Source organism: Hippopotamus amphibius, chromosome 4 (assembly GCF_030028045.1).
Source record: "Hippopotamus amphibius kiboko isolate mHipAmp2 chromosome 4, mHipAmp2.hap2, whole genome shotgun sequence".
NCBI classification, from domain to species: domain Eukaryota; kingdom Metazoa; phylum Chordata; class Mammalia; order Artiodactyla; family Hippopotamidae; genus Hippopotamus; species Hippopotamus amphibius.
Window position 1 is genome coordinate 34,912,140 of NC_080189.1, and position 144,179 is coordinate 35,056,318.

Sequence of the window (144,179 nt, forward strand, 5' to 3'; positions counted from 1 at the left end):
GAAGAGCCACCAGGGCCATCAGGTTATGTTATGTAAATAAAGGATCTTCTTCCTCAGCTAGCCCTTGAATGAATATTGCCAGCATTCACCAGGAAGATTCTAATTTTACTTGGCTTCCTTTGCTGAATGAGCCTCCTTCTGTTTTATGTATTCTTTCCTTAGGTAAGATAACAATCTCAATCAGGTTGCATTCAATATTTTTTAGCCAACTGGGAAGCCCTTTTCCCTCTTTAAGAGGAAAGTGTAACTTTAGTGTAGTCTGTTATGTCTCAGTTCTCCTGCAGATGACAATCTCATGTTCCCAGTGGAACATCATCCACATCAGAACCATATATACGTGTGCACATGTGTATAGACATTTTTGTATTAGCCACTATTATACATTAGGTGAAGAAGACTGGCGATTTCAAATGGTGAAATATTCTTTGGTTTAAGAATCAGTTTATAATTCATGCTCTAGTAAGTGAATGTATTATAATAAAAGTCTGTACTGGATATAAATCTTTTTGTTGGTTCCCAATTTTATCAAAGTTGTACATATTCAAATAGTTCAACAAGGCTTTAATAAAAATCAGTAGTCTACCACACTCACCCTTTTCCTCCATTTTCCTGTGCCAGAAGCAACTCCGATCGTGACTTTAGTCGATTTGTTTGGTGCTAGTCTCTGAATAATGTGATAAAAATTATGCATTTTGGTTTCTCAGTTTTATGCATCATCAATCGACTTCCCAGTCCTTAGGATCAGGACTTAACTCTCTTCTCCACCCACTCCATAATGCATACAAAATCTTTCCAGTCCCCACCCCCTCCCCTATATGATTATGCCCTTATTTAGGTTAGATAAATATTATGTGTTTACATTATTATGACCATGTAAGCACTGTTCAGAACTGAACAATATGGTAAATCATGATTAATTCCCTGTACTGCTCAATGTTCTATTTTTCCTAGAGTTATTACTTTCATTCCTCATTTAAATGATTTTTATGTATTTGTAACATTTAGTGCCAAAGACCCCCCAACATTGTCTGTATCCTCCTTCAGATGTTCAAGGACATCAGTATACTATCAATTTCATCTTTTTTGGAGTAGCCTGATATTCTCCAATTCAGACTAGTTTTACTTTATACTGCATAACAGTCATATGGAATCTCCTTCACCATCACCCTGTATATGCCCATCGTCTCCACCACGTTGCATCTACTATGTCCTACCCCATGTCTTCCTTATAGGTTTAATCCCTTATCTTGTATGTAAAACAACATATCAGTTTTTGCATGTCTACAAATATCTTTTGCTTGGAAATAATTTTCTTTCAGAATTTTTTGAAATAATTCTCAGTGATGGTTTTTTGAGAAGAAAGAGGCCACCGGATAATTAATCTTTTGTATATGTTCTTTCTGCCCCCTCCTCTCTGGAAGCTTATAAGATCTTTTTGTCCCAATATTCCTAGTTGTGGTGGGTATATTTTCACGCATTATCTCACTGGGCCACTTTCTCCCACTGCCATTCGTAGTCAACCTCTGATCTGCCTGTTGTTACTATGCATTAGTCTGTATTTTCTAGAATATTATAGAAATGGAATCAAACAGTATGCACTCTCTTTTTTTCTGGCTTCTTTCACTCAATATAATTTTGAGATCCATGCATGTAGTAGCATGGATCAATAGTACATTCCAATTCATTGTTGAGTAGTGCCTCTTTGCTTGGATAAATCTTGGTGGATATTTGCATTGTCTCAGGTTTTGGCTTTTACAAGTAAAGCTATTATGAATATTTGTGTATAAATCTTTGCATGGACATATGCTTTCATATCTCTTGAGTAAATACCCAGGAGTGGAATGGCTAGGTCATAGAATAGGTGCATGTTTAACTTTTTATGAGTAGGCCAAACTTTTTCTATAGATTAGCTGTTTTACATACCTACCAGCAGTGTATGAGAGTTCCCATTCCTTCACAACCTGACACTCAATATGGTCAGTCTTTCACATTTTAGCCATTCTAATTGATGGATAAGTGCATGGTGGTATCTCATTGTGGTTTTTAAATTAAATTTTCCTAATGACTATTGGTATTGAACACCTTTTCATTTGCTTATTCACTATCTTTATACCTCCTTTGGTGAAGTATCTGTTCAAATAGTTTTTATCCTTTCTTATTGGATGTCTTGTATTAAATTTTGGGAGTTCTTTATGTATTCCAACAACATGCTTTTATTGGATATATGATTTGCAAATATTTTGTCCTAGTCTCCTAGTCCTATCTTTTCATTCTCTTAATAGCATCTTTTAAAGAGCAGATGTTTTACAATTTGTTGACATTCAGTTTATCAAATTTTCCTTCTCTGGATCAGACTTTTGATGTCATATCTAAGAAATCTTTCATTATCCCCAATTCACATTGGTTTCTTGGAGAATTTTTGTAGTTTTAGGTTTCATATTTAGGTCTTTGATCCATTTTGAGTTAATTTCTGTTACAGTGCAAGTTATGGAAGTTATTTCTTTTTCTCATATCTAATTTTTTCCAGGACAGTTTGTTGAAAAGATGACCTTCTCTGCTGAATTACTTTACAGTTTGATCGAAATCAGTTGTCTATACATCTCTGAATCTATTTCTGGACCCCCTATTTTCTATTGGTCTATGTATATGCTTATCAATTCCACGCTGTTATGATTACTGTAACTTAAGTTTTTATATCAGGTAGTATTAGTCCTCCAGCTTTTAACTTCTTTTTCATTTATTTTGGCAATTTAACATCCTTTCCATTTTCTATGAATTTTAGAATCAGCTTGTCAATTTCTACAAAGACCCTGCTTGAATTATGATAGAGATTGTGTTGAATCTATGGATCAATTTGTGGATTTTTGACATCTTAATGATATTATTGAATCTTCTGACCCATGAACACAGTATACCTTTTCAGTTATTTGTCTTTATTTTTTCCCAGGGATTTTTTTTTTAGTTATAAGTGCACTGGTATTTCACATATTTTATCAGACTTATTCTGACAATTTTTAATCCTATCTAAAAAATATTTTTAAATTATTCATTATCTAATTGTTCATTGTATTTTCTAATGGTTCATAAAAGTGCATTTATTTTTATGTTGATTTTGTATGCTACAACCTTGACAAATTCACTTAGGAGTTCTAGTAGCTTTTTTGTAGATTTAATTGCTTTTTTTTTTTTTTTACTAAAACAAAAGTAAAAACTGTCTTAAGTTCCACATCTCATAGAAAATCACCATCAACAATTTCTGCATATCTTGCAGGCTTTTCTTTAATACATATACCTATATGGAGGTATATTAATGTACACATTTCTACATAGAATTTCATTTTTTTTGACATACATGTTTCTGAAACAAAAATGGACGATTTTGGCTGCATTTAAAATATGGGAAATATAATCAATACCGAATGCCTGTCAATTTCATTCATTCCACAGAGAGCTATTAAGCACTAGTATATATACTATGCACAAAGTTTTGTAGTGGGGTACAATGGTGACTAAACTGAAAAAGCTTTTGCCCTCTGAACTTATGGTATGAAACAAGGAAAAGATATTTTTCACATAAATAATTACAAACTTATTTCTTTTCTTTTTGATAGCTGTGTTGGATTAAGGATCTGGCCAACTTTGTAGCATCACATGGTGCCAGTTTTTAGGCAGCACTGCAACAACACTTGGGTTCTTTGGATCTGGGGTGCTAGTTTGCTTAGGTTTTGCCTGCACAATTCCTTACATAACTGATTTGAAATTTGGTCTCTCTTCTACTGAAATAGAACAGTGTTGCTCAGTGGAAACAAATTCAGAAAAGAGAAACATCTTAATGGGTACTTCTTGTCCCATTTGAGTATTTTGGATCTTACATAGGCAGGTTCCAAGTGGAACTATAGATAATGCCTCGAAGCCTAAGTCTGGGAAGCTGTCAGTTGCCTGGAATCAGCAGGTGTAGGCAGACAAAATACTGAAGAAGGGAATAACACTCAGCATCTGGCTGTTTACCTGGAACCAGTGATTCCTTTTATTACCTGATGTTTAGACCCTTAAATATGCTTCCCAAGTGGTTGTTGCTTAAAAAAAACTGAGAAAACAAACACTAAAGGATTTGAAGGACATTTTGCTGATACAGTAGCCAGATGAAAATAAACTTACAATCTAATAAGATTTTATAACAAAAGAGTATGTCAGTTTATCTATTCTTAGTAACTACAACGCTGTCGAAAGAAAAAATATTCCAAATAATTTAAATTTCATGTTCAGAGCATGTAATAAATCTCTTATTTTGAATATAAAGAGCTATAAAATTAGTACTAATTAAGGGCAAAAGCCTATTCTCATTAAATAGATTTTGTACAAATACCTTAAAATATCAGTTAGAAGGCAGTAGCATTGTTATCCTGCATGATAGCCCATAAGACTTGCTCTGACAACGATGGAGAACATGTGTAGAAGGACTTCAGAATATTTAATGAATCCCACTCCTGTCTTCTTTGGGGCAAGTCACTTCTTTGTTTAATGTTCAGAGGCCCGAGTTCACAACTTCTGAGTAAAATTTAACATCGTTCACATAGGAAGACTTAGATTCTAATTCTGCCATAAATTTAAATGATATACTTTTATTTTTGAGAAAAGAAGCATTATGTGGCAGTTAAGGGTCCCAAAACTGGATGCTAGTGGTTTTGTAGTTCACGTTCACAGGAAGGCCACATTTAACACCCAGAAGAGTTTTCCTTCATAGTATCATGATTCCCACCCATATATTCTACTTCATTAATCAAAGAATTCAGTAGTGTGTGATTCATTTTGAGCCCCACATAGACGGAATATGCATAAGAAGTTGACCTTGGATTTGTCAGGGTATGAGTGAAGCCACTGGTTCCCTCTCATGACATTTTTTAGGTACAGCATCTCAAATAGACATACTCAGTTAAATATTAAGACATGAATTTTCATATGGTTTCCTTTCCTTTTTGTTCTTAACTATTATTTGCAGGTAAAACTATATACTGTTTTTGATATTTTTTCTTTGAAAAATAAGAAATGGTTTATTTTAAACACATTTTGATAAATGTAAATAGAAGTCTCAAATTTAATCATAGCTTGTTTAGCAAGATTTGCTAGGTGAGAGCCATTAATTTTTACTCAAACTCTTGTGTATTGATATTATGAATCAGTTTTAACATTTCATGTTTTAGCCCACCATCTTCTCTTAGGAATTTGATGAAGGATTTTAAAATGACTTTTTCCATTCATAAGCTTATTCCCTTTTGTATAACCTTCACTTATAGTGCATATAGTTTTTCAGAAACTTTGGTCCTCTGTTTGTAGAGTGTGAGGCATCTATTATTAATGAAATATTGGTAGATTTTTTTTCTGAATTGTCTTGAGAGAATAATGTTCTCTTACTCAGAAAAAAGTCCTTCAGAATGAGGTATTCTTTCAGAAAAATCATTATATCCACATATGTTCATAAGATACACTATTAAATTTAGTAGTCCCATCACATGTAAGCTTCAGATATTGTTGCTTTAATGCATTCCCTCACTGCTTTGATAAAAGCCTTAAGATGTTGCCACTAGTTCTTTGATGATTTCCTCTGATGTTACAGTACCTTTCTTTTTTTTCTCCAGAAAATCTGTTTTGCATAAACATGAGAAGTCAAGGCAGTTTGAGTTAACGAGTAAAAAGATTCAAGTTTTTGCAACAAAAGTACATATATTTGTGATCACACATGATAACCCTCTCTCAATGTAAAGGAAGTTTATTTTCTATATCTGGAATATATGAACCTTTAGGTTTAAGAGAAGCCCAAATATGTTATTCAGGTTTGTAATTTTGTGCTTTATTCAGCTATTTCCCCTTTGAATTGATGAGATTTATTAATGGAATTTAGAGGGAAAAGAGGCATATTGGCCTACATACTGACTTATTCATTTTTCCCCATCATCCCTGCCTTACTCCTGAATGAGTCCTGCATTCTGTTGGATTCAGGCATGGATGATTTTCTTTTTAATGTTTAGTTCTAGCTTCCAAATCATTTTGTGGCAATTACATTTAATAAAAAGCCGTTGAGGATTACTTATTACAGCCATAAATAGGTTTAATATTCCTGTAGGGATGAACAATTAACAAATTAATAACAAACTTAAGTTTGTCCATTTTAACTACAAAGTTCTGCTTTCAACTAGACTATAGTTAATAATATGGTATTGTGTACTTGAAATTTGCTAAGAGTAGATAAGTGTTCTCAGTGTTTTAAAAAATGAGTTAACTGTGTGAGGTGATGGGTATGTTAGTTATTTTGATTGTGGTGATCATTCCACAATGTATATGTATATCATAATTTTTTAAAGCCAAGTATGGTCTTCTGTGACTCTATTCTAGAAAAGAATTCCATTCTACCAATTCTTAGTGTTTGCATTCATCTCATTGTACTAAAATGTCATTTTTCACTTTGCTGCCTATATTCTATGATGATGTATAGACATCTAAAATCTAACTATTGCATCTGATACTTTTACCTGCATTTTCTTTTCTTTAAAATGAAGGTCACTAGGCACCACTTTCACAATTGTTTTTTCCTTGTCATACTTGTGTTTCTCTAATACCTGATCTATAGCTTTACATCAGCTTGCCAGCAGAAGGTGAACAGTTGTAGGTTTGCATATGGTGTGACACATGCATCTTTTGCCCCTTGTTTCAGGAACTGCCTGATTATGAAGCTCTGCCTGAAGGAGTTAGAGTCACCAACAGCAATGTTGTGTGTCTGTGTATGTTCTTTGTTTCACAGCTGTCAACCAACCTAGGGAGCATAGAACCTGTGAAATCCCTGGGTTTTTCAAAACTCAGCTCTGCCTGCTTTGAGTTGAAACCAGAAAATGAAGTACAGTTTACTACATGATTAGCAAGATCCATACACAGGAGAAAAGAATCATTTCCTAGCACACTATTACTTGTCATAGATTTTCAGATATGTAAGCATGGTCACTGTCACTTACCAGCTCTCTTTTTCTCTTATTTAACGTAGGAAGTTTTCAAGGGGTTGAATTTTCCAATCTTCTAATTTTATAGCTTCTGAGATATGTTACCTTTTAAAAAACTTTTAAATCATTGCTTTCCATAGTAAAGTGAAAGCACCTAGCGCAGCTCCTAGCACATAACACACATGCCCCAAATTACTTGAATCTAGAACTGATATTGGAATAGAGTTGTGCTTATATTTTGTAATACTTGGCCTACCTTCTCTAGCATTTTAGTTGGATATATATACATATATATATGTATATATATTCTACTTTTCCCTTGTTAGTTGATAGCAAAATGAAAAGATGCGTTACCATATGGGAAATGTAATAAATACAAATGTTATATTGAAAGATGAGGCAACTCACATAGCTTACATCCAGTGTAATTAGTATGCTTACATGCTAATCTAGATACACCCAGTTATTTATGTTTCAGGAACTATTTCAGTATATTTAACAGATCCTTCTCATTTCAATGTCACAACAGGAGATAGATACTCAGGTTACATTAACTAAGTATCCTGGGAAATTAAGTATTAACATTCTCTTGAGGGAAACCTCTACCTAGAAAGAACATATTCCATTTTAAATTTCCTAAGCCATGGCAGTGTATTTAGTTTATCCTAATATTTGAACTCTGACAAAATAAAAATGAATAATCCAAGGTTAATTCTTTAACATTTGGCATAAGAATCACAATTCCTGCAAATGCAGAAACCATGCATGGATTCTGGCAAATCTGGGTTAACCCATATCAGATGAGTCCCAAATGGCAAAGGTGGGGATGAGAATGTGATTTGGAAAGTGTAGGACAGTTTTCATTGGCCGTATGATGTTAGTGGCTCTGTGCTGTGAATGTATGGCTGCACGTTTATGCTTGCCAGGCTCAATATCATTAGACCAAGAACTCAAAGCTGACCATCAACACTGTGCAATTTAAGCATTACAATAGATTCTTAATCTGGGGAGAGAAAATAAATAAAAATGGAGTACTGAAAAGGCAATTGTAAAACAAAAATAATATTAAAATATCAGGTCTTTCTATTTGTAATTTCTATTTTATGTGCCCTGTAAAAAGTGAAAGGAAAAGATATTTCCAATGCAGATTTGTGAATTTAATTTGACCTCTCTCTTCTGAGCCCAAATGAGATGAAAAATCTTATTAGTAGAAAATGTTAATCCTCTTTCTCTCTTTCTCTCTTTCTCTCTCTATATGTATGTCTTCCACAATTTACTATGAGGTTATGTCCCAATAAACCTGTTGTTGAAAATATCCTAAGTCAAAAATGCATTTAATACATCTAACTTACTGGACATCGTAGCCTAGGCTAGCCTACCTTAAATGTGCTCAGAATAAATTACATTAGCCTACAGTTGGGCAAGATCACCTAACTCAAAGCAAGATCACCTAACTCAAAATAACTCATTTTATTTTATAATAAAGTGTTGAATATCTCATGTTATTTATTGAATTCTGTACTGAAAGTGAAAAACAGAATGGTTCTAAGTGTATCAATTGTTTATCTTTCTGCTCACGTGCCTAACTGGGCTCTGTGGCTCACTGATGCTGCCCAGCATCGGGAGAGAGCATCTTACTGCATATGGCTAGCCCAGGAAAAGATCCAAATTCAAAATTTGAAGCATGGTTTCTACTGAATTTGTATTGCTTTTACACCATTGTACAGTCAAAAAATCATAAGTTGAAACATTATAAGTTGGGGACCATCTGTATACACTTTTTTTAAAAACGAGGAAATAAGAACAAATCAGAAACGTTATAAATTAAACAAAGACTATTCCTGACAGTGCCATCATTTTCTTAGCATTTGTTGATACCTTTATTGAAGTCCTATGAGCCCCATTTTCCTTTGTTTTATTCCCCCATCATGATGCACCTACTGACCAAAGTGAATTTAAATACCACTGGCATTTCTTATCACCAAGAGTATGAATTATCACCAAGAGAACATTTATATCTTGCTTTGTTCTACTCTCTTTGTTTAGGTCACACTTAGATTTTGTAGATTATTGCATATTACTTCCTATCCTACTTGAGGAACAAAACAATCTTACTCTCTTCTTCCCCCTTCTATTTCTTCTTATTTTATTTTTGTCAGGGTATAGTTTTATCATAGTTAAAAATGTCAATGGAAAATTATAAATTAAAACAAGAGGTACACTTTGATGATTCTTTTGTATGCACGGGTATTTTTTTAAATCTCTAAAGGAATTTTAAAAACCCTCAAAATGGAAATAGGAAAAACATTTCTACACTTATTCTTTTTCTATCTCTGATCTTATTACCTTTCCAGATTCTATTCCTTTAAAAATTATTATATTGCTCTAATTGTTATAGTTTCCTCAGGAAAACTTTATGTTTGCTTATAGCAAAATATGAATTTGTGAAGTGTCTCATATTTTTATACTTCTCTGAAAGATGACAATTCCCTCCTTGAGGACAGCTTCTGGAAGGCATTTTTGGCATAGATCTTAAGAACGTAAATAATAATACTGATAAAAACACATATACTCATACAGAGACTTTTTCTTTCATTTTAGTTTTTATCTCCCCAAATCATGATAATCAAAATTATCATCTTCATTTCTCTGTCCATCCACTCCCTCCATTATTCCAGGACCTACTCTCTCTTATTTGTATTTATAATGTTTCAGAATAAAGCTCATAGCTTATTATTGGATGGACCGAATTTGTTTCTTAGGTGACAGTATAGAAGAACCAAATTTTACTGAAGAGTGATTCCCTTGGGAAAAGTTGGTAAGTTAAAGGCTATTAGGAGAGTTTTATAGTCATTAGTCCTAATGACAAATATCCCTTTCTCTCAACACACGGAAGGACTGCAGTTCAGTTTCCTTTGAAGTAGATATGTCATTGACAGCTTTGGCCAATGAATGACAAACAGAAGTGATGAGTGTCACTTCCTGCAGAAGCTTTAAGAATCTGCATATGGTTCACTGCATCCTGTTTGCCTGCCTCAGTGGTGTTGAAAGCATATATGGAGATGGAGCCTCCACTATCCTGGGTTCTTGAGTAACTGTGTGGAAAAGAGTCCCCTTTCCCTCCCCCACCCCGCAATCCACACTGGACTTATAGAGTATAAAATAACGCTTTGTTTTTAACACTCTGTATTTTTTTGGGGGGGGTTATTTGTTACCACAGCATATCCTGTCCTCCCCTGTCTGACAGAGAGCAACTGTACAATTTTGGCAGACTGTAAAAGAATTGTCTTTTTTCCAATCTCTAGGGAGCTACAGTGTCAGTCACGGGAGATGCCATCTCATTTGGAACTTCCTAATATTACAGAGGAAGAAGTTTTATACTTTTACTTATTTTATGGATAATAAATACATTGTCTTCTCTGAGTATAGATTAGATGGTAGCCTCCATGGAATATTTCTGACTTCTGGAATTTTGTATATAATCTTCCCTTCCCAATTTTAAATATATCTTCCCTCTTTACCTTGAGGATTTATTACCTTCCAAATGCAAATGCTTTGGGGAAGGAGAATATTTTGTCTTATTAGTCATTTATACCTTGGTGAATAAAGTACATAATGAATTAATTAGAGAGTTTCCTAAAAATAGTTTTAGATAGTGGCAAAATGGGGAGATAATAAGGGATCATGGCACCTGTCTGGCAAAAGGGAAAAGGACATAGAGATTGCATGTTAAAGACAAATTTTGCCTACTTCATAATTTTGAGAAGGGCTGGCTCTTTGTTTAATACTCTGGTGTATGCCAAGATTAAACATAAGCTCTTGAGAAATCTTAAAGCCCTTGGCATCATAGAAGAATTAAATTATATTAATGCCTTAAAGGTTTCTAGAGACTCCTTGTTCTTCAAAACTGATTTGTTGGGGACAGAAAAACTTGCGAAAGTCATTTGATTCTCCATTTCTCATGGAGCAATGTTAAGTCATGCACTTCTGCTGACACTGTGTATTGATGAGTTGATGTTTCTGAAGTTCATTGAAGTAGATGAAGAGCATTTTAGAACTGAAAAAGTACTACTATTGCAATTGTATATTTATATTGATTTTACACATGTCCCACAGCTCTCATGCCTGGTATGCTTCTTGTTAAGGACATAATAACTTTGATGGAATAAAACTTAAATGCAGTTTTAAAAGATACATTAAAAGTTTACAAATACTACACTTGCTAGTGTGCTAGTGAAATAGCAGAAAGCTAGAGAAGTTTCAGTGTTAGTATTTTAGTGAGATGAATTCCTATATGTTAGATGGTCTGTAATTCTCTTTTTTAATATAAATTTATTTATTTATTTATTTATTTACTTATTTATTTATTTACTTTTGGCCCTGTTGGGTCTTCATTGCTGTGTGTGGGCTTTCTCTAGTTGCGGTGAGTGGGGGCTACTCTTTATTGCAGTGCATGGACTTCTCAGTGCAGTGGCTTCTTGTTATGGAGCACCGGCTCTAGGTACGTGGGCTTCAGTAGTTGCAGCATGGGGGCTCAATAGTTATAGCTTACGGGCTCTAGAGTGAAGGCTCAGTAGTTGCGGCGCATGGGCTTAATGGGATCTTCCGGGACCATGGATCGGACCCATGTCCCCTGCATTGGCAGGCAGATTTTTAACCACTGAGCCACCAGGGAAGTCTCTGGTCTGTAATTCTTAAATGATATTGTAATTTAAGATCAGATTTGATATTTAGTATTTATCTTAAAGTGCTATTCAGGCAAAGTCTGTAGTAAGCACATACAAACAGGGAATATTCACTTTCTAACTTATGTACTTCCCCAAACTAGTATGAAATCAGACTTTTGAATAATCAATGTTAATTATTTGCCAAATGACTTAATAGTAATATTAATCTCTCTGTAAAAGGAAAATTTCTATTCATGAGGGACATATAAACTCCAGTTCTATATACTCACATCTGATTTTGTTTGTTTTCTATGGTAATATCGATTCTGGACTTTTTCCAAACTGATTAGGAAAGTTATAGCTTTTCCTTGAATTTAGCTTTTTAAAAGAGAAATTAGATTTCTTCAGTGTTTATCAGGTTGGAAGTTTTTCAAAAATCAGTGATTGTCTTAAACTAGGCTACTTATTGGTAAGAAAAAAGGCATACTTATGGGCATAACGGCCCTCAACATCCCAGGTTCATATATATAAAATCAATTGCCATTAAAAGGATTTTTACCAATAATCTTTTATCTTTGAGACTTCTATGAAAGCAATCTGAAGTTACAATGAATGTATTGTTTTTCTTTTTTGAAGAGCTAGTATGCTATCTTCATGTCTGCTTTCTACTTACTTGTAGGATTATTTTCTGAGTCCATTTCCAAAAGAACATTAGCTTCCATTTGGCAAACAACAATTTTTTTTCTTCTATGATCTGTTAATATGTTTAAACTTAAACATTATTTATTTTAGACATTATCTATTGCTGATTGTTACCTTAGTGCCCACAAATGTGTTTGACTTTAGAAACCAAGCAACCTCTACTTTTGTGGCATTTCTCATTTCAATATCCCATTTCCTCACAAAATTAGATATAAGAAAACAATCCATTTATTTCTTACATCATTATCGTTTGCTATTTCATATATTACTCCATTAAATTACTGTTTTTCTGCCTTTAACTAATTTAAATCATGGGTAATTTATCTTCCAAATTCTATTAGATCATAATGTCCTTGCGGGTAAGGATCGCAACTGCTTGTCTTTGTATCCTACTGCCTGATACATGGTAGACATTCAGTAGAAGCTTATTAATGAAAGATAGATAGATAGATAGATAAAGTATTGGTTTTGATGGAGAAGCCACTGTGAAGAACATAAGTCTTAGTATTTAATCTACACTGTCTACTGTGTGACTGACTAATTCTAAGTACTTGGAGCATATGCTGTCCATGTTCTGTCTACACTTCCATATACTACTTACCATCTCAGTGAATGACAGGCAGCTTGTCTTCCAACCGCTTTCAATGGAAGTTTTATCATAAGGCTGCCTTCAGCATGACAAACTCCACTTTGCCAAGGTGTAGCTTGGACAGGACATGCCTGGGTGTTAATGTTCCCTTGGAGGCAGCCTGAAACCAATGACTGATGGATTTTAGGGAGTCTAAATATCCCAGATCCTTTGCTCCCTGCCTGGAATAAGTCTGAGCATTTTACATAATTTTGAGTGTCATGAAACTAAGAATTACTAATACAAAGAAGAAAATGTTATGGTCCAATCCATCAATAGGTACATGTTCAGGTCAGAAGACAAACAATCAAACCTTTATAACACAGTATAACAATTACCTACATGTTAAATGATTTAAAGCCATTGGAAAAAAAGCATTTCCCCAGGGTTATTTTTTGTTTGTTTTGTTTTGTTTTTGTTTTTTACTTTTTTGTCATTAAAAGACTCTTTTCTTAGAGAGGTTTTAATCTATAGATGTATTGTATGTCAATTGCATTTCAATAAAAGTTCTTAAAAAAAACAAATTCATTAAGAAGAAATAAAACAATCCAATGAAACAACAACAACAACAAAACCTGTATGTGGTCAGATATGTTAGACTTTCTTGATATTTCTCTATGGGTTCCAAAATAGTCACATTTTTAGAGGGTGATTTTTAACATTTTATATTTGCATCTTTAAGATTTTGAAATTGAATTTTTGGTATAGTAGAAATATGGGTGTCTACTTCTCTCTCTCAACAAATTTTTAGCTCTTTGCCCTTAAAGTATTTACTGGGAAATATATCTATTTCCTAATGATGTGAAATACAGCCTTCAACATATAGTAAATTTCTAAAAATGCAGGTTTGAGCTTTCTGTCTACAGTATGCCATGAGTAAGCTGTTTTAATTAGTGCAGTTTTACAGTATGTTCAGTATCTCATTGGTCGAGTCCTTCATTATTTTTTATTTTCAAAATATTTGGGCTATGTTTTTCATTTATTCTTCTTAGTAAATAGTAATAGAAATACCAGTAGAATGTAACTAGAATTTTGATGGCTATTATATTGAATTTACACATTTATTTAGGATTAAAATATACTGACATTGATACTTATAGTAGAAAGATATGTAAAGTTCCATCTGTTCACACACACACACAAGACCATTTAATTCTTATCTTTCAAGTAAAACCTATAGACAGAAGGTCAGATACAATCTAGACTTTAAAAAAAGGAGAGGCTTGCATCAGGACATTCCAAGCAGAAGGAAGGAAAGATATTTATGATGAAGCTTGAAATCCAGACTTAGATTTGGTTGTGAGGACTTTTATGCTATTCTAATGGAATGGGAATCAGTTTAGGCAGTAGAATGTTTATGATGGTTACAAGTAAGAGAATAAAATTATCAAATCTGTGATTTAGAAAGACAAAGCTCTTATCAAGTGTTTGGTTCCTCTGACAACCAGCCCTCATCCTGAAACTATTTTGGGGCCTATGAAGTCACCTCTTCAACATAAACTCATGTACTATTGAAAGGGGTTTTTATGGTTAACAAAAGATGCTCCTCTCACCCCTATTAGGAACCGTTGACCAGGAACCAAGGATGAAGACCAGATATTTATTTCTTATATATCACAATATCACACAAAGTAGTATACTATCCCTAAATGTTTTGGTGTACAAACTGTTTCTTAAAATTAAAGCTAAATTTTAATATAAATTACAAACATGCTTATTATATAAAATATAAAAGCTATAGGTAAACAATTTCCTTTTAATATCTTAAGTGCTCCATTGGGCCACCATTAACATATAAGCATATTGGTGTGTTTTACTTAAGGTCTGTGTATCCATACATTTCCAACTTTTCAAAAACCAAAATGTATGCCCTTATAGTAACAGAGCTTCAAAATTTACCTTCTGAATCACACAAATGTGTTTTAAACTGTAATTCAATCTAAAGTAGTTTCTAATATGACTTAAAATATCAGTGTTCCTCTTTCTTAACAATATTTCTTGTTAATCTGGCTTCTTTATTTCTAAAATTAATTTAAATTAATGTTTTACTCTAAATTAAGTATTTACTCCTTCCCATTACCATAGGAGATTTAAATGTATCATAACATCATCATGTAAGGTGACTCAAAAATTAGTTATTTATAATTAGAGAACTTTTTAAATTTTTACTTAATAGTTGTGCAGTTCTTCAGAGAAAACACAAAGTACTGAGACATTTTCACCTAACCTTCACTCCTTGACAAACATAAATGTTAATTTAATTGCATGATTTTATGAAACACAAATGTACGAGGAATTTGAATGTAAACTTTGCATGAAACTTCAGTAATTATGTTATAGTTAATGATGTGACTGTTATAAAATAAATGCAGAATTTCACAGTGCAAATTATAGTGTGGGAACAAAGTTGTATCTTTAGATTTTTACTTTCATACTGGTAACTAATATATAAAATGAGACCTCTTTAGATGTTTTATTTATAAAGGCAGTGAGTGAGTAACCAGTACTCATGTCCCTTAAAAATACAGATCACAATGGGATATGAAAAATAATAATAATAATAAAAATTAGAAATCTTGTAAGCTGAATTATATATCTTCCATCTACATGGGGAGATAGAATATTCCTGGACAAGATGAAAATTATCCTGGAATTTGAGGGCAAAATCATATGTAAGGAAAATGTGATTATATTAAATATGGGAAATTTGATGCCCTAAAGCAAAAACTCAAAATCTGTTAACACCCTCAACAGAACTGCAATTCTTAAAAACTGATCGGTGCAAGTCAGTTTGTTGAAGAAATGTTAAATATGAGACTTAACATGTTGCAATAAATGTGGGATCTTAGTCCATTTGAAAACAGCCATTTACTGCTTATGTATATTCTGGGAAGAAAAGCTTATGGGGCAATAATGGGGTCAACGAGAGCTTTTACTGTGGCCATTCTGTGGAGTACTTTTGTTGGAGTACTGTTTCTCAGATTGGTAGCGTATTTCACATAAAGAAAGGAAGTCCCCCTACACGAAACTGCTGTGTCATTTCTTCTTCCTTAACTGAAATTCCAACCAAGGTTCAGGAAATGCCCTAATGAGCCACTTCTCTTTTCTTTTTCCTCAACTAAGTGGATTCCAACCACCCCTAACTATTCACCATTCATGATTAGGCCGTTTACTTTGGTTGTCTCTTTTGGCACAGTGCTTATGTTATGGGAAGAGGGATTATAATTGGTGCTGTTTGTAAAGGTGATGACACTGATAGAATCCAGTCATTGCTGGTAGGTAACTAAACTGACAGGTTAATTTTCTGTACTTTAAACTGTGAAAGACAAGTCTAATCGATACCTATTTTGCTTTGATGTGTGTGGCTTGCTGATAATTATAGTTTCATCTTGCATGATCACTGAATATCAGGATATTAGAGTAGTTGAGCTAAGATTTGCTGTAATTTGGGTAAAATATATCTAAAATTCTATATATTAATGTCTTATTTTAATCAAGATGTAGAAAGCACTGTTTTATTTCATGATAACCAAAGCAATTTCTTCTTCTAGTTTAATATTCTTGGGTATTTACTAAATTGGAACATGATTTAACATTTTATTGCACCTTCTATGTTATTTTATGAGTAAATGTTAATTTCTGTTTACATTTTAGCGATATATTTTATTGGCTTTTAAAAGTAAGAAAAAAATGAATACTATTCATAGTGGAAATAACACCTGATAGTACTTTAGCATATGTTATTTTTTCCAGCTTTAAAAATTACTCTGTTTTTTTAATGAAGATTTGAGTCTGAAAAATTCGTGTAGGAGATGTCAAATATCCCAAAGCAGTAAATTTTTATTATAATAGTCCTCAATTAGTTTGGTTTTGAACTAATAGTTCAATTAGTAATAGTTTTCAATTGTAATAATTAGCAGAGTCATGGTAGGGATTGGAAGATTATATATATATTTGTGTATGTATATGTACATAAATACACATATATTTTATATATATTTGTTTATGTGAATTATAATTCCAAGCTTTCAGTATCATCTTAAAATGTTTCATTGGGAATAGACATTTTGAGAAGAAAATAAACCTGAGTTAATCTTTTATTCATTTTTGGTAGCTTTTTAGTAACTTATTTAATAGAAACTTCACTTAAAGTTCAGAGACTTTAAAATAACTTTCACAGTTCTTCCCTGTTCAGAAACTGTGTCAACAAAGCAGAGTGAAACAGAATATGGGGTTCATTTTCAAGATTATTCAGACAATTCTGCTTCACTTCTATTTTAGATGAATCTGAGTGTAGCTTTACACTTTCAAGTGACTTTTGAATTAATACTAAATCTTTTACTTTTTTGGTGGAAGCTCCTTAAACAGTCCAAACTTGGTAATCTCCATTTCGAGAATAAAAACTTTTTTTAGCTATAAAACAAATGGAATAGAGATAATTTTCATATTGTCTACTTCTTTGGTTTGATTATCATTATTTTTTTAAAAAATTTCTGTTTCATTACAAAGCAGTAGAATATTTCAGTGTATGAGTAATTTTGTTGAACTGAAAGTTGGAGCTGATGTCAAAAATGAAACAAACTGAAAAAAGTTCCTTAAAAATCAGCTTAATTTTAATGACTGTGGCACAAGGGTTTATTATGTCTTAGGTAGCCAAAATAATTATGAGGTATTTAAATCGGATGGAAATTTCTAGCATTAGTGACATTTTCAGAAATCGTGGTAATTAACACAGTGAAAGTGGAAAATAATTTTGAAAACAGTGGTCTGAATAGTCAGAAAGGAGAAATAAGGAAAGGAGAAACTGAAAAAAATAAAATATTCTTACACGATGGTTTCAAATAAACTAATGAAATATGATTCACAGGAATAATAATGGATACTGACACGTAATAAACATACATGTAGATGTATAATCATTGATTATTTATTAATCAATGTATAAATAAAATTCAATTTTATTTTTGTACAAATCAATGTACAAAATGAAATTCACTAGACATACCAGATTCTTCATGGAGGTAAATTTAATTAACTCTTTACAGTAAAAAATATTGGATTAAGCAATGGAATAATAGCAGATCCAGAGAAGTGATGTTTACAAATAGCAGATTGGAAATTGTATACTATTTGGCAAAAAAACAAAACAAATGTATGGTTCAAACTATAGTTCTTGCTCAGATTTTACTGATTATATTTACTAAGATCAGGAAGAAGCGCCAGTGAGGCATAGAGCAGAGGATGTATGAGGAAAACAGTAAGAATCACAAGTGTTTCAAAAACATAACCAATGAGGGGAGAGCTTAACAGTAGTCTTGTAGAAAAATGAGTATCAATAAACTAACGTGCAAAAATATTCCTTATTTTATAGAGTTGTGAATTACCAGCCTGTTAAGGATCTGTAGGTCAGGGTGTAGGTGTTTGGAGATACACCAAAATTGGTCAGACATTATTTTGCTTGTGAGAACTTAGGTGATAATAGATAATTTTGTGATTCCATTAAATTGTATCTATTGGCGCATGGAAGTCTTGGCCAATTACTCATCAGCAAAAAAGAATGGTATGAGAATGTATTACAGTTAGTTTATGTTAAACATGAGGAGAATTGGGAGAATCTGTATTATTGAAAAGTGAGATAGTTAGATAGGTTGTGGAATTTCCTCAGGTAATCAGTTTTAAGAACAGATTGGTTAAGCAAAGAAAGCCCTAGTTTCTAATTTTGCAATTGTCCTCAGGATACAGCAGGAGGTTGAGCTTAATGACCTTAAAGCCCAGTAGGTTGCTATTTTTCTTTTTATCACTTCAGGTTTGAAAGAACATGTGAGATTCAAAAACAGAACTAAAAAAAGCAATTGAAGGGAATGAGTCTAGGAAGGAGGTTGAATATGTATTCCTGTATCCCCTTACATTCATTCCCAAGAGTTACCATGGAAGAGTATTTCCAAATCACTTCTTGCCTTTCCTGAAACACTCCTCCTCAGCCTGTGTACTGGAACAGATTGTGGTTCACTTTCTAGTTTCTTCCACTGGGCCAGAGAATCCTTCTATCCCCTCCTTTTTTCCTTTCTTTATTCCTTTGTTTGTGGACATGTTTCCAATACAGAAGTCCATATGCACCTGAACCATTAAGTTCTGAAAGATATTTAGGTGTATTTGCATCCAAATAAGAATTTGAGCCAGGCTTATCTGTTCAATCAGACATTTCACTGTATTCTTTTTTTTCTCTCTTGGTGAAAACCCATTCTATCAAACACCTTTCTACACTGCCCAAAAATCTAGACCAGTGCCTATTGCCTTGAAAGTCTGTCTATAGACAGGTAATGCTCTCAGCCAATGTCTGAAGGAAATTCCTCAGCAGCTAGGATGTTTACATTCTCTGCTCCCTTTGATCCTGTGCAAATTTAAATAGATTTGAACCTACTGAACTATTGAGGTCTGCAACAGAAGTTTTGTCACCAGCATTTTTACCATTAGACTTTAATGTCTGATAAACTTTTAGGCTTCTCCTTAGTTGGTCTTAGGCTGAGAGGCATCTGATCCTTTAGTCATACTCTCAAATGTTTCTCTCCATTTAGTCAATCACTTTTCTTCTTCTATAGCCTATGATTGTCCTACATGTATGTAAGGCACTTTTCACATGATAGATGATTTGCTCTTTCCATCAGAGCAGAGACGTGAAAAGCATGGCATATTCAGGGGTCTTTGATTATAGCTTGGAATCATTGTGGGAAATAACATAAAGAAGCTGGAGAGTTAAGGTGGGGCAGACCATAAGAGCTATGCTTTTAAAAGTTGTACGATTTTAACAAGAGTAGCTTGATCTGATTGTGTTTTAGCAGGATATCTCTGGCCATTTGGAACACAGATTGGTGGGATGAAAGACCAGAGTCATAAATTTTATATAGGTTTTGTTTATAGAGTGCTCCTGTATCTGCTTTAGGACAGCAAGGACAAGTATGTGTCTCTCAGTAATACTTTGCAAAGTGGTTGTACCTCTGGCAAGAACAGAAGGCAAGTTCTTGGCTAAAAATATGATAGAACCTACTTCATAAGGAAATCAAGTGTTGGACTGTGTCATTTTCCCCTGAAGAAATAACCACTTAAACTGAACATGGATTAGCTCCTAAACCAGTGGGCCAAGCAAATATTTGCAAGTGATTCAGTGATTTCTTTGTGGTTGCTTGGTTTAGTGCTGATAGAACACACTGTAAAATAGGAAGTCAGAAGTTCAGCATTTTTAGCTTGCTACTAAATTGGCATGTGACTCTGAATAAGTCGGGGGAGGGATGGATAGTATTTGCTGAATATTTTAAATTGAATTACTGTCTAGCATGGAGAGTGAATGAAGGGCTGGGGCTGGGCCTGAGTGTGAAGAAAGAGGGTGGTATTAAAGTTTAAGTCTCCTGTGCTTGAAGAGTAGTTCTGAATTTACTCCTGGGATATCAAACTTAGATTGGACATGGGAGCTCTAAAATCGGAAATCCAGGTCACAACCCAAAGAGAGGACTTCTCTGCTTCTCCTTATGGGATCCCTGATCTCACATTTCTGACAGATTTCTAGAGCACAAAACATAACCAGGGGCTACTATGTTATATATCCTCCCCTATGAAAATAGCCTTGGAGGACTCTGCCTTAGGACAGAGCTCTCAGAGCAAAATGAAGTAGAGAATGAAGCAACTCTACATAATTTGCCTTTTCTTCATAGGTCATGTCTAGATGGCCTTTTCCATATATTCTAAAAATATATTGCCAGTTCGTCTTCATTTCTATTCATTTCAATAGGAAACACTGATGTGCTAAGTATTATCTAAGTTCATTTAGATTCAGCCCCACTGAACTCACCCAGGGAAATACATAACACAACCTTTAACCAGTTGCTTAAGATGTATTTGTCTAAAGACAAAAACAGCAACAATAACAAAATAGCAAGCAAAAATATCCTATAATATGCTAGGAGATGGAAAGAATTTATAAGTAAATGCATAAGCTGAAATATTAAGTCCGCTGCTGAGAGATAAAAGAGACAGTGAATGTTAATTACTTCTGCTTGAGTAGCAGTCATCTTAGAAGGACTTTCAATGAGTATCAAAATCAGTTATAGTACATGAAATCATCCCTTCTCTTCCACAGTTGATATTAGTTAACATCCACTAGGTTCTCATCATGTACTAAAGACTTTATCACGTCATTTGAGCCTGACACGACCTTGAAGCAAGTCCACTATCTCCATTGCTGAGAGAAGTGAGGCTTTTGAAGGACAGGTAACTTTCCCAAGGTGACCAGTGGGTACATGATGGGGCAGCAACCTGGATCTAGGTCTATATGGGTCTTAGACCTAAGTAAATTCTACAGTCTTTTTCTGGGAATCTTTTAAATTTAAACTTTATCTTTGTTGTTCTATATTATTCATTTTGAACAAGATTGCATCTTTATAGCAGAAACGGGGTAACAGTTCAAGGGAGGGGGTTGGGGGAAATCAGAAATCACAGCTATGCTAAAAGTGGTTCCCAGGCTTACACATGGATAAAGAGGTCTTTGACTGCATTAAACTTGCAAAAATAGCAGTTGGGGAGGTAACAAGGGACCAGGATAGATGGCTCTATTTCATAAAAGAAAGGGGCAAAGTGAAGAGACTCATTAATGTTGAAGCAGTAGATGGATAACCAGTGACAAATATCAAGTAGATTTGCTTCAGTTTGGTCAGAGAAAGGTCATTGATTATTTTTGGTTAAACTGGTTCACAGAGGCCAGGTCTCCATGAAAAAAGGGAATTAATTGCTTCCATTTCCCACTAATTGCCTCAACATTTCCCTTTGCTTTGTCATTGGAGATTTGGTCAGAAAGGCAAAAAGTCAAAAGTCAGAGTTTGATGGAATCTACATAAAAAGGGAATCTGAGGAGACCAAATTATGGCATTTGGTGTAATAATGATAATGATATTTAGCATTTTTCCCTGGGAGTGCTGTGGATTTTTAGAGACCTTTTCAATCTTTAATCAGACCATAGGGCACATTTAAGAGAGTTCACTGTTTTTATTTCCATCTAGAGGATAAGGCATCACAGAGAGATGAGCTGACCTAGGGCAAGTCTCCTGAGATGATAATCTTGTATGTTGGATTACACCCTCTATGTTGAGTTTTAGCTAGAAGGCTGGGCTCTTCCCATAGGTATCACTCATTCACACTCCTTCAGCGTCTAGACTTTTCACACATTACTCTCTGAGATTACTACCTCTATTCAATGGCAGAAAAATCACCCAAGAAAATGGCATAAAATAGTTTTGATGTCACAAGAATTGCTTAGTTTTCAGGCTATTAATTGATTCTTGAGCCATCTTCAATTAATGAGCTATTCTACCTTGTATTTTCTTAATTAACCAGTCTTTAACATCCTTTATAGCTCTAAATCCTTTGGAATCTGTGAGTTTTGTCTTCCAGACATTTTGCACTTTTTTTTGGAACCCAAAGTAGCAGTGAGAAAGTGGGAAGAACATAGAATCTGGATATGCCAAGTCAGTGTTCAATCATTCTGGTTCCTCTGATTTACTTGTAATACCTTCGGAGGCCCAATAGACAAATGTTTCTCTTTAGGAAGTCCCAAACCTGCAATATCAGCTACTCTTCTTTGCTGGAAGAACCAGAAATATACTACTAATTAGATATTTATTACATTATATGTTCTTAGAAACATGGTGTATTAGAATGAGCATAGGTTTTAAAGCAAGATGGTTAGGTTTCAAAACCAACTCTGTCATAACCTGCTGTTTGACCCCAGACAGGCCATGTAATTTGATTGAAACTCAGTTTCTTCATGTGTAAACCTGATGTGCCTCATTGAGTTTCATGATTATTAAATGAGCAAGTAAAGGTAAAGCACACAGCTCAATGCCTGCACAGAATGGCGACCTAGAAACTTCAGCCATATACTTATTAGCATTGTTATTAGAAATTATAAAGATATTAAATGATAAAACTATTAACTGGGGCATGACTTAAACATAAGACTTTGGTGTGAAAGAAGTCTAGTACTTTATAAAAATCCTTTATTTGAGTAAGATACTCTCACAGTTATGGTGAATTTGAGCTGGACCATCTTCTGGTCAGATGCCTCTCTACAGCAAGTCCTCTTTACCTTTCCCTGTTGAAAGTGCTTTACTCACATTGTCATGGTGTTTTTCCTTGTCTGCCCCTGCCTAGCCCCCCTCTGGAGCCCTCAGGCCGGCCCCATGAGCTTTTTCTCCCCAGTGCTAAAGTTAAGGTTCAACTCTGAGGGGAGCCCTAATTGTCAAACTAGTTGCTCACAACTTTTTTGACTTATTTCTCTTAAACAATGTAACTTAATAAAACTCTTTTCAAATTTATAAACAGGGCACACCTACTAACACAGGAAAAGCTAAGACTGTGTACACATGGGAAAGCTGATTTGACTGTTTTGATTAACTTGACTGCTCAAGTCAGTCAAAAAGTAATCACCAGTTAAGCAAATCATTTTGACAGACTTTTGGCCCACTGTGACTGCTTATTTGACTGGCTTGCCTGTCAGCTTGAAGAGGTCAGATTGACTGGAGACAGTCTAACTGGAAAATTTAACTTTGGAGTGCGTGGGTGTCTGTATACCAGAATCTACTTTAAATAACTTTATTTGAAATCTGTACATATTTTCCTGGGACCAGTGAGGGAAGTTTGAAAGTGACACATTGCAGCATTTGACTTTCTAGAGTGAGATGTCTTACTGCTTGCTCGGGCTGGCAATATATTTATAGGCTACAAAACAATCATATTTACCCCTGTGCACATATAGAGTTCAATAAAATTGAAACTACCCTAACTTGGCCAAGTCTTAATAAGGTATCATATTCTCTTACTCTTCTGAAGGGCTGGTGATAGATGTGTGACAGCAAATGACTTCTCAGATACCAGGTTACCAATTCAGTGATTAGTGACTTGTGGTAAGGCAAAGTTGACCTTGCCACCAACAGTAATCCTTCTAAGGAGATGTTATGGGAGAAAGAAAAAACAAAACAAAACACCAAACAAAACCTTTGATGAGAAGCAAGAGAATCTGGTTGATATTATTTGAGCTGCTTTTTGAAAGCAAGCCCCTTTATATCTATCTATCTATCTATCTATCATCTATCTATCTATCTATCTATCATCTATCTATCTATCCTTATGTTTCTTTAGGAAATTTACTTTGAAATGAGCTCCCAGGTTTGGGCAAGACAAAAACAACACTATAGGGATAGAAAGAATGATTTATTCTCACACCATTATAGTGTTGGATTTTATGGGAGATGAGGTTATTGTCTGCTGTAAGCACATTTTTATAAGGTCTGGTTTACATTGGTTGAGCATCCTAATACATTTATGTTGAGAATTTGAAATATCCTGTTATTGTTTGAAAGACATTCATGTGCTCTTCAACATTCTAAAATTCTAACTTTTCCCATGGAAATGTTTTGTAAATGTTCAGGACTTAGATGCTATCTCATGTACTTTTATTAAATAAGTTTAATGGTAAGGCTAGATAGAACTTAAAGCCGGAGGGTTAGTAATGACTAAAATAATGATACTTTTCTTAAAATACCTTGAGTCATATTTTCTCGTGTTAGAGTCACTTGATGTATCATTCTATTTTTAAAATTTTGTGATTAATAGAGGGAAAGGAAGCTTACTTTAACTTTGCTTTCAAAATTTATGCTTTCTAGTCATTTTATGATTAAGTGGTTTTAGCCCTTTGACCTGAAAAAAAGAGAGAAGTAAATTAAATCTCATAGTTTGAAGAATGCTATAGAGAGTCCACTGGGGTATATATTTAAATTGTATATGTTCTCTACATTATAGAATCATTGTTAATAATGTTTCAGTGATCATTGTGATGCTTCAAACCTTTTACCCATCTAGGATTATTTCCTTAAACTTTGCAAATGTACAAATTTACTTCCAGGCAACAACTCACATGGATGTCTGTTGCATTGTTCCCTCCTCAGCCCTAGGTACTGTCATTTAAAAATATTTGTTAATTTGAAAGGAAAGCATCTTCATTTTAATAATCACTTCTGATGAGGAACAAAGACTCAGTCATGAGACCAATGAGGATTTGAACTCTGGCTTTGCTTCAGAGCTCTCAACCTATCCTTTATCTCCACTTTCTCACGAAAGTGTGAGTGCAAGGCTGCTCACCTCACTGCTTGCTGGGAGGATCACATGGGGCACAGTGGGTGGTGCTCCATGCTCTGTGCCTGACACAAAGAAAACTTTCTATACTTATCAGCCATGAACACCATTATTATCATTATGATTATTAGCAGAATTTTTCACTTTCAAGAGAACACCAGCCTAGAGATGAGCAGACTTCGACTGATTTTTTAACTCTGTGTGCTGCTTTATTAACATGCTTCACATGAGCCTTAGTTAGCTCATCAATAAAATGGGTCAAATAAGGGATCATAAACATAAGGGATCAAATGAAAGATCATAAAATGGATTCACAGATAAGAAGGTGCTCTGTAAATAGTAAAATAACATGTAAAATACTTTATAGGTCTTATTCATTCTACTCATTATTGCCTTTGGGTTCCACACCAGTTGTCTGCTTGCCCTACAGTCTTGTGGCTACATATTTAAAAATTCAGTTTCAATGGCAGAGAAGACACACAAACTGTGACACTGATGGTGGTAGTTATTAAATGGTGGCAATGTTTAGAAACCAAATCATTTGTGCAATACATCACTGTTTTTTGGTTAAGTCTCATAGAAATGTTATATTTAAAGTTAAGAAAGTGGTCACCATTTTGTCATTGTTAAGATACTCTACAAACAGTAAAGAAGGGGATTAAAACCATGTTTGTTGCTGCTATTTCAGTGGATAATTTCCCACTGGGAAGAGGAAGCATGGTTGATTAGACAAGTATATTTACCAATAAATCTTTTATGGTAGCGTTTTTACCACCACCAAGCTAGTGATCAGTGTTAGCAAGCATGGACATTTGTGAGAAGGTTAAGTTGGTCCCTTAAGTTTAGGGTTGGTGAGCAATTGAAGGGAAAGATGACAATGCTGTGAAAGTTGATGGGGGTAGGTTGTGGAGCCCTTCGTGTCCCAAGATCAGGAACTTTCAGAGGATGAGCCAGTGTCCTAAGTGAGATCTCAGCTGGCCTCTCCATCTAGCTGGCTTTGTTCCAGCTCATTTTCTTCCATTCCATTTGGTAGATTTTGTGTACTTCTCTTATCCAACCTCATACCTCATCAACTCAGCCCACAATCTCGGCAGATGAATTTGTCTATAACTTTACTGAGAAAAATCTAATTTAAAAAAAAAAGAAATTTTCAACTCCCTCCCCAGAAATCTAAAAATATCTTTATCAAACTACATTCTTTCTTTTTTCTCCTGTTTCATAGAAAGAGAATGTTTCTGTAAAAGCTAGGTTCCTTGCTTTAGGTCCCATTCGGTACCTCTTTTTCAGTCACCTACTTAATCATCCTTTCTTGCTTGTATATATTGCCTCTCCTTAATTACATATTACCCTCTGAATGTAAACACACACACACACACTCCCATGTATTAACCTTAAAGCCATCTAAAGTCCCCCAATATCGCTCTTTCTGTTTATGGCCAACCATTCTGAAATAGTTAATGCAAGGTAAGAGTATGAACTCTGGTCTAGACTTCCTAGGTTCAAATCTAGCTGTGTGTCCTTTGGCATATTACTTAACTTCTCTTTGCCTCAGTGGTTTCATCATTAAAATTGGGATAGTAATAGTTCCTATTCCATAGGATTTGAGGGAAGATTAAAAGATTAATATATGTAAAATACTTGGAATAGTTCTTGGCATTAGGTAAACACTCAGTATGTGGTATCATTACTGCTGTTGGTTTTTTCCTCTTTCACTCATTAGTTTATTTCAAAAATATTTATTGAGAGCCTACCATATAACAGGTGCTGTGCACAGCATTGGATGTCTATTTATAAATGAAAGGACAATTTCTTTGTTCTAAAGCAGCTTAGAATGTAGTCAATGAGATAGGTAATAAATAAATTATTACATATGAATAACTGGTTAGAAAGGGCCAATGTGATGAAGGATTCAAAAGTGGAAAATATTAGGAAAGGACCTATTTAAACATTATAGGTTGTCAAGAAACATAACCAGGCACAGACATATATATACTACCAACTGTAAAACAGATAGTCAGTGGGAAGTTGTTGTATAACAAAGGGAGTCCAACTCGAGGATGGAAGATGCCTTAGAGGACTGGGGCGGGGGGGGGGGGTGGGACTCGAGGGAGGGGATTCAAGGAAGGGAGGGAATACGGGGATATAAGGAAGGGAGGGAATACGGGGATATGTGTATAAAAACAGATGATTGAACTTGCTGTACCACCCCCCCCCCCCAAAAAAAAGAAAAGAAACATAACCAGGTGCTAAATGATGAGAAGTCAATCCTTTAAAGAACCCAAGAGAAAGCATTCCAGGCAGAGAGAAAATCATGTGTGGAAGCTCTGTAGGGGTATAGCACTTGACTTATTGCAGTAACTATTAAAAAAAGTTCAGTGTGGCTAGATCACAGTGAACATGGGGTAGAGTTATATGAGATGAAGTTGAATAGGTAGGTGGGTAACAACCTATCCATAGGCTGTGATAAGGAAACTGAACTTTATTCCAGATGAAATGGGAAGCAACTGAAAGGTTTCAAGCAGGCAAGAGGCTAACCCTTTTTATGATTTTAAAAGTCCATTCTGAAAGCTGTTGAAGAGAGCAAATGAGGGGCTGGGAGATGAGTAATAAGGGATTCACAGTAAGGGATGATGGTGGCTTGTACTAGAGCTCTGATATAGAGATGAAGATGGCTCTACTGAGATCTGTTTGAGAGCTAGAATGGATGGGGGTGAATTATATATGAGGGGTAAGGAAAATGAAGGACAAAAGGAAAACTGCCCAGTTTCTGAGTTGAGAAATTGGATGAGTAATGATGCCATTAACTGATTTGGAGAAGAATGAAGAGAAACAGGCTTTGGGGAGGATTATCATGAGTGGTTGCACATGCAAATTATAAATTTCCAGGTATTTGTGAGATATCTATTTATCTAATACACAAAAAGCTTGGCCTCCCAGAGAGAGAGAAACTGTGGGGTTTATGGTTTGTTTGTATAAAATGATATTTATAACTGAGGGAGTAGACTATGTCATCTACATACATGAGAAAGAGGAGAAGGTGTCTAGTGCTGAGCCCTGAGGTCTTCTCACTTACAATTAGCAATGTTCCCCCTGTCTCTGCAGACTGATTTCTATTCTCACTAAGTCCCTGACATCATTCTCCTGAGGGTCACCAGTGACTCAATTATTTCTCCATCTGCCAGCAATATCTTGGGCTCTTTCTGTTCCCTCATCCCTGTGCAATGTGATTCTGTTAAGCACTTTTTCCTTGAAATTCTATCCTACTTTGGCTTTGTTACATCATTCTGTCCTAATTTTCATTATACTTTCTTGAGATTTCTTTAGTCTTTCCTGCCCATTACGTGTTGATATTCCTCACAATTCTTTACATGGATTCTGTCTTTTTAATTCTAAATCTTCATCCTGTGTGATTTTAACTAAAACCCTGATTCAATTATTTGTTCTAAGCTGGCCACCAAATCTGTTTCTCTAAATCCACACATCTAGTTGTTTACTAGGCCTCCCTCTTGGATGTTTCACAGCTACTCCGACTTCATTATATCCAATACTGAAGGTATCATCTTTCCTTTGAAACTTTTGTCTTCACTTTTATTCTTTATTTTGATAAATGCCATCTTCTCTACTACTTCATCATTTGTGAATCTTCCCCTTTACCATATGTATAAATCAATTAGAAGCCCTGTACATATTTTAAAATTTTTGTCCTCTATATTATGGGTAATATTCGACCTATCTTTTTAGTATCAAATTCTATTCCCTTAGCTTGGGGCCTCTACTCTCCTCTCCTGGAATATTACTAAAAGCTCCTAATTGTTCTCTTTGTGCCCTGGTCTTTCAAGAATTCAGTTTCCATATTGTTGCCTAAGGGGTATTTCTGAAATGCTAATTGATCATACTACTATCCTGCTAAAAGCCTTATATGGCATATCAGGACTGTAAGTACAAAGCTTAGGGTAGTATTTATTCCTCTTTGTAAGCTGGCTTCTGCCTAGTTTTCTATTTTCATTTGTCCTCACCTATATTACATTCAGATCATATTGAGAAAGAAAGAAGGGAAGAAAGGAAGGGAGGAAGTGGATAAGAAAGAACACTTTGCTATTATAACTTTTGCTATTGGAGCATTTTAATAACATTGAGAGGTTATTTAAAGACACTAGATTTGGGGAACTGAACTCTGTAGGATTTTCCTCAAATGACTTCAGCTACAATGAGGAAATCTCATAAAACCAGCATTTCCAGGGAGGGTGTTTCCTAGAAACCATCATCAAGATTCTTTTCTTTCTTTCTTTTTTTTTTTTTTGAGTTTAGTATTGATACTTTTAAACTTTGTTTGAATCAGTCAGAGTAGAAATAAATTATTTTCTTTTTTCCTTTAATCCACTTATATTAAAATTGAGGGTACTTAGTGTTTTGTTGTCAATAGACGTATTAAAATGTTACTATATCCAAAAGCCATTGCTTTCACATTAACAAGTGACACATATACTCTTTCATAAGCCAATTGTTTAAAAATTCTTAAAACAATGCACATTTATTATCTTACAGTTCTAGAGGATAGACATCTGAAGTCATTTTAACAGGGTTAATATCAAAGTGTCACCAAGGCTTAGCTTGTTTCTGGAGGTTCTAAGGGAAAATCTGTTTCCTTGTCTTTTCCAGCTTTTAGAGGCAGCCCACATTCTTTGGCTTAATTCTCATCACTGTGACATCCACTTCGATAGTCATAACTCTACTTTGTCTGATTCTGAGACTCCTGTCTTTTATAAGGAACCTCCCTTGAGATTACTTTGGACCCATCCAGATAATGCAGGATAGTTTTCCCATCTCAAGATCCTTAATATAATCACACCTACAGAGTTCCTTTTACAGTATAAGGTTACATATCCACAAATTCTGGGGATTAAGATGTGGACATCTTTGGTGAAGGAGGCATTATTTTACCTATCACAGAATAATTGAAAATAAATGGAAAAAGTTTAAAAAGGCTAAAACAAATATTTTCAAATATATTTTTGTTGTCTTCCTTTAGTTTTCAATGAAAAAGTTTTATTTTAACTTTTCCTGCTCAAATTAGTGTGGAAAATAGAATCCTATATCCTCATATACAAAGTTGCAGTAAAAATATTTTCCATGTATTCCTAAGCTATAATATTAACTAGCACTTTGATTTTTCTTTATTTCTCAAAAGTAATCGACATAAAAGAAAGCTCTTACAAAGAACTTTTTTATCATTTCAATTTTTACCAACTTTTTATATGTAGCTGTTTATTTCTTAAATTTATCCCCCAGAGCGAGAAGTTTAAAGATACAGAATAGAATGCTCATGATATTTATTTAGAAGAAGCCAAGCTAAAATTAATATTATTTTCTGCTCTTGCCACCTGCTCCCTTCCCCACCTTGTGAAAAGGAGTAAAAGATTTTCAGGAAAGGTAACAGTAAAATGATATAAGGAAAATAAAATTTCTCCTGGGTAAGAAGGCTAGGACTCTTCAGAATAGTGTATATTTAATACATAGATCTGAGACTAATGTGGAAAAAGCATCTTGAAGGAAACACTCACCTAGAGTTCATATTTTCTGATGGTAGATTTTGATTACAGCATTACCCCACTTGTATGGAAAACCCAGATCTTGCACCATAAGGTGGTTACAAGATAGATGAAGTGAAACTCAAAATCAAAAGTGAATCAAGCCAAACTCAACTAATAGTGGGGAAGCAACTCCAAAGGTTTTTCCTCTAGACAGTAGAGTCAACTGATTCATATTTATATACAGATAAAGGGCTATTTTTTTCTAATTGTGGGGGCTGGAGTTTTACTATCCTTGTGTGCTGGTAATAAATAACTTGCAATTGAAAGAATACCGTCCTTGTAATCAAAAGACAAGGAGTCAAATTCAATTTTCTGCTTGTGTGATTGTAAGCAAGTCTGATACCCTGTTTGAGCTTCAGTTTCTTCATCTATAAAATGAGGATAAAGTTCTTTATTCAGATCACTGAAGTGTGATTCAACTTGTGACTGTGACTACTATCATTTTGCGTTCTGGGGCTTTCAGTTAGTCCATGAGGTCCTGTGATCAGTCTTCTCAACAAATTACTGTTTCATGGCTATGTACTTTCTAGAACCATAAAAAATTTAAATAGGAAGTATATTTCTTTGATTCAAAAGGAGCATTGTTCTTCGGTGACAAGGGGAAAGTAAAACTACAACTTTGTAACTGAAGGCCTTTTGTGCATGAGGGCACAATTACTTGAGGAATTTGATGTACGTAAATAATGTAGTAACAGGTGCCTTTAAAACAGAGAGAGCCAAAAATAATTATATGTTCTAGTTAGGTTAAACAAAGACAAGATAGATACATTTTACACTTTTTTTCTCCAGAAATAGTAGTAATATCTATGAAAACTGAGTGATAAAGTCTACTTATGAAAGAAAGCTATTTTCTGCCGTTTGTCAATCAAAATGAGTAATTTTAAAGTCTCATTTTCAATTAGATTATTTTAATATTTAACTACCTAAAATGCCCCAATCATATTCTTTAGAAAATGGTTTGACTAGAATACTGCAATTCTAATGATGACATTTTATTATGATAAAAATGACTTCATTAATTGATGATCATATATCAACTCATAAAGTGGATAAGGGACATAAACCAATTTGAATTGTTTAGTTTTTTTTTTAGGAATAAATGTTTATGATCCTTTTATTCTTATAAAATATATACATTTATTTGTTATAAATTCATCTACATTAAGCACCCTATGAATTTCTTTTATAAGGTCTGCATAAGTTGGCAATATATTGATGTTATCCCAAATTTTACTGTTAAGATATACTAAAAATAAAAAATATAATGCATTTGTAGCAGAATGATACAAGAGATGACAAGTATTATCGGGAAGTTTGGATTTTTGTCCCAGATATTCCTGTTTATAGCTTTGGATCTATTTTAGAACATGTAAATTTTTTTTTAAAAGCATTAATGGCTTTCCAAGACATTTGAAATATGACCTTTTAAAGAAGCCAGTCTTGTTTCTCTTTTATTCTCTGCATCCTTGAAAGAACATTCACAACTTCATAATGAAAATGATATCAAAAAGTCACTACACGGAGGAAGAAAATAGGACATTTAGGCATTACATTAGAGCTTTGTTTTAAGTTGAAAGTAGCTGTGAAGTATGAAGCATCATTTAAACACAGGTGTTGATTTCTGAAGCAAAATGTCTTTTGTTTTATGAAAGTCTTATTAATAAATATTAATGTTTACGTGTTAATACTGTTAGATAAATTTTTTTAAAGAATTTAAGACTTTTTACTGAATTTAGCTTAAATAATTAACTTGTATATTTCCACATTTACAGGAAACAATTTAATTGTATGAGAAGCTTCTAAAAAGAATATAAACTGTAGTATTAACTTACTTAAATACAGCCATAAGCACTAAACATAAATATGTCTAATAATATCAAAATATAATGTTACAGCTGGGCAATTCTTTCTTATTAAAGGATGAATACATCTTTCACTCATTCAGTTGGTTTGTTGAGTTGGAAAGGACATTTCCTCATCTCTTATTTCTCCAAGAGAGAATATGCTCAATTTTAATTTTAATTTTTGATACACTATAATTTCTGAAAATAAAATGCAATTAAATATTGAACTGAAGTTTTAGAAAATAATTGTAGAGGCCCAATTGAGTATTTATTTATGATATTATGAGATTAGGTAAGATAATATATGCAAAATCTATAGCCTAGTCCTTCGTATAGGCTGTTCACTCAATAAACAAGAAAAGGTACAGAATCTATTATTTAAAAACTCAGGGCTAGATGTGTTTCAAATTATCAATACTTTAAATTTTGAAAGGTAATATGGTATATATTCCTTGACATCCTCCAGAATCCAAGACAGCATCCCATAATCAAACACATTCATATACCTGCAACAGTACATATGAATGTCTATTGTAAATAGAATAAAGAAAGACTTTAAATAGCCTTACTTCATTTCAGGTTTGATTTCACCACCAAATGAGTTTGTGCCAAACTTGAAAAAAAAAAAAAAAAGAAAACTCCTACTTTCAGAGCTTTTTGGATTTGGAATTGCAGTTAAGAGGTGGAGGATTGATAATATTAGAATTATAATGCAATTGGGCTAGGAAGATGGGGCTGTACCTATATCATAATGTTGAATGCATAATTTTGGAAATAGGGCAAACTAATAGCTATTTAATTAAGGAGGATTTACCTGACAGTGTAACACACATGAATTTCAAATGAGCACTTTGTAAAAGATGAGAAAAAAAATCAATGGAACCGAGGGGAAAAATAAAGTTTAGAGTCAGAATAGATTTCCCTATGTGTAATTAGAACATGGGAGTTCACCATCTTTGGCACTAGGTCCTCTCATCTTCTATTCTGTACAGCCTCCAACGATCATCTCAGTTATCACCAAAGTGTAGATGTTATGTTAATTTTATCCACAGTCCATATCTTACCTCTGAATTCCAGACCCATAAACGCAGCTGCCTACTCTACATACCTTCTTGGACACTTTCAAAACATCACAAACTCAATATGTTCAAAACTGAACTTATGATTCTCTGTCCCCCTCAAAAATCCAGTCTTCTCTGTGAAGGGCATCACTATCTATTCAGTCACTTATGCCGGAAACCTCAGGTGTCATTTCTTAATCCATTTCTAAACCTCTCTCGAATCTATCTACTTGTTTCCCTGTGACTATGCAACCCTTATCACATGACCCTAGTTCAAGCAGCCCTTGCTTCTCTCCTAGATTTTCTCATTTTACCCCTCTACAATTCATCTCACTGAACTGCTACTGCCCCCTTTCTTGTGGTAAAGAAAATAAGATGTATTTATATACTGAAAAGATTACATGAATAGGCCCCACTGGTCTCCCCAGCCTCATACCACACTCTGCTCTAGTCCTATCATCTCCTTATCTCCCTGGAATGTTTTTTCTATACTCTTCCTCTTTATTTCCCACTCATGCTCCTTCTTTAGGGAAGCTGTCCTTAACTTCTGTCTAGATAATCTTTTTCTACAGGCTTACAGTCATGTGTATCTCTCCTGCCTATCGCTTGTAATACTTGAAAATTTACAGTCATTTATGTGATTATTAGATTAAAATCTGTCTCTTCCACTTGTCCATAAGCTGCATGCGGAGAGGGACCATGTTTTACTTTGTTCACCACTGTTACCCACACAACAGGCTGCTATATATAGGCACACACATATCTATTAAGTGAATGAACCAGTGAAATTAGTAACAGAAACTGTCATTTGAATGACTTGTTCCCATTTTATCTAGGTCTTTCTGCTTGATTTTGTGCTTCACATCTTTTACTTTCATGGGGTTTATCACATTGTGTTATAATTATATTTTAATTATTTCTCTCTCCTAGTAGACTGTGAACTCTTTGAAGACTGGGTTATGTCTATTTTGTTCATATTTATATCCCCAGAGCTTATCACAGTAGCGTAAAACCTGATGTGTAGTAGGCACTCAAAAATATTTGTAGAATTAATGAATGCTAAGCCTGTGAATGCAATGTCAAGTATATTTTAAAGTACTATGGCTTAAGTTATCTACATTTTTCATATTAACTTATTTTGGTTATTAATAATATTGCCAGTTGACTTTAGTGTGTACATGGCTGCTGTGTCATTTTGAAGTTAACAGGAAGTGGTCAGTGTCTGATGTGATTCTCAGTTGATATTTATGGCTCAAAATTTCTATATACACATACTCTTATAAAACAGATTAGACTAAATAAACCACAGTTATTTCTGGCATTGCTTCTAATTCTTTTAAAGCTATAAAATGGTAATTTTCCTAAGATACTAACATAAAGAAAAACAATGCAAGTTTAGATGGAGCTAGATGGAGTTGTAAGGGAAGCTTAGTCTTTACAGTAAAAATATAAGTGCTCATGGAGTGCAAGCATTTTTATTGTCAGAACACCACTGAATTAGGAAAACTCTGCTTAATAATATTCATGCCTCTTTAAAGTCTCTTCAAGTGTGGGTCTCTTCTAAAGACACACCATTGGAATTATCCAAATTCAAATAATTGGGACTGAATGAATATTACAATCACATTTTATATTATTATCCATTAAATAGCTTTGGATTATATAATGCTCAGCTGAAATATGCTGACAGTTATTCACAAACCTAAGTAAAACTTTTGATGAACCCAGCCCTACTTTGTTCGGTAGTTATATCTCAATCAGACAAGCTCGACTGTATAATTTTAGATTTAGTCAAGATGAGATTTATGGGTATATCATATCCAAAGACTGCTGTGAAGAAAGTAAGATTTGGAGAAATGAGTTATTAATCTTTGCTACAGAATATTAACAAATGTCATGTGGCTTTTACAAATAGGTATCTAGGAGGCAGTAGATTCATAAGCCCCCCAAAATAGATTTCTTCTTATATACCTCTGCTACTAGGAATATAATTAATAGTTACCTATTACTCACTTGTGAAGTCCAAGCTTTTACTTCACTTATTAATTTCAACCTTAGTACAAAACTAACAAAATTAAATAAGGGTTTTCATGTTGTAGCGAATGGGATTGTCTGCCTTGCTTTTTGATGGGGTTGTGTGTATACACCTGTGTGTGTATGTGTGTGTGTGTGTGTGTGTGTGTTTAGTGGTAGTGCATGTGTTTTTATTTACTATCACTAGATAGTAAATATGTACAGTATAAATGTATTTCTTGCTAAATATATTTGTGTTTCTGTTTTTGCAGATAGTCTAAACATGCTTATTAGGTAGGTACCCATATTTGCCTGGTTGATTTGTTTGGCTAGTCAAATTAATGATGATAAAATGTCTTGTTATTGAGAAAATTACTTGTGTGATGTTTGCCACCACTTTTTAGTTTTGAATTTCAAAAGGCTAGTACCCAGAAGGTGTTTCATCTCCTCCCAGTTTCTGTGCCCTCAGTTTTGATAAGTGGTCTCCAGGTGGATGGTGACGCACGGGTCACAGACCCGCTTTCTGGAGAGGAATGACTTTCCCCTTGGGACTGGTTTTAAGAAAGAGCAAACTCTAATTATATGTTTGCTGAGTGAATGCTAAAAGAATTAGCTGATGGCTTTTACCATTATCTTATGATTTCTCTATAAAAAGAAACTTTTTAAAGAGGCTATCATATATATGCATAAATATGAATTATGTTTAAAAATATTTATATGATTTGTAGCAATATTTCAGAAGATATGATACAAGTAGACAATATTATAAACAGAGAATCACAGGGTTGGTGAAATCCTCCAAAGTTTTTTTTTTTGTACAACTACTCACCCAATTGTTTCTAAAATTTCCTCGTACAAAATACTCTCCTTGTTGTTTATCTACTGGATAGGACCGAAACACTTGTGAGAACTAAATCAAAAGACTACAGTGTGGAACAATGAAATGTAAATTGGGAGAATTAATTCATGTATGTAGGAGCATAATTTGAAAACTGCTATGTGCAAATAAGAATGCTTCCTTCTAGCTAGCACTGCTTGCCTGGCCTATGTTACTCCATAGCTCTTCTACCTACCAGGAGATTTTATATACAAATGCAAATAGGGCCACATAACATTTTGTTAGCCTTAATTTCTAATTAAATATTTGCTGATTTACAGAGTCGAAACCTCCCAAGACTGATCTAAACTCTGGAATTAAAGAAAAAAAAAGAAAGAAAAAAACCCCTCAGGTATCATATACTCTAAATCATCTTCTGTTGTGTCAGAGAATGAGATCTGACTTTTTTTCTGTGGTATCAGGCTGCTTACTCATGGATTTCCATCAATTCTCTCAATAGTCAGGATTCCTGTGTCTATTCTAGTCTAAAAATAGGAATAGAAAAAAAACCCCACAGATACATCCTTTTTGTATTTGTGATTGTGATTCCCCAGTGATTGTGTTTTGTACAACTAAGAGAATGCTTTTTCCATCCTGACCAATTTCTTCCCATTAGTTTGTTGTACTTGCAGGAATTTGTGTATTTCTAATTAAAAACAAAAGGGGAAGCTGAGACGAAGCGAGAGAGTAGCACAGACATATATATACTACCAACTGTAAAATAGATAGCCAGTGGGAAGTTGTTATATAACAAAGGGTGTTCAACTCGAGGATGGAAGATGCCTTAGAGAACTGGGAGGGGGAGGATGGGGGGGACTCGAGGACTCGAGGGAGGGTGGTGGGGGAGTCGAGGGAGGGAGGGAATACGGGGATATGTGTATAAAAAAAGATGATTGAACTTGGTGTACCCCCCCCAAAATAATTAAAAAAAAAAAAACAACCCAAAACAAAACACTTCAATTGACCCATTAAGTACATTGCTCTGATTCTCTTATTAATGAATCTAAGCATTTTTTGTAGCTCATCAATACATGCATTTCTAATTTTTAAAAAGACCCACATCCCTTTATTAGAATATGAGACCTTAACTACATTTGAAACTTATTTTTAAAAAGTAATTGGATATTTTAAGCCAAATTTCATTTTTGTAATTCCAAACAGGGAACTTAAAAAAAAACATAATTTCTAATGAAAGCCTAGTTTGAGATAATTGATATTGGATTAATGATCTAACCAGGTGATTCTTTAGGTTAGTGTATTTAAATACGGAGTTTGCAGTATAAATTGGTTTGGAAAACATTGCTCTGCCAGCTCTAAGTACTGTCTAAGGTATCTAAGGGTCAGGTAAGATCAGTAAAAAGTTATATGCTTGGGCTTTCAGTTGAGCTAATTCATATTATGCTCTGGGCCTTTGATCAAGAATAAATATAGTTGGGGCTTCCCTGGTGGCTCAGTGGTTAAGAATTCACCTGCCAATGCAGGGGACACAGGTTCGAGCCCTGATCCAGGAAGATCCCACGTGCTACGGAGAAACTAAGCCCATGCGCAGCAACTACCGAGCCTGCGCCCTAGAGCCTGTGAGCCGCAACTATTGAGCCCACATGCCGCAACTACTGAAGCCGTGCGCCTAGAGCCCGTGCTGTGCAGCAAGAGAAGTCTCGGCAATAAGAAGCCCGTGCACTGCAATGAAGAGTAGCCTCTGCTCTCCACAACTAGAGAAAGCCCATGTGTAGCAATGAAGACCCAACGCAGCCAATAAATAAAAAATAAATGTTTAAAGAATATTAAAAAGAAAAAGAATAAACCTAGTGGATGTTACGATGCATGTCCCTTCACGATTGAACCACTCTTGCCTCCACCTGATCCTGTTTCCTTCACCCTACTATAGCGCCTGTTCTGAGAGCACCCCCCAATAAACCTCCTACAGGCAAGTTTCAGATTATTTTCCCCAAATAACTCAATTTAAAACAATAAATATTTTTTTAAAATATGGGCATATAAAGAATTTCACCGCATATTTTGCAAAAGCTGTTATTGGAATTTTGTTCAATATATCATTCAAGTCTTCCATGAAAAAATCTAGTTTATAAAGTCTCAGATATTATTCTGAAAAATATTTGTCTTTCCTCAGAGCTGGCATGATTTAATTACTTATTAAGAAATATATGTTAGGTTGAACTATATGGAATGGACATTTCAAATATCAAAAATGGTCAAATACCTGCAATTTCGCAAGGTTCCACCTAATATGTTTTTTAAAATTTCCTTTTTCCTTGGCTGTCAGGATGCATGGGTAAATTTTGTACTCAATTGCAATATTAACCTTGAGCCTACATCTTCTGGTGTAAATACCTCTCACCACATTTACAACTCATATTTATTTATAATTTTTTCGAAAATAGGGAGAATAGAAGTAAATAAATTCTTTCAAATGAAGTAAAACAGATTTCTGCACAGAGACAAAACCTTGGACTTAAGCTCACCATCATTATTTTTAGTTTGCAATAACAGCATGACAGAGAGATGATGCTGAGACATAATTCAGACTTAGGAGATATATTTTACTTATTATTCTCAATAGCAAAACTTCCCTACATCTGGGTGGTCTTAATCTCTTTGACAGTCCAAAGAATCAAATCACAATCTACAGCTGCTCTAGCCTTCTAGGTGAAGACTCTGATATACTGATTATGGTTTACTTGCTTCCTCTAATGGGTTCCCAAAGCTCTTTGCAGTCACCATAGTTATTCACACACTGTACTCTAATGATTCATTCATTCATTCATTCACTGAACACATGTGAACACATATTTTTAACTGCGTGCTGTATGCCCTTCTCTGGGTTATGTATAGAAAATATGGCAGTCTAGCAGCCAGCAAGATAAATGTAGCTCTTGCCCTTAGAGATCTCTTATTTTTCTTCCCTGGCTAGACTACAAGCTCTTTGAAGGAAGATACTGTGATTATCTCCCTTCTACCTTCAATGTATGACTCAGTGCACACACACTTGGCACTCAAAAATATTTCTTAAGTGAATAAATGAACAATGGCAACCTATAATTTCATTTACTTCATTTCACCAAATACCAAGATCTTCAGTGAAACAAATCCAACAGATTTATAGTTGTGTTCTTCAGATCCCAGGCAATTTAAAAGTATTTTAAAATTGACTGCGCATAGTGTAACTGATGTTTTACATTTAGTTGTCTCATTGTTCTACTATCAGTCCATGCTTGGAAAAGACAGAGGTTTTCTGGGGAGTAGTTTCATTACATTCCATTGAATCTTCCCTGGCTCCACTGATCTTTCAGACCCTTATGCTTAGCTTATAGATGTTGTATAGGATCCAAGACAGTCTTTACTTTTGCCTGCTAAACCTTTGTAATTCCCTATAAATAACCAATAATTTAGATTGATTAGAATTTCTTATTTTTATTGTGTCTCTGTATAGAGTGATCTAATGAGACGGTAGTCTTGCTCTGAGAAAGGAAAAGTATCCATGTGAATTCCTTTTCATGCCTAATATTTGTGACTGTCTCCCAGCTTTTCTTCTTTCATTTTGATCTTTTACATTTGAGATTTCCTTCTTGCTGCCCCCTATCCCAAGACCATCTCCTTCCAACATTTGATTTATAACCATTTTCTCCTTCAATTAGTTTTTAAAAACCACGTCTTCTTGTGGCATTTTAAATTCATCGCGTACATTACTGAGTTTTTGCTTTGTATTCCAGTCATTTCAATCAAGAGCCAATATCATGTAGTGTTTAGGAAACCAGGCCCTGTATTCCAGTTCCATCCCTTGCTAGTGGAGTGATAACAGTCACACCATTTAACCCCTCTAAGTCTCAGTGGCTTTAATTATACAGTGCAATATGGATAATACTGATACCTGTCTCCTAAGGTTGTAACAAGGATTAAATGAAACAGTATGTGTAAAATGCTTAGCACAGTGTCTAATACCTGTTGCATATTATTATTTTTATCATCATTTATGCTGTAATTGATATTAATATTGCCCAAGTATATTATAAATTCCTGGAGCTCTGGGATCACATTTATGACTCCCTTTGGACTCCTGATGTAACACAAAATGCAATAAGTACTCTAATGATGCTTTTAGCATCAATAGATGAAAAGTGAAAAACGAAGTAGTTAATGAATGTTGTAAATTCTCATTCCACATTCTTTTCTTAGGATAATATACAATATTCTTTAGCATTCAGTTACATTGTGTGAAAGTCATTCAGATTCATGAATCTGAAAATGCTATTTATAATGTATATTTTGTAAATGTATATGGATTAAGAAGGATTAATTTAAAACTGTAGGATAATCTAAATAGCTACCCTAAAAAAATTACCACTGGCATTTTAATGAAATGTTATTTTACAACTTTAAAGCTCATAGCAATATAATTAGTAATATGTGTAATCTTTATTACCAATCTTAATCTTTTTTATATGACTGAAAAATTATTTTATGGTAGTACAATTAAAATAATGCTAAAAATGTCAGCATAACAGAATTAAACTAAAGTAACTGATACAATATTGTACCCCAAACCAGCTAATTTAAATGCAAAATACTTTGTAAAGGCTATTTATCTGAGCTAATGCATGTTAAGGGATTTAAGGAGTAGTTTGTGTAGCTGAAATAAAAGGAAAAATAAGCACTGTACAGTAATCTTTACTATTGTTTAACATGAGGGAAATATTAAATAGGTTTATATATAGGCCACTTGAGGAAAATGTATTAGAAGCTGCATCACAGCATAGTAAATATAAAGTGGACTGGCAGGCAGTATTATTTTCAGAGGTTTTTAAAGGGAAAGCTTGAAATACTTAAAATTGTCCTTATACAAATAATTATATCATTAACTATGATAGCTAGACTGAAGATGCCCTGAATTTTAAGTCTATGATTTGGAAAAGGGATTTCAAAATACTGGATAGTTGCAGAGTTGACACATGACACTGGTTAGATTTTTCTTTGATTGCTTCTTTCTGTCAATTCATAATGACTCTACCAAAGTATTGTTATTATAAAGTGAGAATATGGAAGGGTTTAAAATTAAGACTTTTAAAAAATTAAAATAAACTCAGTATAGAAACTTTGGAAAATACAGAAAACTGAAAAAATTCACCTAAGTTTTCACCACCCATAAAGTATCAAACAATATTTAGTATATATATTTCTAGTCTCTGCTCCCTCATAGATAATTTTTTAAAATTTTAAATTAAAAGTAGCTGTGACTATATCCAATGGAATATTTATATGTAATGTAAAGGAATCCAAGAAATATATAAACATCACTAATAATAGTGAATCAGCTGTGTTTTCCTTTTATTATTTCAGTCATTCTTTTTTGGGCCCTCAAAAAGTTTGCTGTTTATATATTTATTCCAAGTTTGGTTTCAGTTGCATGTTATTTTAAGAGCAATTCTTAAACACTTGGCTAGCATTTAAAATATTTTAGTAAAGTTTAAATTACTTCTTAAAAACTATAGTCCATTAATATCTTCTGTAAATTGTGACAGAAGCATAGACCATAAATTGGAAAGTAGATGTTATAGTGTTTATTGTCATAATCCAATTGTTGAAAGTGAAACTCATTTATCAGATGATGCTACACATTGCATTTGTTTGGTTTCTATTTGCCAGGTCCCAGCACACCTGGAAAGTCCTGCTAGGACTCAGCTACAGAAAGTTCAGAGACAACAAGTAAAATCTTTCATGACTCTTGACCACCAGATCATCAACCAGACTCTTAAACGGTCACACCCTCCAACACCAAGCAGTGCACTTCTGGTACAGCATGGACACCCATCTCCAGAGAGTGACACTGGCCTCACTGGAAATCCACTCACCAAGTTGCTAACTCTTGGGAAAGAAGATGACAATGCGGAATGGCATGTATGTCTAATGGCTGCTTATGAAAATATATAATCAGTTTCTTGGTAAAAAGAAAACACCTCAAGAAATTGAAATCAGCATTTTTGTAGTAAACATTCCATATGCAAATTCATTTAACAAAAGGATGTCCTAATTTATTAATTTGTAATAATTAGTTATGCTCATAGGAATTGTTATGCATAAAATATAACTATTTTTTAATACTCATTTCAGTTTTGTATCAATGTGAGTCAAAACAGGTTCTAACAGTAATTTATGTTAAGAAGATGTAGCTTTAACTGTAACAATTTTCTGATAACTTTAGTTAAAACATTTATCATCAGTTACATTATCTGAAGTACCCATTAAGATAAAACAAGCAAAAGTTTAAATAACAGTAAACATGTGCTCTAGAAATGTTTATCAGAATGAGACTAGTAATCTTGCACTTAATACTTTGTAAAATTATATCTGAATTTTTTACTATCGATTATCTATTCATTCATTTCTATTTTCAACAAATACTTTCCTAACACTTACTAAACAAGAGGAAATTAGAGGTGCTGAGGATACAGAATGAATGAGAGTCTAGCTTTGTGGAGTTCATAATTATTGTGACTTGCTTGTAAATGAACCTCCAAAAAATACTGAAGAATGAGTAGAAGTGGGAAAAAAACGGAAACTGGGAAAAAGACTTCCTTTAATATCTCAGCATAGAAAAACTACATCAATAACTGAGCTTTTTATTCTTTTCTTTTTCTTTTTTTTTTCTATTTGATTTGTTAGATTGAGCCATGGTCCTATGATCTTCCAGATTTAATCTCCCAATCTACATTCCTGGTGATTATTACTGATTTCAGGTCGCTGCTTTTTAACTAAGTCCGTAGCCTCCAGGTACAAAAGAGTAATGCTCAGTATCTCATAATTTGAATTCCAAATGATAGAGGAAGATTTTCTTTTGCAAATTTTATGTTAACCTAGAAAAGAGAAAAGAATAAGGATCTGGTAGATTGTTCAATAAAATATAACCAAAAACAGGACTAGCTGAAATCCAAAACTGAACATAAATCTCTACATGTATATTTACTTGAACTTTTCAGTAGTCGATATATAAAGAATTTTCCAGAAAAAAAAAATGTAGAACTAGGTTCTCTAGTCACTCTATGAAGATCATAAAAATATATGTAGATTGAAAATCATCTGTACAGTAAATATTAGAATTCATCCAATACAATTTATCTTACAGCCACCTTCTTGCAAAGTTCATTTCCTTGTGTGGAAAATTGATTTCCAAAGGAAAAAACAAATCCCAAAAAATATGCATATGCCAGTCAATTCTAGGCAAAACCCAGAAGATGATCTTATTATGTATTTTATGAAATATGTCTTCTAAAAAATGGGAAAGAGCATATCAGTTTTCTCAGTTTTTCTTAGTAAACATATTTATTCCTTAGGCATGTGGCTTACCTTTTATTTTAATTTATTTATTTACTTTTTTACCTTTTATTTTATAATAAGTTTGTATAAGAGAAATTTACCTGATCTTAGTGGTCCGTTAGTTGGTGTCAGTCAAAAAGAGTTGAATGGCTAGGAAGGGATGAAAGCCTCCTTAAGTACAATGGTCTAGGGACAACATGCACACTAGCTGCATACAAATCTATTTTTTTAACCATTGCTCTTTAAACTGTGTATACGAAAGTCTCTTCAACAATTAATGTCCATTCATAATTTTATTCCAGCTGTTATAGTTTTAATGTATGCTTTCTCTTTGAATTTGACTTATCATGAAACAATTTTCGCATACTGCCATCAATTCCAGTCTTGCTATCTTTAGTAGCTAAGATGTATCCTACCTTGTTGCCGTTTCCTAATATTCTTTGATTGGTGCTAAGAGTCCTTGTCACAAAGCAGAATGTGTGCAGTCTTCAGAGTCAGACAGTATGAGGTTAGAACCACCACTTACAAGTTGTGTGGTCTCAATCCTTAACCTCCCTCACCAACATTTCTGTGGCTTGAAGAGTTGTTTTGATGCTTACATTTTCCAGGTGGGGTTGTGGGGAGCGTCTGTGATCTTTTATTTTTATATTTATTTTAAAATTATTTTATTTTTTCAGCTTTAAGAAATAATTGACATAATCACTATATGTGTTTGAGGCATACAGCATGATGATTTAATTTATATATATTGTGAAATGATTACCACAATAGGTTCAGCTAATATCCATCTTCTCACGCAGATACAATAAAAGAAAAAGGAAAAGAAGGAAAGAAAAGTCCTCTTGACAACTTTCCTATATATCATACAACATTGTTAAATATAGTCATCATATTGTAGTACATTATATCTCTAATATTTATTTATCTCATAACTGATGTTTGTACCTTTTGACCACATTCTTCTAATTCCGCAAATCGCCCCCTCTTCTGGTAGCCACAAGTCTGGAGTCTGATTTCTCTTCCTATAAGACTTTTTTGTTTTTGTTTTTGTTTTAGATTTCACATATAAGTGAGACCATGCAGTATTTGTTTTTCTCTGTCTGACTGATTTCACTTAGCATAATGCCTTCAAGACCCATTCATGTTGTTGCAAATGGTAGGATTTCCTTGGTTTTTTTTTATGGCTAAATAATATTCCTATTTATATATTTCACAATTTATTTAGCCATTCATTGATGGATGGACAGATTACTTCCATGTCTTGGCTCTAAATACTGCTGCTATGAACATGGGGGTGCAGATATCTTTTTGAGTTAGTGTTTTTATTAGATTTGGATATATTCCCAGGAGTGGAATTTCTGGATCATATGGTAGTTCTGTTTTTAATTTTTTGAGGATACTCAGTACTGGTTTCTATATTAGCTACATCAATTTACAATCTCACCAATATTTTAAAAGGGTGCCTTTTTCTCAACATCCATGCCAGCATTTATTATCTCTCATCTTTTTGATGATGGCTATTCTAAAAAGTATAAGGTGATATCTCATTGTGGTTTTAATTTGTATTCCCCTAGTAACTAATAATGTTGAGCATCTTTTCATGTACCTGTTGGCCTTTCATGTATTTTCTTTGGAGAAATATGTATTCAGGTCTTTCAACCATTTTTTTTTATTGCATTTTTGTTGTTGTTGCTGTGTGAGTTTTTTATATATCTTGGATATTAGCCGCTCATCAGATATATGGTTTGAAAACATTTTTTCCCATTCCATAGATTGTATTTTCACTTTGTTGATGGTTTCTTTTGCTGGCAGAAGTTTTTTAGTTTAAGGTAGTTTTGTTTATTATTATTATTTATTTATTGGCTGCATTGGGTCTTTGCTGCTGCACACGGGCTTTCTCTAGTTGTTGTGAGTGGGGGCTACTCTTCATTGTGGTGTGCAGACTCCTCATTGTAGTGGCTCCTCTTGTTGTGGAGCACAGGCCCTAGGTGCGTGGGCTTCAATAGTTGTGGCACATGGGCTCAGTAGTTGTGGCTCATGGGCTCTAGAGCACAGGCTCAATAGTTGTGGCCCACAGGCTTAGTTGCTCTGTGGCATGTGCAATCTTCCTGGAGCAGGGATCAAACCCATGTCCCCTGCATTGGCAGGCAGATTCTTTACCACTGTGCCACCTAGGAAGTCCATCGTTTATTTTTTATTTTGTTGTTTGTATTACAGGTGTCATATCCAAAAAAATCATTACCAAGACCTATCTTGAAGGGCTTTGTTCCTATGTTTTCTTCTAAGAGTTTCATGGTTTCAGGTCTTACATTTAATTTTTTAATCCATTTTGAGTTAATTTTTGTGAGTAGCGTAAGATATGAGTGCAGTTTCATTTTGCATGTGAATATCCAATTATTCCAGCATGATTTCTTAAAGAGAATGTCTTTTCTCATTGAGTATTCTTTGCTCTCTTTCAAATATTAGTTGACTGTATATGCTTGGGTTTATTTCTGGGCTCTCAATTCTATCCTATTGGTCTATTTGTCTATTTTTATGCCAGTAGCTTACTGTTTTGATGACTATAGCTTTATAGTGTAACTTTAAACCAGGAATGGTGGTATCTCCTTTTGTGTTCTTCTTTCTGATGATTTCTTTGGCTATTTGGAGACTTTTATGGTTCCATGTAAATTTTAGGAATTTTTTTTTAAACTTCTGTAAAAAATGCCATTGGAACTTGATAGGGATTGTATTGAAACTATAGACGGTAGCATTGACATTTTAACATTATTAATTCTTCCAATCTGTGAACACAGGATGCCTTTCCATTTGTATCTTCTTCAATTTCTTTTATCAATGTCTTGTAGTTTTCAGCATAGAAATCTTTTGTCTCCTTAGGTAAATTTATTCCTGTCTTTTTAAATTGCTTTTGATGCTATTGTAAATGGGATTGCTTTATTTCTTTTCAGGAATTTTGCGGTTAGTGCATAGAAATGCTACTGTTTTTTTATGTTACTTTCATATCCTGAAACTTTACTGAACTCATTGATTAACAGTATTTTGGTTGAGTCTTTAAGATTTTCTGTATGTATATAAACTCATGGCATCTGGAAATAGAGACTATTTTACCTCTTCCTTTCCAATTCTGATTTTTTTATTTTTCTTTCTTGCCTGATGCTCTATCTAGGACTTCCAGTATTATGCTGGATAGGAGTGATGAGAGTAGGCACCTTTGTCTTGTTTCTGATCTTAGAAGAAAAGCTTTCATCTTTTCACCATTGAGTATGATGTTAGCTGTGGGCTTGTCACATATGGCCTTCTATGCCTAATTTGTTAAGAATTTTTATCATAAATTGATGTCAAATTTTGTCAAAAGCTTTTCCTGCATCTATTGAGATGAACATGTGATTCTTTTCTTTCATTCTATTAATGTGATGTACCACATCAATTGGTTTGCATATGTTAAACCATCCTTGCATCCCAGAGATAAATCACACTTGATCACTGGTGAATTATACTTTTAATGTGCTGCTGAATTTAGTTTGGTAGTACCTTAAGAAAATTTTTGCATCTATATTCATCAGGAATATTGGCCTGTAGTTTTCTTTTTCAGTAGTGTCACTTTCTTATTTTGGTATCAGGATAATGCTGGCCTTATAAAATGAGTTTGGGAGTGTTCCCTCCTCTTTGATTTTTTTGGGGGGAAGAGTTTCAGAAGGATTGATGTTAATTCTTCTTGAAATATTTGGTAAAATTCACCAGTGAAGCCATCTGGTCCTGGGCTTTTCTCATTGGGAGATTTTTGATTACTGATTCAATCTCCTTACTAGTAACTGGTCTATTCAGATTTTCTACTTTTTCCTCATTCAGCCTTGATGAGTTTTATGTTTCTAAGAATTTTTCCATTTCTTCTAGGTTTTCCAGTTTTTTGGCATATCGTTGCCCCATATGATTCTTTGAATCTCTGTGATATCAGTCTTAATGTCTCCTGTTTCACTTATAATTTTGTTGATTTTTGTCCTTTCCCTTTTTCCTGGGTTAGCCTAGCTAAAGTTTTGTCAATTTTGTTTATCTTTTTAAATAATCAACTCTTAGTTTGCTTAATCTTTTCTATTGTTTTCCTCTTCCCTATTTCATTTATTTCTGCTCTAATTTTTTTAAGCTCTTTATTGGAATAATAATTGCTTTACACTCTTGTGCCAGTTTTTGAGGTACGCCAAAGGGAATCAGCTGTATTTATATGTATATCCCCATATCCCCTCCCTCCCATGACTCCCTCCCACTCTCTTTATCCTGGCCCTCTAAGCCATCACCCATCATAGAGTTTATCTCCCTATGTTATGCAGCAACTTCCCACTAGCTATCTATTTTACATTTGGTAGTGTATATATGTCAATGCTACTCTCTCACTTTGTCCCAGCTTCCCCTTCAACCCCTCCCAACACCATGTCCTCAAGTCTATTCTTTACATCTGCATCTTTATTCTTGCCCTGTCACTGGGTTCATCAGTACCATTTTTTTAGATTCCATATATATGAGTTATCTGCTCTAATTTTTATGACTGCCTTTCTTCTAACTTTGGGCTCAGTTTTTTCTTATTTTTCTGTTTCTTTAAGGTGTAGGTTTAGGTTATCTATTTGGGATCCTGCTTGCTTCTGAACATAGGTGTTTATTGCTATGAACTCCCCTCTTAGAACTGCCTTTACTTATCCCATAAGTTCTAGTATGTTGTGTCTCTATTTTTGTTTGTTTCAATACATTTTTTTAAGTTCCCTTTTAATTTCCTTTTTGATCCATTGGTTGTTCAGGAGAGTGTTCTTTAATTTCAATGTGTTTTTGAATTTTCTAGTTTCCCCTTGTTGATTTCTAGTTTCATACCATTGTGATTAGAGAAGACACTTAGTATGATTCCATTCTTCTGGAATTTGTTGACTTATTTTGTGGTCTTATATACAGTCTGTCCTAGAAAATGTTACACGTGTACTTGAGAAGAATGTGTTTTCTGCTGTCATTGGGTAGAATGTTCTTTATGTATCTGTTAGGTCCACAAGGTCTATAGTGTTGTTTAAATCTACTGTTTCCTTATTGATTCTCTGTGTGATTGATCTATCCATTGTTGAGAGTGGGGTAAAAAAAGCTTCAACTATTATTGTTTATAATAACTATACCATTTATTTTTCTCTTTAGCTCTGTTAGTTTTGGCTTTATATATTTAGGTGCTCTGATGTTGGAATCATCAATTGTTATATCTTTTTGATGTATTGGCCCCTTTATCATTATATAATGACCTTCTTTCTCTCTTTTTACCATTTTTAGTTCAGTCTATTTTGTCTGATATAAGCAATATAAGCTTCTACCCCGCTTTCTTTCAGCTACCCCTGCTTTCTTTTGGTTACCGCTGCTTGAAATGTCTTTTTTCATCCCTTCACTCTCAGTTTATGTGTGTGAGAGTTCCTGTAGACAGCATATTGTTGGATCTTGTTTTTTCTACCCATTCATCCATACTATATCATTGAATTAGAGAATTTAATCCTTTTATATTTAAAGTAATTATTAATAGATAAGGGCTTACTACAATAAAATGTTGTTGGTTGTTTTCTGGTTATTTTGTAGCTCCATCATTCCCTGTTTCTTATCTTGCTATCCTTTTTGTGTGTTTTGCCTTTTGGCATCAACATACTTTGACTTCTTTATTGAGTTCTTTTGCATAATTGCTATAAGATTTTGCTTGTAGTTATCATGAGGCTAACATAAAATAACTTAAACTTGTAACACCTTATTTTAAATTGATAGCAACTCAACTTCAATAGAATTTGTATTCTTTGCACTTCTACTTCTCTCCCACACATTTTAGGTTATTGCTGTTAAAATTTATATGTTTTTTTTATATTGGGTTATTAATAATAGATTATTATATTTATTATATTTCTTAATTTTGTTTAGTTGTCTGTCTGTTTTCATGTAGCTCACCAAGCTTCCCTTAAAGGATTATTCTGAATTCTTTATCTGACAGTTCATAGATCTCCATTTCTTTAGGGTCAGTTATTGGAGTTTTAGTTTCCCTTGGTGGTGTCATATTTACCTGATTTTTTTGTGATCCTTATGTTGGTACCTGTTCATGTGAGTAATAGGGGTCCCCTCGCAGAGTTTACAGTTTTGCTTTGTCAGAGATAGTTCTTTGCCTGACTGCTCAGTTTGGGTTTCTGCGTGTGTCTACCATTGAGGTCTTTGGGCTGGTTAGGCCTGCTTTTGTGATCTATTTGGGTGAGGCAACTGTTAGAGCTCTGAAGACAGGGATTGGGGGTTGTGCCACTAGGTGAGAGCAGTGGATAGGACTGCTGGCTTTGTTTCTTACACAAGTGAGGCTGTAGAGTGGGTTCCACAGTTGCCTGAATTCTCTGATCAGGGTTATTAGATGGTTGGGACTGGATGTAGCAGATGGGGTTATGAATTAGCTTCCCTGTACTAGCAGGGAAGCAGGTCAGGGCCGAGGGCCTGTGCAGTTCATTGTTTGGGGGCCTGAATAAGGCCTGAGTATGCACTGAATTCCTGGTCAGGTGAGGCCACTGATTTTGCTCTCCAGAGAGGGGAAGCCATGGGCTGTGCTCTCTGTTCAAGTGCTACTGTATGTGGGGCTGTGGAATGGGCTATGCAGCTTCCCATGTGCTTTGGTTAGGTTCCCTGGTTGAACAGGCTAAAGGCTGTATTCAATGATGAGCAAGGCTATGATTAGATTCCCTGCCCAGGCACAATGGGAGACACTGCTCTAAAACCAGTAAAGCTGTTTGTTATCTTGACTCAAGCTGACCCACACTCAAGTTCCTTGGCTGAACAGGGCCACTGGCTTTTCTCTCCAAACTATCGGTTCTGTCTGCCCTTTGCTCAGCTTGAGAGCTGCTGTACTGCATAGCTTTCAGCTATTTTTGGTAGTCCTCTGATCAGTTGGGGCCAGAGGACACTCTCCACAGGGGGTGGAGCTATGTCTCAGCCCCTATGCCTGGGAGGCCTCTCCAGGCTATTCTCAATGTTTCAAAGAGGTTCTCAGGTTGAGAGAGGCCAGGAGCTACCCTCAGGCTTGGCTATGAATTAATCTTCCTGCCTGTGCAAAGCATGGGAAGACCCCATGACTGGCACTGCCTTTGCTCTGGGGGGTGATCGGCTCTGTCTGCCCACTTCCCTCTTGGCTCGAGCACCACTGTGCCACACAGGTTCCAGGAGTTGTCCCTAGCTCTTCTGGTCAGATGCAGCTGGAAGGTATTTTTCACTGCAGGTGGGGCTATGACTCAGCACCTTGCCTGGGTGTGGACAAATGGGCTCTAGGGCTGATAAAACTCCTTTGAGGATCTGAATCAGTTAGATCTGTCCTCCCCTCCCCCAAAGTTACCTGGTCAAAGCATACCCCTGATTTGGTTCTATGGACAAGTGATGTCGCTGGCTGGGGTTACTACTCAGGCAGTGCAGATATGAACTGTCTGCCAAGATCTGTGTGTTGGTTGTTGCAAGTCCCTCTCTGCTTCTCTGTCACAGTCAGATTCCCAGCATCTGGGACCCATAGATTCCTCTACAATTCCCATGGTTGGAGATAAAAGTAGGGGCTCCCACAAACAGCCCACAATGTTGAAGGAGACTGGTTGTCCCCCCTGGGTTCTCTTTTCTCTCTGGAGGAAGCAGTGGCTCAAAGAAGACCTCTCTGCAGAGTGTTGCATTGTCCTAGGGGAGAGTCAATGTGGTCTACATGTAGCTGCTTCTCTCGCCTTCTAATGCAGTCTGCCTTGAACTCTGAGGTTCAGGGGTGTTTCAGCCTCACGCCATGCTCTAGGATTCTTTTAGTGGTGTCTTGTTTCTGAATAGATGTTAATTGTTTTTCTTGTGATGGGGAGTGAATTCAGGAACTATAAACGTTGACATATTGGTGATGTCACTCTGATGCTTACATTTTTTAAAGTTTCTAATACAAGGGCAGTGGGAGTGCTCAGGAGATGGTGGCTGTTGCCATATTTTGGTGTTTCTTTCTTCTATGCTTGTCCTCCTGTGACATCAGGGAACATTTCATTAATTCAAAGACCCCAGAAACCATAGACACCACAAAATAAATCTGTGAAAGTATCTATAGATTCAGGAGTTTGGGGTTGGAATTAGGAGTAACTAAGTGATTAAAGGTCTCCAAAACAATCAAATATAAAGTCAAATAAGCATTTTATAGCATGAATCTTTCCAGGATAAAATTCAGATTTGGCAAAGGGAGTCCAACTCGAGGATGGAAGATGCCTTAGAGGACTGGGGTGGGGAGGGTGGGGGGGACTCGAGGAGGGGGGAGTCAAGGAAGGGAGGGAATACGGGGATATGTGTATAAAAACAGATGATTGAACTTGGTGTACCCCAAAAAAATAAAAAATAAAAAAAAAATTCAGATTTGGATTCATGGCACACAGGACTCTTCCACACTTAACCTTTGCCAGTTGACCCAGACTCATCATTACACATCTGCATGGTGCTCTGTTCTTCAGCCATATGGTCCACTAGTGATTTTCCTAGTGGCTTTATATCCTTTCTTTACCAACTACTCATTCAATCTCCATTTATCAGAAGAATTCCAACTGACTCTTCAAAATTCATTTCAGGTTTCTTTTTTCCCTGGGGGTACCCTGTGGATTAGATGCCTATTCTCTGAGTTTTTGTAGTAATACCTATATCATGTGGACAAAAATTGCTCTTATCATAGCATTTTTTACAGCACATGCTAAATTTTAATTATTCCTTGTCTTGTTAGTCTTATCCTCTGTATTCTCTAAGAGCTCTAAGTTGAAGGGAGGGGGAAAAAAGGAAGCAAATAATTATACTGTTACATAGAAAGGGCAATGTTATATGCAGGAGTGCAGAAGTGATGTTCTGATTCAGAATTATGTCAAGTAGACATAGAGGAAAATGGCCAGTGGGGCAACTTAGCCAAGTAAGATAGCATGAGCAAAGATTAGAGATGGGAAACAGCATGAGGTGAGGAGAAAATGAGAGGTAGATGGTGACAAAAGCTGACACCAGAGAAGCAGGCAATAGGCAAATCACAGAAAGGCTGGTACTCCATGTTAAATGATTTCAAAGATTTAAATGTAAGGGCTAGGGAGACATAATCAGATTTGACATTAATATCACTCTGTCAGCTTTGAAGAAGAAGAAGCCTGGAGGGAGGGAGGGACGAGTGGAAGGGGTGGTATTTCTATAGTGCAGTGAGAGTTGATGAGGCCTTATATTAGAACATGTTAGAACTGAGGTATCTGTGAGACCACCACATGGAGATGCTGGTGACAGCTAGATATCCAGGTTTGCCTTGAGAAGGAATAATCTAGACTGGAGGAAGAGATTTTACAGTTGTCAGCCTATGGGTAGTATTTGAAAACTTGAATGAGAAAGAAAGCTCCTGGAGAACATGAAAACAATGAGAAGAATAGTAAACCAAGGGTGGGATTGAGGATATCACCAACATTTAAGGGGGTGATCAGAGGAAAAGGACTGTAAAGGTAAAGTAAAAAGATAACTAGTGTGGTGTCACTGAAGGAATTGGTTTAAAGGAGGAAATGACCCACACACTCCAATGTAGTGACTGAGTCTAGTAAAATTAGGACTGATACATATCTACTGAATTTATCAGTCAAGCAGTCAAAGAAAATAGCAACAAAAGGAATTTCTGTAAAATGCTGGGTAAGAACCATTCTACTTTGAATTCAGAGTTAACAGGAAGAGGAGGCATTGAACTCCTGGGGAGCTTGGGATGGTTGGGCAGAAAGATAATAGGTTAAAGGCATAGAGAGTCATAAAATGAAAATTGTTCAGCTGATCTGCCAGAGAGGGTCCAGATTGGATCTCAATGGAATATTGCATTTGATGAGTGATATAATGGAATTTAAAATTTCAGAAATGGAGTGGTACAGAGGATGACAGGACCCAGGCATGGCCTAGAGAATAGGTGAAGAGAGGGTTAAATTCAGATTTATGATTTTGAGAGTGGTGAGCTAAAATATTCAATTTCAATTGTTGGTTTATTTTTTTTTCCCATAGATTTCTGACAGCTGTTGCTATAGTTTTTTTAGGTGCATATGTGTTCAAAGTCACTTATTATTTTCCCTTTAACATTTTATCTTGAATTTTATATGGTCTAATATTAACATTGCTATTGTTGTTTTCCTTTTGGTAATCTTTGTAGTACATCTTTGCAGTTTATTTTCAGCTTTCTCTATTGTTTTATTTTAAATGTGTCCCTTATAGACAAAATGTTACAATACCTTTGAAAAATCCAATTTGAATGATTATTTCTTGAGCAGTACATTAACTCATTTACATTCTTGTAATTAGTTTACCATTAGGATTTAACAGTTATCTTTTTTCATGTTTTTTAATTACTGTGCTTTCTGTTTCCGTTTTGCCATCTTCTTTTCTATCCTCCATTGGATAGGTTAAAGTTCTCTCTCTTTTTTTGATCACTCCTAACTTAAGACACATAGTTATATTTTTTCTTTATCTATATCATTATTTAACAATATCTATGTCATATCCTTAAGTAAAAGTCTACCTGAGTACGGTCTTATCTCCTTCTTGTCCTCATCTATCTTTCTGAATTGATATTTTTAGAATGGATACACACACACACATTCTTCTTATTTAGAGCACAGACATTTTAATGTTATACTCATTCTTATATTGTGAATTGATTTCATAATTTTGTTTATTATCTGATTAGTGTACTTCCTGAAAGAGTGTTTTCCAAAGGTCTTTTTGCCCTAAAAGTTCTGCATTTTTATGTCTAAGAAAAATTTTATTTCATGCACATATTTAAAGGTTATTTTATTGATTATAAATGCCTCTAGGTTCAAAATTCTTTATCTTTAACACTTCAAATGTTATTCCATTGTCTTCCTGCACCCAGCATTGTTGAAAAGCTTGATTCTTGGTCTTTTGTAGACCTTTATTTTTATCTCTTTAATCTTCTTACTTTAATCTTATACATCTTTTCCTTTGTCCATGAGCCTCATTCTTTCCATGCCTATTATTTTCATTTTTATTGTAGTCAAAATATTGTGTCCTTCCTTTGTATTGCATCATCTTCATTTATTACTTTGAGGATGCTTATTCTGCTGACTTGTAATTCTGCTTTTGTCTAATCTGTTAATTCTGTTTCATCTGATATAAAACATTGTGTTTGTTGTCTTTCTTAAAATAGCAGCTGGATTCTAGGGTGATTGATTATGAAGATTCCTGGAAGCTGTGAAGCAAAGTGGGTTAGGTTTTAGATATTAAAGTCAATTTAGGATAATGGAAGGGCCAGCGTCTCCAACAAATTAGGGGAAAAGATAGTCAGGTAGGTGGATGACAGAAAAGGTGTTAAAGGCAAAAGCAGAGTCTCCAAGGAGGATGAACTTTGACATGTAGGAAAGAAAGCTTTCCTTCTAGAACAGAAGAAACCTGAGCATGTTTATAGGCAAGAGGAAAAAATTAGAGATGCAGGAGAGTGGGTAATTTATGATGTAAGCTTCCAGAAAGAAAAGGGACAAATGACATGTGTAATTTTTACTGAAACTATCAGAAATACTCCAAAGTAAACCATTTACCATGAATGATGTTTAGCATCCTTCTTCCCTCAGGTCTTTTTCACAATTGTTCAATGCGAATTTGTTGTCCATTTAATGGGGGAATATTAAGAAAAATATCATGAAATTAAAATTTGACTTTGGTAACAGTCGAATTCAAAAATTTGAATTTGGTAACAATACTTGAAAACTTTCAGAGCATGAACTAATCAAAAGAAAGAAAACATGCATATTTATTTTCCTAGCTCCTTTAAAGATCTCTCAACGCATGTGGAATAACATCTATAGTCCAGAATGGGGCTTAGAGCTGCACTCTGGAATATAGTACCCAATGGCCACATGTGTGTGTTTAAACTTAATTTTAAATTAATTCGAGTTCAATGCAATCTTTAAAAATGAAATGAAATTAAAAATTCAATTCTTTAATAACACTGGTCACATTTCAAGTGTTCATAGCCATATGTGTTTGGTTGCTACTGTCTTGCACACTGCAGATATAGGACATTCCCACTGTTGCAGAAATTTCTGTTGGACACTACTAGTCCAAAGGGTTCTACAATGTAAGTTCCTTACCTACTTTGAATCTTCATCTCAACCATCTCTTGCTTGTGCTCACTCTTTCCAATTCCCCTTGGCCCCTCACTCTTTCTCAAACACTCTGAGTTTGTTTCTACATTTAGGTCTGTATTTTTTGCTTTCTTTCAAAGGATTACCCTTTCCTCATGTTATTATTGTCCCTGTCAAATATCAGTAAATCCTTACTGACCATTTTCTACAATAACACTCATTGTCATCAACCTCTATTCTTAACCTGCTTTAATTTCTTCAAACCACTGTTTGTTGTTAAGCTGTTTATTGTCTGTTTCTTCAATAGTTTGAGCTCCATGAGGTCAGAGACTTTGTGCTGTTTGCTTTTATAGCTCCAGTACTAAAACAAGGTCTTGCAAAAAATATTGCTCAATAAATATTTATTAAATTAATATATGAATAGTGTTCCAATTTTTTGGCATATCACTTTTGGAAGTATCTTAGTAGAAGTTGTGAACATTTAATTCTCTAAAGTGCTCAGAAATCTTGCTTAGAAGATAACATTAACAGAATCATAACATATTTTTCTGTGTATTTCCCAGAGTTTCCTTCTGGTTGTTTCTGCACATGTCATGGGAAATTCAAAGCAGTCCAGTTATATAAATTCTGCATTCTTACTGTCTTTGAGCCTACATCATATTTCAGAATTTCACTAAAGAGAATATAATGAGCGAGAAGAGAGCTAGAGCTGCAGGGGGATAGAGAGAGAAAAAGAAAGATGGTATTTTAAAAATCTAAGCTTCAAAACCCCCCTCCAGCTGAAGTACAGAAGGAAAGGAAGACTGTTTTAGAAAGGAGTTGAGAAAGAAAGTGAACAGCTGATTTAAGTTAGGACTATAGAGTCAGATTTCCACAATTTCAAGTCTGCCTTTGTCACTCATGAGCTATGTAATCTGGAACAAGTTATTGAACTTCTCTTTCTTCCCTCATCTCAATGGAGATAATGATAGTATCCACTTAATAAGGTTGTTGTGAAAATAAATGAGCTGATGTATGCAAAGCACGTAGCACAGCTCCTGCCACATCTCCTGCATTATATGTTTGACCACTGATATTTGAATATCCACCTATAAGATGCTATCAAAACATTTTAAAAGAAAGATAAATTTTGTAGGAAGTCATCTCTCTACAAGCTAAGTATATGAGCTCTGGCTCAAGGTATTCATGGTAACCACTCTCTTTATGCAGATACTGATTTCCAAGGGAGTAGCCCAGGGTGACTTGCCCAGCCATCACCTGCCAGCTGGCAGAAGCAACTGCAAGGAAAAGCAACACATATCAGTGTCAGGATTACTTCATCTTAAATTCTAAAATATCCTGGGTTTTGATACACATATAACCTTAATTTAAATTATTCTAAAAAAACTTTTAAAGATTGCTAAAATTTTTCTGTCTGAATTCAGACTGAAGCGCAACTTTTATCATTATGCACAATATTCTAAATGTATTATATTTTGCTAGATGGAGGACGTTATTGAGGATATAATCGGTGTGGAATCGAGTTTTAAAGAGCAAGAAACAGACTCTCCTCTGCTAATGCAAAGAACAGTAAGTGTTTCCAGACCTGAGGAGGTCAACGAGATTAAAATCAATAACAGCATCTGATGATAAAAAAGAAATTTCATTTGATTAGTAAGTGGTGTTTTCTTCTGCACTTTTGAAACAGATACAAGATAGATAAATATTAAAAAATATTTATTGGTGCAGAAAAAAATACGTAATTGTATTGAGGAAGATAATTGGGCTTGTACTCTTCCATCTACCTATCTAATCTCTATAAACATCCATCTAATTATATACCTAATCTGCTATAGAATTTTCTGTGAGATCTTCAGATTTCCCATTTGAAGCACAGCATATCATAATACCCTCATAAGTTCATGGCTAAATCTGAACTATTTTACCTTGACTAACGGCTATCAGATTCAGAGGCTCTACATCTTATGGAGGAAAGAAAAAAATTGTAACAACAAAAACATAACTTTACTTCTGAGCCAATAACCAAGGGTTAAAGATGAACTGAAGAAAGGTAAAAGAGGCCTCACACTACTTTAAGGCATGAGACAGACTTCTCTGTGAGATCACAAATTCCTGGACTAATATGCAGTGAAGAGATAATATCTTATCTCCTATTTGATTGCTATTGCCTTCTCATTGTTCATTTATTAATCTCTAGAAGTGAATCTGTAAAGAGTGTTTAAGCCCTTTCCACACATTTGAAGGGTTGTTTTGGTTTGTTTGTTTATGGTTTTAGACCTTTTAGAAAACATGAGAAAAATATGAAAGATTGTGATTTAATTGTTACTTTAAATATTTCATTTAAAGAAAGTGAATTCTGACTATATTGTGTAGTGTAGATACTGTTCATCCATAAATCAGTGGGCTGAGTTGTGTTAATGTTAAAAATAGACATTTTGAACCTAAAACTTAAAGAAAAAATTGGACAAAGCATCCTTCTTTTCTTTATTAATTCCCAAAGAGACTACAGAAAGGAGAATTATAGCTTTCCTCCTTTTCTCTGGTACAAAGGACCTCCACTTTATAGCAAGTCACTAACACCAGTATTATCAGACAAAGATCAAATGAGGTTTAAAATCTAGTTTTTTTATTGAAATTTTTTTTATGTTTTTGTTTGTTTGTTTGTTTTTTAGGATGAAGTGACAATTCTGTCTACCTCTTCTCTCTTCAGATTTTTAAGCAGCATATTTATAGGAAATTGACTAATTCTGTTAATGCTAATTTTACCCATCTAATTCCACACTGTGAGGTTGCTATTTTCTTAACTAGTATTCAGCTTTTGGGTTTGAGGAAATGATACTAATTTCCTGCAATCTTCTCTTCCTTGTATGTGGTACTTACTTTGTTGAAATTGTATATTAAACATTCTCTTTGTCAAATTATCTTACTTGTTTTGTAGAGTTTGCATAGATTGCTGATTCAGTGCAAAGTGATGACAATGGCTATTGGGAGTTTGCTCTTGATATAGAGAACATACTTTTAAAAAGATAGATACTACTGGCCTATTTGTACTTATATAAAGAAGTATCTGCTGTTGGCTAATCAACAATCACTGATAAATCAAGATCAAGATATAAAACCAAGCAATTCAATTAACCCAATATTTATTCAATACTTATTATATGCAAAGCATAATACATGCACTATAGGAAACTAAAAGTTGAGTGAGACACAATTCACATATCAAGTGACCACAGGATAGTGAGGCAGTGCAGTGAGGCGCACCTGAGAGGCAGGGAGGGAAAGAATATGGATCTTCATATCAACCCAAGTTGTCATCTAGGTATGGTGCAAGTCACTTAACTTCTCTTTACTTCACTTTCTTCTTCTGCATTATGAGAATAATTAAAAATATTTATTATCAAGGCTATTGTTATATTAAATCTTAGCAGATGACATATATATATATATATATGCTTAATGCTAGTCAGAGAGTTGTCCTGGAGTTTGAGTAACTGAGATATTTTTGAAATGCTTTAAGAAAAGATGATATTTGAAATATAGTTATGAAGGAAGTTTAAGATTTTAAGAGGTAGACATGAAGGCAGCAAAGTATAGCAAGTTAAGAGAAAAACATAAGAAAAGGCAAGAAGTGAGAAAAAAGAGAATGTATAAGAATAGCTGGTAGAACAGAGATAGGAAATTCTGAAGGATTTTTATAGTTCATGTGGATAAAAATAAAGACCTGTTAGATTCAGAGGAATGCTTTGAGTAAGCATTTTAGCCAGTGAACTTTTGGTTGTAGATGATAGATCCTGGCTTATATGGGGCTTAAGTATGAAAGGAATTTGTTAGCTCATGTCATCCATAAATTCCTAAGTAATATTGTATGTGGACATCCCTCCATAACTTTGCCTTTGTTCTGTACTGGCTTTATTCTCAGCTGTTGAGCAGACACTATCACAGCTTATTCCTAGCCATGCACACAATTCTTTGCTAACCCAGTTTTTTTTCAGACAGCCACTCCTTCACAAGAAAGAGGAAGTTTCTGATTAATTTAAGCCAACCCTGGTGGCCCCGTTTCTCTCACCAGAGATTGTTTTAAGAATGAGCTTGTGTTGCAATTCTGGCAGGTCGAGCAGGTTACTGGGTCTTCTAGGAAGCTACTTCAGTCTTTAAAGGAGACCCAAGAAATAGAAGGTTTTGCCTCTGCATGATGTTGTAAGACAATGTGACTTATGTAGTCATTTTATTGCCCAGAATATAAATAAACTGAGGAAAAACAAAAGAAACAAAGGGAGAGGAAAACCCAAGAAGAATGCAAAGAAGTACTGCTTATATGCCCCTGTAGAATTCTTTACCTATGGATTTCACACATTATGTAAGACTTTATAAGCTAATTGTGTCAGGATTTTCTGATTGTCATGACCAAATGCATTCTGATGGATACATTCAGTGAGCCTTAAAAACTTAAGAGGAGAGCTTCCTTTTCCCCTTAATCCAGTTAAATCTCTGGGATAATTCTTTTTGGAGCAATTTCTATCATATATCTATCTTTCAGCCAATTTTTCTGGGTCTTGGGCCCTCCCTAGAGCTGTGAATTTAGCAGCTCCATAAAACAAATTATCTAGATTAAGAGTGAGAACTAGGAGAACAGGAGTTGTTACCAAAATAAATGTAAGTGAATTCTAGAGAGGCTAAAACAACAGATGGCCATTATGGTAAGCTTCAAAAGTGAGGATATTTATCAATAATAATAATTATTCTTAATCTCTCAGCTACTATATCACAGGCACATTGCTAAGTATTTTACACATATTTTCTATTTCTCACAGAAATTGCAAAGTCTTAGGGGCAATCTATTGATTGTTTTATTAGTTACTTTGGGGTTCATTTGCTGTGACTTAAGCAGAAAACCTTGGGTATCACTTAGCTAAGATTTATCCCAGGACCACTCATATAGGCTTAACTAAAAATCATGTTCTAACATCCATTAATGGAAAGCTGGGAAGCTGCTAAGGGGTAGTTTGGACTACTTGTGGTGGTCCTTCAGATTTCCCCAGATTGAATGGAATAGGTCAAGGTTTTCACAGATCAATTTAGCCCAGGTATTTCTGACCCAGAAATGAATATTGAGTGATTAGTGACTAAATTCAGAATAATTAAGCAGAAGTTACCTCTCAATTTCTATTTGACCAAGAGAGCTAGCCACTGGTCAATCAGTTCTTACTGCAACAATTGTGTAAATTGGACTGAAAAGACCCAAAGTGCAAGAAAACATTCAGCGAAATCAGCTGTGCTTTCAACACCTTAACCTCTCAGTTTCTCAATTTCCTTGGATTCAATGTTATTTTTCTCCTCCCCATCCAGCCATCCCTTCACATGATGATACCCTAAATCTTGTTATTATGTATTTCTCTATCCTATAACATTTTTATGTCATACCTTTTGACCATTACATTCTACTTTTCAGGGCAACTACTCTAATGTTCTTACTTCACCAATTGCTCAAGCTTATGGAGACTCCAAATCAATTGACTCTATCATTGTTATCAATAGCTGTTATTTCCCACTCATGACATTTTAAAAATTTCTTCCTTAACCTAGTCTTAGTCAAGTACTATAACCATTTCTCTTGCAAACAGTCTTAACATATCCCCATTTTTCTTCATTTTACTCTCCTAACAAAAGCCCAACCCTGCTTAAACTTGTTTTTCATCTTACTCCACATCTTTACCTAAGCAGCTGAATGGATAAAATTTCACCACATTGATCATAATATTCACCTCCAATACATCACCAAAATTTCATAGGCGCTTTCACTACTACCAGATAATACCACAGCTATTCCTTGGTGAAAATTCTTATTAATTGAGACAACATTATTATACTTTCTCTTCTCTTCTGAAATCTCCACCATTTCCTATCCGTTCTCCATTTTCTAGCTGATTCTCTTTCATAACATATTCCAGAGAGAAAATATATGCAATCAGATTAGGATGTACTTGTTAGCTTTGCATCACAAATTCTACAAAACCAGCTGTACCAGTTTTGATTTTCTCTGCCAGCCCTTCTAGTAGAATCGGATTGTCCCAGCTCATAATCTAAAGCCAGCCCAACTGCTTGTGTCCTAGATTCCACTAATTCTTACCTCCTCAAGCACTTTCCCTCTTAAAATAGCAACTCATCCTACATCATCAGTCTGTTCTGATGTATTGAATTATAAATATCAGCATTACACTTACTTTTACTAAGATTCCCGAAAAATAAAACCAAATCAAACAACTCCCTTTGAATAGCTACCACACCATTTCATGCCTCCCCTAGCCCCCAAACCCTCTCTGCTTCCATTTTCACCCTGCTTCCATTTCCTTACCCCCCATTCTCTACTCTCCAATACAGCTGTTGCCCTTATAATTCTAAAAGAGCTCTTAAAACCAACCAATATCAAAGTCAATAGTAAATTCTCCATTCTCACTGAACTTGGTTTCTCTGTGGCATTTGCCATGGTTGACCACTCCCTCCTTCTTAAAGTATTATCTGGGTTTCTGTGGCATCATATTATTTGGTTTTTCACCCACCTCACTGGTTCTTTCTCTTCTAATAGACAGCTAAATGCTAAAGTACTCCCAGGCTCAGAGTTCAGTCTTCTTTTCTCACATATCTGTACATTCTGTTGGTGACCTCAACCCTTCTCCAGCCTCTCTCTCTCCCCTAATGCTAGATTTGTATGTCCTACTGCTACCCTAACATCTTTTGTGCTTTCAACAGACATCTCAAAATTAATATGACCAAAAAGAAGTTTTTGTCACCCTCCTTACCTATCTAGAACCACCCCCCTCAAAAAAAGTCATTCTTGTGTCTTGCTCCCACACCACCACATTTATCAGTAGGCCCTTCTAATCAGTATCCAAGATTTCCTGAATCTCATAGCTTATCAGCTCCTCTACTAAAACCCTTTTCCAGGCTATCATCATCTTTCACTTGAACTTCAGAAACAGACTCCAACCTAATTCTCTATTACTTCATTCCCCCTTACAACTGTTAATCACACAGCAGACAGAATGATCTTCACAAAGCGAAAATCAGACCCTGTTTCTCCTCACTTAAATTCTATTAACTTCCTGAAATCCTCAGAATATAACCAAGACACTTTACCATAGTCAGCACTTCACTTTAACTTTAGGCTCTGGTCTTGATAGCCTTCTTCCTTGAATAAGACATGCATATTATCATTTTAGGACTATCAAACTTCCTTTTTTGGGCTTGGAATGATTTTTGTCCCAGATCTTTACATGACTATCACTTTATGTCTGAGATCTCAAGTCAATATCAACTTGTCAGAGAGGCCTTCCACAATCACCTTAGCTGAAAGACCCCATCCCACACTCCCTAAATCAATCTTATTTCATTCCCTTTGACATTTAGGATTAGAGTTACAAAAACTACCTTGTTTATTATTTTATTTACCTATTTATTGTGTGCTCCCACGCCTAGAATGTAAAGTCCTGGAAGCTGGTGGTTTTGTCTGTCTTGTTCACTGCTGTGTCCCTAAAGCCTAAAAGAGTGACCTGTTCATTATTTTATTCTCATCACCCAGCACAATGCCTAGCACATCATAGGTGCTCAGCAAATGCATATGAATTTTAAGTACTTTAAAATTCACACATAATATTTTAAAAAATTGTTCCCATCATAATGACCACTTAGGAATTTTTTAATGGGAAAAAATCAGCAGCAATGAGGATAACAACAATAAGCATAGCTACTATGCCTTGGGTACTTGCTATGTGACAAGGAGTGTGCAAAAAACTTTTCATGAAAATTTAATCACCACAACAAACATATGAATTAGAGACTATTACCAATTATCATTTTACAAATGAGGAAAGAAGCTAGAGAAGTTCAATAACTCACTCAAGTTCATACAGTTAGTGAATGGCAAGATAGGGGTTTGCATCTAATCTTGTATGACACCAAATGCAGCAAGCTTACCCACTCTGCTGTGCTAGCAGCCTCAGAAGGAAGCCATTTCATAGAACTGTAGAATCTTAGAATCTGAAGGAAGCTTAGCCTGATCCGATCCTCTGCCACATTCCAGACAAAGGATTGTTTAGCCTTTGAGTTTGAATCTGTCTCCCTATATTTTCCACTCTTTGGTCTTAGTTTCACCTCTTCCTTTCAGAGACGTGGTTGTGCATAGTGACATTTCTTTTATCATAGATTGGTATTTTTCAATCAAGTGTCTGTAAATGCTGGTGGTGTTTGGCAATCTCAGTGAACTGCTATAGTTCAAGACTATTTCAGAGACTAGGACTGAGTAAATATTAACAACCCCTGTGCTTGGTTGTAACTTGAAAGGGCTGCATAACACCAACAAGCAAGCTTTGTCAATCACCATCTAGACCAGATTAGACTTAAAGTCCAAGGAAGAACCAAAGTTCACCTTAGAAGTTTCTGCACAGCTCTCCTAGTTATTGCTTGCAAGTGTAAGGAACAGAAAATGATGAAGGAGAAAGACAAAACCATTGCTATTGTGAAGGTTATAGACACTTCAAAATTAAAACTGGTGAGCAAGTGCATTTTGGAATTCTTTCAATGTTTGGAGATGAAACCACCTTAAATACTGAATTTAAACTTTATAAACTAATAGTCAATAAAATAAGGTATGTAGAAGTTGAGCTTTGAAAAGCATAATACATAATCTGCTGTATTGACAAGCTTGTTTACTTACAAGATAGTTTTTATTTAGTTAAAAATTGTTAAAAATAATGTTTTATTGTGACCTTTCTATCAAAAAGTGAGGGTTCTACTAATTTTCGTTGTAGTGTTTATGTTTGTTACTAAATAGAATGTATATATATATATAAAGTATATGGTGCAAAAGCATTTATTATGTTACTATTCTCTGTTTTGTATTTTATCTTTTCTATTTCTGTTATGAACTAGCTGGTCAAGGACAGGAATCTCCCACACCCGCCCAAAAGATTATTTTTATTCACTTATAATAGAACAAAAAAATAATAACTCAGTGGGACTTCCCTTTTCAGTGTTTATCATTCAGACCTCAGAGCCCTGCTTCAGCAAATAAAATAAAGTTAAAGGGAGATCAATTGTATCTGTCCTAAAACTGGAAAAATCTAGTTTACTATGTTTAAATGAATAAATACACAAAAGGAAAGAAAATAATATTTTAAATGTCAGTTTTTATGTATGCTTACATTGTGTGATATATACTCTCCTACAGTGCTCACTCTTTATTCCTGAAGTTTATCTTTTTTCTATGCCTACAGTTATTCTATCCAATAGTCTCAAGCTCAATTTTGCCATTTTGTGTTCACAATAAATGTGTTCAGAGAAAAGCAAGCTAGAGGAACCAAACAACTCAAAATTTCCCCTCACTTTCCTATGAAACTCACACTAAATATTTGATATAGATATCATATATACACTTATATGTATGGGTTTAGAGGTTTTTTTTTTTTTTCTTTTAGTATCTATACTGAAAAATTATCTGGAAATATAATATGTATATATATGTGTATATATATACATATAAGACTTTCTTTTTTGTGTGTTTATAATGAGATTATCTGGGAGATAGAGACATCACACACACACCACATACCACCCAAACACACATATATACTATACATAATACATATATGCTTATTATATATATGTATATATATATACAAATGCATATGTATGTATCTCCAGAAAATTTTCAGAGTTTTACATAAATAATCAATTTTCAGGAATATAATGAGTATTCCTGGGTACTATGGCACCCTTTATCCTGCTGAGTGAATATAAATGAAGAGGGGTAAAACAATAAAAATGAATTAAATTATTAAATTTGTGAACAAGTTTCTTAGTACTGTATGTAGTGTTTTGGTGAAGAAAAAAATTAAACCACGTTTTCATAAGGGAGGGTATTAGAGATGGTTTGGACCATAAGTTGAGTCTTAGAGAGTAGGTTGTATTTTGATACTTAAAGAAGGCCTGAGGACTTTTGAGGTGCAGAAAATAGCAGTAGGAAAGAATAAAACTGAGAAAAATATTCTCCAATGGCTTCCAACTTTCTGGAGTTTTCAAAACACTTCTTACCATTAAAGTGTTAAGACAAGGACCCTTCCACAATAGGACAGGTAGTAAAGAATCCAGGCTCTGTGTTAGACAGACCTAAGTTTTAATCCCAAGTCTTCTGTTTATTACAGCTGTATGATCTTGAGATAATTACTTAATTTTTCAGAGTCTTAATTATTTATATTTAAAATGGGAACTATGGAACTTCACTCGTAAAGTTGTTACAAAGTTTACTTGAGATGCTGTTATTTGCTATTACTATGAAACATGCTTAGCATATAATATGTTGTTACGTATATGTTATGAAAATGCTTGTATTTTATTATCTTTAAAAGATTCTCCATAAGTGGATTCATAGGTTCTGCTTGGCAACATTGTATCCTCTTGCCTCCTCCCTCCCACTGGAGAGGGAAATCTATCTTTGGAAGCTATGACATAGGCTACATATGTGTATGTGATGATGAGAAATCTTTCAGAACTTGAGAGTAGTGGTAAATAATGTTGACCAGATAATGTGGGGCCATCTAATGAGATTTTGAAAGCTGGACACAAGAGTTTGAGTTTAATATATGAGTTAAAGGAGAGAGATTAGATTTTAGGTTTTTGAGCTGGGAGAGATCAGAAGATAGTTGTATTTTTAAAACATGAGTTGGTCTGAAAGGAGCAGTTGGAAACTAACTGAGAGGAATGAAGGGATACTGGAGGGAGGGATATATAATTTAGGCTGAAGGCCCTGAGGATCTTGAGATATGAGGATAGAGAAGAAAATTTAAACTGACCAATGATTTAAAAGAAAAAAAAGTGTCAAAACTAGGTAACAGATTGAACCTAGTATATGGAAAAGAAAGAGGCCAAAAGAGTCAGAAAAAAACATATGTGGAAGTAGGTCAGATCATTTATGGTGTTCTTTACCGCATTTGGCCTGGTGCGAGTAAATGGATTTATTAATGTTTGTACAATAATTTTGTACCCAGATTTTCCCTTTCTCATAGGGAAGCACTGATTTTAAATACAGGCAGAGCTATATTTTTCTATTATTGAAAGTTATTGTGTTCTCATAAACTAAGAATTTTATCATAAATGGGACTGAATTTTATCAGATACTTTTTAAAAATTCTATTGAGATGATCATAGAGTTTCTTTTTCTCTTTTAACATCATAAAATATATTTATGGGAAATCTCACTTGATTATGGCAAGTTACCTTGTTTATATTCTCTTGAACTCAAATTACTAATAATATTTTACTTAAGATTTATAGTCATGAATGAAATGGGACTATAATATTTTTTCTCATAATGGTTTCATATGGTTTCAGTCTCAATGAATTGGAACATATTCCTCTTTGTCTCTATTGTCTGGAAATGTTTGTACAAAATTGAGATGGTACGTTTCTTGAAAATGTGACAGTTTTGCCCATAAAACTGTCTAGTCCAGATTTTTTCTTGTGTAATATGTTTAAAGTTTGCTTTGATTTTTTCAATAATCATAAGACTATTCAAGCTGTTAATTACTTGTGTAGTCAGTTCTACAAAATAATATTTTTCTAGAAATTTAAGTATTTTTTCCTAAGCATTCACAGTCATCAGAAAATTGTTGTAGGTAATCTCTCTTATTATCTATTTTATTGTGGTAAAACATATAACATAAAATTTGTTATTTTAAAAATTTTAATGTGTGCAATTCAGTGGCATAACATAGATTCACAATGTTATTTAACCATTACCCTCTATATTCCCAGAGCTTTTTATTCTTCCAAACAGAAACCCTGCACCCATTAAACAATGACTCCCCATTTTCCCTTACCTCCAGCCCTTAGTAACCTCTGCCTCCTTTCTGTCAATATAAATTTGACTATTCTAGGTAACTCATGTAAGTGGAATCATACGATATTTGTCCTTTTCTATTGGCTTTCACTTAGCATAATGTTTTCAAGAGTCATACATGTTGTAACATGCACCAGTACTTCATTACCTTTTATGGCTGAATAACACTCCATTATATGTATATACCATGTTTTTTTTATCCATTCATCTATTGATGGGCATTTGGTTTGTTTCTACCCTTGGCTATTTAATGCTTCTATGAACACTGGTGTGCAAGTATCTGTTTGAGTATCTGCTTTCAACTCTTACTGGTGTATACCCAGAGGTGAGAAATCATTGGTCATATTCTAATTTTATGTTTAACTTTTGAAGAACTGTCATACTATTTTCCACAGTGGCTGCATCATTTCACATTCTCAGCAGCAATGCACAAGGGTAACATTTTCTCCACAGCCTTACCAACACATTTCCCTTTCTTTTGATAATAGTCATCTTAATAAGTGTGAAGTGGTAAAACATTGTGGTACTGATTTGTATTTCCCCAATGACTAATGATGTTGAGTATCTTTCAATGTCTTTATTGACCATTTGTGTATCTTTTTTCAGAGAAATGTCTGTTCAAGTTCTTTGCTCATTTTTAAAATTGGATTGTTTTTATTGCTATTTTTGTGGTTCATAGGAGTTTATTTTATGTAGTCTAGATAGTAATCTCTTAACAGATATACTAATTGCAAGTAATTTCTTCCATTTTGTGGGTCTTTTCACTCTCTTGATAGTGTCCTTTGATGTACAAAAGTTTTAAATGTTGATGAAGTCCAATTTATCTGTTTGGGTTGTTGTTGTTGCCTGTAATTTGGTGTCATATCCAAAAAATCATCACCAAACCCAATATCATGAAGAATTTCCCTCATCTTTTCTTCTAGGAGTGTTACAACCTTAACTCTTATGTTTAAGTCATTGATCCATTTTTAGTAATTTTTGTTTATGGTATAAGAATCCAACTTCAACTTTTGCATGTGGCTGTCTAGTTCCTCAAGATCATTTGTTGAAAAGACTGTCTTGGTCTTGGCACTCTTGTCAAAAATCACTTGACCATATATTTGAGGAATAATTTCTGGGCTGTCTATTCCACTATGTCTGTCTTTATGTCAATACTACACTGTTTTGATTATTATTGCCTTGTAGTAAGTTTTGAAATATGGAAATTTGAGTTCTCCAACTTTGTTCTTTTTCAAGATTGTTTTGCTATTAAGAGTCCCTTGAGAGTCCATATGAATTTTAATGTGGATTTCTCTATTTCTGCAAAAACCACTGTTAGGATTTTAATAGGGATTAGATTGCACCTGTAGATTGCTGTGTGTAGTACTGTCATATTAACAATATTGTCTTATCATCAAAAAACATGGGATATCTTTCCATTAATTTATATCTTCTTTAATTTCTTTAAGCAATATTTTTTAGTTTTCAGTGTCTAAGTCTTTTCCTCCTTGGGTAAATTTATTCCCAAGTATTTTATTCTTTTTGATGTTATTGTAAATGGCATTGATTTCTTAATATCCTTTTCAGATTGTTCATTGTTAGCATGTAAAGATGCAACACATTTTTGCATGTTGATTTTGTATCCTGCAACTTTGTTGAATTCATTTATTAGCTTTCATACCTTTGTGTGTTTGTGCATGTGTGTGTGTGTGTAACCTCATGATTTTCTAAATACAAGATCATGTCATCTGTGAACAAAAATCATTTTACCTACTCTTTTCCAATTTGGATGACTTTCTTTTCCATGCCTAATTGCTCTGACTAGGACTTCCAATACTATGTTAAAAAGAAATGATGAAAGCAGGTATCCCAGTCTTGTTTATTCCTGATCCTGAGGAAAAAAATTTATAAATCTCATCTTGGACTATGGTTATAGCCTCCTTTCATTTAAGATATCATTTGTTCAGCCTTTATTCTTTTTAGTCAGTCTTACAAGAGGCATGTCAAGTTTGTTAACTGAAAAAACAAAACAAAACAAAACTTTTGCCTTTTGCATTGTTTTGTTTTTCACTGATTTATGATCTTATATTACTATCTGTTCTACTTGCTTTGAGTTTATTGGGTCTTTTTCTAACTTTTTGAGAAATACACTTAGTTTATCAAATTTCAAAAATTTTATCTATTTTTCTCATCTTTAAGGGTATAAATTTCCTTCAAAACATTGCTTTGCCGTATGCCAGATGTTTCTTTATGCATGTTTTCAGTATCTTTCATTTATTTTTAAATTCCAGTATGATTTGGTCTTTACTCTTGAGTCATTTGAGAATTTCTAAATATTTAGGAAATCAAGGACTCTATGAAATGTTTGAAGTTTTTTTCTGGGGGGGGTTGGTTTTAGGTTTTTTTTTTTTTTTTGCTGAGTACATGATCAGTATTTATATATGTTCCATATGTACTTGGAAAACTGTGCATTCTCTAATTTTTAGATGTAGACCTATATACATGTCTATTAGGTCTTTACTTTTATTGTTCAAATCTAGAACATTACTGGTTATTTTTGTCTACTTGACTCTTCAAAAACAGGGAGAAGGGTGTTGAAATCTCCCACTACATTGATGGATTTATTAATTTCTCCTTGTATTCAAAACATTTTCTTTCATATTTTGAAGTTATTTTATTAGGTACATGCCTGCTCATAATTGCTGTGCCTTTTTGAAGAATTGAATTCTTTATTATTAGATAGTGACTCTATCCCTAATAATTTTTTTCTAATTTTAAAGCCTATTTTCTCTGATATTAATGTAGTTCATCAGTTTCTTATGGTTATAATTTACTGGACATATCTTTTCCAATCTTTTAACTTTCAATCCTATGTGTCCTTTTACAATGTAGCTGTGTCTCTTGTAAGCTACATAGATCTAAATACTGTCTTTTTAACCAAACTGTCAACCTTTTAGCTGAGGTTTTTGACCTATTTACATTGATCATTCTTACTGATATATTTTCACCTGTTTCTCTCATCATTTTATTACTTAAGTGTGTCTCATATTTTAATGTTTTTCTTTAGTACGTGTTACTTTCACATTGATTGGTTTTTTTACTACTCCAACCCAATCATACTGATATTATCTAGACTTTAATACTGAGTTATATGGCTATATGTTTCATTTTATCTTTGATTTTTATTTCCCTTCTTCTTTTTTAGACTACAACCATTTTACCAAGATATTTGATGCTTTTTTTGTCTAGAACATGTTTTATTTATTTGTATCATATTTACTTCATCCAAAACTGTTTTCAAGATTAGTCCTTGAGGGTAAACATTCTTAAGCATTTTATACCTCTAAGAATATTTTTTGTCATGGCCACATATGTGGACGATATTTGGGCTAGATATAAAATGCTGTGTTTTAATTTCTTTTCTTTAAACATTTGAAAAATACTGATTAGCTTTCTTCTTTCAACCATTTTGCTATTGAAAAATTTTGTGTTAATCAGATTCTTATTCCTTTGACATAATCTTCTCTTTTTCTCTCTGGGCTTTTAGAGCTTTCTCTTTGTCATCGTATACTCTTAAATTTCACTCTAATGTGTCTGGGTGTAGGTTTTTCTTCTTTGGTATTCTGTAGGTCCTTTGATTTTTAAATCAAAATAAAACAATGATAAAATAAGATAAGGTAAAAGACCAAAAGACTTTGGTCTTTTATTTAGTGTAATTCTAAGAAATTCATCTTCATTATTTCTTAAAATATTTTCTTCCTTCCAGTTGTATTTATTCTTTCTCTCTGAGAGTCCTAATACCTATCTGTATTTTAGTTCTAATAATTCTATCCTACATATTAATTAGATTTTCTTTCATATGTTTTGTTTCTTGGTCCTTTTCATCACCCTCCTGAGAGATTACTTTAATTTGATTTTAAAATTTACTAATTCTTTTATTTCTTTCTCAGTGTTCATTACACTGTTTTTCCATAGTTTTCTTTTTTTAAGTATTTATATTTTCATGTCTCCTGTTTTTGCATGATCACTTTGGCCATTTTTATGCTTTCTTGTTATTATTTTACCTTATAAATTATTATAAGTTATTTTATATTATAAAGATATTATAAATTCTTTTATTTCTTTTAAAATGTACACTAGGTTGATTTTAAAAACTTGGTTTCATGTGATCTTTTACTTTTTATTTCTAAAATGTTTGCTTTTGACGTTATTTCTAACACTGCATGTTGTTTAACTTTTAAAACAGTCATTTTCCTTGAATGTTTTAATATTTTGACCTGTGAGCTAATGTTCTTTAGGGAATATTGGCTACTCTGAAAGGTAGTGTATGTGTGGGAAGGTCAGTTCCCAGTCCATTTCAGTCTCTATGATCTTAGTAGAGAGGTGTAAATAAAATCCAGGGTAGAGAATCTTGGACATCAGGAACCACTGCCAATCACTTCTCACTTCAAAGAACTTCTCAGATCAGGAGTTCACATTTTCTACTGGAAAGAAGAATTGTCTTGAGTATGTTCTACCTTGTTGAAAATATTTTATAATAAATTCTTTATTAGATGTCTTTAAAATTTATGAATTTATTTCTAAAATAGTGTTTCCCTATTGTTATGTCAATGATTTTGTTGTTCTGAAAAAGTAATCTGTATTTTAACCAGAATAATAAATATTCTTCATAAAATATCTATTCAGTTGCCTACTACTCTATAAAATAAAGCTAAGACTTAGACTTTAATACCTAAGTAACTTATACCTTTGACAAAAGTAGTTATAATTTTGCTTTGTAAGCCTTTTCCGATATGTATGTAGCACTGTACCCTTATATCTTTTAATGGAGAAAAGGCTCTTTAGATTATGTGAAATGTATTACATACTTTTAAATTGAAACCAATTGTTTAATGATATTCAAAAAGTGATTAGCCATTTACATGAAATGGAGTAGTACCTACAGCATAAAATTAAATAGGATATTAATCATTGTGCTTCAGGGCATAAATTAGACAATAACCAAGGTCAGGAGAAGACGTAATATACCCACAGTTAAGCAAGATTAGATTCATTATCAGAATTCCAGCCCCATTTCTAAGGAAAAATGCATTAGGTACAGTCTAACCAGGTAATATGGACCCAGTGAAATGCTATAGTTAGAAACCTATCACTTTATTGTTGCAGTATATATGTAATATGGCTTCTTTTCTTCTCAAACATTTCTGCTATTTGCCACTGCTGCATTGAAATCCATCTGAATTCAAGCTCTTCAGAGAAAAGTGCCCTTTTCCCAGTTCTTTCCCTCTTACTTCTCCCTCACTCCCTGTCTTTTTGTTCAGCACATCCATTGTGTTTCTCAGAGGCACAGTGGAAATGTACAGTTCAGGTTGGTGATGCCTCATCTTATAGCCAACAGGGTTTCAAATAAGATCTTAGAAACTTTAAAATTTTACCAGTATAACTAAATGACTCACATGTTAGGGAAATATCTGCTTTTAGGATTTCTTCCTAATTGTATTGTTCTGATACTAATACTCATCATCTGTCCAATTTGGTCAACTTTGTCCCTGTCCTGTTTTTCAGATGAGGAAATTGAGAGGGAATATATATCCCACCTAAGGATCTCCTTTATAAGGTCCAAGAAGCAAAAATACACTTTTTAAATAATGAATTTATATAAAATAAAGATGAGGAGTCCTAATAGAGTAAATAATGAAAAGAACCAATATATGAAAACATACATCAGAATACCATATGCAATCTATAATGTCCTTATTGATATGCACATATATTTATATTTTAGCCTGATTTCCACTGTATTTTCAATGATTTTTCCCCTCAGAAATATACAATATTAATTATATAGTTTAATAGATTATTATGTCAGAAACTAATTTTGGTCTTTATGTGTCCTTTCTTCACATTTATTTTCAGTCTGATTTTATAAATATTAAAAAATTTTCCTCAGTTTGAATTGGAGTTTTGTAAAAAGTGGGAGTAAGGAATTAGAGTCTCCATAGTAATCTGCTTATAGTTTTGTTTGGTTACTTGTATTATTTCTAGTTCTTAAGGAAAGGAAAAAGATACTGCTTATTCAGCTCTTGGTTGACTTCCCAGAAATGAAATAAAGATACTTAGAATGAAAATATTTCAAACGTTCAAATCTTATATTTTAAATGTAGCTTGTTCTGGAATAATCAATATTAACTTTAGTTATGAATACTATTTAAATTTAATTTTCTTGGGAGATCGGATCAATAAGCACATTTTAAATAACAAATTGGTACAATTTTGAATTGTGTATAAAGTATCTTAGCTTTCTGAAAAATTGTTCCCAAGAAGCACTTTAAGAATTGCAGTGTTGCTGTAATTGGATATACCTTATATCCACTAGAGGCAAAAGCAGTTTTAGACTACTTTTGGTTACCAGCTGGGATATTTATAATAGTCTAGAACATTAAGTGTACAGTGAGAAAAAGTATGCCTTCCAGGAAGGAGAGAAATTTTTTCACTTAATTAGCAGTGTAAAACACCTCTTGACTGTGAGTTGCTGGTAGCACTGATGGTATTAAGAAAGCTTCCAAAATGTTCAACCATTATACCTAATTTATGATATGCAATGAACTTCCCAACTTTTCTTTCTTTTTTTTTAAAAATTATTTATTTATTTTATTTTTAAAATTATTTATTTATTTATTGGCTGCATTGGGTCTTTATTGCTGTGTGCATCTGTAGTTGCAGTGAGCGGCGGCAGGGGTTACTCTTCATTGCAGTGTGTAGGCTTATTGCTGTGGCTTCTCTTGTTGCGGAGCACAGGTGCTCGGGCTTCAGTAGTTGCAGTGCATGGGCTCAGTAGTTGTGGTGCATGGGCTTTGCTGCTCTGTGGCATGAGGGATCTTCCTGGACCAGGGCTCAAACCCATGTCCCCTGCATTGGCAGACGGATTCTTAACCACTGCACCACCAGGGAAATCCCCAACTTTTCCACTATGTATATTGATTTTTATCAAAAATGATATTTTTAATCTTTTTCATTTGATTCAACACAGGTAATGTGTTGGATCAAATTCTCCTTTTGCTTAAATACAAGTAGCTTTTTTTGAACAAATCCACAAGCATCCCACAATGATTTTACAAAGTTAATGCATACTCACTTTTGTTTAAAATTAAAATGTTATATATTACAAATTACTATTGATGAAGTGGTAAATTTAAAATATACAACTAAATATATCAACATCCAATGAAGATTTGATTGCTCTTTTCTTCCTCTTTCCTCTAAAGCTATCTGGAAGTATTTTGGATGTGTATAGTGGTGAGCAGGGAATTTCACCAGTTAATATGGGCCTTACAAGTGCTTCTTGTCCAAGTAGTCTACCAATGAAAAGAGAAATTACAGGTAACATTGCTTTTATAATTTTATATTTTTAAAAATCAACTACATAAGCATGAGTGACATATATTTCCAAGCTAAAGAGGATTTTAAAAATATTATTAAAATAGTTAAAATGGGAGACATTTAGAGAGTAAATCCATCTTTTTTTCTCTATGGCAACCAAGCAGCAAGTTAATATAACTTACAGTTCAATTGAATTAATTAATTATTTTGGGAGTTGGGAGAATATACATATAACCTCTATTCATATGTATATGACAGTTTGACTAAGTTCTTCACTTAACATAGCTTCATTTTGATATTGAATAGATGCAATTTATTAACATGGTTGCAAGATAACATTAATAGATTAAGGAAAATTAGATTTTTCCCTTTTTAGCTTGTTTTATTTCATGATTTTGTGATTCACATTTAACTTTCTCTTACCAAGTGGGTAAAAACCCCTCAGTTTTCAATAGTAAATTTCAAAATTGTTACAACTCAAAGGAATTATAGGGTCACTGTCAAGTTCCTCTAATATGTTGATGAGCGAATCAACAGTCAGAGGAGTTATGTTCCCAAAGCCATACAACTGATTAGAAGCAGAAGTGGATCAAAATAGGGATTTCCTGACTTACAAGTCCAGTATTAGTTTCTCCATAAGAATAAAAAAAAATTCAGTTGAAATTTCTGTAACAAGTTTTTAGTTTGGAGAACAAACACTGATCTTTAAATATTTTTACATAGTTAATATCAACATTTTAAACATATGAAATATATCCATCCTTGGAGTCTAACCAATAACTCAAAAATATCTATGCATTCAAATTATTTAAACTAAAATTAATAAATATAGTCTTAAACAAATTTAAATAAATGTATTTCTATTTTGAAACTAGAATAATTCAAAGAACATTGTACTAATTATCTATTGCTGTATAACAAATTACTCCAAACTTAACAGCTTGAAATAATAAACATTTATTATCTCATACAATCACTATGGTTTGGAAATTCCAGAGGTGACATGTAAAATTGATTTTGGCTCAGAGTCTCTCAAAAGGTTGCAGTCAAGATGTTGGCCAGGGGTACAGACATTTGCCACTGGACGAGCTGGAGGATGTGCTCCCAAGGCGGTTCACTCACAGGTCTTCCAAGTCAGTGCTGCTTGTTGGCGAGTGGCCTTGGTTCTTTACCTTGTTGGCCTATAAATAGAGCTTCTCAGCTGTCCTCATGACAGGACAACTAGCGATTCAAGGGATACTAAAGTGAGAAGCTGAAAATGTCTTTTATGACATAGTCTTGGAAACCACACTAATCATTTCCACAAAATTCTATTGGTTTCACAGGTCAGCCCTATTCAGTGTGGAAGGGAACTACCAAAGGTATGAATAGCATGAATGAGAATCACTGTGGGCTGTGTTGGAGGCTGACTATCACAAATGCCCACAACCACATAGCATGTGGTGCCACTTACTCGAAGTATGGAGTTGTTCAATATGACTATCTGAGAAATGTAGTTAGTTCCAGTTGTTGGGATGTAGAAAGCATAATTATTTATAAAAAACATAGGTTGTAAAAATTTAGCTTGAAATAATTCTGAATATTCTTAAAATTCTGAGAACAATACTGATAAAAATGATTAAGCAGTTTAATATTTGATTTGTGCTGTACGTCTTTTAATTATCACAATGACTATCAGGTATTATATTATGCCAGTTTTACAGATGAGGAGGCTTAGACATAGAGCTCTTAGGTAACAGACCACAAGGCTATTAAGTGGAGGGCCAGAATACAAATCCAGGTTTTACTGTTCAAAGCTCATTGGTTTTGTCACTGCCCTCTTACTAAAAAGTACTCTTTTCCAAATTTCTAAATATTTGAAAAAAAAGAAATTATTATACCACTTGGAACAAGTAATATTATATTTTCACTTGTATTTCTGGATTATGTTGGCTAGAAGGATTAAGGTAGAAATAAGTACTGTTTCAATTATCTTCTTTTTTGATCAGAAACTGATACTCGAGCTTTGGCAAAAGAGAGACAAAAAAAGGACAACCACAACCTCAGTGAGTATATTTTCCTTTTTTCTAAACAAAATTAATTAATGAAAGAGGAAAAGCATGGAGGTTAAAATGTGTGATATTTTATAATCACCTCGTAAATATTTTGAGATCAGATGACCAAAATTAAGTGTATGTGTTCACTGGTAGAGCTACACTCGGAAATTTAAACAATGTGAACTCTCAGAAAATCTAGACATCTTTATGAAGTAAAACATCTCAAGTTGTCTCCTTAATCATTCCCTCTCTCTAGAAGACTGCATGTGAGGGACATGAGTGCATTGAGTTACTTTTGAACTCTGTTGTGACTCACTGACTCCAAGGTTTAAAGAGATAAAAGTGACTTTAGAAAATGTATACCATTTAAATTGCAAGAAATGTAACTCCAGATTTTTATCTTTCTGTGTCAATCTGCTCCTTCCTTCCTAATGATAAGTTATCTGAAAGTATTGCTTATGTTGTATTGCTGAATTCCACTGCTGCTACAAAAAAGGGGCCTCAGATGCCTTCCTAGGGTTCAATTTGACTCTGATAATGGGTCACATGAGATGGGTAAATGCAGTCCAGGGGAGCTGTCTAGGGGCAAGGTGAGCTTTAGAGTGCTTCCTTGTGTCTCAAGTGCTTAACTGTCTTAAGTAAACTTGACTAATTGAGTGTGAAGCTTTTTTTGTTCTGGGAGCTAAATCAAAAAATCAGAAAAGAACAGAATAGAATAAAAATAAATAAAAACTTTGAAGCTCTAAAACAAACCAGGAATTTCCTTACATGTGGTTAGATGAAATTGATTCCACATGTACCTGTGAAACCTGCATCTGTCTGTTCATAAAGCATCTGCCTATGTCACAGAGTAGGCTTCTATGTGACTGAAGAGAGGGCTGACCCGTGGTTATAACAGTCCTTGGAGTAGTTATGGAGAGGGAACTGATTTGATTCTGATCACTTAGTGGCAGAGCAGACAAGCTTCGGTGCAGTTGATGAGACAAGTAGAACCTGAAAGATGAAGCTAGTTGTTGGCAGAACAACTATATCGAGGAACTACAGGCTTCTCTCTTAGTTTTAAGCCTGCTATTACCTTCTTTGTTCCTTTCTTCTCTCCTCTATGTTTGCACTTTAAATAACAGGTCATTTAAAGTAAAGTATAATAGGTACCTGCTATGACCATTATCAAAGTGTTTTCTAATCTGGATTCTGTTACTGAGTGATTTTGCTTCCTGGGAGATATCAATGTTACCAAAAAATAAATATCATGTTTTAAATATGAATCTAGGATAGCCCCTAAGATTTGTGAGGATCATAGCTAGAGGACAAATAAGGTCCCACTTACGAGATATCTAAGTATTTAAAAACTGTAACTCAAGCTGGAAATGCTATATTTAGTATGTTCTATCCTTCCTAAAGATTGGAAAGTCAGGTGTGAAATAAGAATTCTCAGATCCTCAGAATTCTGAGTGGGAATGTCAGGTTGGGGCAATGCCAGCCCTTGGCCAGCAGCCCACCTCACTTCTCTCTCTACCCCCGATTCTGTTCTATGCCACAAGTGGCCTCAAACATGAGTGTGAACCCCTCACTTTGTATATTCAAGTTCTATACATATCTCTGGAAACAAATGCCCCTTGTCAGCACCTTGGGACTAGGGTGAGCACCCTGGTGTCATGATCCTCCCCCAGGAGGATGGACCTGGGAAGAAACCTGAACAGGCTCAGGGCATTTGGGAGGATATTCCTGTTGCAAATTACCCAGAGTGTAGTTTAGAAGGGGGATCCCTTTGTGCTGTGGCTGCCTTGCTCAGTGTGGATAGGTGTGGTTAAAAAAAAAAAAAGAAAGAAAGAAAGAAAAGAAAAAAGAAAGAAGGCAAAGGGGGCTCCTCTTGAGTGTGGAATCTGGGAAGAGGGGCACCTCTTGCCTGGATCTAAGGATAGGAATGAATGAATATATCAAAAACTTTGTGAAGAGTGAAATCACATATAGCATGAAATAATTTAGTAATTCTTAAAACCTGACTCCTTTACAAACAACTAGAACTGGATATGAAAACACTGAGGAACCAAACTTCTCATTGTAATTAGCCATTAAAAGTTTTATTGAGTACAATCCAATAAGAGCAGAGTAGGAATTTCTGATATTTTACATATGGTGCATTTAAATAATAGATTTTGAAGAAATATTATAGGACTAAACCAGTCTCCTATTTTGAGATAAAATTGTGAACATCCTTCATAGCTGCTCTTCATCTTATTGTTAAAAGTCTGTTTTATAATATAGGAATGAGTATGTGTGAACATAGAATTACTAATAAATTCTCACTGTAAAATATAAATGTATTTCTATCAACTTTACTTTTGTTTATTTTCTTTTCAGTTTTTTGTTTGGTGTCAGTTTTTCGAATCATATGCACAGGAAAAATAGGATTGGTAAAGAGGGAAAATAAGCTCTCCCAAGAATCAGTTATATACTAATTTCAGGGGACTCCCAGTGTATTATTCCTAAAGGTCAAGTTCTTTCATGGTAAATTGCTTTGTAGAGTAGGTGCACCAAGACAATTGATGTTTTTTCTTGACTTTCCTTGCTTCCGGTAACAGATCTTATTTTTCAAGCATACATTGTTTAATGTTTTTGACATATAGTTTTCTTCTTCTTCATGACATTTTAGTTCCTTCATTTCTCTAAAAAGCTTTAAGCATGTTATCTACTTAAACAATATTATGCATAGCTGTGGTTCCTGATACTGGGAATATAGAGTAGACTACAAGCCTACTCTATGCTCTATAAGACTGATCTCAGGTAAGGGAAAATATAGAAAGCTCTACTTATTTGTATATTTGACATTTATTGAACATTTACTAGATGCACATTATTTCCATAAACAATGGACGCATGGAAATGCAAACTGACAAAGCAGTCTCTGAATAAAAACCTATATCAGTAGTTCTCATAGTGTGGGCCCTAGACAAGCAGCATCAGCAACACCTGGGAACTTGTTAGAAATGCAAATTCTTGAGTCCCAACCCAGTCCTAAGAAAATCAGAATCTCTAGGTACGGGGTACAAATGTATTTTAATTATCCCTCCAAGTGTGTCTGATGCATGCCAAAGTTTGTGTCACTGCTCTGTATATTACTGAAAGTTATTAAATTAGAAAACTATATTTATAATCTAATCAACATACTTTTACTTGGCATCTCTTATATGCCAAGCCCACTGGAGGTACAAAAGAAACACTCCCTGCCCTCAAAGAGGTCACAGTCTATTTGGGCACACATACCTACCATGTGCCAAACTTTGTGTTAGCCTTTCAGTGGAATGTATGAGAAAAGAGAGTGTGTGTGCATATACATATGTATTTATATGTTGGTATGAGTAAATATTATAGCATTTCAAAGAATGATAAAAATGTTGTTTTTGAGAGAAATGTTTTAAAATAATTGTGAATAATAGAATCACAATTCTAATACTGTTTTTACTTTTAGAATAAAGTATGTTAGAATTTTTATTTTATTGTTGAGAAGTACTCTTGACTAAATGGGACTTTTTTTGCTCATTGTTTTTCAAAGATTATTAAGAAAGTTTACAGTGGATCAAAAATGAATTGTGCTGTAATGAAAATAATCAATAATATTTCTTTTTTTAATAGTTGAAAGAAGAAGAAGGTATAATATTAATTACCGAATCAAGGAGCTTGGCACTCTTATTCCAAAGTCTAATGATCCGTGAGTTCAACAATCATTTCTTAATAATGTTATGGTTTCAATACCCCCCAAAATGGGTGGGAGGGTAAAGGGGGAGGGGAGAACCAATGACTGGGAAACTAAGCAGCTATGGTAAAGATAAGGCTACTGATGGTCTCATTTTTTAATACCTATTCAAGGCTGATTGTTATTAAGCATCAAGGTTGTTACTAATACTTGTCCTATTGAGCTATAGGAAATAAGTAAATTATTTCTTCTCAGTACATAGTGGATCTTTCTGTATGACACCAATATTTACAAGTTTAGTGGTAGTAACAATGCTTTCATAATAATGACTGGTATCCTCAACTTATGATTATAGCAATTCTTCCAATTTAAGGTCTATGTGTACGTGAAAATTGGAATGTTGAATCTTCAGAGGTTCCAAAATTCTGGAGATATGCAAGCAGAAAAAATAAAATTGTAAAAACATGCTGATTGATGACAGTCAATAATCAGTTATTGTAATTAAATTTTCAGTTAGGTTTTGGTGTTGTACAGTCACAAAGTCAGTTAAACAAGATGTTTGGGCTTGTAAATTTCAAGAAATAGTTGATTAAACAGAAGATTAATTTAGCATGTTGAGTGTTTCTCTAAAACCATGAAAATATTGCAGCATTAATAATGACTTAAAAAAAAATGTTTTGCTCAGACTGAGAACTGAACTCTCCGAATACTGGCAAATATCCATTATTCAGAAATGATGATGTGTGATAACATGATATTTGTGAAATTTGAAAGTAATCTTTCCCTAAATGCAAAAATGCTAATTCACTTGGACAATACAATCATTTATAATAGAATGCCATATTTATTTTTATGGGTGTAGTAGATAGTGAGGGCATCTTGAGTAGAATGGCAGAAAGAGCACTGGATGGAGAGTCTGAAGAGTTCAGTCTTGGTGTAGGTCCTACCAATAATTTTTCAAATCTTTCAAAGTCTCTAAGCATGCAACTCTTTCTATTAGCAAAAGAGAACACCCATTTTCCTGATAGGATTTTTTTTTTTAACACTTAAAATATAAATGCACTTTTATTCACCAAACATTTGATGTAAGGCCAAGACCTTTTTGTTTGAATATGTGTTTCAATTTTTCTTTCTTACATAAAGTGCACAAAAATGTACAGTCTATTTTAATTTTTAAAAGATAAAACAAAAACCTAAGTGCCAACAACCTAAGTGTAGATGGATTTTTTAAATGTTTGCACCCTAATTTGTTACAGCATATTTTTTAGCAAACTATTTTTACAGACATTTTACAGGAGTTTTTCCAAAGCTTTTAATATACTTTTCCTAAAAACAATAACTATTTTTATAAATGCTTTTTCTTCTTTTGCATTCATACTTCATTAGTTAACATACACATAATTTAATTATACTAGCAGAGTAATCAGTATAGTGGGCACTCATTTAACAGCCTGTCAGTAAGCACATGTCATCACAAGGATAACAGGAGTACCTGGGTGTCTCTGAAGGTAGCTCAGTGGCCTCTATTATCTACTTTGTTCTGACAACAGTCAGTGAGTGTCACAAAGGGAATGGAGAACATTAATTAATCCTGAAAGTGATTAGATAAAGGTCAGTTAAGAGAGCTTCCCTTGTAACTGGTAGAGCTATCCCACAGTGCCTGGGCCAGGTTATATGCAGAAAATAGGTGAGACTATGAGACTGGACTCTGAAGCTGACTGAACATCTTTAGATGTCACCATACCTGTAAAGTGCCAATTATATGGTTGAGTTTTTATGAAAATAAAGCCAAATAATATTTATGAGAATACCTTAAAAATTATAAAGCTTGTGTGAGGGATAATTATTACTCTACCTTTTACAGAAGCTTTGGTTATAAAATAGCTCCTTTCTGGTTCTAATTCATTGTCTAGAACAGGGAATGGTAAACTTTTGCTCTAAAGGGCCAGATAGTAAATATTTCAAGCTTTGTGAGCATAAAGTCTCTCACAATTATTCAACTCTGCTATTGTAGCATGAAAGAAGTCATAGACAATATGTGTATGCAAAAGCATGACTGCGACCAGTGAAACTTTATTGACCAAAACAAGGTGTGACCTGATCTAGAATATGGGAAATTAATGTATCACAGAATCACATCTGAAAGGGACCATAATTGGGAAAACTTCATTGTAGGTGTTCTTAAGTGGCTTTTTCTTCTTTATAGATCTCAGAAAGGGGAATTATTAATTGTTTTAATTCTATTATGTTATACGTAGGCACTGAAAATATCAGAGTATTACATATTACACACTAGGAGGATAGTAATACCTCAGGAGACCTTTGTTGCAGTTTTATGTACAAAGAGTGCACTGGGTCACAATAAAAACACATTATGGCAGATGCATATGAAAAAGTGGGAAAGCCACAGAGTTGCAGAAACAGCACTGAATTGAGAGAGGAGACCTAGGACTCATGTTCTAAACGCCACATGCTCTTGGGCAAGTAGCAGGAACTCTGAAGCTTTGGTTATAAAAAGGCTCTGAGGACCTTTCCAGCTCATGACTAGAATAAACTTAGGGATTGGTTTAGGAAATGAAAGCTAATAGCTCAAGGCATTTTAAAGTCTGTGAAGTTGCCATTTTTGTGTATCAAAAACATTCAGAAATTTATACGTCTTTCTTCTTTGCTGGGTAAAAATAGTATGGTCAGAGGGAAGAAAATACAGTAAACAGCTATAGTTGAGATATATATGTTGAGAAAATGAAATGAAAAACGCAATACCAGGGAATGACAATCTCTTAACCATTACTGAAAAATGAAATCAAACAAAACTAATAAATACGAAAAGTGAAGCATTTCTATAGATGTGTGGTAGCGATATACTTCATATGTGTTTTTTATTAATCATATTTACAAAAAAATCGTATTTGTAGATATAAAAAAATGCCAACAGAGCATGAATTATTCTACTTGTGCTATTAAATTATTCTTTTTTTCTACTTTTTTTATACATAAAATTGTTGTGGTTTTTTTTTTTTTTTTTTTTTTGCTTATTTCTACCAAACTGATTTTTTTTTGTTCTACAGTCAGAACTTTCTCCTGCTTTTGTGTAAGAATGGCAGTTGAGGTAGTAAATGAGACCTAACAAGACTTTCTGAATCAGAAGTTTCAAAATGTTGATCAAAGCAAGAAGAATCAGACCTGTGATGGTGTTTTCTTTTTTTTTTTATTTTTTAATGCTTTTAAGTGCATGTGCACTCCCAAGATGACAACAGGTTATACATTTTGCATAGTTTTGCCTGGCAGCATTCTTACTCCAACTTACATGTTTCTGTTACCTGCTTTAGCCCTACATACATTAAAGCTTTTAACTCCCCCAAAGATTTAAGTTTTTCAAAGAAAATTATTTTAGAAAATGAAAAGCCAGTATCAACATTCACTCCTTAGGCATGTCTTTGTGTGTATTAGTGTTTATAGTATACTGTCATATATAATGTTTTTAATGCCTAGCTGCTTGAAATTATCTTGGAAGAGAGGTAAACATCTTCTTAATATATTTGGAAAACTTGAAATATTTTAAGAAGAAACCTCATATATTAAAATAGCTTTAAAATAGAGTGAATTTTTAAAAATTTAGTGGAATGACATCAAAGTAGATATTGTAGGAAAACCCATTGTGTGTTTTCTACCACAACTTTGAATGTTTATTTTAGACCTAAATAAACAGTACCTTAAATTTCAAAGTTGACTAGGGTTATTGTTTTTATTCTATTCCTTTTGTTCAAGTTTTTCTTCCCATGAGAAAAATAGGAAACAGAATTAGGGCCATAAGGCTCCTGTTGCTGCTTAGAGTTTTAATTCAGGAGTTCACTAAACTTTTCAGTGACAGATACTTTATTGGTTTAATGACAAAAGTAGCCTCTTTTGCCCTACCCATCCCACCAGTAGATAAATCACTGTGCCTGGAATGATCAACAGGTGTTATGGCCCCAGAGAACTCACAAAGCATTTTCAAGCTTGAGACAGACACTGGCAATGGTTTGGTGCATTTCAGTAGAAGATGGCTTATCTCAGCATTCTCACCTAATAAGCATTTTCACCTTTGGTAGGAAAATGTTTATCTTCCTTTAATTTGTTACAGCTAATGAAATTGTCATCTAACCTGAATTTTCAGTGAGGCCACATGCCAGTCAGATTTTTCATAAACTATATTTTCCCACTTCTGAGCACTTGATAAATACATATTAAGTTCCATGTATTTTATGTAGATCACATAAACTAAAAATACATGCAGTGTAATGTCTTTTAAAAATTTCCCTACAAGTTTACTTTCTGTTGTATTAAAAAAAATCTCATGATTCTAAATTGAAAATTCATACAGATTTTTCAACAGCTCTGATTAACTTTTAGCAGTTAGTTTGGCCTTATTCTCCATACATATTATCAATTGTCAGATGGTATTAAATTTATTGATGTATGTTTTTAGACATTAAAATCAGTAGCCTGTTGTGTAATTCCAGATTTGTCATTTCTCTTGTCTAAAAATGTTTCAATAAAATATTTTTTCTATGCTACAGCCTGAAGATTACTGGCAATGTTTAATTGTATTTACTTATTTTAAACTTACTTAAAAATAGATATCCAGCTTTTTAAAAATAAAGTGTTCATGCCTTTTTGTGCAGAAAAATTTGCCTCATGATTCTAGAAAGTTTTGCTGCATTGCATAAAGTGATGTTGCCAAGCTCTGATTTGTTTCACATTTACTCAGGATCACCATTCAGGAGGGACCTTATTTTTTTTCTTAGAAGCATAAAAGCAACCTTATAGAAAGTAGGTTAAAAGATTGGTACATTTGAAATGATCTTAAAAAATTTAGGCTTAAGTCCTCAGTAATGTACATTTCCTAGTTCATTAATGCAGAAATACCACACATAGATTTTAATCTCAGAGTTAATAATAAAAGCAATTTTCACTAAAAATATAAAAACTGTAATGGTAGAATCATGATATTGCATTTAGCTCTCCCACAAAAAGTCACTTTATTACTTTCTTTTGACACTTATTTTCATTCTGGGATTAATTTTACTATATAAGGGCTTCTTAACTATTCTATTAAAATTTCTATTCAGAAGCAATAATATCTAAGAGTGAATAATAGTCATGTAAATCATTATTTCATATTAATGTAAAAGATTTTGTAAGTTCTTATGAATTCTGCTGACATGCACAATTGTGAAAAGGTTATCTCTCCATTCTACAGTGATATGCGCTGGAACAAAGGAACCATTCTAAAAGCATCAGTGGAGTACATCAAGTGGCTACAAAAAGAACAACAGAGAGCTCGAGAATTAGAACACAGACAGAAGAAATTAGAGCAGGCTAACAGGCGCCTTCTACTCCGAATTCAGGTTTTTATAAGAAAGTTGCCATGAACCATGTAGCCTACATATGACTTAACCATCATCAGCTTTACTCATTGGTCTCATTTATTTTTTTCTTATTAACAATTATTTTTCTTCCCAAGGATAATTTTATTGCCTTTAGAAGTTCACATATTAGAGTGATTCAATTAGGTTTTGATTAGAAATCTAGGTTTAAGTTGGCTTTAAAAATATGTAATGAATGACAATAATTGCAAAATGCAAAAAATAGAACCAGTTTTATAACCACACAAATATTATCCCGGTCAAAAAAATAATAATTAGCAGAACCTTTGTTTCTCTGGATAATATTGGACACTAAATTCTCCTCTCCCCTTTTATTTATTTAGGAACATTGCTGTGGATTTCATTGTTACAAGGCATATTGTGCCAGTTTATTTTGTGACATAAAATCTCAAAATATAGGTTTTCGTTTTCATACTCTCAAGATTTTTTCTTTAATATATGAGCAAGCTTATTGTGAGGTAAAACACTCTTGTTTCCATGAAATGGTTCTATAGTGAAAAATCAATCAAGAGGAACGACTGGAAGATTTCCACTATCTCCAAATAGTTGCATTGTAGTCTGAGCCGCTGTGGGACCATTATATGTCACGTATCCCTTTAACGAACAATGGGAGAAAAAAAAATTTTTTTTTAAATCTGAGTATTTTCCTCAGGGTTATTTTTCAAGCATTAGAAAAACACCATACTCTGTTATTTGCAAAGAATATTTATAATATATATTACTCTTCGTTTTGAGTGAAGAGTAATGTATTATTATAGATCTATTTGTTAATATTTTAGATCTATTTGTGGCTTATTCTCTAGAGTTAAGTTTACTTTCAAAGTCATTATTTAATTTTTCTTGTTTGAAATTGCAGGAACTAGAAATACAGGCTCGTGCTCATGGTCTGCCAACCCTGGCTTCACTTGGCACAGTTGATTTAGGTGCTCACGTTACCAAACAACGGACCCATCTTGAGCAGAATTCAGTAGACTATTGCCAACAACTGACTGTGTCACAAGGGACAAGCCCTGAGCTCTGCGATCAAGCTATGGCCTTCTCTGACCCTTTGTCACACTTCACAGATTTATCATTTAGTGCGGCTTTGAAAGAGGAACAAAGATTGGATGACATGCTACTGGATGACACAATATCTCCATTTGGAACAGATCCTCTGTTATCTGCCACTTCCCCTGCAGTTTCCAAAGAGAGCAGTAGGAGAAGCAGCTTTAGCTCAGATGATGGTGATGAGTTATAAAAAATAAACAGGCTCAATTCATCAACTGGGAAGCAATTATATGCTGGTGCTTGCAATTAAGCTCTCTGTTTTATATATTACTTTGGCTTAATTTTTCTGAAAGGAATATATTCTTCATGAAAAACTGGCTAGAAACAACAGAATTCACAGGAAGAAGAAAAACAGTGTTGAAGAATTATTAAGAGCAAAAATACTTTTTTTCTCTTTGACTACTGAGTCCAAATCTTCTTAAATTTTGTTCTCCTGGAAAGAGGCATAACATAAGAAATAGCTCCCTACAGATGTTTTAAAAGTAGTGACTTGGTGATGTGCTATTGGAACTAACAGACTGCAAAGAATAAACCTTCTGAAATATACAAACATTTTCTTACTTAGTTCCATCTCCTTCCTATTCAATTCTGACAACATTAGTTTTCAAGAATCAAGATCAACAGATCTGGAGGTTCATTGCCTTTTTCTATTGTCTGGTGGATATGTTGTCTAAAGTCCAAGCCTTAAAGGGGAACTAATTAAAAGATAGATTATCTACCACTTATTATTGAAAAGTGAATCTACAATAAACATTAGAATTTTCCACAATAAAATACAGGAAATTTATAAAAAACTTTGGATTCTAAAATTAGTCTTGAATTCCTGTGGTCAGTTCAATTACACTAATTCTGAAAGCATCTTTGCATATTTATAGAGACATGTTCAGTTCAGAAAAGGAACACATTGAATACTTTCCTCAAGAATATTGGCTAGAATGTTATCACTTCACACAAACATAACCCCACCAAACGTTCTTACCTAATATATGTTCTTTTTTTTTCCCTTCATTCTTCTGATTTTCTAATCAGCATCCGAAATTACATTCCAAATCCTTTTTACTTCATCAAGAAGAAATATTGGATAATTAGTTTCAACAAATAAAATATCAAAAGTCCCCCTACGAGGACAATTTGTTAATTTGTTAAATAAAACTTATTACTGTTTCCAAAATTGGATTTAAATTTTTAGTTGATACAGTTTTGCTCCAAATTGATGAAATATTGAAAATTGGATTGCCAACTGACAAAATAATTAGTAAAGCAGAAAGTCTTTCTTATTACATTCAGTTCTGAGTGGAGGATAAAGTTCTCTTCCTGTAAGTACTTAGAGTACCCTACAATCTTTGTTAAAGGCATATATTAAGAATATTTATATCTATGGTGCTGTACTCAAATTTTTCTCTCTGGAGCTTCTTCAAAGGATTGGGAATGGACTTACCAAGCATGTTGCTCTGTGCTAGACCTACATGAATGATCATCTGATCAATGAGTATTTATGGAGGGATACTCAAAGCTGCAAGAAATTCTGTGAAAATGTAGAACAGATGAGCAAGATATGGTCTTACTCCTCAGGGAATTAACAAGACTACATGAAAAACCACGACAAAAGATAGAAGACATTTAAAATTAAAGTCCACATGATGCAGCATAAGCTGCAAATACAGAAGGTCAGAGAAAATAAAAGTGAAGAGTGGAGAATCACAAAAGTGTATGGGAATAGCAGAATTTAACTTCTTTTAAAAAGCATACATTTGGTGGAGGGGAGGCTACACAGGGGAATAATATCAACCAAATGATAAAAGTGAGAATAAGTTGGGGAAGTGTCTCCATGAGATATTCATTAGAAAGATCTGGCCATCTTAGAAGATGCCTGTTGGGAGTCCCGAAAAATACTGGCAACAACTTATGAAAGCTCTTGAAAACCAAGATGAAATCATGTAGTAGAAATAGATTTTTTTTTACTAGGAGGCAGAAGGATAAAAATTAAAATGCTACTGTACGTTACTAATGTGATTGAGATGTAATGTTTCATGAATATTAACTTCGGGATAAACTTTTGAAAGGGTGCTTCAGGTATTACTCACATGAAAAACTATGTCATCATAAAATTTGAGATTTTAATGCTAATGAAAGTGGAAAAAATATTAAATCTTTATGGTATATTAATTATCTCAGGCTTAGCTTACAGCATTAGCTCAGAGTTTGGAGAATTAAAATAATTTTCATGAAAAAACTCTTAATTTATAGGAATAGTAGTCAAAGCCAGATAGATAAATTCATCTAAAAGATATCACATGAAAGACAGCAATAAGATACATTTCCTCAAGAATTTTCCAGAGAACATTGTATATTTTATGACAAAATTCCACTTTATTATCTGAGTTGACAATTTAACGTTGCAAATCAGAGAGAAGGAATATATCTTGGAATCAATGGAAAACATCATTCTAGATAGAGCCTAATTACTGTCCTCATTTTATATAATATTCTAATTTCTTCATTTTCTGAGAAAACTTACACTGATGATGTCATTACTCTATCAATATTTTCCATTCTGCTCAAATACTACTACTCAGCCTTGAAAACCATTTCTCATAATCTTAGCTAGTGAATGGCTTTACACAGGATGGTAGAGTCTGGATGAAAGAGATCTGAAAAGGGTAATAATATTTGCTGCTACTTGTAGATTATAATAGCTATCAGGGGAATGTAAAATACGTAATGGATTTTTAAAGACAGAGTAAAGAGTAGTGTTGTGTCACAGTCAACTGAAGTAGATTAAAAAATTAATTTTAGTCTGTAGTTCCTAACTTTTTAAGTCCTCAAGAATCTGTTGAAAGTTATAGACCTTCTCCCCAGAAAAATACAGCGTTTATATATACAGCCCCAAATTTGTGTGCGTTAAGAGGTTTGAAGGATCTCCTGAATATCTCCTTGGATCCCAGATGAAGAATTCCCACATTAGGTCTGTTACTTAATAGATAGCATTGTAGATGTAGCATTTCATATTTTTTTTCTTTTTAGTGTACTTTCTTCTTGAATTTTCCCCATAACTGAAGAATATATATACAGGTCATATTAACTCAGCTTACAGATGTGAAGTCAGTGACTATAGCTTTCTATATGAGAGTACAAAATCTCTAAATAATAAATAGCCAGATGAGCTGGGGACATTGAGAAATAGCCTTCCTCCTCCTTTTTTAAATCATTCTTTTCCACACACATGACTGTAAATAAAATAAATAACTCTTTTAAAAAAATAGACACAACAAGTTTCTTGATTTTGTATGCTTATTTACTTTCATGTCAGGGAAGAAGTTAGACTTCACAAGGTAAAAAAGATTTCATTTGTTTCTTTGTTTTGATAGATTGAGTCATACTGGAATTATACTTCAAAGTATCATGAAAATATTTTTTGCTGTTCTGGTATCATGGAATTTTGATATTCAAATAAATAGCATAACTAAATGGTTCAATGTTTTTACAGTATCTCTAGGCTGATATTTACTGACTTTGTAATATCTAAGACATAGATGAAAACTGGAATCAATTAATCATTTTGCTATGTTATCAACACTAGATCAACCATCTGGGTTTCTTGAAAATAACTGAAGGATTGAATTTTGCTTCAATATTGGTAATGGCACAGCCTATATCTGCTACATGGAGTTACATCATTTGCCCTTCCAGTTCCCTGCTTGTTGATGAATATAGGATGTCAGTTTTAGTTAGTGTAAGTTACATATACAGAGATTTCATTACATTTACTTAAGAAACACTTACATCTAGAATGTTACTGATCTAATGCATCTTATGACCTTCCTGTAATTATTACTCATTGTATACATCAATATTTTATCACTTGTATGATTTCTAATTTGTAAACAAAGTATTCAAAAAGATAAAAAATAGTTTTCTTAAAATTTTTCTGTGCTACATTTGTTTTCTGTGAGAGTCATAGAGAATTTTAGTATATAGGAGATTATCAGAAAATAATTATTTTAATTAAAAAAAAACCTCCCACTGGATTCAACAATTTAATGATGAAGTACTGCTATCTGCTGCTTTATACATAAAAGGGAACTTTTTATCTTTTTCTTGTAAAGGGATTTGTGTACGTATTTTACATACCCAAATGATTTCTATTGTGTTTTCTACTGATGAAATCTTCAGTAATATATCTTTTTCCTACATTTATCCAATATGCTTCAAGAATAAAGTGAAAGACTTTTGTGTTTCCAATACTACCTCTCCTATTCGTGCACTAACATTTTATTTCAAAAATTCTATATTTTCAATTTTGCTTTTTCTACAGAAATAAATTTTATTTGTACATCATTTAAAGTTGGTGATTATATATAACAATAGAAAATATGTAACATATGCTGAAAGAATTATATGCAATCAGGAAGTTACATATTATATTATTCTTTACTACATGGCTACTAAATTAAAAGCTAACTAAATTCAAGGATCTTATCTAAAAGCATTGCAGTTGCTTATGGCATACAAGTCTAAAATTAATTCAGCTATTTAATCTTAATAACAAAGTAGTTAAAAATCATTGACTTTAATAGCATTTTATGTATATGAATAGCTGAAGTAATATTCCTATAATTTTAATCTAACATTGGTTAGATCAAGAAAACATTGTTAGTATAATAAGACTGTAGAATTTATAACTATTGCTATTTTTCATTTTTAATAACAAAGTAATGTGTCATTTTTTAAGAAAATAGAGGGCACTGGTGTTCTCTAACACACACATGAGTCTTTGTACACATACTTTAAAAAATGTACCAATATTTTCTTTGCATGTATATAAAACAAAAGAATAGAATTAAATGATTTAATTAATCAAATGCTTTAATATACCTTTTGTTCTGCCTTTGTGTATAGACTGCACTGGAAAATATAGAATGTGGGTTAATCATCTGAAAGGATACTTAACAGCCATGAGACCTCACAACTGACAACTGCTTACTGCATAGCCCATGCCGAAAACAGTAATTCAATATTTTCTTATTAATGAAAGTAACTTTTACATTTTTAAATATAATCTCCTACCATCTGCTTCTTAAGCTGTTATGGTTGTGATTTATGGAAAATATTTATCAAAATGTTGTAAAATTGCTAACAGGCATAATTGTAGCAATAAAATCAGTAAGAAACTCTGCAAAATCTTTTAATATACTAGATAGTCCCCAGACAACCTAGAACAAATAGAATACTGTATTTTAATATGTAAAGCATTTTAAAGCTGCTAATTGGTATTGACTAGACTTATCCCTTGATAATGAAATTAATAAGAATTTCAGTTAAATGTTAAGGCTTTCTTATATTTAATACCATGTTTATGAAGTTTTCCTTCACACCTGCTTCAAAAATAATAAAACAGGATGGCTCTGAGCTGACTGTAAAAGATGTTATTCTATGTTCAAATATAGGTTCATTGATTTTTAAAAAATATTATACCAGATAAATTTTTTTCTTAATGCATTGTCAATACCAGAAATACTGATCAATATAATAATTTCTGTGTAGAAAGGAATAACCACTCTAATAAGGCAAAGGTAAGTCAGGATGATTTTTTGACACTATATAGACTGAAAAAAGGATGACTGAATGGATTCTATACTTGATTGTTTATTATATGTGTATGTACATATGTGGTGTATTTGGGTGTAGATACATGTCTGCCTATGTGGGAGCTTATAAAAAAAAGTCTTCTAATCTCTTGATATTAGGAATGACTCCACATATAAGAATATGCTATTCTTATTTTTTTATTGGAACCTACATGTAGGCAACATTTGAAGCTATCCCCAAGTCCCTTCTGCTAGACACACACACACACACACACACACACACACACCCCTTACTCTGAGTTGAGTCAAAAAGATGGAAAAGATGAAGACAGATGTAACAGTTTTTAATTTTTTGTTAAAATAAGTGATATATGCAGCTATAAACCATTTAGATATAATACAAACATTGATTTTATTGACCACCAAAAGGAATATTGAAACCCACCTAAAAAGTTATTATTATCACCCGAAGAGTTCTAGCTGTAGGGTGGTTAAGTGGTAAAATACAATAAGGTTTATTGGTTAAGTACTGGATCCCTATCACATTAAATATATACCAGTTTAATTAATTGGCAACCATAAGGCAAGAGTACAACATTCTAGATGGTGATGATTTTGATAGGATCGACCACAATGTGGTTAAGTATATAATTCATGTAATAAGAAAAAGGTGCCTGCAGGCTATTGTTCCTAACATGGATTAAAATTTACATATTGCTTCTCCTTATGTCAAAACATCTGGTGCCTGCAAATGCTAACATTTTGTTAAAAAGTTTCACAAGCCAGGAAGAGTAGATTGGAAACATTGCATGTGAATCATTCAAGCATTATAACAGAATAAGAGCTATGTTGAGAAAAAAATTAAATTGCTGCAAACAATACCGTAGTCAAGATTATAATTTATTTGCTTACACAAGTGAAAGGTGATGCTGTGTGTCTCTGTGGAGAAAAATAGTGTTTGAGTTATGTGGTTATCTCTTCAAAAATACTCATTTCATATAATTACATAGAACAAGTAGGTTTCTAAGTCCTTTAGGACTTTAAAATCACTTCATGTTAGAAGCAGTATGTAGTTGTATAAAACTTATTCTAATATTCCTAAGGACAGGAAGAAGGGATCCCTGAGACTTTATTCATTCTGGCATTAAATTTCTATTTATTCATTGGTAAATATAAAAAGTAGGTTTCAGATATATATGAATTATCCTTTCTTTTTTTTAAAAAAATTATCCTTTCTTTTTTAAATTAAAAAAATAAAGGTTTTTTTTTTTATTGAATAGATGAATTACCTTTTCTACCTAGGTCCTCAAATCAATAAAGATAGTTCTTCCAACTTCCATCCTAGTCTGGCCTTCTGTTCTTTAATCTAAGTCCACTTCAAGATTTTCCTACTTCAAGGCTTTTTCTCACCACCCCAATCAACAGTTATCATTGTCTTGGTCCTTGCTGGCTATAGCAGCCAGCTGCTACTTAAAAATTTATCTTTGTATTGCTGTTTTTCATAGCCATGCCTATATTACCTTCTTCAGTAGATGGACGAGCACTGGAAGCAAAAATTATACCTTAGCCTTCTCTGTATCTAACATTATTTAACAGTGTCTTACTTAACATACTATTTTATTAATAAATGATTAAGTGATGGTTAATTATAGGTAAGGGAATTGTTCAAGTGTCAGATTCTTCAGATAATGAAATGGTACTCACTCAAGACTATGACAATTCATTGAAATGAATCTCTTCCAATCTCTCTTTGTCAATTATTTCAATTGCAGTGAGATAAGTATTTGTGCCTTCTTTCAGTTTATCTAAAAGATGAGTTCAGAAGTGAAAATAATATCAAAATGCTGCAACAATGGATATAGAGAAATCTTCTACTCTAGAATTCATCCTTTAATTCATTCACTGTTTCTTTAATAAGCATCCCCCAAAGAACAATGGTTGTTGATGAGGGGAATATAAAAGATGATCTTTCAGTGAAGTGTAGTATGTGCCACGCTGGTAAGATTAGGGTGCTAGGGAAGTACAGATCAGGGCATCTGGACCAATCTCAGGGAAACTGAGCCCTAAAGGCAATGTGGGGGTTAGCCTGGATAAAGAAGGGGAGATGAGAAAGAGAAGGGGAGGGTTCTTTAAGTACAGGCAATCAGTCAGATTACCATGACTAATTCAGGAGGCTTGTGAATGCTTTTGCTATATGGAATGTAACTCCTTTGGGTCGGAAAATTTAGATATTTTTGGAGTAATTAGCTTTAAAATATTCTTACTTCTTTATCACTGCAGGACCCAAGTTATACAGGTACTTGGTCAGAGGACCTTTGTGTCAATTCTCCTAGATCTAGAGTAAGAAAGCACTTATTTCAGTGTGTGTGTGTGTGAAGAGGAGGTGGAGGAGGAAGAATTGTACTGAAATGTTGAACTGAGACATACTATTCTCAAATAGCTTCCCAGACAGGGGATCTTTTTCTTATTAGTACTAAACATATAGTAACCCCTATGTTTACCTTTTAAATACCCTTCCCACACTGTCTATGAATGCCCAGTAATCCCCAGTAACACCTTGCCTCTTTCTGTTAATATTCTATATATTTTATTTAAGAAACCTTGTGTGCAAACTACATATCTTTGAAGGGGAAGACATAATATAATAAACTCTTCATTTCTTCCTAAATAAATTTATAAATTTTATCAAATAAAATAGGTTTTTGTAAACCAGGAGACTTGATATTAAATGTTATAAGATAAACAAATAAGAAAAAAGGGAAACATCTGAAAAAGAAGAGCAATGATGAAAGACAATGGCTACCAGATATTAAAACATATTTTAAAGTCTCATTAATTAAAACTCTGTAGTCTGGGACATGAGTAAACAGACAGTCCAAAGGACAGAAATAAGTTTAAGTACATATTGGAATTAAATTTAAAGGAAGCATTGGGAATCAGTAGAGAAGAGACTATTCTATAAATGGTGTTGGAATTACACCACATACCCATCTATGTGACAAATTAAAGTACATCCATGAAATAAATGGAATACTATGTCCCTATAATGAGAAACGAAGGGAAAAAAAACTCTATGTTCTGGTATGAAAAGTTCCTATAAACAGTTTTTCACTTAGTTATATATATACATATGATACATATTGCATGCATAGAAATGTTCTCTTTTGGGTGATAAAGAGAAAAGTAGGAATATGTATTTATATTTGCTATATGTTCAAAAATAAATCGTTGTAATTTCTCCTTTTTCATTTTTAATTTTATTGATTTGAGTCCTCTCCCTTTTTTCTTAATGAGTCTGACTAAAGGTTTATCTATTTTGTTTATCTTCTCAAAGAACCAGCTTTTAGTTTTATTGATCTTTGCTATTGTTTTTTTCATTTCTATTTCATTTAATTTGCTCTAATCTTTATGATTTCTTTCCTTCTACTAACTTTGGGGTTTTTTTGTTCTTCTTTCTCTAGTTGCTTTAGGTGTAAGGTTAAGTTGTTTATTTGAGATTTTTCTTGTTTCTTGAGGTAGGATTTTATTGCTATAAACTTCCCTCTTAGAACTGTTTTTGCTGCATCCCATAGGTTTTGGGTCATTGTGTTTTTGTTGTCATTTGTTTCTAGGTATTTTTTGAATTCCTCTTTGATTTCTTCAGTGATCTCTCGGTTATTTAGTAGTATATTATTTAACCTCCACGCGTTTGTGATTTTTACAGTTTTTTTCCTGTAATTGATTTCTAATCTCATAGCATTGTGATTGAAAAAGAAAGCTGCTGTGATAAATAGTGTCTTCAGTTCAGACGTAAACTGATTCTCATGGGGAGAACAGGTTGAAAAGGAAGGAGGGAAGGTTTGGTAATCAATAACAGAGTACACTGTAAGAAACTGAGAGAGAGAAGCAATTCATTGGGTAAAGACAAAGGAAAGAAACACTTAGCTATTAATATAAATATATTTTACAAATCAAGTAGTGACAAAAAATTAAGAAAATATGGGAAAAAATGAGTGAAAATTCTGAAGATTTTGATTATAAATTATCTAGTTGCATAAAATTTATATTCAGAAACTTATATCCTAAAAATTTTCAACCTAAAAAAAAATTTTGTTGTATTCTTTGAAAACATAGAGAAAGAATAAAGCTGTTAAGAGAAAAAAAAAGCTATTGAAGGATGTACAAGAACCTAATATCTGCGTTAAAGAGGAAGCAGATGTAGGAATATTTTCACTACGTATCTTTTTATTATTTTTTCTAATTTTTGAAGTAGATAAATTATTTAGTCAAAGAATTTAAGATGCATGATATATTTATATTAATGGTTTATTGATCCAGTTGTCTCCATTTCTATTCTCTTCATTTACCATAGCAGTTTCTGCAGTCTTGGTTTTCAAATCCCTTTGGCCAGTGACAGTCCTAACTTTCTTGTTTGAAGACAAGAAAGGCAGATGAAGCAAAACAGAACTAGAGTATATATACTTACTTTGGGAGTGGATCCTCAGAAGTAACTAGATCTCCATCCTGATGTAAACATTAGCTTTAAGACCCCTGTAGCAGGCAGAATAATACCCCCCTCCCCCTACAAAGAGTCTACATTCCAACTCCTGGAGCCTGTAAGTGCCTCAATGGCAAACAGGACTTTGTAGATATGATTAAATTAAGGATCTTAAAATGGTAGATTAATTTCTAAGTGGGTCCAATTTAGTTATATGGAACCTTAAAACCAGAGAAGCTTTCCCAGCTATGTGGCCAGAAGGCAATGAGACTTCATCATTTTCTCGATACATAGTACTCAACTGAGGTAGGAGAAGTTGCGTCACCAGTCATTATCACAGAACTAAACCTAGGGTTAGAAACCCAGGTCAATTAGTTTCAGGCCAATGTACTATTACCCAAAATTCATGATCCCAGTCTAGCTACAGGAACATTACAATTGCAATACAGTTATTTCTTCAGTAAAAGTTTACTGCACGAATAGGACTTGGAATTAGTCAGTAAATGAAGGCATACACAGTAACGAATTAGTTCAAAATTTTACACCTTGAAAGTGAGGACAATCATAATACCTGTGTAGACTGGGGCTTTAAAAGCATCCAATATAGAGTGGTATGAGTAGTATTGACAGTTTATTAGCAAGACAGTGGAATAGATATAGTTTTGTAGATCACTGAAGAGAACATCAAGGAGATGGAGACTGCTGATATTCAAAGCTATGAGTATGAGTGGGGTCTCAGAAAAAGGAAAAAGAAGGATGGAGGGGCTAAAAGTAAAGAGGAGGGAGAAAGAAGGAAAAGAGGGAAGGCAAAAGAGAAGCAGAATGAGGGAGCGGAAGAAGACAAGGAAGACAAGGATGACAAAGAAGGGTAGATGAAGATGTATCATTTCAATGAAAAAAAGCCTATCTGTTTTCTTTTAAATTACTCATAAAAGGAAAAGAAGAAGGTTGAGGTTTTGAATGACTTTTGCTTTTCAATTTGTATTCTCCACTCTGGATCCTATTTTTCAGCAATTCTTTTGAGTAACCCCAATCATTTTAGGTATTTTTCCAGACAGATCACATTCATTTAGTAGACAAAAAAATGTGAAGCTTCTTAGAGATGTTTAGATTAGATGCTGAGACAACATATAATATTTGAGATATTTGTAATAATTTGAGAGCCCCACGGTCTTTGTAGTCAGACAAAGTTGGTTCAAGTCTCTGCTTTACAATCTAAGGGCTGTGTGACATTGAGGATTCACTTAATCTCTCTGTGCATCAATGTCTAAATTGGCAACAAATTTAATAACATATGAATAACAACATATTAAGTTGTTAGTGAGGATTTAAGGAGAGAAATTGCATAATTTAGCACAACCCCGTGCATGTGTTTAGTTAACACCCAGTAAATAATAGCTATGGCAGCTATTATCAACTATTTGCTATTTCCTAGTAAATTTTTATTTATTTAATTTTTAAGTAAGCTATTTGGTGGCATGCTAATTATCAAAGTTTCTGTTAACGTATTCCACCATGTCTTTCTGTCTGTCTGTCTATCTAGCCATCTATCCATCCATCAAACAACTTGATTATTACAGAAAGAATTTGAAGTGCATAGAAGTTTGTAATTTTCAAGGTGCTTGCCTATATAATAGTTCATTTATACATCATAAATATTCAAAATCGCAACATAAAAGTGACTCATGACAGGCCTTAGATCACATAAACCAGATCACAGCTTCTCACTCTAAGCTATTCGCACTTTTCACCACAGAAGTGGTGTTTGTGCTTTGCTGGATGCTATTCCAGATACAGGGACATTGTAGTAAATAAGATCAAGACGCTGCCCTCATTTAACTTAGATTTAAATAGAGAATATAGGCAATTAACAAAATAAAAATAGAAAATAGTAATATTTAGTAAAAAATATATAATACTCTGAAGTACTATTAGTCCTATGAAGAAAATAAGGGATGATAATATTATAGACTGAAATGAGAGTAGAGATACATGCTTTGAACAAATGATCAGGGAGAGCACCATAGATTAGGTGACATTTGAACAGAGATCACAAAGCTATGAGTGTACAAGCTGCACAAAGGACTAGGCCAGGTAGAAGAGAGAGCAAATGTTAAAGAGGCTCGCTGTGGAAACAATTTGGCCTGACTGAGGAATAGAAAGGCTGAAGTGCTGTATTGTAGAGAAAGAGGGAGAATATATTAGGAGACATGGGTATAGAGACAGACAGAGTCTTCTAGTTCTGCAAGTATCACCCGCATATCTTCTGCTACAGTATAATTTTCCAAACGGATCTCATAATAAGACAGTCTGGATGTACTTGTGGGCTAGAATTATGGCCATATGTCTCTGGTAACATTAAGCTGTTTATTCCCCAATTTACCATGACTAGATTGTTACCTGTTAGGATATAAGCAATTTACTTATTACAACTTCTCCTTTACAATACTAATTGAAGTAGTGTGGTTAGCACACTGGTGTCTAGGATATTTCTTGAGTCAGTCGTTCGTAGTATTGAATATCTTTCTCTGCCAAATACATTGCAGATAGAAATGACTCACGAGTATTAGAAGGCATTTACTACAAATATGCCAGAAGTATACTCTAAAACATTTGAATGTTGGCAAAAGCATTCAGGGCCTTCTTCAACAGTGTGGAAATAACATAGACCATAATTCATTCCAGCCCTTCCCCCTTGGGAAGAAGCTTTGTCACTTTGGTAGTAGTGATTCCACCACGAGTTTCAAATATGTGTTCTTGCAATAGGGGTTGGTTCAGGTAACTCGGGCTTACAACAATTGGCTCATGGCTTTTCCTTGGCAACATAATTGGTGGTAAAGGGTAGTAAAGTTCAGGAAGCTCAAAACCTTCATTTAATGGTTTTGCAAAGTGATTTGCTTGCTGTCTCTCCATGTTTGTGAACGGGGCATAATGTGGGACCAGTTAATGCTGGTGACCATCTTGTCATCTGGAGGAAAGTCAGCCCAAGAACAAAGCTGATATATGTGGGGAGGAAGGAGCTTTGAGAATTCCAGAGAAACACGGCTGGAACACTAATTGTTTCCCACCTAAATCCTACCTTATCACTTGTCTTTTTAAGTTCTGTGGTTTAAAAAAATTCTTCACTGTTGAGCCAGTTTGGGTGGGAATTTCTGTTATTGGCAAATGAAAACACACTAACAGATACACCAGAACTAAGGGGACATTGCCTAATCCTCTGGCAGAGTTGGCCATGTGTGTGAGACATGGTCACTTGCAGAGCAGCAGACATGACTCCCATGTGTTGATGTTTAAGACGGAAGCAGGGGATTGAGAGATTCTCCATCTGAGCTCTTTGCAAGCATCATAAAATAGTTCTCATACTGAAATCCCCATTTTCTTGTCTTAGGGATATGTGTCCAATATGATAAGTCCCTTTAAGCTTGAGATATGTGCATGAGGAGGTTCAGGATGTCAAAGAGAAAGTTCTTTTTCCTTTTCAAATGTGGCAAAACTTTGTTACAATTCTTTTTTGCATCCCCCCCCCCACCTTATTGTTCCTTGATTTTTTCTTCTATTGGTGAAAATAATTTATATCATTTAAAAAGTTTTTCTCTTGATATTCACAGAATGCAAGTAATTCTAAACACAAAATGGACAGGATCACTGTGAAAATGTAGTTTCACACATTCACTCATTTATACATTTATCAAACCTCTCTTGATTTCCTGCCAGGTGCCCTCTGTTTTACATTCTATCAGTGGTTAACAGAGATAATGTTTCCTTAGTTCCCATCTTTAAGGAACTCATTGGTGCAAGAGAGGAACCAATACACCCATGATTAAACACATGATCACATAGGAGGACTCAGTAACCCAGACTTATGGGGGTCAGGAGAGGATTCCTGAAGGAAGTGGCTTCTGCCCAGAGTATATGGTGAATGCCGCTATTCCAAGTCATGGTAAGCAGATTTCTTATAATTTTTAGTAAATTATTTCTTTTGTTTTTTTTTAAAGTAAACTGGTATTTATCATTTTTTAAAGTTACTAGCTAAATAGCCCAAATATATAAAATAATATGAACAATATGATATATAAAAAGATAAATATGAAATTATATATAATAGTTCGAACTTCTAAAATATACACAGCTATGTTTTATTAGTAAAAATAAATACAACATATGAACACTCACATTCCCACTATGTAAAGAAAGATTTCTACTGATATTTTATCTTACGTTCTTCAAGTCTGTTGATGTGTGTGTGTTGTGCATATGTGTAAATGTGTAATTCAGTGTACATAACATGTATAAGATTTGTTTTTGCAAAAATAAGATCATAGTACATTTTAGTTTTTTCACTTATTGTGTTAGGGATCTCTTTTTTTGTCATGGAATAATCTACATTGTTATAATGGCTTAATAAGTGTCTCCTAGTATACACATAGAACTTTTTTCCAAGGCACATATCTGGACAATTAATAGCTAGAATAGGGGGTAATAGCCTTCAAAGTAGGAGTATTATTTTGTATCCCTAGTTGAAGCATTTGATCATTCTCTGTGGCCACAACTCAGCAATGCTTAATTTTGTCTTCTGTTTTATTTTTATCATTTTAATGGGATAAAATGTTACTGTTTTGCCTTATTTTACATTTCACTGACTACTACTAGGACTAAATTTTTAAAATATTTTTGGCCATTTGGGTTTCTTTTGTGAGTATTCTCTTTCTATCCTTTGCCTCCTTTGACTGTTTTATTGTTTGTTGTCTGAAACTATTTTTAATTGATTATAAGGATTCTAAATATGTTCTAGGTGGCAATTCTTTGTTGGTTGTACCTTTGTAGGCATATTTTGCTAGTCTGTAGCTTTTTTTTTTTAACTTTGTTGGTGATATGTCTTTTAAAACAGAAATTTTAATCTCCAGTATAGTCAAATTTTTCAATCATTCTTTCTGAGATGTATTTCTTATATCTTATCTAGGAAATTTTTTGCACTCTGGTTGATTGAAGCTATTCCATATAATACCTTTTGACAGTTTAAAATTTTTATTTTACACATTTGAATCAAAATCTTCTGGAGCTTATTCTTATATATATTGTAAGGCAGCAATCAAATTTTATTGCAACTTATATCAATATCACTTATTCAGTAATCTCTCCTTTCTAAAATGACTCTATTGTACTGTGTCATGGTGTATACTTGGGTAATTTTCTGTGTTCTCGTATCCTTTTTGTTTTTCTGTTAATTATAATTTTCCCAAAATCACACTGCTTTTCTGCTGCAGTTTTATAATAAGCCTTAATATATAAGAATAATAGGTTCCTAATTCTTTCCTTCAAAACTGTAGTATTGTCTTCGTGTAAGTATGAAAAATAGTTTTCTAGTTTTGTGAATCATGTACATATTTTTAATAAAATACATTAATTTAAAGATTAATTTGGGGAAATTTACATCTTTAATATGTCAAGCCTTTTCCTCTATGGCAAGTTTTATATGCCTAACAGTGTTTTGTAATTTTTTTCTAAGATCTTTCACATTTTGTATTAGGTTTATACCTCTGTTTTAAAACTTTTTCTTCCATTAAGATACAAATTGTTTACATAAAAATTTTTCTATGCCTTCATTTGGGGTAGAGGAAAGCTATTGATTTTTGTAATTGTAGGAACTTGTCCAGCTCATCTAAGTTTTCTAATTTGTTGACACACGTTATTCATATTGTTTCCTAATAATCCATTTTATTTTTGTAAGGTTGGTAGCAAACTTCTCTCTTTTATTCCTGATTTCAGTAATTTGAGTCTTTTATTCAAATTTCTTTCTTTGTCAGTCTAAGCCAGTGATCCTTGTATGTTGACATTTAATCAAAAGAATCTTGCTGGATTTTTTTTTTAAATATTTATTTATTGGCTGCATTGGGTCTTCGTTGCTGAACGTGGGCTTTCTCTAGCTGCAGGGGCTGCTCTTTGTTGCGATGCAGGGGCTTCTCATTGTGGTGGATTCTCTTGTTGCCGAGCACAGGCTCTAGGTGCTTGGGCTTCAGTAGTTGTGGCACGTGGGCTCGATAGCTGTGGCTCGCGGGCTCTAGAGTGCAGGCTAAGTAGTTGTGGCACATGGCTTAGTTGCTCCACGGCATGTGGGATCTTACTGGAGCAGGGATCGAACCCATGTGCCCTGCATTGGCAGGCGGATTCTTAACCACTGCGCCACCAGGGAAGTCCCTGGATTTTGTTGTTGCTGTTGTTGTTATAATAATACATTTGCAGATGTTCTTGAATTTTCTATGTTGACTGTCTCTGAAAATTTTTTTCTTCCTTTGTAATGCTTGTATCTTTTAGTGCTTTTATAAGTTTATTGACTTCTGCCAATAGTAGAGTGTTAAAGTAGCAATGATTAGGGCTTCCTTCAATAAATATTACTCTTTCAAGAAAAAAGTACTCAAAATTGGAAAAATGTAAAAGAGAATACTGGATGCTTTTCCAGTGCTTGTAACTTTGATTGACTTTTTAATTGCCCAGATGATTTTACAACTCTGAAGGAGATGTGAACTGGCAGAAAATTGATCGCAATGTCAGTTATTCTTGTATTAGAGAAAAGCAAATGATCCTTGTCTATAGCAGTGCAAAGAAATTTTGTTTGGTAGTCATGCAATTGATTTTAATACAAATTTAGTTTATGTTTATATGACGATTTTGTGTTGACTTTTTAAATCTGTGCTTTGGCAATGAAAATGTTTATACATTTTTTAGCAATAAATATGAAACTGTAAATTTTTAGTAAATTGTTTTTAAAACTAGGGAGGTTCAATTTGTTCATATGTGTGTGAGGGGGTATTTGTCTCTCTTTTTTTTAACTTTACTTTAGTTTTTTCTTTTTATTTTAAGCATATGGATATCCAATTTTTCAAGTACGATTTGTTGAAAAGACTACCCTTTTCCCACTGAATTGTCTTTGTACCTTTGTTGGAAATCAATTGTCCATGTATTTGTAGGTATATTTCTGCACTATCTATTCTGTTCTACTGACCTCTTTGACTAATTTATGTCAATACCACACTGTCAAGGTAACTGTACCTTTATAGCTTGTCTTGAAAGCACATAGTGTAAATTTAAGAGCTTTTTTCTTCTTTCTCAAGATCCTTTACTTTTCCATATGAATTTTAGAATCAGCTTGTCAATTTTGCAAATAGACAGCTAAATTTTTGATTGGGATTATTTTGAATCTATAAATCAATTTTTGAAGAAATAGCTTCTTAACAAAATGGAGCTTTCTGACCCCTGAATTTTGTAGAGTCCATCAGATTTTCTACATGTTGTCTGTGAATAAAGACAGTTTACTTATCCTTTGTCAGTGTGGATTTCTTTTATTTCTTTTTTTTTGCCTGACTGTTTCATTGGCTAAACCCACAGTAGAAATTGAACAATAGTGGTAAGAGTAGACCTCCTTCTATGTTTCTGATCTTTGGGGCAGAAAATATTCATTGTTTCACCATTAAATATTTGCTGTATGTGTTTCATCAATGCCCTTTGTCAGGTTGTGGAAGTTTCCTTCTGTCTTAGTTATCTTCTGCTACATAAAAAAATTACACCAAAATTTAATGGTTTAATACAACACTTATTACCCCACAATTTCTGTGGGTCAGGAATACAGATATAACTTAGCTTATCCTTTGATTCTGAGCCTCTATAAAGCTCCAGTCATCTCAAGGTTCACCTGGGAAGGAGGCTTTTCCTGGCTCACTCACATGGATGTTTGCACTGAAACATAGTTGAGTTACTTGGACAAAGTTTGATCCTTTTGAGTCTTACTTTATGACTTTTTGGGAGTCTGGAGCAGTGCTCAATCTAAGGCTAAATATTCCCCATTGAGGCAAGACCTTCCTAAGTACTATATGCAAACGCTATGAAGAATTTTTTTCTATTTGCTTCAGAAAGCAGAGTGATATAAAGAAATTAAATTTCAGACTCAGTCAAAGAGTTCTCAGTAAATATCTCGGGCTTTTACTTGAGAAAGTTTATGCCCTAGGAGTAAGGATTATGCCCTAAGAGTAATGGATCTGCCCTTGGAGTAATAGCAAAGCTGAATCATACTCATTTTAACAAAGCCTAAAACCAAGTCTTGACAGCTGCATTTCACCTCCAATAATGCAACATTTTACCAAAAGAAAAATTTACACTCTACAGAGGAAAATAACATAATCCAGAGTTTTTCTACTATAACTTTTACAATTTTGGGAATATAATTCACTATCACTAGATGTGTGAAGAAGCAAGAAAAAGTTATTGATTAATAAGAAAAAATTTTAAAGTTATAGGAGCAAATCCAGGGATGATCCTGATATTGGATTTAGCAGAAAATGACTTCAAAAGTAACTAAATTTTAAAATATTTTCAATTACGTAAAAATCTTATTTTGGATTTAGAAACTAATTAAAAACCTTTGTTTCTCTTTCTACTTCTGTGGTAACAATTGTAATATTCTCATAGGTAAATGAATGGCCTTGTAAGAGTAGGAAAGAGATCAGTGTAAGAAAGTAAAAGGAGATGCATCATAAATAAAGTTTAATAATACATTATCCTTGTTGAAATTGCAAATTTAAAGCTAAATAAAATATAATGTTTTGCCTATCAAATTGAGAAAGACAAAAATAAGTATTAAGATGACGTTCTATTACTACTTGGAAGGTTTAAATTGTATATACTCAGCAATATGGCATTATATATCAGAAACCCTAAAGTCTTTAGCATTTTTGACACTAATTTCATTTATCAAAATATATCACAAGAAAACAATGTTAGGTGCAGGCAAAGATTTATGTGTAAGTTTGTTTATTCTAACCTTATTAACACAAGAGCAAAATGTGAGGAGCACATACATTTTCTATAAAGTTGAATGATTAATTAATTGTTCATCCTTATTAAGAAAAAGTATGCAGTCATTTAAAGTATTCATTTAATTATTTTAAATAAATAACATATATATATACAACATACATATATACAATATGCATATATGTATATAATCATATATCATATATACAGTACATTGTCAATTATTTAAATAAAATTATATATATGAAACAACTAGAAAAATGTATAGCAATATTAATATTGATCATTTTTAGCTGCAAGACTATACTTCAAAATTATTACTTTTTTGTATACATGCTTCTATATGTCCTTCTAATAGTGATGGGATAGAGTGTCTTATCCTCTCTTTTACACACTCAGAATTTCTCGCTTTCTTGCCCTTGTGCCCTAAGCTCCTCCAGCATGGGCATCCCTCTTATCTCTGCATGCTAATTAATCTTCATGAATCAGTTCAAATTTCACCTCCTCCAAGAAGCTTTTCATAGGACTTCTGGCTGGAAGTCATTTTTACCATGTCTAAACTGTCTTAGCACATTATCTGTACCTTCTTTATGGTCTTATCCCTTTCCATTTTGGATTATAACTATTTATGTATATTTTATGATTCAATGGATAATAGAATTTAAGTTCATTGAGAAAAGGGATCTTTTAAAACTTTTTTGTGTATTTCATTGCATCTAGCTTAGTGCATAGCATGTCTGCTTAAAAAATCTGTTGAATGAATAAACATATGACATGATAGATACAATCAAAATCAATAATTCAATAATCCAGAATTTGCTTTGTAAAAATTTGTATACCTATTTCAGAATATTGGCTAATTAAACTTGTCTTTCTTAGACAACAATTTACTATCTTAATGACAATATATATATGATGATTTTCACTTATTAGTCATTGTTGTGGGTACTCTATATAAATTAAAATACTAAGTCTTCTATATTACTCTATGAAAAAATTTAGGTGCAGAGTAGTTAAGTAACTTGACCAAAATCGCACAGCTAGTAAGAACTGGAACCCAGGTAGTCTTATTTTTGAAATCTTGCTCTTAGACATATTACAGTGTTATAAGTTTTTCTTGAGTCTTCTAAAATGTTGTATACCTCTGAAAATCAGTGGCTATGAAAAATTTTTCATCTGAGTGGAATTAAGGTTTGGGGATGAATTACATATATATACATGTTTGTATTTATTTGCATTTATATGTATATATGTGTGTATAAATATATATAATTTTTTCATGATGAATGGACTTCAATACCCAAACAATTTAAATTAGGTGCTAACACTGGCTTGCCACAGTATCAACTGCCCATTCTATTTGCATTCATGTTTAATCTTTGGATTGATTGACTCTAGAGTTAGTCCCAGAAAGTCACTCGAAAATGCTCTCCTTATAGTAACCTATGCCTTTGTAAATAAATGCAGGTAGTTTATTAGGCAATTAATTATTATCCTTCTCCTGCAGGAATAAGACTAGAATAAATTTTTTTCTATGGAAAGGGAAATATGGCAGCAACAAGCCTAAAATAATAGGACATGGCTCTGACAGGTGATAATCCAGAAGAGTGATTCTGGAGTGCCCTATTTGATTCTTGGGTAACTAGAGGTAAGCTTGGGGATGATGGACATTACCGTTCAATGCCTGGGAGAGAAAAGTAGGAGATGCTCAAGTTTTAACCTATTTTAGAATACTGCTGGGGATTGACTTCATTTGGGGTATCTTAGTTTCTTTGAGAAAAATAAAATTAAAATAACAGATGGAAGAATTGTTGGCTACAATCCAGGCCATCTGGTTTAGTCATGTAGACACATCCGCTAGGACAGTTTACACATAACGGAAGAATATAACTAAATGAACTAGAAGACTGGAATTCCTCTTCATCGTCAAAGATATGCCCAGAATAGTTGAACTGCCATTGTCATTTTATCTTCCCAGAAAAGAAACTTGGAAATACATTACTTCAGAGTTTCAGAATGGCTATACATCAACAAAAACCAGTCCTTTCAGTGGAAAATTAATTCCATCATAATTGTAATTTTCTTGTAGAGAGCACCAACAGATTGGTTGATATTTTATACTCTTCAATTTGTTTTTAGAACATCATACGGTCATAATCATTGTGATTTTATGTCTTTTTGTGTACTAATAAATCTTATTAAATTTGCTGGTAGCCCATATGCAGATAGCCTTTTGTGCTTCTAGCAATTGTGTTATGTATGACCTGTCAGAATATGTTCTAACTGTGATGGTTTACTCTCTGACACACAAATGCTTTCTCCAGAATGACAGATATTCTACAACCCTGGATTTCTTATTTTATCCAAAAACACACCTTCTTGCATAAAAGAAGCCTGTAAATACCGAGAGAAATGACATTCTCATATATGTGTTTTGTAATACTTTATCCCCAATTACAAATAATAATACCTGCACGTGGTACATAATTCTAATGTTATAATCCAGTCTTCGTGTTTTACTGCCATTCATAAACTGCTCCAGCGAAACTCCGTGTGATTTACAGCACCAATAGAACCCTTTAAATTACATCCTATATTATGTTGTAGGGCATGTATTGCCCTATGGTCTCACATGCAATGTCAGACACAGAGGGAACAGGAAATGGAGAATTGTGATTTCACTGTAAATCAAAAGCTAAATGTTGTTTATGAGCACTGGGGTTTTAGCTCATGAGATCATTTCACTTTTTTCCCCCTCATAGCAGTTAACCTTATGTGGGGCAAACTTAATCCAATCAATAATTATTTACCCTTTAATGTCTTTGGTATCAATTAGTAAATGCAAGCACTAAACATACAATTTATTTCCCTAGAATTCATTTATTATTTTAAAATTTGGCTAGATTTTTACTGTAAGAATGAAAAGAATACTGAAAGATGTGTATATTTATTCCAATGTCATGTATACATAGTAGGCACTCTATAAACATTTGTTGACTTTTCCATTAATTTTACAAATAAAATTTCCAAGTTAAACCAATTTATTAATTTGTATTTAACTAAGAATATAAAACAATGAAGGTTGCACTTGAGAAGCCATCTATAGTTACCAATGAATTTGTTTATTTTTTAATTTGGATGAGATGTTTTAATAAATGAAGTCAGAAACCAAACACAAAAGTTGGATTCAGAGGAGACACGCAGTTGGCTTCATGGCCAAGTATTTGAAGTGTTCACATCATCTTCAGTGATTTATTGTAAGACTTAAGATGACAACTATGATTTTTCAAAGCATTTTAGAATAGCTTGACCTTGATTTTTCACAGAATAAAGGTGTGACCTCAGATTTCCCCACAAAGTCTGAGCCTAGTAATAAGTAGTTAGAAATGAGGGCAGTTAGTTTGTGATTCAAATGCAAGCATCTAATCTGAGCATAACCAGATTTGCTTACCTGGGGATAAAGTAGTGTAACAGGCAGACAAAATCAAAGAGAAAAGGCAGAAAAAACCCAAACGCTTTAGTCTTGTAACCATTACTTAGCCCTGGTGCACACATAGGGAGGCATACCTGCTTCCTAATGAATATTATCTTGTCTCTTCCAATTATGATTTGATGTCTCTAAATCCTGTTCATATCATAAGCAGCAACTCTGTGAAATTTCTATCAACAAAAGCTATGTATACAGATGGAAAGAGTCATTTAAAAAATAGTTTCTCCAGGCCATTTGGATTCAGTTAGTCTCTAAAGAGGCTGGTTAAGAAATCAAAGAAATGGATGAGGTTCTTTCTATGTTCTATGTGTCTAATATTTACCCGTAGGCATATATGAAATAATTCTTAAATAACTGTGGCTACTTAAAATTTACAGAATTGAACCTATGCAAGGAGTAGTTGATCTTAAACTGACACAAACCAGATAGTCTCTTAATGTTACTCTAAGGAATTTTAAACTGACTCTGTTAAAGCTGAGGTTATTTGCCTTGGGGATGCCTAATGGAAGGGTTATTATAACACTGTCCACAAATAGGGGCCTTGAGAGAGTCAGGCCATAGCATTCCATTGACAGCTAATACACTGGACCATTGTCATGTCACTGAGATCTCCAAGGTCAAAGGTCATATCTCTCCCTTAATATTTAAATAGAGATACTTGACAAAAGCAGAAAACACCTTATTGCCAGTGATGGCAACTGCTCAATTTATAAGAACCTTTACAAAGTCATGCTAATTCTCGGCCTTCTTAGAATGGATGGTAACCTTTCATAAATCCATCTTTTCCAGATGTCCTTGGAAATGACAGTTATAAAACTACAAATGATTTGTAATGCAAAATGGGACTGACAGACTTGAAGATTAGGGCTCTGTGTACTAAAATGACTGAGATTATAGCTAACAAAAGGCATAAAATGCATCAATAAATAGCTGCCAAAGTAACTCAAGATTATTTTAAACATCCTTAGTAAATGCTAGAACAACAGCAAAACAAAAGCTTAAGCTTATAATATTACAAGTAGCAGTTTACTTCAAGATAATGGGACGAAATTCCTCTGTGTGGGTCAGCTGGAAGACAGACAGCAAACCAGTTATGCTTTTTTTTTTTCTAGGCAGTAGAGTTTTTTTTTCCTCTTATGTCATTTTTTTACATGTCAACATATGAACTTGATTTTTTAAATCTTTAAGGACAAGTTGAACTTAATTATATATTCTTTTTTCTTTAACTTTTTAAAAACAAATCAACCAAATGCCTTATCCTATTAACCTAAGATGAATCAGAAATTAAAAGCTAATGAAAAAGCGTTTTCATACTTAATCTTTACTGTTGATATGACTTACATTAACAGGGTAAGTTGGGGCTATCTGTTTAAGCAATACACACCAAGGGATATTTTCAACTGCCTGTTTTCAGGGAGACCGAAAGTCAGGAAATAAATTGAGATAAGCTTTTGAATAATAATTGAAGAAATGACTAAATACTACTTTTTCGGTATGATTTTTGAAAAACCTACATGATAAGCCTCTTGCCCTGTTGCACGTTCAAATATCAAGTATCAGGCCTGCCTCTGAAAGCATCAGGAGAGTACGAAGAGCTTGGATCCAATGTGACCTTCTGCTGAAGAGGAAGCTCATGGCTGACCTATTTTCAATGCTTTGGTTCTGTTTGCTTCCTCTCCCTTTTTTCTGCTTATGTCCTCTACTTGAATTTAATTCCTTCCACTTTATTCTCATGTCTCCTCTACCTAATGAAAAAATGAGATCGAGCCCGTGGTTGTGATTCTGATCGGTTTAGGGGGAAAAAAAACAACTTAAAATCAATTGAAACCTTCAGATGTTAGTCCTTTATTTGCATTCTGAGAGCTTGAAGGTGAGCCATAAGCCTTTCAATATTAGTGACCTAGAACTAGAATTATAGTGAAGACATTTTTTGTAGAGGAGCTAATACATCCTTGGAAACAGGAAATAATACATTTTCAAGGAATCTCTAAGTTTTGCTGTGAATAGCTGCATTCATTAGAACAACTTTACTTAAAGTAGGAAGTTCATTTCTGAACATTTCTGGAAACCCCATGTGTGCTAAGTTTAGTTAACTATAAAATATATTTGACCAAAGCATGGAGGGAGGATATTTCCTTCCCTTGCTTATTTTTCCAGTGCCATAAAATATGCTATCATGTTTACAGTATGTCAGAGTGACGTCATATGCAGAACACTAAAGCAGATTGTTTTCAGTATATGGGTAAGAAAACCTCAGGATTCACTAGGAGCCCTGAAACCAAAATATTATACTGAGACTGTATGGACTATCAAGCAGGCTAGGCCTCTGTGCAAACCAGGGTGTGACTCACCTGTCACATGGTCAACTAATTCTCCTTTCTCACTTAGTCCATCTTATGAAATGATCAGGTTGTTGGGTGAAAAATACAGTGAGTGTGGCATCAAGCTACTCCTGCAAGAAAACTTGCCATTTCTAGATATTCTGAGCATTAAACCTGCAGTATATATTTCATTCACCCTTAGCTTAACATTTATTTACTCACCAGATCCACGAAAACTGACTCCTTTTGGGTTCTTTGCATGCAATGTTCACTCATTCATTCATTCATTCAACATTCACTGTCCTCCATGTATCAGCAAAGCTTCCAGGCACTGCAGGGATAAAGATGACTAACACAGTGCCTCCTTCTTTAAAGGCCTAATAATTATCTTGGTATTATACCCTCATCAAGTGACTTGACCTTCTTCTTCATTTTGACTCTCATCTTCAATACCAACCTATGCGTCATCATTTTTTAACCATAGGGTAAATGGTCGATAAAAATGTACAGAAGGAATGAGTGAATGAATAAATGAATGAATAAACAGGATACATAACAGCAGAATTATTCTTACTTCATGATCTGCAGCTTGTAGTATTCAGTCTGAGGGACTCAAACATCCCCACGACACAGTATTTTCAATAATCTTAAACATTCTTTCATTCCAAACCTTTGTTTGAAGAAATTTAAAAGAAAAAGCAGAAGGGGAAGCTTATGATTCAAATATGGGACAGAGGTGCCCCTGCTTATTGTGTAACTACACTTGAGAATACATTAGATCCAAAGTCAGGATGAGATCCACAGAACTTTCTACATTTATTCCAATCAAGATATGTCATATTGACGTTTAGAACACTTCACACTGGTTTAAATGATTCCTCAGTTGATATTTCCTCATGTGGTTTGTGTCTGGTTTGATCTACTGTTTACTCTAATTAACATGTGTATTATACGGTCTGATTGTCTTAAATGATTCTTTATAATATTTCTCCTGTATACACAGGATGTCATCATCACCCCAGCCCTCTGCCCCACCACCCCTCTGGTTGCAACACAGAAGCTTTTCGAGTAACATATTCTTTTTTCTCTTTTTTAATACAAATCCAGTCTGGCAGGCACAGTGCTATGTGTAGACGGGGTTGAATCAAAGCAGTATTCTACTTTTCCCGTGTATAGGAAGTGATACTAACAAGAATCAGATTTTCCTGGACCCGTAACAGAGGAAACAACTTCTGGCACAGTAATTCTTTGAACTGGAACCATGAGGGCAAGTACTAACGTATCCTTCTATTGCATGCAATGCCTTATGCACAAAAGCAGTTTTTTTGACTGATGAAATGGACTGAATCAGATTTTTGGTACTAAAATTTTTAGGGTATGTGACTATTTTGATTTGTTTTGAAAGATTCTGTGTTCACAATTCATCTGGTGAGATCAGGAGCTTCAGTTTTGATTCCATGTAATTTACTTATGGAATGGATTTAAGACAGATGTTTAGGAAGATGTTTTATAAATATTTTCACTTGATCAGAAGAAGAAGAAGCAAGACAACTAATAATCCAAAAATATGAATAACCCAACAACACAGCCTTGTATTGTTGGATTAGCATTCGTTAAGCACCCACAGGATTTGGAGTGAGAAGCCTAGAGCTCGTGATCTGCCATTGATTAGCTGAGTGACCTGAAGCAACATAATTAACCTCTGAGAAACTCACTTTCCTCATCTGTAAAAATGGGGCTAATTATACCATCCTCAAATGGTTGTGAAGGTTCAAAGGATGTCGTAGAAGTAAATGTGCTTTTCAAACTGTACAGTTGCTAAAATCATGTAATATAATATTTTATTTCCACTAGACTGTGAGCACTTTTAGGGCTGGATCATGTATTCATCTTTGTAAAAATTTCTATACTTAGTATTCTTGGCATATAGCAGGTGCTCAGTAAATGTAGAATGAATGCGCAAATGAATAAATTCAGAATATCAGAGCTACAAAGATTCCTATGATCCTTGCCCTCAGAAAACTCATAGTCTAGTAAAGGAGGTATATATGTACAATATACTATAACACAATTTAAAATTACACCTGCACAACCTCAGCAATGTTATGTTAATCACTCATCTGATAATTTCTCTATTTCTTTTCTGTGTGCAAACATCTGCAGAACAATATGCAAACACAAATTCAAGCTCACACTGATATGTGCTATTTTCAAATCCCTATGAATTTTACCACATGAACAAAGAAAAATAAAATCAAAGGTTTTAGTGTTGGAAGAGATATTTTAGATAACATATCTAGTGAGGAAAGTAAGGCCATATTATGTGCGTGTTCTTTTAAAGAAGATAGGTGAACAACCTCCGTTTACTCTTTCCCTATATTTGATGTAGGAACCATGGTCTTCCAGAAAATCTATACTGACTGACCTTTGTGATTTCTCATGATAAAGGGAAAGTAAGCGTAATGTTTAACTCTAGTGAAAAAAATCTTGAATTGATTAAGATGTCGGGTATAATAATACATCTCAACGATACTTCCTACCAGAAATGTTCTTGTTCACAAACCAGAGAAAGCTCTGCTTACTTAGTGGGTACTTAAATAATTACCGTTGTATGAATGAACCAGATGACCTCTTAAGGTCTTCTTTCCTCTGAAATTCCTTGAGGATGAAAAGCCTAGAACAATCAGGGATTAGACACTCTAGCCCTCTTTGATGCAGTTGCATCTGGAACCTGAAATCGCTTCTTGACTGGAACATGGTGTTGAATGCTAATTGGCCACAGCTGTTGCTTTATTGGCAAAGGGAAGAAAACACACACAGGTCACTTAAAAGTTCAGCTTAGTCTCAACCACAATTCAGAGTCAGTCATTTATGTGGCCCTAGTAAGGTCCCAAAGCAATGGGCAGAGAATTTAAGCTGGAGGATTTCTAGTGCAGCCATCAGTTCTATTAAGTAGATGAATTCTAACAGCACCCTACGGCTGCTGTCTTCGTTTTCAGATGCATAATGTTACCTTGTGTTTGTATTTCTTCCAAATACTTTATCTTTACATCAACATTCCATTAGGGCAGATAATGATATCTTTATGTTGAGGATAGAGAAACCAAAGCACAGATGAGTTAGGCACCTACTAAGGTGGCCTGTTTAGTGAAAGCAGTGACAATTATCCAGTGCTGCAGAAATGAGAATTCGGGTCAACTGAATGCCATTCCAGGGTGTTTGTTTTTCACTAGAATGCTTTTTTGTAATAGCATATCTGGTTCCTGCTGTTGGAATGGAAACAAGGGTGAGGATGACATTGAATGGTGGGAAATGATAAATTTTGAATCAGTTTATTGCAGTCTGAAAAAAGTGTATGAAGAGCCTCAAACTAAAAAGTAAAATGAAAAATAATGCACATGTTTGGGGTAGAAAGTACTCTGATTCTCTCCCTTCCTTCCTTTCTTTATTACCCCCTTGTTTGCACCCAAGAGAGAAGCAAAAAGGGCAATAGTAAGTGTATAAAAATTAATAATTAAGACAAGGATCTGCAACAAACCTAAAATAAGAATGAAATGTATTTGCAGAGTTCTTTTCTGTTGTCAGGGAGTGTGTGTGTGTCTGTGTGTGTGAATGAGGCCCTCCAGCAAGGCATAAGGTGCTAAGTGAAGAATGGTTTGCGTTTCAGCCCCTTGGCCAGTCTGAATTGTGACTTTTCCTTTTCCAACAAGAATTCTGGCAAACTGGGAAGACTTTTGTTTCCACCTTCACTCTTTCTTGGGTTCTAAGGTGCTTGTGGAAATTAGTCTTTCTGTGGAACATGAATGGTGAGACCTATTAAGATCAGAAAGATTGCAAGGAAACCATTCATGAGGTGCACATGCCAATAGAGACAGGGTTCAACAGTGTTAGGGGAAGTGGTTAAAAACTGAAATATGCAGCTCTATTTAAAGAACATACAGCAACCTGGGAATGTGAATAGCTTTATTTTAAAGAAAAAAGAATCAGAAAGGAAGACAGACAAATATGTTGCTTTATATTTTTCTATCTTTGGATACTTTCTGTTAGCAATTATAATTATTTTTAAATATAAAGAAAATCTCATTCAAAGCTTTCAAAATTTGAAGATTTTTTTTTTTTAAATGCCATTCTAAATTGGAAACAAAGTCAGGGAAATAAAATTTGAGTGACACTCTCCAGTAACCCTTCCATACCTGCAACTACCAATTCTCATTTAACTGGCTGCCAGCCACTAGCCCAAATTTGAAAAGATTCATGAAGCACACTGCCTCGGAATTATGATGTCCTGTTTTATGGGATGTTCAGACTTTGGTAAGAATGGAAAGATAGATCCTCTTCAGCATTAACTGAGATATATTAGTATGAGAAATATAAGGGCTGTGAATAACCTGCCTTGCAAATAGGCTCTAAAATTTCATTGTCCTGAGCAGAAATTGAAGAGAGTTTTATTAAAGACAATAGAAATAATTAAAAATGGATAAGAAAACTAGGGACTACACTGAAAGTAAAAAATAGCCTTACAAAATACTCCTTTCCTAAATTTGAATGAACGTCTGAACAATAACAAAACCTAAAGCTCTGTTGTGGTTAAATTTTCAAAAGATATATCTAACAGTTTTCATTATTATAGAAGCATCTGAAATTGTTACTGTAAGCAACTGGTTCCCACAACTACAATACTTTTCTTAAAAATTGTGACCATATTTCAGTCCTGAGTTAATACTATACCTTTGGATTATCAACTTCTTTCACTTTCTTCCTTATGCCTGGAGCACTTTCTTAAATTATGTAGCTCTGGGTCATGATGTTTCACTGAACTCAAGTGAATGTCCTAATTTAAATTAGAAGTTATATTATTACCTAATTCATAAACAGTTAGTAGACCCAGACTTCTCTGGAATTTACTGCTAGATCTCTAATCAGAAAACATATCTTAATTATCATATTTACCATTACCATTGTGTAAGTAGAAAATCGTAATGTGATTAAAATTAGTTACACATTAGAGGGTGAATTAAATGGAACTGGGTGAGGAAAACTAATCTTAAAACTAAGGAGCACTAGTTGACTGAGACACTAATCCAGAGGCAACTATTTTCGTTAAACAACCTGTGCTTGGGTGCCTTCTTACACTGCATTTACCAGACTTTGCTGTTTCTCTTATAAAAAAAATTGAATTAATATTTTATTATATTTTATTATTACAAGTGATGGTTTATGAAAAAAAGGAAAATCCCCAATCTCTGGTCCACCCTCCACCCACAGAAAGTTCTTTGATATTTTATATGCAAAACAATTACCTAAAATTAAAGTATAATTCAACAAACAAATAAGGCTATAGTTCCTAGCTTATGCAGTGCCTCCAAATTCTGGTTGCCCTCTTTTACAAATCTTGTCTTTCTTCTTAGATACCTGTAACATGTTTTCCAAAATTTAATGTCTAAGAAGTTAAGTCTGCCTCAAGCAATTTGTTGGCTCCGTTCTGAAAAGCATTATTTGCTTAAACAAATTGCATGTACTCAGGATGAAAGAGGAATTTAGTTTGCTGTCTTGTGGGCGCAGTCTTAGCGTATGCAAGTTCTGTTTTTCAGATGAAGCATAAACAATAAAACCCCTTTCCAAGGCACTTGCATTTTTTTCCACTAGAGGTCTCTCTCGTAACAGCTTTCCTTTTGTTGGGCTCATTAATTATTTTACTCAAAGGAACAATTCTACTTTTTAGACTGGAATGCTGCACTTAACATGTTATGCTAGAGAAAGATATAATACCTCCTCAGCTTGTTCTCTTCCTTGATGAGTAGGTATCAAGTTGACTGAATGAATCATCTTGGGTATTTTATTACACAATGACTACACTTTAGTAAAGAAGTTTGAACTTTCACCTATGCTTCCAAAAGTCTCGAAATTTGACCAGTTAAAACAATGTGCTACAAAAAATATGCCTTATCAACAAGTACTAAATGGTCAGGCTTTGAAGTCTCCAGAGAACACCATGATTTGGCGCCAACTTAGATCATATAACTGCAAGCCTGAATCATTTTACATTCATTTGCTCCACTTTTGCAAGAAAAGAAAGCATATTTTCTCATTTGTGTATTTAGTTTTTGCTATTTCCTTGACTATCCACTTTATAGAAAACAAACTACTAACTTCAAACAAATCCATAGTATATTATGAAGGGTTTTTTTGGTTTTGTTTTTAATTTTTGCTTTCTGGGGGGAAATTAATTAAGAACTTTGTTTTTTACCCAAAAAATGTCCTGCCACTAATTCACACAAAAAGACCAGTAAGGTTCAAAAACGTTAAAACAAAAAGAATCCTAAATGAAAATGAGCACTGAATACTCTTAAAGAATAATACAAAATTGCGTTGAACACAGTACTATATAATGAAACACACTGACATCAGTCACAAAGCCACTTAAATATTCAGAAAACCCAAAGAATGTTCAGATTCCTGAGGATGGAAGTAGAAAGACAGCGCTGTGCTCCTGACACAAGAAATTCAATGGGAAGATGTGAAATGTGAAGAAGCAAAGGAGTGCCTAGCAAATCAATTTTAGTGTTAGGCTGAAGGTAGAGTGTGTCTGCACGCATGGATACAGTGGCTAAGCACAGAGCAGTGCTGTATAATGAAAAAGGGCGCGAGGAAATGTGACAAGCTGAAAAATGTACCACCACCTGGCCAAGAGAACACAGACCTGTCAGACAACAATTTGGAGAATCAGAAACTATACCATAACAGACGCAGAAAACAGAAAATGCATTATTTACATCATTGAAATTTTATGCTGCTACCCAAAGAGTTTATCCGATACCTCTTCCTCCAACTGTAATTTATTAAGCAGTTAAGTACATGTTTTCTTTCAACACCAGTTCAGACATATCAATCAATATATTTTATAACTGAATTACTGGTCAATTAATAACAAAAAAATGGTGAAATTAAATATGAAGTTGACTGGCACATTTTTTCAACTCGAGTGACTACATTGAATAGATATTTTTACGAAGTTTTGGTCTCTTTGTGTTAGTGATAGTCCTCCCCTTCACTGCTCCCCCCACCCCCCAAAAAAAAGCACATATAAGGTGATCATGAGCTGTTTGAGCTGTTCAGATCAGATGGCTGAAATAATAGCGTAGGCATGACAAACAGGAAGGAGTCTTACAGACCAAGTTTTTATTTTACATTTGAAGAGGCTGTTCAGAGAGGTTAAGTGACTACTGTCGGACCCTTATATGACTGGATTATTCTGGCATTTGAAAAAAAGACCTAATTTGTTGAAAAACAAATAGCAGCTTGATAGCATCATAGACAGAGGGTATACACCACAGAGATATATACATTCTAAAAGCTTTGAGAGTTAAGGACATGTTAATAGCATTTTATTATGGAAAAACTTATTTTTGAATATTAATTGGCTCATTTTAGCGGAACGTAAAATAAGTGCTATCTTTAAGAAAGATGGTTTTTCAGGACAGGCACTCAATGCAGGAGGGTTTTTATCTATCAGAGGACACTGTGCCCCTAAGGTATGTTTCCTTCATGTTTCTGTTCCTAACTTATGAACTATTATCTCTGGTTTCAGGCAGATCTTCTTTATTTTTTATTTAATTCAGAAAATTCTAATTAATAAGAGGATAGATTGACTCTGTCATCCGCACACAATTGAACCAACAACAAAATTATCCAAATTAGAACAATGAAGAAGGATTCTATTTAAGTGGTCATTTTTTCTTCCTTCCTTCCTTCTTTTTTTTTTTTTTTTTGCTCTTTCCAAGCCAGTTTGTCATTGAATTGAATTTAGTCCATAGTCAAACTTGTGCATTTAGAAGGACAGTTTTGAAAACGGGATGGTAAAATAAATTGTCATTAAAATACAGAAGCTGAAAATCTCTGTGAGAGAAATTAGAAGTGAAGGAACAAAGCGGCTTTTTCTTTGCAGAATATGATATTGCATCTTTATGAGACCTTTTTCCCACATATCTACCTAAGCAGGGTAGTTGATAACTATATTTCTGTATGTTTGTCAAATCACTTTTATTCAGACAAATTATTGACATTCTGGTGTTGAACATATTATGGAAGAAAAATATTATAAACAATTACCAAACTTTAAAAAGTCACATTACATTTTTTTTTCTTAGTAGCCCTTTAGGTAAAAATACTGTGTTTATTCTGTTAGTTACCAGGGAATTAGAAAAGAATGCAGTTGGTTTGAATTACATTGGTTCAGACTTCAATGCAATCTTAATAATTAGTAGGCTTTACTTTCAATACGTTTTGAGTGAGGGAAAAACAACCTAGAACCGCCCTCCTCAAATGCTTTTCTTGTTTCTTCCTCCTTTTTCATTATTTCTCTATCTTTTAATCCTTTTTTAATTCCTTTCTCTTTCATTCTCCTGTGACATTTTAGAAAGTTGTTTGCTTAACTTTTGTTCCCACTTTCATTTTAAATCCTGGATGAGTTTCATGAGGTCAAGGCAAACCATTTGAAAGACAACGTAAATTCTTTTGGTGATTTTTAAAGGATGTACTTCTTAATTCATATGTATATATAGATTTTCGCCCCTTTTTTTAGTCCACCAAGGGAATAGAACTATTCAGGTACACCCTCCCAGTATTAAATTATACATTGTAGTAATACCTGATCAGAGACAAAAATGCCTGGAAGATGTGGATCAACAGTGTGTTCCACATCTTCCAGGCGTTTGGATTGGGTTTATTGCCTAGGCAGTAAGTTGGGTTTTCTTCCTGTGTGGCCAATCAGGGTGTGGGTACAATTTATTAGACAAACCCAGAAATAGGTTCTTGTTTTCCTTTTGGAAATTTGCATGTTTTTTTTCTCTGCTCATTAAGCTTTTAACAAGTGTTTCATTTGGTGGAGTGATTTACAGCTGGTTGTTAAAAGTAAAAGAGCACATTATCCTGCTTGCACAATGACTTTTCACTGATTAAATCATGCAGAAGTTTGTGTAGGGAAGAGCAATAGGCACTTAGGCTTAGCTCTGATTTGGGTGAACTTAAAAGGAGAATTTGTCTTTTCTTTCTTTAAAGGACATTTTCTTAATGGAGAAATTATTTTTCTGAAGCAAATGGTTCAACTCATCTTAATGCCAGTTCTTTCTGTCTGGCAGATAACTAAAATGGTACAGGAAACATATAATGATGGAATGTCATTGGCTTTATTTTACTTTTAAAAGGAGCTACTCTATTTTCATAGGACTTTGACATATTTATGTGATTTTTTTTCCTTTAAAGTACACGTGAGTAGTTTTTTAAAAACTCTTTGTCAGCAGCCTTCTGATACATCATTTCAATTGCTTTGTTTACAGCAATATTTTCACATAAATAAATAAGAATATTGAACTAGTACAAATGCCTTGAGCAGTCAGCATAGTGAATCCTACATCAACTGTCATCATGAGCTGAAACACATCTACATACCGAGTAGCTTGTTTGGTGTGCCTAATCAGAACTGTATGTAATCTGCAAGTACATATGAGAATCGCCAAGCCAGAATTATTACAACTTGCAGATTGTGTCCTGGAAAGTTTCATAAATGAAGGAAAAGATATCTGAAAAAAAATGGGAAAGAAACATGTTAGTTTCAAATATACAACTTAAAAAATGAATAAATTTTTTGAGCTTTTTATTCAATAGACACTATCAAATAGCTGAAATTTTACAGCTCAATTCAAATCAAAAAGAAGTTTTCATTAAAATTTCTTGTTTGTATCATTTTTTTTTTTTTTTTTTTTTTTTTTTGGCACACGGGCTTAGTTGCTCCGTGGCATGTGGGATCTTCCTGGAGCTGGGATCGAACCTGTGACCTCTGCATTGTCAGGCAGATTCTTAACCACTGCGCCACCTAGGAAGCCCTGTATTATTTTTTAAATTGATCCCCTACTCCTGATGCATTGTGGATCTGGCCTCAGAAAAATCTCTTTTTGTTAGTTTTCTGTTTTCTAATTCTCATCTCAAAATGCCAAAGCATGATTGGTTGACAACTTAGTCATATAGAAGAATATGCCTGTGGCTGTACACTCCATGTAGGTTGAGGTAAACCTTGCTTGTTGAAGGTAAAATGACATATGCAATATTAAGAAGGGCTTAAATGGATTCCTGAAGGAGCAGAAAGGAGACAGTCAAGTTTAAGAAGAGCTTGGAATGAGCAAAATTTATTTTTAAGGACCTCAGAGGCCTCTTGTATACCCTTCTTTCACCTTAAAACCCTAAGCATTCTTATGCTTTCTTTCCTTCTTTATATGATTTTTCCTGACCCCATTCATTCTTTTCAAACTGTTTTTTTTTTTTTTAATTTTTATTTTTTTTATTTTTTTGGGGGTACACCAGGTTCAATCATCTGTTTTTATATGCATATCCCCATATTCCCTCCCTTCCTTGACTCCCCCCCCCTCGAGTCCCCCCAACCTCCCCGCCCCAGTCCTCTAAGGCATCTTCCATCCTCGAGTTGGACTCCCTTTGTTATACAACAACTTCCCACTGACTATTTTACACTTGGTCGTATATATATGTCTGTGCTACTCTCTCGCTTCGTCTCAGTTTCCCCTTCACCCCCCGCCCCCTCCCATACCCCGAGTTCTCCAGTCCATTCTCTGTATCTGCGTCCTTGTTCTTGTCACTGAGTTCATCAGTACCATTTTTAGATTCCGTATATGTGAGTTAGCATACAACATTTGTCCTTCTCTTTCTGACTTACTTCACTATGTATGACAGATTGTAGTTCTATCCACCTCATTACATATAGCTCCATCTCATCCCTATTTATAGCTGAGTAATATTCCATTGTGTATATATGCCACATCTTCTGTATCCATTCATTTGTTGATGGGCATTTAGGTTGCTTCCATGTCCTGGCTATTGTAAAGAGTGCTGCAATAAACATGATGGTACAAGTTTCTTTTGGGATTATGGTTTTCTTTGGGTATATGCCCAGGAGTGGGATTACTGGATCATATGGTAGTTCTATTTGTAGTTTTTTAAGGAACCTCCAAATTGTTTTCCATAGTGGCTGTACCAACTTACAGTCCCACCAACAGTGCAGGAGAGTGCCCTTTTCTCCACACCCTCTCCAACATTTGTGGTTTCCAGATTTTGTGATGATGGCCATTCTGATTGGTGTGAGGTGATACCTCATTGTGGCTTTGACTTGCATTTCTCTGATGATGAGTGATGTTGAGCATCTTTTCATGTGTTTGTTGGCCATCTGGATGTCTTCTTTGGAGAAAGGTCTATTTAGGTCTTCTGCCCATTTGTGGATTGGGTTATTTGCTTTTTTGGTATTAAGCTGCATGAGCTGCTTGTATATTTTGGAGGTTAATCCTTTGTCCGTTGTTTCATAGGCAATGATTTTTTCCCATTCTGAGGGTTGCCTTTTAGTCTTGTTTATGGTTTCTTTCGCTGTGCAAAAGCTTTTAAGTTTCATGAGGTCCCATTTGTTTATTCTTGATTTTCTTTCCATGATTCTAGGAGGTGGGTCCAAAAGGATCTTGCTTTGATGGATGTCATAGAGTGTTCTGCCTATGTTTTCCTCTAGGAGTTTTATAGTGTCTGGCCTTCCATGTAGGTCTTTAATCCATTTGGAGTTTATTTTTGTGTATGGTGTTAGGAAGTGTTCTAATTTCATTCTTTGACATGTTGCTGTCCAATTTTCCCAGCACCACTTATTGAAGAGGCTGTCTTTTTTCCATTGTATACTTGTGCCTCCTTTGTCAAAGATAAGTTGCCCATATGTGTTTGGGCTTACTTCTGAGTTCTCTATTCTGTTCCATTGATCTTCCTTTCTATTTTTGTGCCAGTACCATACTGTCTTGATCACTATGGCCTTGTAGTATAGTTTGAAGTCAGGAAGCCTGATTCCACCAACTCCATTTTTCCTTCTCAAGATTGCTTTGGCTATTCGGGGTCTTTTGCGTTTCCATACAACTCGTAAGATTTCTTGCTCTAGTTCTGTGAAAAATGCCATTGGTAATTTGATCGGGATTGCATTGAATCTGTAAATTGCTTTGGGTAGTGCAGTCATTTTCACGATGTTGATTGTTCCAATCCAGGAACATGGTATGTCTCTCCATCTGTTTGTGTCGTCTTTGATTTCTTCCATCAATGTCTTAAAGTTTTCTGCATACAGGTCTTTTGCCTCCTTAGGCAGGTTTATTCCTAGGTATTTTATTCTTTTCGTTGCAGTGGTGAATGGGAGAGTTTCCTTAATTTCTCTTTCTGCTCTTCCATTGTTAGTATATAGGAATGCAAGAGATTTCTGTGCATTAATTTTGTATCCTGCTACTTTACTAAACTCATCCATTAGTGCTAGCAGTTTTCTGGTAGAGTCTTTAGGGTTTTCTATATATAATATCATGTCATCTGCAAAGAGTGATAATTTTACTTCTTCTTTTCCAATTTGGATTCCTTTTATTTCTTTTTCTTCTCTGATTGCTGTGGCTAAAACTTCCAAAACTATGTTGAATAATAGTGGTGAGAGTGGACACCCTTGTCTTGTTCCTGTTCTTCAAGGGAATTCTTCCAGTTTTTCCCCATTGAGAACGATGTTGACTTTTGGTTTTTCATATATGGCTTTGATTATGTTGAGGTAATTTCCTTCTATGCCCATTTTCTGGAGAGCTTTTATCATAAATGGATGTTGAACTTTGTCAAAAGCTTTTTCTGCATCTATTGAGATGATCATATGGTTTTTATCCTTCAATTTGTTGATATGATGTATCACGTTGATTGATTTGCATACATTGAAGTGGGGATCCCTTGCATCCCAGGGATAAACCCCACTTGATCATGGTGTATGATTTTTTTAATGTGCTGTTGCAGTCTGTTAGCTAGTATTTTGTTGAGGATTTTTGCATCTATATTCATCAGTGATATTGGTCTGTAGTTTTCTTTTTTTGTGACATCTTTGCCTGGTTTTGGTATCAGGGTGATGGTAGCCTCGTAGAATGAGTTTGGGAGTGTTCCGCCTTCTGCAATATTTTGGAAGAGTTTGAGAAGGATAGGTGTTAACTCTTCTCGAAATGTTTGATAGAATTCACCCGTGAACCCATCTGGTCCTGGGCTTTTGTGTGTTGGGAGATTTTTAATCACTGCCTCAATTTCCATCCTTGTGATTGGTCTGTTCATGGTTTCTATTTCTTCCTGGTTCAGTCTTGGAAGATTGTATTTTTCTAAGAATGTATTCATTTCTTCCAGGTTATCCAATGTATTGGCATATAGTTGCTTGTAGTAGTCTCTCATGATGTTTTGTATTTCTGAGGTGTCCGTTGTGACTTCTCCTTTTTCATTTCTAATTCTGTTGATTTGCATCTTCTCCCTTTTTTTCTTGATGAGTCTGGCTAATGGTGTATCAATTTTGTTAATCTTCTCAAAGAACCAGCTTTTAGTTTTATTTATTTTTCTTATCGTTTCTTTCCTTTCTTTTTCATTTATTTCTGCTCTGATCTTTATGATTTCTTTCCTTCTGCTCACTTTGGGGTTTCTTTGTTCTTCTTTCTCTAGTTGTTTGAGGTGTAAGGTTAGGTTGTTTATTTGATCATTTTCTTGTTTCTTAAGGTAGGACTGTATTGCTATAAACTTCCCTCTTAGAACTGCTTTTGCTGCATCCCATAGGTTTTGGGTTGTTGTGTTTTCGTTGTCATTTGTTTCTAGATTTTTTTGATTTCCTCTTTGATTTCTTTAGTGATTCCTTGGTTGTTTAAGAGTGAATTGTTTAGCCTCCATGTGTTTGTATTTTTTGCAGTTTTTATCCTGTAATTGATATCTAGTCTCATGGCATTGTGGTCTGAGAAGATGCTTGATATGATTTCAATTTTCTTGAATTTGCCGAGGTTTGATTTGTGACCCAAGATGTGATCTATCCTGGAAAATGTTCCGTGTGCACTTGAGAAGAAAGTGTAGTCTGTCGTTTTTGGATGGAATGTCCTATCAATATCAATGAAGTCGAGATGGTCTAATGTGTCATTTAAAGCTTGTGTGTCTTTATTGATTTTCTGTTTGGATGATCTGTCCATTGATGTAAGTGGGGTGTTCAAGTCTCCCACTATTATTGTGTTACTGTCGATGTCTGCTTTTATAGCTGTTAGCATTTGCCTTATGTATTGAGGTGCTCCTATATTGGGGGCATAGATATTTACCATTGTGGTATGTTCTTCTTGAATGGATCCCTTGATCATTATGGAGTGTCCTTCCTTGTCTCTTGTAATAGTCTTTACTTTCAAGTCTAATTTGTCTGATATGAGTATTGCTACTCCAGCTTTCTTTTGACTTCCATTTGCATGGAATATCTTTTTCCATCCCTTTACTTTCAGTCTATATGTATCCCTTGGTCTGAAGTGGGTTTCTTGTAGGCAGCATATAGAAGGGTCTTGTTTTTGTATCCATTCAGCCAGTCTGTGTCTTTTGGTTGGAGTATTTAATCCATTTACATTTAAGGTGATTATTGACATGTGTGCTCCAATTCCCATTTTCTGAATTGTTTTGGGTTTGTATTTGTAGGTGTTTTCCTTTTCTTGTGTTTCCTACTTAGAGAAGTTCCCTTAGCACTTGTTGTAAGGCTGGTTTGGTGGTGCTGAATTCTCTGAACTTTTGTTTGTCTGGAAAGCGTTGGATTTCTCCCTCAAATCTGAATGAGATTCTTGCTGGGTAGAGTATTCCTGGCTGTAGGTTTCTCTCTTTCAGGACTTTCAGTATATCCTGCCATTCCCTTCTGGCCTGCAGAGTTTCTGTAGAAAGGTCAGCTGTTATCCTTATGGGTTTTCCCTTATATGTTGTTTGCTGCTTTTCTCTTGCTGCTTTTAATATTTTTTCTTTGTGTTGAATTGTCGTTAGTTTGATTAATATGTGTCTTGGTGTATTTCTCCTTGGGTTTATTCTGTATGGGACTCTCTGTGCTTCTTGGACTTGGTTAATTATTTCCTTTCCCATGTTGGGGAAGTTTTCCACTAGAACCTCTTCCAATATTTTCTCAGACCCTTTCTTGTTTTCTTCTTCTTCTGGGATGCCTATAATTCGAATGTTGGTACGCTTAATGTTATCACTGAGGTCTCTGAGACTGTCTTCTATTCTTTTTATTCTTTTTTCTTTTTCTTGCTCTGTGGTGTTTATTTCCCCCATTCTATCTTCCAATGCACTTATTCGTTCTTCTGCCTCAGTCATTCTGCTGGTTATAGCATCTAGAGTGTTTTTAATTTCAGTTATTTTGTTATCCATTGCTGTTTGTTTGTCTGAGTTCTTATGAACTGTTTCTTGTACTTTCTCTATTTTGTTATCGAGATTTTGTATCACTTTTACTATCATTACTCTGAATTCTTTTTCAGGCATTTTTCCTATTTCCTCCTCATTTATTTGGTCTTGTGGGTTTTTTTCCTGCTCCTTTGCCTGCATGGTGTTTCTTTGTTTCCTCATGGTTGTCCAAACTTTTGGGGTTGCTTGTCCTGGCAATAGAGGTGTTTATAGAAGAGTGTCCAAGCCTCAGACTAATGTCCAAGTATTGGATTAAATGAATATTAAGTCGGCTATGTTGGGCTCCCCGCAGTCCTTTCTGGTGTCCGAGGCCATCTGCTGGTGTTCAGCTGGTTCTCTGTGGGAATTACTGCGTCCTTCCGTGCATTCCCAATGCATCTGTGGAGAGGGATGCACTCCACATCTCTCTACTTCGCCGCCATCTTTTCTCCTGCTCACAGTTCTGAAGGCTGGGAAGTCCAAGGCCAGGTGCCAGCTGATTCCTCTTCCTGGTTTGTGGATGGATATCTTCTTGCTGTATCCTCACTGATGATCCTTCCTGTTGAGCTAAGCTGTATTCCTACTTGGTTTCCATCAGCAGTGAACCAGCAAACAAGTATTCACAGGTGTGTGTGCTGGAAAGCTTGCCCTGGGAGATGCTCTGCTCCTGGTCATAGCTCGTAAATCTCCTTTCTGTAGTTTGGATGTTTTCTTGGGCTAAATCCAAGGTACTGGTGGAGCTGTGTTCCTTTCTGGAGATTCTAGGGGAGAGACATTTTAGGGCTGGTGGAATTCTCACCTCGCGTTACTCTGGCCTCAAACTGTTTTTAAAGCATTTTAATGGTCATTAAATTCTTAAAGTGGTACAAAAATGTATCTTTGACATTTTAGAAAAATTTTACCTACTTCATGTCCCTAAATTCACACCACAGATTATTTACCCATATAGTAACTGGTTTGCGCTCACTTTGCATACATATGTGTATTCTCAAATACCGTATAAAAAGCTACATCTTTGAGTAGTTTAATTTTATGTTTATTAAAAAATCAATAACAATCATAAGTACTATGGTATTTTTAAAATGCAACTTTGAAAGAGGTGACTAGTAACTAATAAACAGGTAATAATTTCATAATTAGAGTTTGAGTCACTTTTTCCTCTGTTAGTGTCTGAAGGTAGCTGGCATACTTAGATATCAAAATGTTGTAGTATATTTTGAGTGTCTTTTCTTCTTAGAAGAAAAGTATTTCACTTATGATAGGTTTTCACTGTCTTATTCTTCATCTCTTGTGATAAATTGTTCACATATGAGACACAGCTAGATAGAAGAGGTAGTAATGAGGGCATTTTGTGGTAAGTAGGTTATTGGTTATTTATTATAGGTATATGAGGTTTTCTTTCTAGTTTAACAATAGCATATCTAAAACAGTGTCTCTTTTGAAAAAGGCTTGCTATTTATGTCTCAAACTACTTAATTGTTATCACCTAAAAATAGTAAATAGGTCTACGTGAACTTCTTTAAACTTACTTTGGCTTTTAACTCTTTCTTACTTTCTGATATTTCAATCTGTTAAAACCTAATATCTTTTCTTAAATAAATTCATATCTTGAACCAGTGCCCTTTTCTGTTAAAAGTATTGCCTCTTACATTAGAAGGTATATTTGAATTGCCTACCATAGCCTTCATTCAAATATACATATACTAAAATTAAGTCATTAAAAATAATTGAACTCTGTACTTTTAGGGAAAGAGGGAATATGGAATGTATTGGCTTCTAGCAGGAGGTAGTCCCAACTAAAAGAGCCAAGGGTCAGTCAATCAGAAAGTCCAGAAAATATTTGTAAAATTTGTCACAGGAAAAACATTACTGGATTCAGATTTAATCTTCACTTCTAGTCCGGAATTCACTCATAAGAAACAAAATTTATGTTTCTCCTAGGAAGGAGAAATATAAAAGGTATCTGCCTAAATGCCTACAAAAGAGGCTGTGTGACTCTGAAGAAACACACGTTTGATTTCTTTAGAGGGAAGTTCAAAGTTTGTAAAATACAATAGTTAATAATGAAACCATGTAGACAGTTGCCTGAATGCTTACTTAGAAATAGTCATTAAAATGCTTGAAATTTCAAAATTGATGATGAAACTCTCAAAGTATTCCTTAGAACTTTAAATGAATGCTAAAAACTAAGGAATGCTAAAACTTAAGAATACAAAAACATACCTAATGGTGATTGGTCTTCAACATTGTTTTTAGAGATCCCTAGTTTCTGTTATACTATTTGCCTTGTCTAAAAAAATATGGTGAGATTTTTGGTTTCCATGGTGACACAACTCTTTTCATACATATTTATCATTGAAATGCCAGAAACCCACCCCTTTCTATCAAAGAATGCTACTTCAGCACTTAATAATTGAAGTTAAAGCTGATTTATTTTTTATGTCAGAGTGTTTTAAACAGATCCCTCTATCACTGAAAACTGAGGCAGCATTACAGTCATTTTCTCATAAGCAGTTTATTTCATACATGACTTCTGAAAAATACTTCTGGTTTTTAAAAACTGGAGAAGACTTTGCTTCCTTTTTTCCTTCAGTCAGCACCACAGGGATTCCCAGCTAAGCTTTCAAAATGTTGCAGAACATACATTGCATAAAGCACACAACCTTCAATTTCATTAATACAGTGTTCAAAAGGAGAACATGCACATCTTGCCTTTGCCAATAATAAGAAGGCAATGAAGTTATTACTTACTATGAAATTAATATTTTGGAAAGCAAAATGCTTAACTTTCACTTCACTTACTGTCTTTCTAAAGTTGTCTAATTTACTTGAGGTCTGATGAGAGATTCTAGTTTTTCTTCTATCAAAGTCCTTTCTTTTAAAAATAAACCCCATAATTGGGTGTATACTTACATAATCTTAAATGGTTCCTCCATTGTTCCTATACCATATGTGGCCTCTAATTGACAGTGTTATCATTTTGAGGTCTAAGTTTCGTGGTTAGCATACTATTTAACTCATTTTGCATATTAAAACCACCAAAAAAGAGAAAAAATATAAATAAGGCAGTTAATTGTTATTAACCTGTCTTTGCTGAAATACAGCTATAGTAATATATTTAAGAAATGAATGAAAATATGATGAGTTAAAAAAAAGCTTCATCCACAAATAAGACCTATTTAAAAACCCTGTAGAATACATTAAAACAATACAAAGTAAAATGTATTGGAACCGCAAAGAAAGACAGTTGAGTAAAAGGTAAAGGTGTAAGGTGTCACTTAAAAAATTAAATTAGATGTAGATAGTTAAAATACTTTTATCCCCTATTAGGTTACAATGTTCAGTTGTATGTATTTATTCCTACCAGAAGTGAGGTAAACTCTGAGTGTGGTTAAATAGTTTTGGTCAGTTTCCTTAGCATCATCTTAGGCATTTATCCATGAGAATACCAGCTCACTGTATGACATGCTTTAATTTTTGTTTTCTACAAATAAACCTTCTTTATGACTAAAAATTCAAGAATAAGAAGGAAAAATTTTCAAATTTTTGCTTATATGAGAGGCTGACATTCCAATTTAGTTCTCCCGTTTTCACATTCTTTGGAGAAATTGTTCTTCTTAACAAGATGCAACAATTCTCTTTGAGGAAAGTAAATTCTTTCACTGGGATGATTACAAATGATGAGATTTTTGTGGTGTCCTGTGTATATTCCACTGTGGTCCAGAGACATTGCTGCTTTTATCAATATTCCTGAAATTAGGTGAGTAGAATGGGCTATTCAGAGAAAACTTAAAAGGTATTAAAAAGAAAAAGAATGTACCACTTTAGAATCTGGATTTTAAAGCACTCTCATTTGTTAAAAAGTAGCATTCATTTATAGACATTAGAAAACTTTGAAGTATGAATAAATGTGAATAAATGTTAAAATATGAGAAAATATATATGCCATGCAAACAACAACCATAATAGATCTGGAGAGGCTACACAATCAGACAAAATAGATTTTATTTTCATTTATTTTTATTTATTATTTTTATTTTATTTTATTTTATTTATCTTGGCTGCGTTGGGTCTTTGTTGCTGTGCACAGGATTTCTCTAGTAGTGGTGATTGGGGGCTACTCTTCATTGTGTTGTTGTGCATGGGCTTCTCATTGCGGTGGCTTCTCTTGTTGTGGAGCACAGGCTCTAGACGCACAGGCTTCAGTAGTTGTGGCATGTGGGCTCAGTAGTTGTGTTTCGTGGGCTTAGTTACTCCACGGCATGTGGGATCTTTGTGGACCAGGGCTCGAACTCGTGTCCCCTGCATTGGCAGGCGGATTCTTAACCACTGTGCCACCAGGGAAGCCCCCAAAATAGACTTTAAAACAAAAAAAAATGTTACTAGAGATAAATAGAGGTATTTTAAAATAATAAAAGTGTCTATCTATCAAGAAGTTCTAACAATTATACAAATATATGTACCTTACAACAGAGTTCCAAAATTCATGAAGCAACAATGGACAGAATTGAGAAGAAAAATAGACAATTCAACAATAATAGTTGGAGACTTCAATATTCTGCTTTTAATTACAGGTTAGAGCAAATAAGTAGAAGATCAAGAATATAGAAGACATGAAGAACATTATCAACCAAATAGACCTAACAGACTTCTATTAAACATTCTCCTCAAGCACAGTAAAATATATACTCTTCTCAAGCACACATGGGACATTCTTCAGAATGGACCATATGTTAGGTCATACACAAGGCTTAATCCATTTAAAAAGATTACAGTAATAAAAAGCATGTTCCTAAACCTTTGGTGGATCAAAGAAGAAATCAAAAGGAAAATTAGAAAACACTTTGAGATGAATGAAATTAAAACACATCACATAAGAATTTATGGGCTTCAGCTAAAACCATGCTTAGAAGGAAATTTAAAACTGGAAAAACCTATATTTAAAAAGAAAGATCTCAAATAAAAAATCTTACCCTCTACTTTAAAAAACTAGAAAGATAACAAACTGAACTCAAGCAAAAAGAAGGAAGGAAATACTAAATGTTAGAGAAGAAATAAATGAATTATGGAATAGAAAAACCATAGACGAAATCAAAGATACTGAGAGTTGGTTCTTTAAAAATATTTTAAAAATTGACAAATCTTCAACTAGTCTGACAAAAAAAAAATAGAAAGAAAACTCCAATTAATAAAATCAGAAGTGAAAGAGGTATAACCCATCACTACTAACATTACAGAAATAAAAAATTACATTAAGGGAATACAATAAACCAGTGTAGTCCTACAAATTAGGCAAATTACATAAAATTGACAAATTCCTAAAAAGACACAAACTACCAAAACTGACTCAAGGAGATATAGAAAATCTGAATTGCTTAAAACAAGTAACTGGGATTGGATTGGTAATTTTAAAAGTTCTCATAAAGAAAACCTAGGTCCAGAGGGCTTTCCTTTAGGTTTCTGCCAAATATTTAAGTAATACTAATCATTCACAAACTTCTAAAAAAAGGGAATAGAAGAGATTTCCCAAATCATTCTATGTTATATTATACCACAACAATACAAAACATCACAAGAAAATGCAACTATTGACAAATATATCTTATGAATATAGATAGAACAAATCTCAACAACACACTAGCATGAGAAAAAGATGGTATACCATGATTATGTGAAATTTATCCGAGGAATGCACAGTTGGTTTACTATCTGGATGTTAATTTATATAATGTACTATATTGAAAGAACAAAAGGGAGAAACACAAGATCATCTCAATAAGTGCAGAAAAAAACATTTGACAAAATCCAACACTCTTTCATGATAGAAACACTCAACACAAAAATAGAAGGGGCCTTCCTCAAAATGATAATGGCCATGTACAGAAAACCCACATTTAGTCGTTAAAACTGAATACTCTCTACTTTTGCATTGTCTACTCAGCATTGTACTGATCATTTTAACCATGACAATTGGGAGAGAAAAATAATTAAAAAGAGCATGAGGATTGGAAAGGAAGAAATCACACTATTCTATTTGCAGATGCTCATATGACCTTGTATATATAAAATTCTAAAAATATCCACAAAATATATTTTTTACGTAATGGTAAGTTGGACAAGTTTGTGCAATGTAAGATTAATATATAAAATCAATTGTATTTATAGAATCTAACAATGAAGAATCTAAAAGTGAAATTAAGAAAACTATTTCATTTATAACAGTATCAGAGAATATAATACTTAGGAATAAATTTAACAAAATAATGTAACACATACTAAAACATGCAAAATACTGTTGAAACAAATTAAAACTTTAAATACTAGAAATATATCCCATGTTCATGGAACCAAAGATTTAAAATTGTTAAACTGGCAAATAACTTCCCAAATAGATCTACAAATTCAACAAAATCCCTATCAAACTTTTAGGTGGCTTTTATTGTGAAAATTCAGAAGATAATCTTAAAATTCATATTGAAATGCAAGGAACCTAGAAAAAAACAAAAGAATCTTGGAAAAGAAGAGTAAAATTAGAGTACTAACATTTCCCAGTTTCAAAACTTACTGCACATCTACGAATATCAAGACAACATGGAACCTGTCGAAGGACTGACATATAAATCAATGGAATAAAATTGAGAGTCCAAAAATTGACATTTATAATAGTCAATTGGTATCTCATAAGGACACCAAGACAATAAAATGGAGAGAGTATAATATTTTCAATAACTAGTGCTGGTACAATGGGATACCCAATTGCAAAAGAAAAGTTGAACCTCTTTTTCACAGCATACACCAAATTCTTTAAACTGGATCATAGACTTAAGTGTAAAAGCGAAAAGGATAAAACCCTTAGGATAAAACATAGGAGTGAATCTTTGTGGCCTTAGGTTGACAATAGTTTCTTAGATATGATATCTAAAGATGTGAAAAAAAATAAATTTAATCTCATCAGCTTTTAAAAACTTTTGTGCTACAAATGATACCATGAAGAGAATGAGAAGAAAACTCACAAGATGAGAAAATATACTTGCAAATCATATGTCTGAAAAGAGACTTGTATCCAGAATGTATAAAAAACTGTTACAACAAAATAATAAAAAAAAGACAACCCAACAAAGAAGACAATGGAAGATGATCAATAATCACATGAAAATATGCTTAACAATCATTAGTTCATTAAGGAAATGCAAATCAAAACCACTGTGAGATATACTTCACACCCACTAAGATGACTAAAAAAATAAAAAGAAAGAACAGAAGCATTGGCAAGGATATGGAGAAATTGGAACCCTTACATATCTCGTATATTGCTGATGCGACTTATTGCTGAAGGGAATATATAAATGGTGTAGCCACTTTGGAAAAACATTTAGTGGTACTTCAGAATGTTAAACATAGAGTTACTATATGACCCAGTAATTTAAGTGAAAACATATCTCTATACAAAAGCTTATGCATGAATGTTCATAGAAAAATTATTCATAATAGCAAAAAGGTAGAAAACCCCAAATGTTCATCAGTGGATGAAGGAATAAATGAAATGTGGTATAGTCATCCAATGGAATATTATTCAGTGAGAGAAGGGCATGAGGTACTGATACATGCCACAACATGGACCAGTCTTGAGAATGTTTTGCTAAGTGAAACATGCCAGATACAGAAGGCCACATATTGTTTGACTTAATTCATATGAAATGCCCAAAATAGTCAGTTATAGAGACAGAAAGTAATTTATTGGTTTCTTAGTGCTGTAGGACAATTAGAGAGAATAGGGAATAATTGCTAGTGGGTATAGAATTCTTTCTGAGGTGACAAAGTGTTCTTAAGTCAGATAGTTGCACAATTCTGTGGATATACGAGCAATCACTGAATTGTACACTTCAAGTGGATGAATTTTATGGTATGTGAATTACAGATCAGTAAATCTATTAAAAACAATATATGAGGAGAATTTTTCCATTAATAATATATTATAGGAGCATTCCATAATTCATTTAATTAATTGTTGTACATTTTAGTTGTCTTTATTTCTCAGTTTTGTATGTAACTCTTGAATATTAATCACACAAAGATCTAGTAATTTATTGTTTCATTTCTTGATGTAAATTTACCGGATGAAAGTATAAAAATGTTTTTTTGATTAATTCTGCCAAATTGCGCTCCAGAAAGCTTTGCTATTTTCACCAAGAATGTTTGAGAACACCTGATCCTGATAGAAGCAATCTGTGTCTGGGTGTTATAATAGTCTATGTATTCGTCTCTAATTTCTTCAAACATGTAAAACACTATTTTTAAAATTAAAGTTTTATAATATTTATGTAAGAATGTTATTTTTAAAATTTTAATAAGTGCAGCAATACACATGTTGAAAATATCAGACAGGAACTTCTATCACTGCCCACACAAGAGGCATAAGATTTAAGGACTTAGAATGGTCTCATTTCTATAAACTTTCATGCCTTATATTACTATATAAGAGATGTAATACATATTGTTTTTCAATGTACATATGAAATTACACTAAAATATTGTTCTGAACTTTGCTATTTTCAACTTTAGAATATATATGAAAGTTTTTTTTATCCTCACAGATAGTTCAGATTCATTTTTAAATGGCTACATTATACTCCTTCGTATGGATAAATTAAAATTTATTTAAACAATTCCCTACAAATGTATTTTATATTACTTATTTCCCTTGAACTTTACTTATATTTACCTCATATTGTTTATTCCTTTATAAATTTGTCATTACTAATAATAAGTAATGATTAACTTTATATGCACATGTATTGGTGTAATTATACATGTATATTCATTAAGAAAATTTCTAGGCATAGAATCTCTGAGATAAATATGATACGTAATTTTAAAATAAATATTTTTCTAGTTAGTCTTCAAAATGTTGCACCAATTCTCAGTCCCACTCAGTGTATGCTAATGCTTATTTCTCCACCCACTTAGTTGCTTTTGTAAAACATTTATATTTTATCTATATGTTGTTGTTTTATATTTATAAATATCATGCCTATGATGCACTTTATAGCCTTTATTAGTCTTCATTTTAAAATCTTGTGTAGTTTTCTTGATTTTTGCTTGACAAAACATTAGAATCACATATAAAGAAAATTGATATTTTAATTTATATAAGTTTAATTAATTAATTAATTTGAGGAAGATTATACTTTTTATAAATGTGTGTCTTTCTACCCAGGAATATGATTTTTCTTCATGTTTATTCCAATTTTTTAAAATACAATTTATTAAAGCTCAAAAGATTTTGTCACATTTCATATATCTTTCCAATTTGTTTTAGTGTTGAATATAGTAATTAGTGATTGCTTTTTAAAGAGATTAAATAAAAATATTTTAACATTGCTTTTAAATAAATTGCTTTAAAATAAATTAGGGTTAGGGTTTTGTTTTTCCAGCTTAAGATTTGTGACTTGCACATTCCTTTTCTTCTATTGCATCACCTACAATTACAATAAACATATTTTATTGTGAGTTTGTGTATTACTTTTAGAGTCAACTTGTGGATGACAATTCTACTGTTGCATTTGTGAATTTGTAAATTTTGCTTTTGTACTTTTTAACCAATTCTTCTGTTTCTCTTAACTTTGATTTTCTTTTGTCTAACCTCTGGAAAAAGTGTTCAGTTTACTTATTTTACTTTTCTTGCTAAATAATTAAATCTTTTAAAGTGATGATTTTATCTCTATACATATTATTGGCTACATATGTTTTAGTTTGCAATGTTTCCATTTCTTCTTTTTCTGAATATTATACAATAGAAGTTTAATTTTTTTTTTTTTGTACAAGGAGTTATTTAGAAGTTTCCCCCCTTTTTATGTCAAAGCACTTAGCTTTTAACTTATGGCAATGCAGTCTAATAAAGAGTGTTTTTTGGAACATATTGAACCAAACTTTATATCCTATTATATTATCCACTTAACTCTATGGACACACAAACATCAAATTTATTAAAATTAAACTGTGATTTTACATTATTTATCTTTACTTTCAAGTAAAGTTTTTTACAACTGTAATGTCTATTCTATAACCAGGGTTTTGATGCTCACTACCCTGTCCTTTTGTACTACACCTACCATAGTCTTCATTTATTTACTTTGGTTCATCTTGGTTGACTGCAGTTGATTATTGAATAATTGCTTTCAAGGTTCAGAAGAGGTCTGTGGGTGGCATACCTCTGAGTTTTTACATATCATGAGCTCCTTTTATTGACTTTACACAATTTGGCTAGGTTTATAGTTCTTAGTTCATAAAAATGTTTCCATCAAAATTTTGTACACATTATTTCTTTATGTGTTATTACTAAATGTTACAGAGCAAAAGACTTTTTTTATTGTCTCCTTGTGTAAATCAGAATGTATTCCTTTTGGGGTATTTAGAAAATGTTAATTTGTTTGAGCTTGAATATTTGCATAATGTTTATTCATCTTTAAATTCAAACATGTCATCAGGAAATTTTACCTGAAATTCTGGAGGATACTTTGTGTTCTATGCAGCCAGGTCTATAGTTTCCTGAATTAAATTTGCTCTTTTTTTGCCCTTTCTTATCCCATTTGTAGTTATTACTGCCTCTCTTTAGATATGATTTCTCTTTACATAATACTTAACATCCACATATTTAATATCTCCTGATATCCGTGTCTACTACATTGTTTTACTGTTTTCATGACAATCTTTTTTCTGTTTTCAGGAGAGTTTCTTAAGTTTGTCTGTCACATCCCTATTCAGTTTCCTTTTTTCTTTTTTTCTTTTTTAATAAATTTATTTATTTATTTATTTATTTTATTGACTGTGTTGGGTCTTCATTGCTGCACACAGGCTTTCTCTAGTTGCAGCGAGTAGGGCCTTCTCTTCATTGTGGTGCGCGGGCTTCTCATTGCAGTGGCCTCTCTTGTTGCAAAACACAGGCTCCAGGTGCTTGGGCTTCAGTAGTTGTGGCACAAGGGCTCAATAGTTGTGGCTCACAGGCTCTAGAGCGCAGGCTCAGTAGTTGTGGTGCACAGGCTTAGTTGCTCTGCAGCATGTGGTATCTTCCTGGGGCAGGGATTGAACCCGTGTTCCCTGCATTGGCAGGCAGATTCTTACCCACTGCGCCACCTAGGAAGTACCTCTGTTCAGTTTTCTATAGTGTTCATTCTAACCTTTCTTTTAATGAAAATTTAAATTCTTAAATTTTATTTTTTGCCTTGCAATTTTATTTTTTGCCTACAGGTCATTTTTTCAGCCTGTTCTTATGTCTCCTTGCTTCTCATCTCAACCTCCATGGTCAAGCCTTTTGCATGTTTAGGCTTCTGTCTCAGAAAACAGAATTTACTCTACCTAGCTTAAGTCAAAATGGATGTATTATAGGGTGTCTAGCTTAAAGAATTGCCTAAATATCTGAAGAAACAAATTGCAGGTTGAGATTTCAGAAGTGACTCTGTAACCACACTGTAGAACCTGGTCACCACGGGAGACGACACTTTCTGTTTGATCAGACAGCCGTCTTCCAAAGTGGAACATGGCTGCTGCAGCTGCAGAACTGTGCTGCCACTAAAACAAACCAGAAACCACTGTGATCAATCATTAAGGCACCACGTGAGGACGCTGTCCTGATACCAGCTCCAAACCAATGCTATCCATGTTGCAATCTGTGCAGCAAAACAGATGCCATACATCCTGCCTTGACATCCACAAATCTTGTAACCAGGCACTGGGACCTCTGCTAGTGGTGCAGCAGAAAATAAACCACATGCCTCTTACCATACTTGTCAGTAGACATAGAAAACAATTTTATTTCACTTCTGCCTTCCAAATCTTGTTAGTGTATCTGAGTGGTGGAATCTTATTCATATCCAGCAACTTAGCTGTTGTGGTCTCTGTGAGAAAAAAAAAATGTGGTTTTCAGTTTTCTACTATCTGCAGTGTCAGAAGTAACTTTGAGAGACATTTAGATGGATGTTGAATACTGAACCCCCATATTTACCTCAGTTTACTGCTTTGGATACTCAACTTTCATCAAGTCCTTCTTTCCATTCTTAACCTTTCAGATGACAGCAACAGAAGAGGAAAATACATCCTGCAATAGTGCAGCTTTCCATGTACAAATGAAAATGCTTTCACCTCTTTAAAAAAGGAGGCCTAAAATCCCATGAGTCACCACATCCACAAACTAGTGACGTTCATTTCCCATGTTCAATCGTAGTCCCATCTTGATATTATTTAACATATGGACAAAATTGAGAAGTAAACTAACACCAGTATGCCCTGCGTAAAAGGATAAGAGGAAAGATGAGGGAAGAAAATTGTTCAGCAAAAATGCTGTAGATGTAAGTGCACAAGGAAGATAATATGAGTAATTATTTTAGGCCTTGTTTCTGCAATTGATCACCAGGTCTTCATTATTATTTACAATTTTCTTCCTTCCAAAACCCTTTCCCAGGTCTCTTTCTCCTTGGGCAACATAATGAGCTGGGATTTTTAACTGGTGGAGTGACCCAAACCTTCACACCTGAGGTGTCCAAGCCTTTACTGATCCTCCATGCAATTCCATTAAGTTTTATAGTAGGACTCGGCAGAACCAGAAAGTGTTCTAGAGGATTTCTTGAGTGGAAGGTATGCTTCTCCCTGACCCACATGATAGCAGCAACCCCATTTCCCCTTAGTAATCAGGACGAATCACCCCAGAAAACACAATAATCCCATGTGTAGCTCAATATTAAAAAGTGGCAGTCTCAACTTTCAATTTAAAAAACCATTGGTGTGTTCTTGGTGGAAGAATTCATCTCTCGGGTACCAAGTCCTCTAAACCATCAGAAGCAAAGCCACAGAAATGAGAAACAAAAATTTTGGTAGTGGGTCCTTAAAGGTACTGAAGCACAACTACCATTAGTAACAATACTGCCACCCCTTAGTGCCCAGACAAGTGTGTTCCAACTATGAGAGAAAAAGGAATGCACATCATTTGCTGGCTGAGAGCATATGTCATCCTGTAGGGAAACAGTCTATCCTGGCAAGGTATTGACTTACATTTTTCAGTGGTCTGTTTTATCTTTACAAAAGGCCCATTGTTTCTGAGTACATGCTAAGAATAGTGAATTCCTCAGAGTCAGCCCACTTTCTCTATTTCCTCTACATAATGAATGTCGTGGCCAGCCATGAGCTGTGTTGTGTGGTAATACCATGATTTGAAAAATAAACTATTCAGTAAGTCCAAAAATGCTGCTTTACAAAATTGGCAATAAAGGCAAATCCGTATCCAAAATAAGCCAGTACAGTCACTAGTCTGTACACCCATTTCCTCTTCCATATAGGAGGAACCCAGTGTAATCAACATGTCCCAGTTCCTGGCTGCACCACCCTGGCAAATTGTTTTATAGGTTGCTAAGGCCCCACAACCAGCAACAGAGACTCATATTTTCCCCTAACCATGGTGATGATTTAAGGAACTTTTTGTCACCACGTGTTCTCCTTCTAAGGCTGACAAGATCATTGCCGCCTTTCAAACATAACTACTTCAGGGAGCCAATCACAAATTATAATTTCCTGTATCAGTGACTGCATCCATCACAGTACAGTGTGAAAAATGAAATAGCACTTCAGGTAAAGCCAAAAGGATTTATTATAGGCTCTTAAGTGGCTCATAGAACTGTTGGAAGGCCTGAAGAAAATGGACACACTTGCCTCTCAACAGTCACAAAGATATTATCCAGACACCAGATGGTCTACTAATGTTGTTGCCAGAAAACAAATATCTCTGTTATAGACTTGCCTGCAGTAGAATGGAGGCAACTGCTGCAGTTTTGCCTTTAAATCTTACCCAGGGCCATTCAACTTTTGAAGTCTAGATCATAATCAGAATTTAAGCTGTAAAAGAGTCTGGGAAATGTTTTCAGCTTTCTAGGCACAGTACAGGGATTTAGGATGAATAAAGAAAGTCAGTGCATCCTATTTATAGCTCCTTCTTACATAGAGTTACTCCTCCTTTCCTTTGGTTGGATTGGTTTGTTAATTGCTCAATCAATTGATTCATTCATTCCACAACACTTGACATTTCATTAATTTTACTAGAAGTTGTTTTATAAAAATTTCTTTGATGACAAGGCCTGTGTTTCAGTTTATATCACCAGAGCATGTCACATCCGTAGTAGGAGATCAACTGATACTTGGTTTCATTGAATTTTGAAAGTTCAGTGTAGACTCTGTCAAATATTTACTTCTACTTTCTCTAGATTAAAAAAATAAATAAAAGTAGATACTTCATAACTGATAGTTTCTTTCATACTGCAGAGTCTCTTGGCAACCTTAACTTGAATTTTTATTCGTTCACTTATTCTTGAAAGAAGAGAAATAAATCCAGAAATAAATCCCATAAACACAGCCCCTCTTTTTGGGTGCCTGTATTATTTTCTTGGTTGTTCCCAGATTTCTGCTTTTAGCTGTTCAGCTGGAGAGCTGGTAAATGCAAATTTACATTAGCAATGTAGAACCTTGCTTCCCAAGGAAAGCAAAGGGCAAGTCAAATACAGAACTTTCCAGAAGAGGAAGTGGCTCTTTGTGGAGTTTCTTCTCTATCTGGTGAAGCTAGTGCACCAGGATAAAGTGCTGTGGTCTTCCTGTCCAACCTCTTGGCCAGGTGTATCATGAAGCTGTTCCCATGCTTCCCCCTGCCCCGACTGCCTCCTTGTCATGCATGGTCCATGCCTAGGGTTGACAGATAAAATACAGAATGCTCAATTAAATTTTAATGTAAGATAAACAACAAATATGTTTTTAGTTTAAGTATGTACTCAAGTAAAAGGGAAAATGCAATTTCAGCAAAAATTTTTTCATTGTTCATCTGAAATACAAATATTCCTGGGAATCCCATATTTTTTTGTTTGCCACATCTGGCAAAGCTAGCCATACCATATCCAGTGGAATTCTCTGTGTATCATTGAGAAGCCAGCATAGCTGATAGCATTGTTGACTTTCTAGAAGACCATATAAAATCGTATCTGAGGGCATCATCTTGAGTCAGATTATCAGAGTGTACATCTTGGATCTTTCACTTATTTTACTTTGGATAAGTTACTTAAGCTTTCTGTGCTTTAGTTTACTTACCTATGAAAGTAGTCTAATAAGTGTACCTACTTCCAGAGTCAATAGGGACATTGTGTGATAATTCATATTAAACATTTAGAAAAGTATGTGGCACATAATAAAGTCTCTGTAATTATTAAGTATTGTTATTATTTCTGCTGGGAAAACAAGGACATGCCAGTCCTCCCCCAAACAACTGAATGGACATGCTTTTCCTCTAAAACAGTAAATATGATCCCAAATTTAAATTCCCCACCTGCCCCATAGATTCTCTTTGCCTCCAATGTTGATGCTTCCAATTAAAAAGGTGACAGGGGTCTGCCGGCCCATCCTCTGATTGCTTCCTGAGAGTCTGAACCATTTTCTCCAGAGAGGAATTTTGAACCAGCCTTCGGCGCCTTGTCATTTCATCTGCACTAAATCTAGTAGAAATATGCTTCTATTTCTGACAATGGAAATGATAACCCTTCTCTGGTCCTTTAACTGATGCAGATTAGTGTCTATTTTTATATTCCTTTGGTCATTTCAGGAGACATCTAACAGGATGGAAATTAGACCCCTGGACTCAAGTCGTCAGCTATTTCAGTATTTCAAAGCATAAGCAGAACCATCATTTTGTTTTAATCACTTGACTGTATTGATACTTAATATCTAGTATGATACTTAAAATTCAGAAAGACAAAGGTGGAGAAAAGATCTTTCAACATAAGCTTCATTGACTGGCTCACATCTGTGCTGTTTATAAATTTTGGCTCAAGCCTCCTCACTGTTTCTCTATATGTTAATAGATAAAATTCCCTCTTTCTGCAGTTAATGTAATACAGATCTAATCCTTATGCAATGATTCTAGCATAGGCTTCTTTCCAGTCCTCTGGAGTTATTTATATGCAATTTTCAAACAGAGATGATCTTTCCTATATGTGCTAATAATATTTACATTTTTAAATGGAACACAGACTCATAGTTGAGGTAAAAGGCTATGAGGTCAAAGAAACACAGAGATTAGATCTTTAACCAGGGCAGACTGTTATATATTGAAAATAGCAATATCATATTTTTGCAAATTTCATGCTCTCATTGGAGACATAGATGCCTAATCGAAGGAGGATTTCTTTTTTAAAAGAACAACTATGTTCATTAATAAATATTAAGTAGCCCAGATGAAGGTCAGTGGCTATTAGGATAAAAATATATCTGAACAATTCCAAATAATGAAGTCTAAAACACTGCATGAAAAGAAATGGAAATAATGGAATAATATTTCAAACAATCAGTGATAGTAAAGCAAATGTAAAATCATAACTAATGGAACTGGTTTTTCAAAGGGTGAAGTTGCTATTTACAGGAAATCTAAATATTGAAAGATTATTTCAATGGTGCTATATACAACTCTTGATGAATTAAAAAAATTTTAAAAAACAAAACATCATGGGATGAATACAGAACCAAAGCAAGCTATGAAATTAAAAAGCAGACTAACTGAAAAATGTCCTCACTTTTCCCTGGTTCTCTGGACTCATCCCTTCAGAGAATGAGTTTCATGAAAGAGCAGTCTATAGACCTCCCATTAGCTTGCACGGGTTTTTTTGCCTTTTTACATTAGAATAAGGTTCTTGGTGGAATGGCTGACACTTTGTGCTCTCAACTGTATGAAGTTAGATCTTTTGTAGAGATGATGAATAGCTCCTTCAGTGT

The 144,179-nt window shown here is 34.0% G+C and overlaps 1 protein-coding gene across 1 annotated transcript; it reads left to right on the forward strand.

Annotated features, from left to right (window-relative positions):
- Positions 1–16,137: 16,137 nt before the first annotated feature.
- TFEC (transcription factor EC) lies at positions 16,138–87,651 on the forward strand. Its single transcript, XM_057732145.1, has 10 exons — positions 16,138–16,261; positions 35,945–35,966; positions 36,831–36,901; positions 42,211–42,462; positions 57,486–57,572; positions 75,141–75,255; positions 77,244–77,300; positions 80,925–81,000; positions 86,228–86,375; positions 87,271–87,651. Exons 4-10 carry the CDS (start codon positions 42,283–42,285, stop codon positions 87,649–87,651), a joined length of 1,044 nt encoding a protein of 347 aa, XP_057588128.1. The 5' UTR covers positions 16,138–16,261; positions 35,945–35,966; positions 36,831–36,901; positions 42,211–42,282.
- The last annotated feature ends 56,528 nt before the right edge of the window (positions 87,652–144,179 follow it).

What these genes read in the sequence shown, in the direction of transcription:
- TFEC (XM_057732145.1), top strand. Translation starts at nt 42,283, where the DNA reads ATGACTCTTGACCACCAGATCATCAACCAGACTCTTAAACGGTCACAC. An exon ending in CTCTGCTAATGCAAAGAACA is followed by an intron (nt 57,573 to 75,140) that starts GTAAGTGTTTCC and finishes TTTCCTCTAAAG; the next exon opens with CTATCTGGAAGTATTTTGGA. An exon ending in ATTCCAAAGTCTAATGATCC is followed by an intron (nt 81,001 to 86,227) that starts GTGAGTTCAACA and finishes TCCATTCTACAG; the next exon opens with TGATATGCGCTGGAACAAAG.